Source organism: Gymnoscopelus microlampas (assembly GCF_963454915.1).
Source record: "Gymnoscopelus microlampas genome assembly, chromosome: 17".
In the NCBI taxonomy this organism is placed as follows: Eukaryota; Metazoa; Chordata; class Actinopteri; order Myctophiformes; family Myctophidae; genus Gymnoscopelus; species Gymnoscopelus microlampas.
The window spans coordinates 38,285,762-38,429,940 of record NC_139954.1 but is presented as its reverse complement, the minus strand read 5'-3'; the positions used below and the strand labels follow the sequence as shown (position 1 = coordinate 38,429,940).

The 144,179-nt window shown below is 41.4% G+C and overlaps 7 protein-coding genes across 12 annotated transcripts in view; 1 reads left to right on the top strand and 6 right to left on the bottom strand.

Moving 5' to 3' along the window:
* Nucleotides 1-11,171, top strand: part of stxbp5l (syntaxin binding protein 5L) — a gene marked incomplete at its 5' end in the record, with an annotated part of 257,766 nt that extends 246,595 nt beyond the window's left edge. Inside the window, 6 exons of the mRNA XM_084085444.1 lie at nucleotides 519-685; nucleotides 1,367-1,563; nucleotides 2,290-2,455; nucleotides 7,822-7,933; nucleotides 8,666-8,886; nucleotides 11,053-11,171. Of these exons, the coding sequence (XP_083941570.1) occupies nucleotides 519-685; nucleotides 1,367-1,563; nucleotides 2,290-2,455; nucleotides 7,822-7,933; nucleotides 8,666-8,886; nucleotides 11,053-11,094 (905 nt within the window). The 3' untranslated portion in view covers nucleotides 11,095-11,171. The remainder of the gene's footprint in view (nucleotides 1-518; nucleotides 686-1,366; nucleotides 1,564-2,289; nucleotides 2,456-7,821; nucleotides 7,934-8,665; nucleotides 8,887-11,052) is intronic.
* Nucleotides 11,172-43,369: 32,198 nt separating this feature from the next.
* Nucleotides 43,370-71,596, bottom strand: gtf2e1 (general transcription factor IIE, polypeptide 1, alpha). 2 transcript variants are annotated; one of them, XM_084084783.1, is made up of 6 exons: nucleotides 71,513-71,596; nucleotides 68,651-68,977; nucleotides 67,211-67,368; nucleotides 52,497-52,698; nucleotides 48,333-48,565; nucleotides 43,370-45,606 (listed from the first exon to the last, which is right to left on the bottom strand). In XM_084084783.1, the coding sequence occupies exons 2-6, from the start codon at nucleotides 68,938-68,940 to the stop codon at nucleotides 45,119-45,121; spliced, it is 1,371 nt and encodes a 456-aa protein (XP_083940909.1). In that variant the 5' UTR covers nucleotides 68,941-68,977; nucleotides 71,513-71,596; the 3' UTR covers nucleotides 43,370-45,118. The 2 variants fall into 2 exon arrangements, with proteins under 2 accessions (XP_083940909.1, XP_083940910.1); XM_084084784.1 differs by having other exon boundaries at nucleotides 71,530-71,574.
* LOC311065158 (leukocyte elastase inhibitor-like) lies at nucleotides 50,996-51,655 on the bottom strand (the record flags this gene model as incomplete). The annotated part of the gene is made up of 1 exon (XM_084085375.1): nucleotides 50,996-51,655. One exon carries the CDS (start codon nucleotides 51,653-51,655, stop codon nucleotides 50,996-50,998), a length of 660 nt encoding a protein of 219 aa, XP_083941501.1.
* Nucleotides 71,597-75,093: 3,497 nt separating the features above from the next.
* Nucleotides 75,094-76,288, bottom strand: LOC311064441 (leukocyte elastase inhibitor-like; the record flags this gene model as incomplete). The annotated part of the gene is made up of 1 exon (XM_084084271.1): nucleotides 75,094-76,288. Exon 1 carries the CDS (start codon nucleotides 76,234-76,236, stop codon nucleotides 75,094-75,096), a length of 1,143 nt encoding a protein of 380 aa, XP_083940397.1. The 5' UTR covers nucleotides 76,237-76,288.
* A 6,929-nt stretch (nucleotides 76,289-83,217) lies between these two features.
* LOC311064440 (leukocyte elastase inhibitor-like) lies at nucleotides 83,218-84,363 on the bottom strand (the record flags this gene model as incomplete). Its single annotated transcript, XM_084084270.1, has 1 exon — nucleotides 83,218-84,363. One exon carries the CDS (start codon nucleotides 84,361-84,363, stop codon nucleotides 83,218-83,220), a length of 1,146 nt encoding a protein of 381 aa, XP_083940396.1.
* A 6,438-nt stretch (nucleotides 84,364-90,801) lies between these two features.
* LOC311064439 (tryptase-like) lies at nucleotides 90,802-92,946 on the bottom strand (the record flags this gene model as incomplete). Its single annotated transcript, XM_084084269.1, has 5 exons — nucleotides 90,802-90,867; nucleotides 90,957-91,090; nucleotides 91,278-91,513; nucleotides 91,855-92,047; nucleotides 92,919-92,946. Coding segments are annotated over 5 exons (657 nt in total), but the record flags the coding sequence as incomplete, so codon positions are not given.
* A 2,997-nt stretch (nucleotides 92,947-95,943) lies between these two features.
* On the bottom strand, nucleotides 95,944-142,783 carry kansl1l (KAT8 regulatory NSL complex subunit 1-like). Of its 5 annotated transcripts, none has more exons than XM_084084410.1 (18): nucleotides 142,507-142,783; nucleotides 140,012-140,967; nucleotides 139,130-139,321; nucleotides 129,593-129,630; nucleotides 128,558-128,700; nucleotides 126,651-126,821; nucleotides 123,047-123,153; nucleotides 119,768-119,960; nucleotides 111,310-111,472; nucleotides 110,788-110,937; nucleotides 106,513-106,659; nucleotides 105,169-105,266; nucleotides 104,635-104,756; nucleotides 103,273-103,318; nucleotides 102,733-102,842; nucleotides 102,063-102,180; nucleotides 98,312-98,661; nucleotides 95,944-96,492 (listed from the first exon to the last, which is right to left on the bottom strand). In XM_084084410.1, the coding sequence occupies exons 2-17, from the start codon at nucleotides 140,905-140,907 to the stop codon at nucleotides 98,374-98,376; spliced, it is 2,982 nt and encodes a 993-aa protein (XP_083940536.1). In that variant the 5' UTR covers nucleotides 140,908-140,967; nucleotides 142,507-142,783; the 3' UTR covers nucleotides 95,944-96,492; nucleotides 98,312-98,373. The 5 variants fall into 5 exon arrangements, with proteins under 5 accessions (XP_083940536.1, XP_083940535.1, XP_083940537.1 ...); XM_084084409.1 differs by having other exon boundaries at nucleotides 95,944-96,495; nucleotides 98,316-98,661; XM_084084411.1 differs by having other exon boundaries at nucleotides 95,944-96,495; nucleotides 98,316-98,661; nucleotides 111,310-111,463.
* Between the last annotated feature and the right edge of the window lie 1,396 nt (nucleotides 142,784-144,179).

Below are 144,179 nucleotides of genomic sequence, written 5' to 3'. Positions count from 1 at the left end.
TACGTTTTTTGGAGAGACTGCAGGGCTTTGTGTACCAGGAAACAAGCTGAAGATGCTATTTCATTCAAGTCAGTTGCTTGACTGTGTTAATAGCACTTAGTTCTAATAGCACAGGTTCTCAATTGCACTTTACATGAATTCAAAATGATCACTTAGATTAATCCGTAGAAATACAGTAGAGCAGGGGTCTTCAATAGGGGGTGTGGGACCCCTAGGGGTTTGCTACAAGGGGGCCGGCAAATCTTTGTGTGATAATTATTTTTATTTTTTTTACATGAACCACTTGAACCCTAGCATCTAAATTCTGAGGAGAACTTAAATAGAGCCAAAAATAGCAGATCGTAAACAATAGCACAATTGTATACAATATGTAGTGGGGGTCCCTGCTTCTTCTCTGTCTCAGCTAAGGGGTCCTTGGCTTGAAAAACGTTGAAAACCCCTGCATTAGAGGGAAAGATCGCAAGATGGTAAGATTTGGGAACCTCTGTTCTAGACTTCATACGTTATCTTTCCCACAGGAAACGTCCTGATGCTGAAGGGCTCCATCTTGCGCTTTGCTTTCATGGACTGCACGGGCGTGCTGACCCAGAGCCCCTACGAGGTGTGGCGGGACCTCAACGCCGCCGAGGACCCCGACCGGCCTCGCAAGCGCAAGCTGGTCAACTTCTCGCCCTCGTCCTCCCAGGTTAGGCCTGATCACAATTATTTTTTACATGATTTTCAGAATGGTTTCCATTCATCTACTGTTTAAAACTTTAACTGCTGTATATCTACACAAACTCACAACACGTCACATTGTGACACGTTGTGAGCTCGTAGAATGTAGATTGGATATTTTCCCTATTCTTGAAAATGTCAGCATATTAAATATATGGCCTGTTTTGGCCATAATGCACACCATTTATGTTTTGATTATTGGTACCGATCATTGTCAGTCATTTCTTTGTATATTTCAGTAACAGGCTTTGTGTATTTAAGTTATTTTGTCTTGTCATATCTGCCTTTGTAAACAGAAATGTAATTCTTAGTTACACGTCCCAACGTTCAATGCCAAACACGCAATTAAATCGTTAATCAAAACAATTATTTCCACATAAATTAATCGGCAACTATTTTCATGATGGTGACAACAGCAGAGGACTCCAATTATGGTTAAGATCAAAACTCCTGTGGACAGGTGTTGAAAATGAGTGCTATATACAGTATAACACTCAAACAATGCATCTGGTCTGTCTGAGCCTTCATTAGTATCATTGGTAACACCTGTGAAGGAAGTGATAATATGGCTGCTGTGCCATAGAGCCTATTGTGACTTCCATGTCAACTTCAAAAATAAACATATAACATAGCACACCGCTGCCCCCAGGAGGTGAGCGGCGACGGACACCTGGCCGTGGTGTGCTCCGAGAAGCAGGCCAAGGTGTTCTTCATGCCCACGCAGACGTGCCTCTACGTGCACAACATCACCGAGTCGTCGTTCGTCCTGCGGGCCGACGTGGTGACCGTGTGCAACAGCGTCTGTCTGGCCTGCTTCTGCGCCAACGGACACGTCATGACCCTCAGGTACCACCTTTAATTACTTTTTTTTCTTTTTTTACTTTAGTGAAGCAAACAAGAAAAAAGTATTTCATGAACAAATGAAATACTGCTCTTGCTCAGCAGCATACTTCAGTTGTCACTGTCCAACGCACCTGCATCTGAACAAAGAGGATGTGCGAAAATTTCCTTTGCGTAGTTTTTTAACTTTAGTCAAAATAAGCAATTAGCAACATACTGTAGAAATGCTGCTGTTACAAAGTATAAGGTACCAGGGAAATCAATGAACCGATATCAAACATGCCATCTTTTTTTTCTTTTTTTTTCTATAATATGTATCCCCTGATTTTGGAACCCATTTTTTCACCCAGTGCCAATTGCCTATGTAATCCTTTGGCGCTACTCTCCCTCTGCCAGCCTAGGGAGAGCCCAGAACTGAGCTCATGCCTCCTTCAATGCATGAGGAGCTAGCAAGCCGCTTCTTATCACCTGACAGGGGGGAGTTTCCCCGGTTGGACGTAGCGCGTGGGAGTAACATGTTATTCCAACCTTTTCCAATATTTTATACTTTTGTGCGACGCTGTGCTGTGATGAAGTAGGGCGTCAATTTACGAAAAAAAAGTAAACTTAAAAATTAAAAAATGGAGCTTTTCGACCCGACAGCGACAACATGGAGTTTGCAAATAGAACATACTAACAATATTTGTCCCATCTAACAGTTAGTCTGGTGGTATTGTTCCGCTGTGCTCACAGCTTGCCCAGTCTGAGACCACTGATGGACATCAACTACCTGCCTCTGACAGACATGCGCATCGCCAGAACCTTCTGCTTCACCAACGGGGGGCAGGCCTTATACCTCAGCTCTCCCACCGAGATCCAGAGAATCACATACAGCCAGGACATGTGTGACAACCTGCAGGTGTGTGCGTGTGCACGTGTGTGCGTGTGCGTGCGTGCGTTCCATTATCAGTGGTGTAAAGTTACTACGTACATTTACTCGAGTACTGTACTTAAGTACAATTTCGAGGTGCTTTTACTTTACTGGAGTAGTTCCAATTGTCTATATTTTTTACTTCTACTCCACTACAACTCAGAGGTGAATATTGTACTTTTACTCCACTACAATAATTTGAAAACTTTAGTTACTAGTTTCTTTGCAGATATAAATTATTACACTATAAAACATACATTAACCACTTTAGCCCTATTTTATACCTAGGCTATTTGAAAATAGCCAATTTACAAGCTCACAATGCGTCACATCACACCTGCGAGCGTTTATGCAATATCTAAAGCTGTGATATTCAACTATTTGGCAGGGGGCCACAATTTTGAAATGACTTGAAGTCGGGGGCCACAAGACCGCGACAACAAAACCGTTTAACCGTTTAACCGTTTCACCGTTTGTTGTGTGCTATTAGTCCGATAGGACACAATAATGGACACATGATGTTCATTAAGGTAACTTATTAGGGTCTGCTTCATATCGCATTTATGCATTTTGATGTTTGATAGGAACATTTCTGTGTCAGTCCTTTATAGTGCCCAGGCTTAGATTTTTATATTAAGAAAATAGGAAGTAGTTATTTCAGTGTGTTCTGTGCACGGGTCCCTGGCATGGTCTTTGTGTGAGGAGGAGGCAGGCTGTCCAAGTGAAGTGTTTACATGTTCGTATGAATAAAAAATAAATCATTTAGTTTTGAGCACCAGGGTGATAATAGCACAAGGCAAGCTCTTATGATGTGTTTGAAGTGGATGAAAACTAACACAAAACTAACACATGCAGGCTAATGGATGCATAAGGAGAATAATTTCTTTGGTGTAATTAACAACATCCACTTAAAACTCAGAAATACAGTAGTAACAAATGGATGGGTTTGTGATGGATGAACTCCACTCAAATCTCCTGTTGTGCTCTTTTGATGTGCCACTGAAATGTATTGCGATGTAGCTTTTGCCCAGCATGGTGAACTAATTTACTTGAAAGATACATTATTTTGAAAGTAGTTAGAAGTAGGGAAGTAGTAGAAGTAGACAACATTTCTGGCTGTTTTGTTTCTATGAAAAAGTCTATAGAGTCTACCTTTACTTCTGATACTTGTACTTTTACTTTTGATTCTTGAAACATATTTTAACACCAGATGCAGAAGTATTATGAAGTGATCTATTACACTTTGGCCCAAGTGATTTTTTTATGGATGACTAACTCACCAAAGATTACATTTACCCGCATTTGGGTTCTTGTAGCAGTGTCTTGACTGCAAACTCAGTACTGTTAGGTGTTAATTTGGGACCCTGAGTGAGTCACTAACATTCCTCCATTCTAAATAGTAGCCTACATTTTATTCTTATCTGTTAATGGTTGATTAACCATTAACAAGCTTCGTTTATACAGTTATGAAAAACATTCAAAACGGTCATCCTGTACAACCAACCATCTAATAAAAGCTATTTATACTTAATTTGACATTGGAACATGGAATACATTAGCCTGGGACCAGACGAATCTGCGAGTGCAAAAAAAATTTGCACTCTGGGATTTGGGTCTGGCACCGCTCCATAGAGAATCCATTTCCTGTCCCAGAAGACGTGGGGCACCAATCAGGGCCCAGTATTCGAATATGGGCGACTGTAATTGGTAGTTGGTTGTAGGTCTAACCAATTGCGTCGAGGGACATTGTTTTGATCCCGCCCCTTGAGAAACAAAACGTCCTCATGGAAGCACCAGACTCATATCCACGCAGTGATATAGTCTAGCTACGCCAGGCTAGGAATACATTGGGCCACAAGAAAGCTCCGCTGGGGCCGGTTTTGGCCTGCGGTCTGCCAGTTGAATATCATTGATCTAAAGCCTGAGGTATACTTATTTGCCCCATGTGGGTGTAGCAGATCTACAAGCACACGGTGCGTCACAGTGTGACACATTGCAAGTTTGTAGATCTGCTATATCCGGTGCGTGACCAGGGCCGGACTTACCGTTGGGCTAGGGTGGATGGGGGGGGGGGGCTCAACTCCTATAAATCCGGCCCTGTGCGTGACACCACCACCACCCAACTAATCTAAGTCAACCTGTTACCTTTTACAGGTGTTTTGGTTTTGGATTTGTTAACGACAATGCTGTCATTACTGCTGTGGTACACATTTGGTACACATTGCATCCCAAATGTGTGTGTGTGTGTGTGTGTGTGTGTGTGTGTGTGTGTGTGTGTGTGTGTGTGTGTGTGTGTGTGTGTGTGTGTGTGTGTGTGTGTGTGTGTGTGTGTGTGTGTGTGTGTGTGTGTGTGTGTGTAGGCCGTCACAATTATTACATCATTCATCGCCTAATCACAATTATATGACACTAGACCATACCCGGTCGACGCATCCGTGGGGGGATATGCGCACATGATCTGGCAAACCGGGAGGCGACATTCTTTCACACATAAACGCTAATAAGAAGCTGAGATTTGATGAAATTGAAAAATGGGCTTCACAGTTAAGTTCAGATGGTAATGATCAATGGCTGTGTGCAAAATCAGAGCAATTGCTCCAGCCATTGAGGAGAACCGGGTAGCTTCACCGTAGCTTCACCACTACAGACAGACAGCGCACCACTACAGACAGAGGTTACTAGAATTATAGTAGGATAATCACAACTATTTTGCATAATAGTCATAATCATTTCCATGTTGAAACATGAATTCATACATTTTCTCACAGATTTCGAAAGTATAAAGTTATTCAATATGTCAGTCATGTCTTTGCATTATGTAAGTTATTTTTGTTATCTGCCCTTTGCCAGTATGTTTATGAAGCCTAAAAGTCAAATAGAAATGGATTGTTTATATGTTCCAATGTCTAATGCCAAAAACACAATTAAATCCTTAATCACAATTATTTGAGTGACAACTAATCTTAAAAATAAAATGTCATGATCGTGACAGCCGTGTGTGTGTGTGTGTGTGTGTGTGTGTGTGTGTGTGTGTGTGTGTGTGTGTGTGTGTGTGTGTGTGTGTGTGTGTGTGTGTGTGTGTGTGTGTGTGTGTGTGTGTGTGTGTGTGTGTGTGTGTGTGTGTGTGTGTGTGTGTGTGTGTGTGCGCGTGCGTGCGTGCGCGCGTGTTGTGTTCGGAGATGCAGGGTGCAGTGAGCAGGCAGGTGCCAGGGTTGATAGCTTTGGTAAAGCCCAGTGGTGACAGGGGCCATTGAAGTGAAATGTCAGGCTTGTCATGTGTGCCACAGCTCCATGGGTTACGTTGGTGGTGTGTGTGTGTGTGTGTGTGTGTGTTTACATTATATCACTAGACTTGTAAGGGCCAAATGTCCCCACAAGTACAGTACAACTTGAGACAAAAAGCCAATTTCCCTGCTCCTCGCAAGAGAAATGGTTGTTTTATGGTATTGATTAGTCACCCCATGACTTGAATTTATGGATATGTTTTAGTTTGTGTCGCATTCCTAAGCCAATAATTTGATGACCAGCGGACCAGGCAGTGGTTCCGGTAGAAGACACAAAGGAGGCTCTTTGTGTCTCCTACCAGAACCGCTGCCGGTCATCAAATGATTGGCTTAGGAATGCGACAAAAACAAAAAAATATACCTAAATTCAAGTCTCCATGAGGTGAATAATTGATAGGAAAAAAACTCATTTTGGGGGTGAACTATCCATTTAATACTGGGAAAAGATTCAGGTTGAGGTTAGGGTTAAGATGAAGCATTTAGAGGTCAGGTTTAGGGGTTAAGATTGGAGCTATACACCTTGGTTACAAGCCGGTTGTCATGCAACCGAAAATAAAGAGATCTACAAGCTCAAGCTTTGAAAATGGCTTTCATGAAATCACAGTCCTAAAAATGTTGACGTCCTCATAAGTATAGCAACCCAAACGTGTGTGTGTGTGTGTGTGTGTGTGTGTGTGTGTGTGTGTGTGTGTGTGTGTGTGTGTGTGTGTGTGTGTGTGTGTGTGTGTGTGTGTGTGTGTGTGTGTGTGTGTGTGTGTGTGTGTGTGTGTGTGTGTGCACCGTTTCATGGCTGTGTTTGTTTTGTGATAGCTGTCACCTCACTCCCACTAATGAGAAGAAGAGGCATCAGTGCAGTTAGAGGTGTCAGCGTGCAGCCAGGCACCCACACAGTACTATAATACAATACTGCCATCTGCTGGCTTCCTAAGTCACTGAGCCCCCAATTGTCCTCTTTTTTTCCAGTCAGTCTGCATTAAAGGACCACGTCACCCATTTTCAACCTATCGTCATATAAATGGTCCTCACAAATGCTCATTATAATATGGTAAAAAAAAAACAATGATTCTACGCTCTCAGAGGAGAGCTGTGGACAGTTCAGAAACCCGCTAACAGTGACATCAACAAGGGGGAATCCAAGCTAATAGAAACTGCAGGCTTTCTCTTTTTTGAAAGTTACATGTTATAAGCCATTGTTCTCGCATTAATAAAAATAATACAAATTTAAAAACATCTGAAATATTTTTTGAAATGACTAAAACTGGCTACAGATGATGTCACTGGTAGGCAGGTTTATGAAGTGTCCACAACACAAAAACTGGTACCATATTATAACAAGCATTATTAGTGAGGACATATTATATGAAGAATGGGTGAAATGGTCCTTGAAGCACAAACCAACCAGCCTCTACTAATCAGCTTGAGCTCAGACTTTGGTTTGGGATTGTGCTTGCTTTGTACTGTACACAGCATCATGTGCATCAGGTGCATGACTAGTCTGCCCATTAAAAAGCAGTTCCCACAAAGGCTGGGTTACAAAAATCTTGATAAATGCACCTTGATGTGTTCATAGATACTTTGTTGTCTAACGATACAAAAGTATTGGTATGTTACCCACTTTAAAAAATGCAGAAATAGACAATCTACAAGAGCATTGTGAGTATGTAGATCGGCTCATTTTGAATTTATAGAATAGGACTTAAGTGATATAAATGGTCCTCACTAATAGCGGCCCGAACATCTAGTATTTTGGCAGGCCTTGATGGCATCGTAATGCCTGATTTATAGATCCGCTACTTTCGGAGTGCACACAACCAAGCATAAAAATGACTTCTCTTAGTTCTACTGGATCTCTTATCCACTAGTCCTTCCCTAACATTTTAGCCTAGTTTTTATTTGTTGACAAAATAGTCAGTATATTTAGTCATAGTTTTAGTCATCATAGCTCAGTTTTTATTTTGTTTTCGTCAGTGGAAAAAAGATAGTCGACAAACTTAACACTGTGTTTAGGAGTTCACTAAAATGAGCTTCATAGATTCCTATCCTCCTGTGGTTTTTGACTGGTTGTCTCAGGAGATGCTGGGAGAGCTGTTCACCCCCTTAGAAACACCAGAGGCTCAGAACCGAGGATTCCTCAAGGGCTTCTTTGGAGGAAATGCCCAGCCCGTCGACAGAGAGGAGCTGTGTATGTATATTCCCTGTTTTGTTCTCTCCTGTTTGTCTCTCGTTGTCTCTACATTACTCTTCCTCCATTATCATTTGTTAATTTTGTATTCTACACGTTTAAGTATACATGTCTTAAATAGGACCGATACTTTATTTCTGGGGCAGATGCCAATTAGGGTTAACACGCGTCCCAGTAAAATACGGAATTGTCCTTTATTTGCCAATTAAATCTTGTGTCCATTATGCTCATAAACATCCCCTGCACATGTATGTCATGTGCCCAGGCTGTAAATGCATCTGTTTACTAAAGAGCTGGAGAGACGGGGAAACCCCTGTTAAAGGGATATTTCACTTTCATTCATATTTAGATGTTCGATTCATTTTTATCAGACTCGCCCCTTTCCTATGCAAACCCATTGTAACTTCAAACTCCATTTTAACCGTGATAGATTCATCGAAAACACCCATCCTTGGTTCTGGTGACTCTATTGTATTTTTATTTATTTTATTTTTCCAATTTATTTTTTTAAATAAAGGAAAAACGTAATTGGAAAAAACACGGCCCCCTCACGTATTAGGAGAGCAGTAGACAATTTTGTATGCTCTTTTCTTTTTCTTTTTGTCGCTTCCAATTTCACCTGTTCATCCTGTATCCTATGTATATGAGTTCTCTCTCTCTCCTGATTGAATGCAATCGGTATCCCGAGCTGAATGGGTGTGCATCACCTTCTTTCTTCCGACGTCCATTCAGTCGGCGAGGCGTCGGCTGGCAAAGCGTCGCGGAGTCTGGCACAGCACATCCCGGGGCAGGTGGGCATCGACGGCATGAAGGCGGCGGCGGGCGGGGTGGTGGGAGACCTGGCCCGCGCTCGCATCGCTCTGGACCAGAGAGGCGAGAGGCTCGGAGAGCTGGAGGAACGCACGGCGCTCATGATGACCAGCGCGGAATCCTTCTCCCAACACGCCCACCAGGTGAGAGTCCATGCATATTGACCATTCTAACACGCCCATCTTGGATTTGGCAATAAATAATCTACTGATGGTCATTTCACTGACAGTTTTTTTTGGGCGGGCACAAAAACCAAATGCGTGGGCCCAGGCCTACCTATGCCCACCCGTGGCTACGCCCCTGTTAGTGAGGGCCAGTGGTGGAAAAAGTACTACATTTTTTATACTTAAAAGTATAAATACCACAATGTAGAAATACTCTGTTACAATTAAAAGTTCGGTATTCACAATTTAGTTGAATGAAATTACAAAGGTATTGGCATCCACATGTACTTAAAGTACCGAAAGTAAAATAACTCAGGAAGGTCCCATAGAGCGTCGCAGTTCCCGCCCACTTCCTGGTGCCGGAAGTAAATACTCAATGCATTTTTCCCATTGACTTTTACAAAAATATTTATATAAATTAATTTAAGCCTAGAATCAAGCTATCCAGGATAGCTGTGAATCATGACCATAAAACGTTTGATTCTGTGAAAAAACGTTTTTGAAAACGGCAAAACAAAGGGTATTTATTAAATATAGTATATCATATCATTAAATATAAAATTTTAAAAAATCACAGAAAAAAAGGTTTTATGGTCATGATTCACCGCTATCCTGGATGGCTTGATTCTGGGCTTAAATTGATTGATATAAATATTTTTGGAAAAGTCAATGGGAAATATAGCTGCAAGCAGCGATAATACGGGGCCAGGAGAGAGAAAGAGAAATAATAATTCCTTTAACGGGTCAGTTCATGAAAGTCCTTGCGGTCTTGTTTCCAATGAGGGCCTGTGAGCAATTAGGGGTTAAGAGTCTTGCTCAGGGACAAATTTCATCGACACATTTGCTGACCTGGCCTGGAATCGTACCTGGGGCTAGGCGGGCTCACTAACCACTCAGCTATGGCCGCCCCTCGGAGAGAGAGAGAGAGAGAGAGAGAGAGAGAGAGAGAGAGAGATGGAAACGGAATAGATTGAAGATAGAAACGGAATAGATTGAAGAGACAGAGAGAGAGACATGGAAACGGAATAGATTGAAGAGAAAGACATGGAAACGGAATAGATTGAAGAGAGAGAGAGAGAGCCATGGAAACGGAATAGATTGAGTCATGTTTTTTGCAATTCAACTTAAATGAGTCTGCATCAAGTGAGGCTTGAACCGGCAACCTTGCGGTCGTGAGGCACTCTTAGGTAGCTGCAACACTACCTATAGTGCTATAGCTTTGTCCAGGCTGATGTTGTCTGTTGAGGATCACAAACTCTTGCCTTCTGTCATGACCCAAGCCCCTGTTTCACTAACACTAAGATCACTCGTTCACAAACCATTTACCAATGAAGAAATTGTACATCTCCTCAGAACCAAAACTAGTGAAAGTAGCCGATCTACAAGCTCACAAACCATTAAAAGTTGTCAGATTGTAGATCAGCTATTTTCACAATGAAGTATGTAAAAACACTCAATTAAGTATTTCATGTTATCTTTAACAATTGCAGATGTATTCATTGATAGTCATGTTGTGTGAAATGCAACTTAGATGAAGTCTGCACCAAGTGAGGCTTGAACCTGTGACCTTGAGGTTGTGAGACATACACTTAAGCGGGAAGCTATTGCACCAACAGACAAACCTCTGAAAAAAGAGATCACACTGATCATACAGTTTCACGCAAATAGCTGAAAAATCCTGGGTTTAAGTGTTTTTCAAACTGCTCAAGATTGCGGACAATCTAAGGGCGGTGCTTACTGGTCAACGTGATAGATGTGTTCCTCATTAGTCAAGGCACATGTGTAAGCAGGTCTAATGGCTGTCGGCCAAACGAGGCATGACTTTTGCCTGTTTAAAGTTTCAATTTTCAAAAAATTGCTATAGCGCCCCCGTTTGACCAATTGGAGTAAGATTGGTTTCAGTGATATTTGGAATGGCCCTTTACATTTCTGCAAAGTTTCAAAGAATGGTAAGTCTGCATGTATGTGTTAGGGGCAGATGAATAATTGTCATAAAACTGCAATATTCATTGGCTCATTAAAGCTTAATTTTTTCACTTATGGAAAATCCGCTGCAAACGTTTGTCGGCATAGGTCCAAAGTTCATGTGTAAAACGTTTCGTGCAGATTGCTCAAACTCTCTAAGGTGTCCCATTCTCTTTTCAGCTGATGTTAAAATGTAAGGACAAGAAGTGGTACCAGTTGTAAGAGCCTTGCCCCCACGGCCTGATGGGAGAGTTGACGCCGGGACACGGACCTTCTTCGCTCTACAGACAAGAAAAGCTGAAGAAAGAGAGAGAGAGAGACAGACACACACAGGAGTGATTTAGCCTTCATGGACCTCTCTGGTTGCTGTGTGTACATCAGCTCTGTCACATTGTTTAAGGACTAGGACAGGTCTGTGTCTCGTCTAGATGTAGTTGAGATGGACGCACACCACGAACACTATCGCCTGCAGACTGCTGTCCAACAGTCCATCAGTGTGTGTGTGCGTGCGTGTGTGTGTGTGTGTGTGTGTGTGTGTGTGTGTGTGTGTGTGTTTGTGTGTGTGTGTGTGTGTGTGTGTGTGTGTGTGTGTGTGCGCGTGCGTGCGATGTGTGTGTGTGTGTGTGTGTGTGTGAGAGAGGGAGAGAGAGTGAGTGTGTGTGTGCGAGTGTGTCTGCGTGCATGCGTGTGTGTGCGTGTGTGTGTGTGTGTGTGTGTGTGAGAGAGAGAGAGAGTGTGTGTGCGTGTGTATGTGAGTGTGGGTGGGTGGGTGAGTTTCCTGGACCTCACTGTGTAGATAATCTAAAGTTAAAGGATCCAACAAAGAAAATGCATGAAATTAAAAATGGATGACTTATTTAAAAAAATACAAAATAAAAATATCAAACTGCCATATTAAAAAGCAGCATGCTACTTTAACAGAAGGAGATACACAAATAAAACTTTTATTTAATGATATAAGCCAACGACAGAAACTATGAAAAACTTTATATTTTTTGAAATATTGAGGGGGGGGGGGACTATATATAAAAAGGGAAATGTATACCTGCATTGCTATTAAGCCAAAATTTATGTTATGTTACCTTTTCTTTTTAATTGAGTTAATCTGGTTTCCTGAACACAGAATTTCAGTATCAGCACTTACTACTTGACACAATGCCAGTACATACTATATTATAGCTTTGTCTACACATAGACCCACAAAGACTAATGCTAAACTATGTCCTTACCAGTTCCTTTAATACAACTCTTATCTGCACAGGACAAATGCACATTAATAATAGTAGTAATAATAATTATTATAATAATTAAAAAAATAACACTGTACACTTGACACACACACTAATTCCATTGTTTTGGCTGCTGCTACTTACAAAAACATCACACCATGAACAATTACGTCACTCCCCAAATACAACCGTGCGAACACAGGGAACAGATTGATTTTAGATGTATGCAAACGCTTGGAAATGAAAGGAAATGGAAGCGTATATATGGTGTGAGGTCTGGACTGACTGTGTTTATATTTATACAGAGAATAATTTGTGTGCCATAAATGTCAAGAGGGGTGAATCGCCTTTACTGTAAATTAACAAACTAAGAGCTAATTATTTGGTGGTCATGACACGTCTCCTGTTGATGGGAATAGACAAAACAAGAGTAATTGGAATAAGGCCATAGAATATGTCTTATCGTAGTCGACCAACTTGGTTTTTGTTTGAGAAGATAGTGAGTTTGTTTTATCAGTGTTTGTTCAAATCTTCTGCTGCCTTTGTCAAACATACAAGGTTAGTTCATGGTGCGGAGAGAGAGTGAGAGCACCACACAAGCCGATATAAAGAGATAAATAAAAAGTTTTCTCTTGCCAAAGCAATCTAACGTGAATGACGCCCCTCACAGGAATAATTGTGCTCTTTAGTGTTGTCGTGGTATTGGGTTTTTGTGCGCTACATCACCAGATCAGTTGTGTTTCTTCATTTCAAATAATGCTTCTGGTGATTCTGAGAATTGTATCTGATATTTGCCTTGGGTACATAGAAGAAGATGAGAGCGGGTTCATAAAAAAAAAAAACACTCCCAAACTCCATAATTATGATTGTTCGTGTTACAGGCAATAAAGAAACCGGGTAGGAAGATAATGTGTATTTGTTGTTCCTGTAACGTTTGGGTGAAAGTCCATTATTGAATAGTCTGTATACGCCACATGTGAGATGTTCACATCGATTTGACCTGAACACAACTAGTTTATATAAACTAGTTTCATGTTCTTTACATGCTGGTTAAGTCTCAGTGACTATGATATCCCCTTGTCTTAGCCCCACATTTGATGGTGATGTCCACTTTACTGAAGGCTCTTGTATGTAGAAAAAAGAACTGTTTCATGATACATTGTTGTGTATCATGATTGTCATTGTGTTGTACATAAGTACATAAGTATACACAACACTGGCAAACCCCCGTTACCTGGACAGGCGAAGAGGTGCGTTGTGTATTTATCTCCATTTTGAACTGCTGTGGAAGCAAATTTATGCTCCGCGAGAATGGCAGAGAATAGCAGACCTACAGTAGCCTACAAGCTCACAACGCGCTGCGAGCTCATAGGTTGGCTATTCTCAGCACGCGGAAATGACGCGCGATGAAGTATGAATCGGAGTTCATGAGTTCAACCATCTTTTCATTTGGCGTCCCTGTTTTGGACATGTCATTGTTGTCAAATTTGTTTAGAAAAAGTGGTTAAGCCTAGCTACTCAGTTCAGATTTAAATAATGACTAAATTAACCACTTAAACCATATTATATACTTTATTGACCGGAGTTCCCCAGGGGTCTACTCTATAGTCCTCCTCCTTCTTTCCCTCTGTACACTATATATCTTTACCGAAAATAGCCGACATACAAGCTCACAGCACATTGTTGTGGGGGTGTGCATTGTGAGCACGCCCCCACGATTGTACACTTCCAAGGTAGCATTTATTTCAAAGCTTTCTGCTTTCTTTCACATAAAACAAATAACATAATTTACATTTACTGTATTTCATGTAAGTATTGAAGTGTTCACACAGTATTTGGTATCCTACCCTCAGACACATTCACCCAGATTCAAGGAAGCTTACCATGCTGAAGTGTACGCTGATTTCCAGTTGGGACAGTGCTAGATGCTAAGTATTAACAAGAACTTGTGGCTAAATAATGACTACATTGGATCGATTGTAACACAGGTTTTTTTTTCTTCAATTTCCTGAAAAGTAACAGCTACAGTACAAGGTTTTCAAACTGAGTTATTGCTAAAATATGCATCATTCCACAGGTACTTCCTAGCAACACATTTATACATTATGGTTTTACCATATGCATTGAAGGACGCACATGGGCAACATTTCTATTTGGGAACATTTAGCGACAACTTATTTTGTTTAGACATTTTCTCCAAGAATGACATGCTCCAAAATATTGGGACAGAAAGGTTGAGAGTGGCCAAAAAGCGGGACACGTCGGCTGCATAACTGCCGATACCATCGAAAAAGTGAAATAATGACCGACCGATAATATCGGTCAGGGCTCTAGCAACGAACCCGCTGTTTTCACACAGTTCAGAGTGGAGCGAAATCTGATTGTGTTACACGGTAAAATCCTTAAGTGTTAATGAGTGGATGAACTAAATACTGCAGGATTTTTACTGTGTACCGAGCCTGTCCATTGTGTTAGACTGAATGAAGTGTGGTCATGTTCGCCAAAAAAATAAATACATAAAAAATAAATAAATAAATAAAAAACAAGTACAAAAAAGTCTATTTCTCTACCTGTACCGTCAATGAGATTTGTGTTCAGTGCAGTTTTAACTTTCAACGGCAGAGAAAAAGCAAAACAAAAAAATGATATAAAAAAAGGAAAATCTGACTTCTACTGACAGGGTGTTTTGTTAGTATGTTTTTGGTTTTTATATCGACTGTACAGTTCAAACCCTGGGAGTAAAGCAAAGAAAATTACAAAAAAACAATGTAAACAATCTTAGGCTATTTTTCTCTGTATATGTTGTACCTGTTAATATCGGTACTGTATCTGGTTAATACTGGCTCTGTCTAAAACCTAGCTTATGCTCCGTCGCGTATCGCGTCACGTGGTGAAAATAGCCGATCTACAAGGTCACCATGCATCACATGGTGAGCTCGTAGATCGGCTATTTCCGAGACGCGGCGCCTTCACGCGGCAAAGTATGAATGGGGTTTAAACTCACTGGACTCACTCTGTAGTTCTTCACACTGTAGTATCCTGACGAAGCGTTTTCTCAGCGATGGCAGCGAAGTTTGTCTTGTTTCAATGGATTCTACCACCTTTCATTCTTATGGATATTATACTAGTGTAATAGAAATTACTGGACAAAAAAAAAATGAACTGGAGATAATGTTGATGCAAAATCTTAAAATTGAAATAAACATTGATTGATGTACACCGAGTCCTCTGTGTCGTTGTGTCATTGTTTCCATGTCAGATTGGGCAAGTTGTCACCATTACCTGTCGGGTGTCAAAGTAGCCTATGTCAGTGTGGTTCTCATCTCAAAGTGGGGTCTGGGGACCCCCAGGGGTCCTTGAAGGGGTCCCCAGCTAAATGAGACTGATTGTGATGCTACAGTAAATGAATCTATATAGCATCACAATCAGTTTTACCCCATATTCTATGCTACAAAAATAGCTGATGTACAAGCTTTGCTTTTTTTTCTACCCAAAAGTAACAAGTATTTCCTTGCTTACGGTAATGAAGGTATTCCATAAGTGTTGCGCTGGGTGAACACGGTTGCCTGGGACAACAAGAAAATGTTGATCAAATCTATTATTACAAGGGGCTTATCGTCCGACTTCTGTGCGTTTTTCTGTCTTCTACATTCCAGCTATGTTCTGCCAGACCACCTCTCCAATTTCCACCACATTTCGCCCTAAAAATCTATCAATTGAAAGTACACTATCCAAATGCAAGTACACTATCCAAAGGTTCAAGGTATGATAGATTTTTGGGGCGAAATGTGGGCTTGTTTTCATAGACCTGGTTGCTTATTTCTCTGCCCCTTTGGATAGTGTGTGCCACTTTGGATAGTGTACTTTCAATTGGTCAAAATTATTAACCACGTTAGCCTCATAAAATGACTTTGTAAACAACAGAAAAAAGCAGCCATTTTAAGCATGCGTCAGGCGTTATAGCGTTATATGGTGTTATATCAACAAGGATAGGGTGATTCAAAAAGGTTATGTCTGTATCAGAAATGACTTTGGACAGGTGGAAAACTTTGCAGAGTAACACATTACTTTACCTGGGTTACATCTTCCGATAGTTGTACTTGAATGTTGACATTAAATAATAATCCCGTTTAGTGTTTCATTAGCACCATCGTGACAACATAGGCTAGACGCCGCTACTGTTAATCTAGCCCTGGTCCAGAGCGTTAGTGAGTTCTCTCTAACGCCCTGCCAGGTGCTCGGCTCTGCTCATACAGTATAGATAAGGAATTCCACTGCCCTGCGAGGGCTCCAACTGTAGTAAAAATAAACAAAACCACTTCGCTACTCACCGAAACAAAGGCTGTTTTGTGTTGTTGAAAGTCTATTCTCGGAGGTGGGAAGCCTCTCAGCACTCCACCTTCTCTGTAAAATACACTTTCTGTTTTTATTATGCAACACGTATATGTTTATCATGTATGTGACATATACGAAATTGGCCGCCTGCATGTCTCTATATATGTACATATATATAGAGACATGTATGTTGAATTGAATTTTAATACACATATTAGTCATGTTATCAAGATTGCCTTCTTCCATCTGAGAAATATTGCACGAATTAGAGCCTATCTGTCGTTGGGCGATGCAAAAACGTTGATCCACGATTTTGTTTTCTCTCGGCTTGATTACTGTACTGCACTTTCTCTGGCCTGCCTAAGAAAACAACCGACAGATTACAACTCGTTCAAAATGCAGCAGCCAGATTATCTTTCATCAGCTCTGTGCATAATTGGTTATTTGAAAGGTCTTAAGTATTTTTTGTTTAAACCATTGCCCCCTCTTAAGATACAGCTGTATATTATGAATGTCTGATCTAATCATTGCTATGGTTTTGTAGGGAAGCGACAGACTGTGGCTAACTGCAGTGGTCAGGCCTTGAACCTGTAACCTTTGACTCACCAGTTAGTGACTCTATCCGTTCACCAAGTATGTAGGACTAGTAGCCTGCCAAAGTTGTACTTTTTCCCCTTTAAATGTCCATTGCCATTGACAATGCATTGGGCGCTTAAAGTTAAATATTTCAAAAACTACAAATAATTTCAAAGTAAAACATCTCAAGGATGCATGTCCACAGTAGGGTGGAATTTTTTGAACTGTGAAATTCACAGTGTGAATGGAGTATCTAGGTGAAAGTGTTTTTTTGAGGTCCCAAAATCTTCCATTGACCCCCATTATAAATCTCTGATCTTTTAAAGGAGTACAATTCTAAAACTAAGAAACATTTCAAAGATTCCTTTCCAGGCAAGCATGTCCAGATTAAGATGAACATTTTAAGTTTGAATGGGGGTTCTAGGTGTAAATATGTAGGACTAGTAGCCTGTACTCGTTTCCCTTTGCCGCATCCACAATGCATGGGGCGCTTTAAGTTAAATATCTCCCAAACTACAAATGATTTCAAAGAAAAAATCTCAAGCATGCATGTCCACAGTAAGGTGGAATTTTTTAACTGTGAATGGAGTTTCTAGGTGAAAGTGTTTTTTTGTGTTTTTTTGAGGTCCCAAATTCTTCCATCGACCTCCATTATAAATCAACTGTGAATGGAGTTTCTAGGTGAAAGTGTTTTTTTGTGTTTTTTTTAGGTCCCAAATTCTTCCATCGACCTCCATTATAAATCTCTGAACTTTTAAAGGAGTACAATTCTAAAACTATTAAACATTTCAAAGATTCCTTTTCAGGCAAACATGTACACAGTAAGATGAACATTTTAAAGTATGAATGGGGTTACTAGCAGTAAGTATGTAGGATTAGTAGCCTGTACTCGTTTCCCTTTGCCGCATCCACAATGCATGGGGCGCTTAAAGTTAAATATCTCCCAAACTACAAATGATTTCAAAGAAAAAATCTCAAGCATGCATGTCCACAGTAAGGTGGATTTTTTTAACTGTGAATGGAGTTTCTAGGTGAAAGTGTTTTTTTGTGTTTTTTTGAGGTCCCAAATTCTTCCATCGACCTCCATTATAAATCTCTGAACTTTTAAAGGAGTACAATTCTAAAACTATTAAACATTTCAAAGATTCCTTTTCAGGCAAACATGTCCACAGTAAGATGAACATTTTAAAGTATGAATGGGGTTACTAGCAGTAAGTATGTAGGATTAGTAGCCTGTACTCGTTTCCCTTTGCCGCGTCCACAATGCATGGGGCGCTTAAAGTTAAATATCTCCCAAACTACAAAGGATTTCAAAGAAAAAATCTCAAGCATGCATGTCGGTCAGGGGATCTTAGAATAATCTCACATTCTATTCCAATTCACTTTTTAAACAATTATTTTACTGATTTTCCTTTCAGACCCCAAATTAGATATTGCTCAATTTTTCAAATATTCACTTCCAATTTGAAGCTCAGATTATACTAAGATCCCCCGGGCCTGTGAAGGTATCTTAGTATAATCTGAGATTCAATTCGAATTCACTTCTCAAGTCTATCTTACTGATTTTCGTTTCAGAACCTAAATAAAACATTGCTTGTTTCTGTCTGCTTCTGTGATGTATGTCCTGTAATGTATTGTGTATGTCCTAACTGTATCTTGAACGGTGACGTCATGGACACAAAGAAAATTTCGGTGAAAGCTGACAATAAAGTTGTATCGTATCGTATCGTATCGTATTGCTTCATTTTTTCAATTTTCTATCCCACCAAAAAATCAGGAAAATGCTCCATTTTTCTGATATTCTGCTTAGTATTTTAGCTTCTTTTGATTTGGGACTGACACTGAAAAAAGCTCAAAATAGTTTTTTTTCCAAATCTTTCATCCCAGAATAAAAATCAAAGAATGTCTTTGCCATTTTTCCAATTTTCTAGCCTACCCAAAAAAATCAGGAAAATGTTCCGTTTCGGTAAAATTTATTTTACCGAAACGGAAGTTAAATCCGAAAAAATCACTAAGTGTGGAGGCCAAAATCGTCCCCCCAAAAACCTGTTAGGAGTATGTTTCAGGCAATTTAGAGTTGATTGGTAATTTTTGTTTCGGTAAAATTTATTTTACCGAAACGAAAGTTAAATCCGAAAAAATCACTAATTTTGGAGGCCAAAATCGTCCCCCCAAAAACCTGTTAGGAGTACGTTTCAGGCAATTTAGAGTTGATTGGTAATTTTCGTTTCGGTAAAATTTATTTTACCGAAACGAAAGATAAATGCGAAAAAATCACTAAGTGTGGAGGCCAAAATCGTCCCCCCAAAAACCTGTTAGGAGTACGTTTCAGGCAATTTAGAGTTGATTGGTAGTACTTTGCAGTGATTTTTTTTGGTCCCTTACATTCATCGAGCTCTGGACTTAGTAAATTTATTTTTTCACCATTGTGTCACTACCGAAACGAAAGTTTGTCACTACCGAAACGAAAGTTAAATCCGAAAAAATCACTAATTGTGGAGGCCAAAATCGTCCCCGCAAAGACCTGTTAGGAGTACGTTTCAGGCAATTTAGAGTTGATTGGTAATTTTTGTTTCGGTAAAATTTATTTTACCGAAACGAAAGTTAAATCCGAAAAAATCACTAAGTGTGGAGGCCAAAATCGTCCCCCCAAAAACCTGTTAGGAGTACGTTTCAGGCAATTTAGAGTTGATTGGTCATTTTCGTTTCGGTAAAATTTATTTTACCGAAACGAAAGTTAAATGCGAAAAAATCACTAAGTGTGGAGGCCAAAATCGTCCCCCAAAAAACCTGTTAGGAGTACGTTTCAGGCAATTTAGAGTTGATTGGTAATTTTCGTTTCGGTAAAAATTTTACCGAAACGAAAATTACCAATCAACTCTAAATTGCCCGAAACGTACTCCTACGTTTCAGGCAATTTAGAGTTGATTGGTAATTTTCGTTTCGGTACTAACAGGTATTTGGGGGGACGATTTTGGCCTCCACACTTAGTGATTTTTTCAGATTTAACTTTCGTTTCGGTAAAATAAATTTTGACGAAACGAAAATTACCAATCAACTCTAAATTGTCTGAAACGTACTCCTAACAGGTTTTTGGGGGGACGATCGTTTCGGTAGTGACAAACTTTCGTTTCGGTAGTGACACAATGGTGAAAAAATAAATGTATTTGTCTTGTTTGTTGTTCAAGTCAAAGCACCAGGAAGGCTGTATTTCTTGGCCAACAGTTAGCTCAATGGGTTGAGACGCAGTATTCATGATCCAGAGGCCATGAGTTCAAATCCCACTGGTGTCTTTACTGTGATGCTTCCCTTTGCAGACTAACTTCTAGAAAAACAAGTTAAAACCACCAGGAAACCTGTAACTCTCAGCCAACAGCTTAGCTCAACTGGTAGAGCGTCTTTCCAATAACATGACTTAACTTGAGTGGGTTCGATTCCCACTCGAGTCAAGTGTCCCCGGTAACTTGGGGCAACGGATAAATTGACTGATATCCTTAGTGATGCTTCCCTTTGCAGACTAACTTCTAGAAAAAAAAGTTAAAACCACCAGGAAACCTGTAACTCTCAGCCAACAGCTTAGCTCAACTGGTAGAGCGTCTGTCCATTAACATGACTTAACTTGAGTGGGTTCGATTCCCACTCGAGTCAAGTGTCCCCGGTAACTTGGGGCAACGGATAAATTGACTGATATCCTTAGTGATGCTTCCCTTTGCAGACTAACTTCTAGAAAAACAAGTTAAAACCACCAGAGAACCTGTAACTCTCAGCCAACAGCCTAGCTCAACTGGTAGAGCGTCTGTCCAATAACATGACTTGACTTGACTTGAGTGGGTTCGATTCCCACTCGAGTCAAGTGTCCCCGGTAACTTGGCGCAGTGGATAAATTGACTGATATCCGTAGAATAACTTGTAGGAGTGTCCTGGTTCAAATCCAGTCACCACCTTAGTAACTGAGACCGAATCTGGCCAATTCGGTCTCAGTTACTGAGATAGATAGAGGGTGTGTAGAGTAGGCGCAGTAGAGTAGTGGGCAGAGTAGAGTTGGGGTAGAGTAAAGAGGGAATATAGTCGGGGAGGAGTAGGACTAGGGGGAGGATTAGAGTAGGGGGGAGATGTAGCAGTAGGGCCCAGCGTAGGGGGAGGAGTAGGAATAGGGCCCAGAGTAGGGGGAGGAGTAGTGCCCAGAGTAGGGGGAGGAGTAGGGCCCAGAGTAGGGCCCAGGGTAGGGGGAGGAGTAGGGCCCAGGGTAGGGGGAGGAGTAGGGCCAGGAATAGGGCCCTATTTCTACCCCTACTCTGGGCCCTACTCCTCCCCCTACTCTGGGCCCTACTCCTCCCCCTAATCTGGCCCTATTCCTACTCCTCCCCCTACTCTGGGCCCTATTCCTACTCCTCCCCCTACTCTGGGCCCTACTGCTACATCTCCCCCCTACTCTAATCCTCCCCCTAGTCCTACTCCTCCCACTACTCCCCGACTATATTCCCTCTTTACTCTACCCCTACTTTACTCTGCCCACTACTCTACTCCGCCTACTCTACACACCCTCTATCTATCTCAGTAACTGAGACTGAATTGGCCAGATTCGGTCTCAGTTACTAAGGTGGTGACTGGATTTGAACCAGGACACTCCTACAAGTTATTCTACGGATATCAGTCAATTTATCCGTGGCCCCAAGTTACCGGGGACACTTGACTCGAGTGGGAATCGAACCCACTCAAGTCAAGTCAAGTCATGTTATTGGACAGACGCTCTACCAGTTGAGCTATGCTGTTGGCTGAGAGTTACAGGTTCTCTGGTGGTTTTAACTTGTTTTTCTAGAAGTTAGTCTGCAAAGGGAAGCATCACTAAGGATATCAGTCAATTTATCCGTTGCCCCAAGTTACCGGGGACACTTGACTCGAGTGAAAATCGAACCCACTCAAGTTAAGTCATGTTAATGGACAGACGCTCTACCAGTTGAGCTAAGCTGTTGGCTGAGAGTTACAGGTTTCCTGGTGGTTTTAACAGAGAAATTTGATGTCTCGGCGGGAGTAATTGGTTCGACTCAAGACTCTTTTGGGTCTTGAGTCTTGGGAAAGAAAAAAAAAGTGTGCTAGTTGGATTTGAACCGGGAATCTTCTGGTTGCAAGTCCTGTATCTAAACCACTACACCACAGAGGTCCTTACATGTTCTGTTGACTTGCGTGGAATTTTCTGAAAGATTATATAAAGGTAAAAGCCCCAGGTAAAAGTTAGAAAGATGACCTTGCGAGATTTGAACTCAGGACCTTCAGTGTGTAAGGCCTGAATCTTAACCACTGCTCCACCATGGTACATACTTTCTATGGTCTCTTACACGCTGTTCAGTGAACGAACATTTTAAAGTATGAATGAGGTTACTAGGCGTAAGTATGTAGTTGTAAGCCTGCCTTTAAATGTCCATTGCCGCATCGACAATGAATGGGGCGCTTAAAGTTAAATATTTCAAAAACTACAAATCATTTCAAAGTAAAACATCTCAAGGATGCGTGTCCGCAGCAAGGGGGAATTTTGAACTGTGAATGGAGTTTCTAGGTGAAAGTGTTTCTTTGAGGTCCCAAAACCTTCCATCCGCCTCCATTCTAAATCTCTGAACTTTTAAAGGAGTACAATTCTAAAACTATGCAACATTTCAAAGATTCCTTTTCAGGCAAACATGTCCAGAGTAAGACGAACATTTTAAAGTATGAATGAGGTTACTAGGCGTAAGTATGTAGTTGTAAGCCTGCCTTTAAATGTCCATTGCCGCATCGACAATGAATGGGGCGCTTAAAGTTAAATATCTCCAAAACTACAAATGATTTCAAAAGAAAAAATCTCAAGCATGCATGTCCACAGTAAGGTGGAATTTTTGAACTGTGAATGGAGTTTCTAGGTGAACGTGTTTTTTTGAGGTCCCTATACCCTAACCCTAACCTTCCATCCGCCTCCATTCTAAATCTCTGAACTTTTAAATGAGTACAATTCTAAAACTATGCAACATTTCAAAGATTCCTTTTCAGGCAAACATGTCCAGAGTAAGACGAACATTTTAAAGTATGAATGAGGTTACTAGGCGTAAGTATGTAGTTGTAAGCCTGCCTTTAAATGTCCATTGCCGCATCGACAATGAATGGGGCGCTTAAAGTTAAATATCTCCAAAACTACAAATGATTTCAAAAGAAAAAATCTCAAGCATGCATGTCCACAGTAAGGTGGAATTTTTGAACTGTGAATGGAGTTTCTAGGTGAACGTGTTTTTTTGAGGTCCCTATACCCTAACCCTAACCTTCCATCCGCCTCCATTCTAAATCTCTGAACTTTTAAATGAGTACAATTCTAAAACTATGCAACATTTCAAAGATTCCTTTTCAGGCAAACATGTCCAGAGTAAGACGAACATTTTAAAGTATGAATGAGGTTACTAGGCGTAAGTATGTAGTTGTAAGCCTGCCTTTAAATGTCCATTGCCGCATCGACAATGAATGGGGCGCTTAAAGTTAAATATCTCCAAAACTACAAATGATTTCAAAAGAAAAAATCTCAAGCATGCATGTCCACAGTAAGGTGGAATTTTTGAACTGTGAATGGAGTTTCTAGGTGAACGTGTTTTTTTGAGGTCCCTATACCCTAACCCTAACCTTCCATCCGCCTCCATTCTAAATCTCTGAACTTTTAAATGAGTACAATTCTAAAACTATGCAACATTTCAAAGATTCCTTTTCAGGCAAACATGTCCAGAGTAAGACGAACATTTTAAAATATGAATGAGGTTACTAGGCGTAAGTATGTAGTTGTAAGCCTGCCTTTAAATGTCCATTGCCGCATCGACAATGAATGGGGCGCTTAAAGTTAAATATTTCAAAAACTACAAATCATTTCAAAGTAAAACATCTCAAGGATGCGTGTCCGCAGCAAGGGGGAATTTTGAACTGTGAATGGAGTTTCTAGGTGAAAGTGTTTCTTTGAGGTCCCAAAACCTTCCATCCGCCTCCATTCTAAATCTCTGAACTTTTAAATGAGTACAATTCTAAAACTATGCAACATTTCAAAGATTCCTTTTCAGGCAAACATGTCCAGAGTAAGACGAACATTTTAAAGTATGAATGAGGTTACTAGGCGTAAGTATGTAGTTGTAAGCCTGCCTTTAAATGTCCATTGCCGCATCGACAATGAATGGGGCGCTTAAAGTTAAATATCTCCAAAACTACAAATGATTTCAAAAGAAAAAATCTCAAGCATGCATGTCCACAGTAAGGTGGAATTTTTGAACTGTGAATGGAGTTTCTAGGTGAACGTGTTTTTTTGAGGTCCCTATACCCTAACCCTAACCTTCCATCCGCCTCCATTCTAAATCTCTGAACTTTTAAATGAGTACAATTCTAAAACTATGCAACATTTCAAAGATTCCTTTTCAGGCAAACATGTCCAGAGTAAGACGAACATTTTAAAGTATGAATGAGGTTACTAGGCGTAAGTATGTAGTTGTAAGCCTGCCTTTAAATGTCCATTGCCGCATCGACAATGAATGGGGCGCTTAAAGTTAAATATCTCCAAAACTACAAATGATTTCAAAAGAAAAAATCTCAAGCATGCATGTCCACAGTAAGGTGGAATTTTTGAACTGTGAATGGAGTTTCTAGGTGAACGTGTTTTTTTGAGGTCCCTATACCCTAACCCTAACCTTCCATCCGCCTCCATTCTAAATCTCTGAACTTTTAAAGGAGTACAATTCTAAAACTATGCAACATTTCAAAGATTCCTTTTCAGGCAAACATGTCCAGAGTAAGACGAACATTTTAAAGTATGAATGAGGTTACTAGGCGTAAGTATGTAGTTGTAAGCCTGCCTTTAAATGTCCATTGCCGCATCGACAATGAATGGGGCGCTTAAAGTTAAATATCTCCAAAACTACAAATGATTTCAAAAGAAAAAATCTCAAGCATGCATGTCCACAGTAAGGTGGAATTTTTGAACTGTGAATGGAGTTTCTAGGTGAACGTGTTTTTTTGAGGTCCCTATACCCTAACCCTAACCTTCCATCCGCCTCCATTCTAAATCTCTGAACTTTTAAATGAGTACAATTCTAAAACTATGCAACATTTCAAAGATTCCTTTTCAGGCAAACATGTCCAGAGTAAGACGAACATTTTAAAGTATGAATGAGGTTACTAGGCGTAAGTATGTAGTTGTAAGCCTGCCTTTAAATGTTCATTGCCGCATCGACAATGAATGGGGCGCTTAAAGTTAAATATCTCCAAAACTACAAATGATTTCAAAAGAAAAAATCTCAAGCATGCATGTCCACAGTAAGGTGGAATTTTTGAACTGTGAATGGAGTTTCTAGGTGAACGTGTTTTTTTGAGGTCCCTATACCCTAACCCTAACCTTCCATCCGCCTCCATTCTAAATCTCTGAACTTTTAAATGAGTACAATTCTAAAACTATGCAACATTTCAAAGATTCCTTTTCAGGCAAACATGTCCAGAGTAAGACGAACATTTTAAAGTATGAATGAGGTTACTAGGCGTAAGTATGTAGTTGTAAGCCTGCCTTTAAATGTCCATTGCCGCATCGACAATGAATGGGGCGCTTAAAGTTAAATATCTCCAAAACTACAAATGATTTCAAAAGAAAAAATCTCAAGCATGCATGTCCACAGTAAGGTGGAATTTTTGAACTGTGAATGGAGTTTCTAGGTGAAAGTGTTTTTTTGAGGTCCCAAATTTGTCCATCGACCTCCATTATAAATCACTGAACTTTTAAAGGAGTACAATTCTAAAACTATTAAACATTTCAAAGATTCCCTTTCAGGCAAACATGTCCACAGTAAGATGAACATTTTAAAGTTCGAATGGGGTTTCTATTCTATATATGACATTTTGAATCATTACAGTCAGTTCACCTTCTTTTGGGTCTTGAGTCGAACCGATTACTCCCGCGGAGACATCAAATTTCTCTTTTGGGCCTTGAGTCTTGGGACTCAAGGCCCAACAGAGAAATTTGATGTCTCCGCGGGAGTAATTGGTTCGACTCAAGACTCTTTTGGGTCTTGAGTCTTGGGAAAGAAAAAAAAAGTGTGCTAGTTGGATTTGAACAGGGAATCTTCTGGTTGCAAGTCCTGTATCTAAACCACTACACCACAGAGGTCCTTACATGTTCTGTTGACTTGCGTGGAATTTTCTGAAAGATTATATAAAGGTAAAAGCCCCAGGTAAAAGTTAGAAAGATGACCTTCGAGATTTGAACTCAGGACCTTCAGTGTGTAAGGCCTGAATCTTAACCACTGCTCCACCATGGTACATACTTTCTATGGTCTCTTACACGCTGTTCAGTGAAAGATCAGATAAAGGTGCAAGAGTCAGGCATTTGTTGGAAACCTGTCCTGGTTGGATTTGAACCAGTAACCTTCTGGTTGCAGGTCCTATATCTAAACCACTGCACCACAGAGGTTCTGACTTGTTCTGTTAACTTAGCCTGGCAAAGTTTGTACCCTTTTCCCTTTAAATATCCATTGCCATTGACAATGCATTAGGCGCTTAAAGTTAAATATTTCAAAAACTACAAATCATTTCAAAGTAAAACATCTCAAGGATGCATGTCCACAGCAAGGGGGAATTTTGAACTGTGAATGGAGTTTCTAGGTGAAAGTGTTTTTTTGAGGTCCCAAAACCTTCCATCCGCCTCCATTCTAAATCTCTGAACTTTTAAAGGAGTACAATTCTAAAACTATGCAACATTTCAAAGATTCCTTTTCAGGCAAACATGTCCAGAGTAAGACGAACATTTTAAAGTATGAATGAGGTTACTAGGCGTAAGTATGTAGTTGTAAGCCTGCCTTTAAATGTCCATTGCCGCATCGACAATGAATGGGGCGCTTAAAGTTAAATATCTCCAAAACTACAAATGATTTCAAAAGAAAAAATCTCAAGCATGCATGTCCACAGTAAGGTGGAATTTTTGAACTGTGAATGGAGTTTCTAGGTGAACGTGTTTTTTTGAGGTCCCTATACCCTAACCCTAACCTTCCATCCGCCTCCATTCTAAATCTCTGAACTTTTAAATGAGTACAATTCTAAAACTATGCAACATTTCAAAGATTCCTTTTCAGGCAAACATGTCCAGAGTAAGACGAACATTTTAAAGTATGAATGAGGTTACTAGGCGTAAGTATGTAGTTGTAAGCCTGCCTTTAAATGTCCATTGCCGCATCGACAATGAATGGGGCGCTTAGAGTTAAATATCTCCAAAACTACAAATGATTTCAAAAGAAAAAATCTCAAGCATGCATGTCCACAGTAAGGTGGAATTTTTGAACTGTGAATGGAGTTTCTAGGTGAAAGTGTTTTTTTTAGGTCCCTATACCCTAACCCTAACCTTCCATCCGCCTCCATTCTAAATCTCTGAACTTTTAAATGAGTACAATTCTAAAACTATGCAACATTTCAAAGATTCCTTTTCAGGCAAACATGTCCAGAGTAAGACGAACATTTTAAAGTATGAATGAGGTTACTAGGCGTAAGTATGTAGTTGTAAGCCTGCCTTTAAATGTCCATTGCCGCATCGACAATGAATGGGGCGCTTAAAGTTAAATATTTCAAAAACTACAAATCATTTCAAAGTAAAACATCTCAAGGATGCATGTCCACAGCAAGGGGGAATTTTGAACTGTGAATGGAGTTTCTAGGTGAAAGTGTTTCTTTGAGGTCCCAAAACCTTCCATCCGCCTCCATTCTAAATCTCTGAACTTTTAAAGGAGTACAATTCTAAAACTATGCAACATTTCAAAGATTCCCTTTCAGGCAAACATGTCCACAGTAAGATGGACATTTTAAAGTTCGAATGGGGTTTCTATTCTATATATGACATTTTGAATCATTACAGTCAGTTCACCTTCTTTTGGGTCTTGAGTCGAACCGATTACTCCCGCGGAGACATCAAATTTCTCTTTTGGGCCTTGAGTCTTGGGACTCAAGGCCCAACAGAGAAATTTGATGTCTCCGCGGGAGTAATTGGTTCGACTCAAGACTCTTTTGGGTCTTGAGTCTTGGGAAAGAAAAAAAAAGTGTGCTAGTTGGATTTGAACCGGGAATCTTCTGGTTGCAAGTCCTGTATCTAAACCACTACACCACAGAGGTCCTTACATGTTCTGTTGACTTGCGTGGAATTTTCTGAAAGATTATATAAAGGTAAAAGCCCCAGGTAAAAGTTAGAAAGATGACCTTCGAGATTTGAACTCAGGACCTTCAGTGTGTAAGGCCTGAATCTTAACCACTGCTCCACCATGGTACATACTTTCTATGGTCTCTTACACGCTGTTCAGTGAAAGATCAGATAAAGGTGCAAGAGTCAGGCATTTGTTGGAAACCTGTCCTGGTTGGATTTGAACCAGTAACCTACTGGTTGCAGGTCCTATATCTAAACCACTGCACCACAGAGGTTCTGACTTGTTCTGTTAACTTAGCCTGGCAAAGTTTGTACCCTTTTCCCTTTAAATATCCATTGCCATTGACAATGCATTAGACGCTTAAAGTTAAATATTTCAAAAACTACAAATCATTTCAAAGTAAAACATCTCAAGGATGCATGTCCACAGCAAGGGGGAATTTTGAACTGTGAATGGAGTTTCTAGGTGAAAGTGTTTTTTTGAGGTCCCAAAACCTTCCATCCGCCTCCATTCTAAATCTCTGAACTTTTAAAGGAGTACAATTCTAAAACTATGCAACATTTCAAAGATTCCTTTTCAGGCAAACATGTCCAGAGTAAGACGAACATTTTAAAGTATGAATGAGGTTACTAGGCGTAAGTATGTAGTTGTAAGCCTGCCTTTAAATGTCCATTGCCGCATCGACAATGAATGGGGCGCTTAAAGTTAAATATCTCCAAAACTACAAATGATTTCAAAAGAAAAAATCTCAAGCATGCATGTCCACAGTAAGGTGGAATTTTTGAACTGTGAATGGAGTTTCTAGGTGAACGTGTTTTTTTGAGGTCCCTATACCCTAACCCTAACCTTCCATCCGCCTCCATTCTAAATCTCTGAACTTTTAAATGAGTACAATTCTAAAACTATGCAACATTTCAAAGATTCCTTTTCAGGCAAACATGTCCAGAGTAAGACGAACATTTTAAAGTATGAATGAGGTTACTAGGCGTAAGTATGTAGTTGTAAGCCTGCCTTTAAATGTCCATTGCCGCATCGACAATGAATGGGGCGCTTAAAGTTAAATATTTCAAAAACTACAAATCATTTCAAAGTAAAACATCTCAAGGATGCATGTCCACAGCAAGGGGGAATTTTGAACTGTGAATGGAGTTTCTAGGTGAAAGTGTTTCTTTGAGGTCCCAAAACCTTCCATCCGCCTCCATTCTAAATCTCTGAACTTTTAAAGGAGTACAATTCTAAAACTATGCAACATTTCAAAGATTCCTTTTCAGGCAAACATGTCCAGAGTAAGACGAACATTTTAAAGTATGAATGAGGTTACTAGGCGTAAGTATGTAGTTGTAAGCCTGCCTTTAAATGTCCATTGCCGCATCGACAATGAATGGGGCGCTTAAAGTTAAATATCTCCAAAACTACAAATGATTTCAAAAGAAAAAATCTCAAGCATGCATGTCCACAGTAAGGTGGAATTTTTGAACTGTGAATGGAGTTTCTAGGTGAACGTGTTTTTTTTAGGTCCCTATACCCTAACCCTAACCTTCCATCCGCCTCCATTCTAAATCTCTGAACTTTTAAATGAGTACAATTCTAAAACTATGCAACATTTCAAAGATTCCTTTTCAGGCAAACATGTCCAGAGTAAGACGAACATTTTAAAGTATGAATGAGGTTACTAGGCGTAAGTATGTAGTTGTAAGCCTGCCTTTAAATGTCCATTGCCGCATCGACAATGAATGGGGCGCTTAAAGTTAAATATCTCCAAAACTACAAATGATTTCAAAAGAAAAAATCTCAAGCATGCATGTCCACAGTAAGGTGGAATTTTTGAACTGTGAATGGAGTTTCTAGGTGAAAGTGTTTTTTTGAGGTCCCAAATTTGTCCATCGACCTCCATTATAAATCACTGAACTTTTAAAGGAGTACAATTCTAAAACTATTAAACATTTCAAAGATTCCCTTTCAGGCAAACATGTCCACAGTAAGATGAACATTTTAAAGTTCGAATGGGGTTTCTATTCTATATATGACATTTTGAATCATTACAGTCAGTTCACCTTCTTTTGGGTCTTGAGTCGAACCGATTACTCCCGCGGAGACATCAAATTTCTCTTTTGGGCCTTGAGTCTTGGGACTCAAGGCCCAACAGAGAAATTTGATGTCTCCGCGGGAGTAATTGGTTCGACTCAAGACTCTTTTGGGTCTTGAGTCTTGGGAAAGAAAAAAAAAGTGTGCTAGTTGGATTTGAACCGGGAATCTTCTGGTTGCAAGTCCTGTATCTAAACCACTACACCACAGAGGTCCTTACATGTTCTGTTGACTTGCGTGGAATTTTCTGAAAGATTATATAAAGGTAAAAGCCCCAGGTAAAAGTTAGAAAGATGACCTTCGAGATTTGAACTCAGGACCTTCAGTGTGTAAGGCCTGAATCTTAACCACTGCTCCACCATGGTACATACTTTCTATGGTCTCTTACACGCTGTTCAGTGAAAGATCAGATAAAGGTGCAAGAGTCAGGCATTTGTTGGAAACCTGTCCTGGTTGGATTTGAACCAGTAACCTACTGGTTGCAGGTCCTATATCTAAACCACTGCACCACAGAGGTTCTGACTTGTTCTGTTAACTTAGCCTGGCAAAGTTTGTACCCTTTTCCCTTTAAATATCCATTGCCATTGACAATGCATTAGACGCTTAAAGTTAAATATTTCAAAAACTACAAATCATTTCAAAGTAAAACATCTCAAGGATGCATGTCCACAGCAAGGGGGAATTTTGAACTGTGAATGGAGTTTCTAGGTGAAAGTGTTTTTTTGAGGTCCCAAAACCTTCCATCCGCCTCCATTCTAAATCTCTGAACTTATAAAGGAGTACAATTCTAAAACTATGCAACATTTCAAAGATTCCTTTTCAGGCAAACATGTCCAGAGTAAGACGAACATTTTAAAGTATGAATGAGGTTACTAGGCGTAAGTATGTAGTTGTAAGCCTGCCTTTAAATGTCCATTGCCGCATCGACAATGAATGGGGCGCTTAAAGTTAAATATCTCCAAAACTACAAATGATTTCAAAAGAAAAAATCTCAAGCATGCATGTCCACAGTAAGGTGGAATTTTTGAACTGTGAATGGAGTTTCTAGGTGAACGTGTTTTTTTGAGGTCCCTATACCCTAACCCTAACCTTCCATCCGCCTCCATTCTAAATCTCTGAACTTTTAAATGAGTACAATTCTAAAACTATGCAACATTTCAAAGATTCATTTTCAGGCAAACATGTCCAGAGTAAGACGAACATTTTAAAGTATGAATGAGGTTACTAGGCGTAAGTATGTAGTTGTAAGCCTGCCTTTAAATGTCCATTGCCGCATCGACAATGAATGGGGCGCTTAAAGTTAAATATTTCAAAAACTACAAATCATTTCAAAGTAAAACATCTCAAGGATGCATGTCCACAGCAAGGGGGAATTTTGAACTGTGAATGGAGTTTCTAGGTGAAAGTGTTTCTTTGAGGTCCCAAAACCTTCCATCCGCCTCCATTCTAAATCTCTGAACTTTTAAAGGAGTACAATTCTAAAACTATGCAACATTTCAAAGATTCCTTTTCAGGCAAACATGTCCAGAGTAAGACGAACATTTTAAAGTATGAATGAGGTTACTAGGCGTAAGTATGTAGTTGTAAGCCTGCCTTTAAATGTCCATTGCCGCATCGACAATGAATGGGGCGCTTAAAGTTAAATATCTCCAAAACTACAAATGATTTCAAAAGAAAAAATCTCAAGCATGCATGTCCACAGTAAGGTGGAATTTTTGAACTGTGAATGGAGTTTCTAGGTGAACGTGTTTTTTTGAGGTCCCTATACCCTAACCCTAACCTTCCATCCGCCTCCATTCTAAATCTCTGAACTTTTAAATGAGTACAATTCTAAAACTATGCAACATTTCAAAGATTCCTTTTCAGGCAAACATGTCCAGAGTAAGACGAACATTTTAAAGTATGAATGAGGTTACTAGGCGTAAGTATGTAGTTGTAAGCCTGCCTTTAAATGTCCATTGCCGCATCGACAATGAATGGGGCGCTTAAAGTTAAATATCTCCAAAACTACAAATGATTTCAAAAGAAAAAATATCAAGCATGCATGTCCACAGTAAGGTGGAATTTTTGAACTGTGAATGGAGTTTCTAGGTGAAAGTGTTTCTTTGAGGTCCCAAAACCTTCCATCCGCCTCCATTCTAAATCTCTGAACTTTTAAAGGAGTACAATTCTAAAACTATGCAACATTTCAAAGATTCCTTTTCAGGCAAACATGTCCAGAGTAAGACGAACATTTTAAAGTATGAATGAGGTTACTAGGCGTAAGTATGTAGTTGTAAGCCTGCCTTTAAATGTCCATTGCCGCATCGACAATGAATGGGGCGCTTAAAGTTAAATATCTCCAAAACTACAAATGATTTCAAAAGAAAAAATCTCAAGCATGCATGTCCACAGTAAGGTGGAATTTTTGAACTGTGAATGGAGTTTCTAGGTGAACGTGTTTTTTTGAGGTCCCTATACCCTAACCCTAACCTTCCATCCGCCTCCATTCTAAATCTCTGAACTTTTAAATGAGTACAATTCTAAAACTATGCAACATTTCAAAGATTCCTTTTCAGGCAAACATGTCCAGAGTAAGACGAACATTTTAAAGTATGAATGAGGTTACTAGGCGTAAGTATGTAGTTGTAAGCCTGCCTTTAAATGTCCATTGCCGCATCGACAATGAATGGGGCGCTTAAAGTTAAATATCTCCAAAACTACAAATGATTTCAAAAGAAAAAATCTCAAGCATGCATGTCCACAGTAAGGTGGAATTTTTGAACTGTGAATGGAGTTTCTAGGTGAACGTGTTTTTTTGAGGTCCCTATACCCTAACCCTAACCTTCCATCCGCCTCCATTCTAAATCTCTGAACTTTTAAATGAGTACAATTCTAAAACTATGCAACATTTCAAAGATTCCTTTTCAGGCAAACATGTCCAGAGTAAGACGAACATTTTAAAGTATGAATGAGGTTACTAGGCGTAAGTATGTAGTTGTAAGCCTGCCTTTAAATGTCCATTGCCGCATCGACAATGAATGGGGCGCTTAAAGTTAAATATTTCAAAAACTACAAATCATTTCAAAGTAAAACATCTCAAGGATGCATGTCCACAGCAAGGGGGAATTTTGAACTGTGAATGGAGTTTCTAGGTGAAAGTGTTTCTTTGAGGTCCCAAAACCTTCCATCCGCCTCCATTCTAAATCTCTGAACTTTTAAAGGAGTACAATTCTAAAACTATGCAACATTTCAAAGATTCCTTTTCAGGCAAACATGTCCAGAGTAAGACGAACATTTTAAAGTATGAATGAGGTTACTAGGCGTAAGTATGTAGTTGTAAGCCTGCCTTTAAATGTCCATTGCCGCATCGACAATGAATGGGGCGCTTAAAGTTAAATATCTCCAAAACTACAAATGATTTCAAAAGAAAAAATCTCAAGCATGCATGTCCACAGTAAGGTGGAATTTTTGAACTGTGAATGGAGTTTCTAGGTGAACGTGTTTTTTTGAGGTCCCTATACCCTAACCCTAACCTTCCATCCGCCTCCATTCTAAATCTCTGAACTTTTAAAGGAGTACAATTCTAAAACTATGCAACATTTCAAAGATTCCTTTTCAGGCAAACATGTCCAGAGTAAGACGAACATTTTAAAGTATGAATGAGGTTACTAGGCGTAAGTATGTAGTTGTAAGCCTGCCTTTAAATGTTCATTGCCGCATCGACAATGAATGGGGCGCTTAAAGTTAAATATCTCCAAAACTACAAATGATTTCAAAAGAAAAAATCTCAAGCATGCATGTCCACAGTAAGGTGGAATTTTTGAACTGTGAATGGAGTTTCTAGGTGAACGTGTTTTTTTGAGGTCCCTATACCCTAACCCTAACCTTCCATCCGCCTCCATTCTAAATCTCTGAACTTTTAAATGAGTACAATTCTAAAACTATGCAACATTTCAAAGATTCCTTTTCAGGCAAACATGTCCAGAGTAAGACGAACATTTTAAAGTATGAATGAGGTTACTAGGCGTAAGTATGTAGTTGTAAGCCTGCCTTTAAATGTCCATTGCCGCATCGACAATGAATGGGGCGCTTAAAGTTAAATATTTAAAAAACTACAAATCATTTCAAAGTAAAACATCTCAAGGATGCATGTCCACAGCAAGGGGGAATTTTGAACTGTGAATGGAGTTTCTAGGTGAAAGTGTTTCTTTGAGGTCCCAAAACCTTCCATCCGCCTCCATTCTAAATCTCTGAACTTTTAAAGGAGTACAATTCTAAAACTATGCAACATTTCAAAGATTCCTTTTCAGGCAAACATGTCCAGAGTAAGACGAACATTTTAAAGTATGAATGAGGTTACTAGGCGTAAGTATGTAGTTGTAAGCCTGCCTTTAAATGTCCATTGCCGCATCGACAATGAATGGGGCGCTTAAAGTTAAATATCTCCAAAACTACAAATGATTTCAAAAGAAAAAATCTCAAGCATGCATGTCCACAGTAAGGTGGAATTTTTGAACTGTGAATGGAGTTTCTAGGTGAACGTGTTTTTTTGAGGTCCCTATACCCTAACCCTAACCTTCCATCCGCCTCCATTCTAAATCTCTGAACTTTTAAATGAGTACAATTCTAAAACTATGCAACATTTCAAAGATTCCTTTTCAGGCAAACATGTCCAGAGTAAGACGAACATTTTAAAGTATGAATGAGGTTACTAGGCGTAAGTATGTAGTTGTAAGCCTGCCTTTAAATGTCCATTGCCGCATCGACAATGAATGGGGCGCTTAAAGTTAAATATTTCAAAAACTACAAATCATTTCAAAGTAAAACATCTCAAGGATGCATGTCCACAGCAAGGGGGAATTTTGAACTGTGAATGGAGTTTCTAGGTGAAAGTGTTTTTTTGAGGTCCCAAAACCTTCCATCCGCCTCCATTCTAAATCTCTGAACTTTTAAAGGAGTACAATTCTAAAACTATGCAACATTTCAAAGATTCCTTTTCAGGCAAACATGTCCAGAGTAAGACGAACATTTTAAAGTATGAATGAGGTTACTAGGCGTAAGTATGTAGTTGTAAGCCTGCCTTTAAATGTCCATTGCCGCATCGACAATGAATGGGGCGCTTAAAGTTAAATATCTCCAAAACTACAAATGATTTCAAAAGAAAAAATCTCAAGCATGCATGTCCACAGTAAGGTGGAATTTTTGAACTGTGAATGGAGTTTCTAGGTGAACGTGTTTTTTTGAGGTCCCTATACCCTAACCCTAACCTTCCATCCGCCTCCATTCTAAATCTCTGAACTTTTAAATGAGTACAATTCTAAAACTATGCAACATTTCAAAGATTCCTTTTCAGGCAAACATGTCCAGAGTAAGACGAACATTTTAAAGTATGAATGAGGTTACTAGGCGTAAGTATGTAGTTGTAAGCCTGCCTTTAAATGTCCATTGCCGCATCGACAATGAATGGGGCGCTTAAAGTTAAATATTTCAAAAACTACAAATCATTTCAAAGTAAAACATCTCAAGGATGCATGTCCACAGCAAGGGGGAATTTTGAACTGTGAATGGAGTTTCTAGGTGAAAGTGTTTCTTTGAGGTCCCAAAACCTTCCATCCGCCTCCATTCTAAATCTCTGAACTTTTAAAGGAGTACAATTCTAAAACTATGCAACATTTCAAAGATTCCTTTTCAGGCAAACATGTCCAGAGTAAGACGAACATTTTAAAGTATGAATGAGGTTACTAGGCGTAAGTATGTAGTTGTAAGCCTGCCTTTAAATGTCCATTGCCGCATCGACAATGAATGGGGCGCTTAAAGTTAAATATCTCCAAAACTACAAATGATTTCAAAAGAAAAAATCTCAAGCATGCATGTCCACAGTAAGGTGGAATTTTTGAACTGTGAATGGAGTTTCTAGGTGAACGTGTTTTTTTGAGGTCCCTATACCCTAACCCTAACCTTCCATCCGCCTCCATTCTAAATCTCTGAACTTTTAAATGAGTACAATTCTAAAACTATGCAACATTTCAAAGATTCCTTTTCAGGCAAACATGTCCAGAGTAAGACGAACATTTTAAAGTATGAATGAGGTTACTAGGCGTAAGTATGTAGTTGTAAGCCTGCCTTTAAATGTCCATTGCCGCATCGACAATGAATGGGGCGCTTAAAGTTAAATATCTCCAAAACTACAAATGATTTCAAAAGAAAAAATCTCAAGCATGCATGTCCACAGTAAGGTGGAATTTTTGAACTGTGAATGGAGTTTCTAGGTGAAAGTGTTTCTTTGAGGTCCCAAAACCTTCCATCCGCCTCCATTCTAAATCTCTGAACTTTTAAAGGAGTACAATTCTAAAACTATGCAACATTTCAAAGATTCCTTTTCAGGCAAACATGTCCAGAGTAAGACGAACATTTTAAAGTATGAATGAGGTTACTAGGCGTAAGTATGTAGTTGTAAGCCTGCCTTTAAATGTCCATTGCCGCATCGACAATGAATGGGGCGCTTAAAGTTAAATATCTCCAAAACTACAAATGATTTCAAAAGAAAAAATCTCAAGCATGCATGTCCACAGTAAGGTGGAATTTTTGAACTGTGAATGGAGTTTCTAGGTGAACGTGTTTTTTTGAGGTCCCTATACCCTAACCCTAACCTTCCATCCGCCTCCATTCTAAATCTCTGAACTTTTAAATGAGTACAATTCTAAAACTATGCAACATTTCAAAGATTCCTTTTCAGGCAAACATGTCCAGAGTAAGACGAACATTTTAAAGTATGAATGAGGTTACTAGGCGTAAGTATGTAGTTGTAAGCCTGCCTTTAAATGTCCATTGCCGCATCGACAATGAATGGGGCGCTTAAAGTTAAATATCTCCAAAACTACAAATGATTTCAAAAGAAAAAATCTCAAGCATGCATGTCCACAGTAAGGTGGAATTTTTGAACTGTGAATGGAGTTTCTAGGTGAACGTGTTTTTTTGAGGTCCCTATACCCTAACCCTAACCTTCCATCCGTCTCCATTCTAAATCTCTGAACTTTTAAATGAGTACAATTCTAAAACTATGCAACATTTCAAAGATTCCTTTTCAGGCAAACATGTCCAGAGTAAGACGAACATTTTAAAGTATGAATGAGGTTACTAGGCGTAAGTATGTAGTTGTAAGCCTGCCTTTAAATGTCCATTGCCGCATCGACAATGAATGGGGCGCTTAAAGTTAAATATCTCCAAAACTACAAATGATTTCAAAAGAAAAAATCTCAAGCATGCATGTCCACAGTAAGGTGGAATTTTTGAACTGTGAATGGAGTTTCTAGGTGAACGTGTTTTTTTGAGGTCCCAAATTTGTCCATCGACCTCCATTATAAATCACTGAACTTTTAAAGGAGTACAATTCTAAAACTATTAAACATTTCAAAGATTCCCTTTCAGGCAAACATGTCCACAGTAAGATGAACATTTTAAAGTATGAATGGGGTTTCTATTCTATATATGACATTTTGAATCATTACAGTCAGTTCACCTTCTTTTGGGTCTTGAGTCGAACCGATTACTCCCGCGGAGACATCAAATTTCTCTTTTGGGCCTTGAGTCTTGGGACTCAAGGCCCAACAGAGAAATTTGATGTCTCCGCGGGAGTAATTGGTTCGACTCAAGACTCTTTTGGGTCTTGAGTCTTGGGAAAGAAAAAAAAAGTGTGCAAGTTGGATTTGAACCGGGAATCTTCTGGTTGCAAGTCCTGTATCTAAACCACTACACCACAGAGGTCCTTACATGTTCTGTTGACTTGCGTGGAATTTTCTGAAAGATTATATAAAGGTAAAAGCCCCAGGTAAAAGTTAGAAAGATGACCTTCGAGATTTGAACTCAGGACCTTCAGTGTGTAAGGCCTGAATCTTAACCACTGCTCCACCATGGTACATACTTTCTATGGTCTCTTACACGCTGTTCAGTGAAAGATCAGATAAAGGTGCAAGAGTCAGGCATTTGTTGGAAACCTGTCCTGGTTGGATTTGAACCAGTAACCTTCTGGTTGCAGGTCCTATATCTAAACCACTGCACCACAGAGGTTCTGACTTGTTCTGTTAACTTAGCCTGGCAAAGTTTGTACCCTTTTCCCTTTAAATATCCATTGCCATTGACAATGCATTAGGCGCTTAAAGTTAAATATTTCAAAAACTACAAATCATTTCAAAGTAAAACATCTCAAGGATGCATGTCCACAGCAAGGGGGAATTTTGAACTGTGAATGGAGTTTCTAGGTGAAAGTGTTTTTTTGAGGTCCCAAAACCTTCCATCCGCCTCCATTCTAAATCTCTGAACTTTTAAAGGAGTACAATTCTAAAACTATGCAACATTTCAAAGATTCCTTTTCAGGCAAACATGTCCAGAGTAAGACGAACATTTTAAAGTATGAATGAGGTTACTAGGCGTAAGTATGTAGTTGTAAGCCTGCCTTTAAATGTCCATTGCCGCATCGACAATGAATGGGGCGCTTAAAGTTAAATATCTCCAAAACTACAAATGATTTCAAAAGAAAAAATCTCAAGCATGCATGTCCACAGTAAGGTGGAATTTTTGAACTGTGAATGGAGTTTCTAGGTGAACGTGTTTTTTTGAGGTCCCTATACCCTAACCCTAACCTTCCATCCGCCTCCATTCTAAATCTCTGAACTTTTAAATGAGTACAATTCTAAAACTATGCAACATTTCAAAGATTCCTTTTCAGGCAAACATGTCCAGAGTAAGACGAACATTTTAAAGTATGAATGAGGTTACTAGGCGTAAGTATGTAGTTGTAAGCCTGCCTTTAAATGTCCATTGCCGCATCGACAATGAATGGGGCGCTTAAAGTTAAATATTTCAAAAACTACAAATCATTTCAAAGTAAAACATCTCAAGGATGCATGTCCACAGCAAGGGGGAATTTTGAACTGTGAATGGAGTTTCTAGGTGAAAGTGTTTCTTTGAGGTCCCAAAACCTTCCATCCGCCTCCATTCTAAATCTCTGAACTTTTAAAGGAGTACAATTCTAAAACTATGCAACATTTCAAAGATTCCTTTTCAGGCAAACATGTCCAGAGTAAGACGAACATTTTAAAGTATGAATGAGGTTACTAGGCGTAAGTATGTAGTTGTAAGCCTGCCTTTAAATGTCCATTGCCGCATCGACAATGAATGGGGCGCTTAAAGTTAAATATCTCCAAAACTACAAATGATTTCAAAAGAAAAAATCTCAAGCATGCATGTCCACAGTAAGGTGGAATTTTTGAACTGTGAATGGAGTTTCTAGGTGAACGTGTTTTTTTGAGGTCCCTATACCCTAACCCTAACCTTCCATCCGCCTCCATTCTAAATCTCTGAACTTTTAAATGAGTACAATTCTAAAACTATGCAACATTTCAAAGATTCCTTTTCAGGCAAACATGTCCAGAGTAAGACGAACATTTTAAAGTATGAATGAGGTTACTAGGCGTAAGTATGTAGTTGTAAGCCTGCCTTTAAATGTCCATTGCCGCATCGACAATGAATGGGGCGCTTAAAGTTAAATATCTCCAAAACTACAAATGATTTCAAAAGAAAAAATCTCAAGCATGCATGTCCACAGTAAGGTGGAATTTTTGAACTGTGAATGGAGTTTCTAGGTGAAAGTGTTTTTTTGAGGTCCCAAATTTGTCCATCGACCTCCATTATAAATCACTGAACTTTTCAAGGAGTACAATTCTAAAACTATTAAACATTTCAAAGATTCCCTTTCAGGCAAACATGTCCACAGTAAGATGAACATTTTAAAGTTCGAATGGGGTTTCTATTCTATATATGACATTTTGAATCATTACAGTCAGTTCACCTTCTTTTGGGTCTTGAGTCGAACCGATTACTCCCGCGGAGACATCAAATTTCTCTTTTGGGCCTTGAGTCTTGGGACTCAAGGCCCAACAGAGAAATTTGATGTCTCCGCGGGAGTAATTGGTTCGACTCAAGACTCTTTTGGGTCTTGAGTCTTGGGAAAGAAAAAAAAAGTGTGCTAGTTGGATTTGAACCGGGAATCTTCTGGTTGCAAGTCCTGTATCTAAACCACTACACCACAGAGGTCCTTACATGTTCTGTTGACTTGCGTGGAATTTTCTGAAAGATTATATAAAGGTAAAAGCCCCAGGTAAAAGTTAGAAAGATGACCTTCGAGATTTGAACTCAGGACCTTCAGTGTGTAAGGCCTGAATCTTAACCACTGCTCCACCATGGTACATACTTTCTATGGTCTCTTACACGCTGTTCAGTGAAAGATCAGATAAAGGTGCAAGAGTCAGGCATTTGTTGGAAACCTGTCCTGGTTGGATTTGAACCAGTAACCTTCTGGTTGCAGGTCCTATATCTAAACCACTGCACCACAGAGGTTCTGACTTGTTCTGTTAACTTAGCCTGGCAAAGTTTGTACCCTTTTCCCTTTAAATATCCATTGCCATTGACAATGCATTAGGCGCTTAAAGTTAAATATTTCAAAAACTACAAATCATTTCAAAGTAAAACATCTCAAGGATGCATGTCCACAGCAAGGGGGAATTTTGAACTGTGAATGGAGTTTCTAGGTGAAAGTGTTTTTTTGAGGTCCCAAAACCTTCCATCCGCCTCCATTATAAATCTCTGAACTTTTAAAACCCCTAACCCTAACCCTATACTAGATCTGTGGTCTTCTGTTGGAGCTGCGTGGGAGGCTGGCAGGCTGACTGTGGAAAAGATCAGGAGTCACTAATGGTCAAGAAAGAATCTAGTCTTAAAGCTAAGCGAGCAGCTGAACTGACCTAGTACTAGCTGCACCAGTATGTGCACTAGCTGGAAAATATCACTAAGCTCTGCGTGCCGTCACAGCCAGAAGACAGCCAGGTAATTGCCAGGAGACACCTCCCCACAAGCAGAGTGCAGCTCCAACCTAATGGACAAACATGCAGAAGTTTAAAGAGACAGTCAGGTTTTTATAACACTACTACTGACTACAAGTCAAGCTATTATTCGAGTGATTTGCGACACTTTCCATGTCATTAAACTGTATTAGTGTGGATGAAGCCTTACAACACGCTGACCTTTGCCTGTATCCAAATCTACTTACCAATGGAACACAACACAAAGACTCTCAGGTTAATTGGAATATATCTGTGACCTTTGTCGGAGCCCAGGGACGCCGCCTTTTGGTGTCCTTGGCAGGGAGAGACGGGCACAGGGACCCACCGTGTGCCATGAATGAATCCATTGAATAAGGGTTTTCCTGTGCAGAGTGGACACAGCAGGAGCAGGGACAGTTTCCTGACAAAGCTTATAGCTTGTAAATGAGGACGGATGTTGACTGTGGTCGCAGTGATGGGAATGTGTGACTGTGGCATGCAAGACGGAGACACAAACACGCACGCACGCCAGCCTTGTGGTTCCATTACAAAGCAAAGGTACGTTTGCTTTGTGATGGTACCCCCCCCCGCCCAAATTGTACACCCTCTGTCGTCTCGAAGCTCACTCTGTCATCTCGAAGCTGCCAATGCCATACGTGTGCCTGCGCGTGCTCCTGGTCAAATAGGTTCCAGCACGGCGTGCAAGGCCGTCCAGTGAGCATTGCACCCCTGGACATGACCATACCAGGCCAGTTTGTAGGATGGTGTTTGACAGGGAGGTATGTCTTGTGACATGACCATACCAGGCCAGTTTGCAACGTTTTACTGTTGAGAGTAGGCAGTGTTGTAGTGCTAACTTTGGAAGCGGGGGAGCGCACCTCTTTGACGCATGCACGCGTCAACCGCGCGCGATTTTTTTTCGGGTCTTTTAAATAAAAATAAAAACAAATCAAAACATTTTTTTTTCAAAAAAACAAAAAAACAAACATATTTTCTATTTTTTATTTTTTTAAGCAGTTAGAGAAGTGAGGGAGCGCCGCTCCCCCGCGTTCCCCCTCCAGTACACCCCTGCGAGTAGGAGACTCCTGTTCTCCTGCGTGGGTGGTAACAAACGGTCTTACATACTCATATATTTATATTATGTGGCATCCTTCTGTAGCACTTGTGCTCGATTTACTTCAGTTTACACTTAAAAGACAGAAGATACTTTTTATTATCCCATATCTCTGGTGTCGGGCAGAAACCAGCTAACTCCAAAATGTTAATTTTTCAGGAAATGACAAAAAACAAAACAAAAAGTGGTTAGGTTTTGTTCATCATTGATAAGAGAACACCTGAATGGACCTCCAAGCTCACAATGAGGTTGGAGGTCAAAAGGGGGTGGAGCCTGGAGTCAGCAAAACCAGCTAACTCCACCCCTCTTTGGTGGAGTTAGCTGGTTTAGCAGAAAGTTTGAGGATCCAATGGAGTTAGCTGGTTTTGTCAGAAGTGCTTTTTAATACATGTCATTGGTTCAATATTGTTTTAATCAACACACAGACGTAAAGGGTGTCCAATAGCACTGATTTATTAAAAAAATATCAAAACACTGAAAAATGTAGTTAGCTGGTTTCTGCAAGACACCAACGATATACTGTATCCTATCCCTTTTCTTTATTTTTTGTTTTATAACCATTTTCGAACTAAAACAAGGAATCGATAAGAACCGTAATCGATAAGCAGAATTTGATAAACGTTACCCATCCCTAGTTTCCATCCCGGATCTGAAACCGTACTGGCTTTCAGGGAGGACTTATTTGGCAACGGTGGGTGTAATTCTATCCAGGAGGACCCAGGACAGAATTAGGAGCTTTTTTCTAGTATGCTTGAGAAAATACTATAAATACTTGGATCTAAACAGCGAGTGGATCAAAAACCTGTCCTATATGCCTTAATCACTTAAACCCTCTATTCTTAATAAAACAGACAGTAGGATTTTAAAAAAGTATTAATAATAATGTACAGACTAATACAAATAATTATTATAATCCCTCTCAATCATCACTTATGAATAACAAAAAGTGTGTGGGGACCCTTCCCTCTGCCTGTTTACGAACAGCAACTGACAAATTCTACTTATTATACCTTTATTCAGAACAATACATACAGTAGTACAAATACAGAACCATCAAACCACTGAAAACTTTGCAGCCCGACACTCCTGACAGAGCCAAAACAAAATATACCCTCTTTTTGACAAATAAAACTCTTTAACCAACTCTATTTTGCAACAACTAGAGCGGGCGTGGACTAATGGTTCAAATTATGAAAAAAAAAAAAAGAAAAACAGTGAATTGGCACTTTGTGCACAAAACTGACTCCTTTCTAGTATGCCGACTTGAGAAAATACCGAACGTCATTCAAACCAAACACTTGAATCTAAATAGCGAGAGAATCTCTTCTCAAAACACTGTCTGATGTGATATACCTTGACCCATTAACCCATTAAGAACGGGAAAGCATCCGTCATTTTAGATTTTAACCACTTTTAACCACAGATTTTAACCATTATCTTATACTTTGGCTATTAAAAAACAGCAGATATACCAGTTCATAGCGCAGCACTCGGTGCAGCGCTATGAGCTTGTAAATCTGCACCAAAAAAAAGAAAATCATGAACATTTGTGCAAATCTTATTTTTTAAAGCAAACATTTGTAACTCAAATCTTTGCTTCTGGGGGTTCTACAAATGTCTTCTAAATCCAGCCTCGTCTTCTAAAACGTTTTTTTGAAAAAATTATGTTGCTACATCAGTGGTGCTCTTTCATGTCAAGGACCCCCAAAATTATGTTTTTGTCCGCCGACCTCCATCAAACTATGTTGTTCCAGGGACCCCCAGAAGCAAAGATTTGAGTTAAAAATGTTGTTTAAAAAATACATGTATTCGAAGATTTTCACAAATGTTCAAGATTTTTCAAAAATAGCAGATCTACAAGCTCATAGTGCCGTGCTATGAGATAATGGTTATAGCTCAAATCTAAAATGACACAGATGCGTTCCCGGATTGATAAATAAAATAGGGGCATCCGGGTGGCTCAGGGGTACAGTCCCTGCTCTTCACCGTGGAGACTGGGGTTCGTAACCTCCACAGTGCCTCTGGCTTGGCCGGGCGCTCCAACCAAAACAACTTTCCGTTCTCTGTGACTGTACTGGCGGTAACCAGAGGAGCGGGCACCTGACCATTGTGGGCAACTCAATGTTACATTGGTTATTTAAAAAATAAATAAGTAATTTGGAAAATGGTCTTAAGTAATACAAAGTATACATGATTTGAACATGCTTGACATTTAAGGCCTACATTGCTACAAATTGTCATTTTGGGAAAAACAAGAAGTTGAAGGGTAAATTCAGGTCTGATAATGACAATGCAATGTACAAATCCTGTATACTTTACATTATTTCAGCTAAATAAATCAAACCACTTTAACCCTATTTTATACTTTAGACTAGTATTCAAACACCTTGAAAATTGTGGAATACTTTTGAAAAACACCAATCTTTAATGGGGTTCGCTGGCTCAATACATTTTCAGATGGGGGTCTGTGGTAAAAATCATATATGCCAATTTGGGGGTCCTTGACATTGGGGAATTGGCTTAACGACTAAATTGGGACGACAATGGGGGGGAAAGTAAAATACAAATCACGGTGTATAGAGCTGACTCTGTAAATACATGACAGTGTAACATTATATTTTCCTCTTGAAGAGTCACGTCCTGCTTAGGCAGAACCAGAGACGGAGAGATAATGAGAGATTGTGAATTTGGCCCTCGCTGACTGTGACAACAGTGTGTGTGTGTGTGTGTGTGTGTGTGTGTGTGTGTGTGTGTGTGTGTGTGTGTGTGTGTGTGTGTGTGTGTGTGTGTGTGTTTGTGTGTGTGTGTGTGTGTGTGTGTGTGTGTGTGTGTGTGTGTGTGCGCGCGTGCGCATGTGTGTGTGTGTGTGTGTGTGTGTGCCATTCAACAGTACATGGCCTCGTAGATGTTCTGGCCCATCTTGATGTAGGCCTCCTTCTCCTGCGCGCTCATCTGCTCCACCAGCTCGGGCCTCTGGCCCACCTCCTGGTAGGAGTAGGGCCGCCCCGCCACCATCACCGTGGGCTCCTCGTCCCCCACCTCCTCAAACTCGTCGTCATCCTCGTCTTCCTCCATCACCTCCGCCCCTCCTCCTCCTCCTCCTCTGCGCTGGGCGGCGGCGGTGGGAGGGGCCTTGGGGGAGTCGTCGTCCGACTCGCTGGTGTCGCTCTCCGAGTTGCTGGCGTTGCCGGAGGCCAGCGCCCTGGCGGCGGCCGCGCTGGCGGCTCCGCCTCCTCCTCCTCCTCCTCCCCCCACGGCCGCGGCGCCGCTCCTCTTCTCGTGGATGAGGAGGGCGCGCATCACCTCCTCGTTCTCGTCCGACTGGCCGTGGGCGCCGGCGCCGTCCAGGGCTCCGGGCGCCATGTCTGCCGCTGTGGGAGAGAGAGGGACACAATCGGACACGTGTCAAAGACACCGTGTCGCTCGCTGTCGGCCGGAAACCTTCTCGCATGGATTAAAGCTAAATAAGATCTCACAACTGAAAATGTTCGTTGGACCAAGTCCTAATTCACCATTAGTGAAACATTATGAAAGGAGCTCCCCCCCACACTAGCGCTGATTCCTAAACAATTAACCCATTGAGACCTGAAACTGTGTCATTTTTAGATTTGAGCTAAAAAGCATTATTTTACACTTTGGGCTATTCAAAAATAGCAGATATACAAGCTCATAGCTTGGCACCGAGTGCCGCGCTACGAGCTTGTAGATCTGCTATTTTTGAAAAATCGTGAAAATGTGTTCAAATCTTTGAATATATATATTTTTAAAGTGAACATTTTAAACTCAAATCTTTGCTTCTGGGGGTCCCTGGAACAAAATATTTTGATGGGGGTCCGCGGCCAAATACATATAATTCTGGGGGTCCTTGACATGAAAAAGATTGAGAACCACTGATATAGAAACATATGTTTTTGAGAATACTGTTGAGATTTAGGAGACATGTAGAATCGGCTTCAGGTCTCAATGGGTTAACCCAATATGTAAAATGATGATGTTTTAGTAATATTGTTCCTGCTGCTCTACATACTGCCAACCAGGTGAAGAAACCACAGACTGAGCCTTTAACCTTTCCTTTTCTATGAAATATCTGAGACCTTTTTATTTTATGGAAGACGATTCTGAACATATTGCTAGTTTGACCACTTCAAATGTTCTAATCTTGAGAGCTTGTAAATTGGCTATTTATACTGCGCAACATGCTTCCATGGAATCCAAATGATCCATCCATGTCGTGAGCCCGAGACGGTTGCCTCCCACAATTTCCGAATGCTTCCGTCAATCAGTCCGGAGCAGTGTTGATTTTGTCAGCAAATTTAGATTTTGTTAAAAAATGTTGTCTTTTGAATAAAATGCCATTTAGGTTTAGTCAGATTTTAGTCATCTGAAATGTTTTGGTTTTTGTCTAGTTTTAGTCGACTAAATATCATATTATAGTTGACTAAATCTACAGTTGATTTAGTTGACTAAAATGTATTTTTGCTGGCTTTGATGGCGTCGTAATGGCTGATTTTACACTTGGTTGCGTGCTGAAAATAGCTGATCTGCTATTTTCAGAGCACAACACCCGAGCGCAACCAAACATAAAATGACTTGTCTTTTAATTCTACTGGATCTCCTCTTCTTCTTCTTTTTTTTAAACGTATGTATGTATGTATGTATGTATGTATGTATGTATGTATATATATATATATGTATATATATACATATATATATACACATATACATATACACACATACATATGCAATTTATTTTAAAGCCAATGCCTATCAAAAATAGCAGATCTACTAGCTCATAACTATGAGCTTGTATATCTGCTAGTTTTGCAAAAAAAAATCACACCCTGTGTGAAGGAAGCGGTGCCTTTGGGGCGGGGCCTCCTGGTGGCGCTATAATAGGGCGGGGCGGGGCTTCAGCAATTAATGCTCGTCCCTATTGGTGGTGTAAGTCCACATACCAAATTTGGACTTGGTGGCATGCTGCAAACTGGAGTTATAGCTGTTTAAAGCCAGTGGCCTCCTGGTGGCGCTATAATAGGGCGGGGCGGGGCTTCAGCAGTCAATGCTCGTCCCTATTGGTGGTCTAAGTCCACATACCAAATTTGGACTTGCTGGCATGCTGCGAACTGGAGTTATAGCTGTTTAAAGCCCGTGCTGAAACGGACGACGGACACAACATAAGCTGGGGGTCCCTGGACCCCTCTTTGATAGCCAGTGGCACGTGTGGGCAATGAGGGGAGAGTTGGCGTAGGCAATCTCCAAGTCTGTGTGTGTGTGTGTGCGTGTGTTTGTATGTGTTTCTTCTTTGCCGTCAGGCTCATACGGACATACGGACAAAGTGAAGCTGGGGGTCCCTGGACCCCTCTTTGATAGCCAGTGGCACGTGTGGGCAATGAGGGGAGAGTTGGCGTAGGCAATCTCCAAGTCTGTGTGTGTGTGTGTGTGTGTGTGTGTGTGTGTGTGTGTGTGTGTGTGTGTGTGTGTGTGCGTGTGTTTGTATGTGTTTCTTCTTTGCCGTCAGGCTCATACGGACATACGGACAAAGTCAAGTGTAGAGCGGTTGGCACCGCTAAAAACTGTGTGCAAATCTTTGAATATATATATACATTTTTAACTCAAATCTTTGCTTCTTATCTGGGGTCCCTGGAACAAAATATTTTGAGATGGGGTCTGCAGCCAAATACATGGCTGTATGGGGGTCCTTGACATGAAAAAAGTTTGAGAACCACTGATATTATAGCAACATATTTTTTTTCAAAAGAACGTAGGCTTTAGAAGACATGATTTGTAGAATCCCCAGAAGCAAAGATTTGAGTTAAAATATTCTCTTAAAAAAATGTATATATATATATATATATATATGATTTATATATATATGATTTGCACACATCTTCACGATTTCTTTCCAAACATTTGCAGATCTACAAGTTCATAGCGCGGCACTCAGTGCCGCGCTATGAACTTGTAGATCTGCAATTTTTTTGAATAGCCAAAGAAATCTTAAAATGACACACAGATGCGTTCCCGGTATTGATGGGTTAAGAGGGAGATAAGCAACAGCACTGTGCGTCGGCGCAAAGCAAAAAGCAGAAGTCCTCACGGTTACTGAGGGGGTCAGGCTCGCTGTAGGCTCCCTGCACGGTGCTCTGGGTGAGCCACACCGGCCTCTCCTTGGGAGCCTTGCCCTCGCTGGCCTGCTTGCGCTGGTCCTCCTGCTCCACCATGCTGATCTCCACGTTCTGGGTGTAGAGGTCGGCGTAGGACGAGCCCTTGCTGGACCAGGCCTCGCGGTGTGGTCCCGCTGCCCCGGCGGCCGCTAGAGCGCGCTCACGGCTGGACACAGAGAGAGAGACAGAGAGAGAGAGACGGAGAGAGAGAGGTCAGAGGTTTGTGAGACACTGCAGTAGGCACTGTTTCCCAAACACTGAGTCCGGACTCATTCGTGGGTCACGGGCACATTTGTATGGGTCACGAGTAAATATCTCTTTATTTATGGTGTCCTACGTTTTGTTTTTAATTATCATTATTTCAAAACAGTGGAGAAAAATATATATAAAGAAATTAAATAAATTAGAAAACAAATGTTTAAGAAGTAGTGAAAATAGCCGACTTAAAGGTCACAAGCTTTTACTATTAAAATATTTTTTGACAATTTGCTCCTCTAATGACGTGGCCTAAATGAGTGGTGCTGAGTGTGTGGTGCATGCACAAGCATGCGTTGGTGTTTGTGAATACCGTCTCTCTGCAGGAATAACTGTGACAAGATGTTGCAGTAAGTATTGTTTCCCCGTTTGATTTCGAGCACTGTGATCCGACTAGAAGACAACATTTGGTCTGATCTAATACAGCCGTATTAGAGGCTTAGCAGAAGGTACTTAAATAATAATAACCCATTCCAAATTCATTCCGCATGTATTTTACCTTGCAGTGATTGCACCTTGTGCCTGTGATGCTTAAAGAAAATCAAGCAAGTTATTTAGTCTTCCCTGGAGTATGTCTAGAATGATTCCAATAAATAACTGAATGCGTTTTATTAATTTCTGTGAATTTGCTGTTCTGTACTGTACATCAATATGAAAAGGGATTTAGTGAAATTCAAACTTTGTACACACACTCCCAGGAGGCCGTACGTTGCACGATCAATATACATTTTGCCTCTATTTCTTGGATCATTATGCAACTCTTCATATAGGCCGCACCCATTTCTGCCTGGCTAGATCTTCCATTTTGTATTTTGTCCAAAACACACTTTTTGCTACTACTCCTACAGACCAGTAGTTACAACTAGTTCTCAAATACTGCCCAAACCTGACCCTACACGACCCGATGTTTGCAGGGCGGGCAGAAAATGTATAATAATTAGATTAGTAGAATTTTTTTAAATAATAAAACAAAATAAAAAATAGACTCAACTCCTGCGTTGGATGCAGCTAGCTCAAAGTGAACTTTACTAAGGTATCTTGTTCAGGTTATTAGTCCTAATGATCACACCCAGTGTGAAGTGGGCGGTGTGGTCATCACAGTGGTCATCAAAGACCCATGAACTCACTTAAAAAAAAAAAAATGTGTTTTTTTAAGTGCATAGTCCTATTTATAGGACTATGCACATGTGTCATGTGTCTCGCTAGCCAATCACAGTGCTGAATAGAGTCCGCCAATAGTCAGCCAATCACAGTGCAGCTAGTGGTCATCACAGTGATGGAAGCTCACTTAAAGAAAAGCATAGATTTGCATTGAATGTGTAGGGGTTAGGGGTGTACAATGGGTGGCCAATCACAGTGCAGGGTTAGGGGGGTACAATGGGTGGCCAATCACAGTGCAGCAAATGTCAATGTCCCAACCTCACATATAGGGGCGGTTACACCGCCCAAAAATTGGCCAAAATGGCCAAAACTCAAACATCAAAAAACGGCGAAAGTGGCAGTTTTCAGGATGTTTTGGCCATTATCTCTGGAATGGGAGGTCCAGTCTGCTCAGTTCGAAGCATGTTGGGTGCGAGACTTTGGGTTTTCTGGCTTAAAATTAGGGTAATTGATCAGGCCGGCCCAGTTAGGGCCCAGTCATGGCAAGGCCTTCATTTTCAGGCCTGTTGAGAACTCTAGTTACAACCCATTGGCTGTGACTGGCTTTCACAGTTTGCTGGATGGGACTGAATCTTTTTCTGGTTATCCAAGTCTCTCTTGAGAATGACACCTCAGGTCCCAGTGAGATTACCTGTATACAAATAAAGTTAAAAGATATAATCTACCCCTAATTTGGGTCCCACGTTGAGAGGCCTCTAAACCAGGGGTCTTCACCGTTTTCAGCCCAAGGACCCCCTAGCTGAGAGAGATGAAGCAGGGACCCCCTCTATATTGTATAAAATTGTGTTTCAGATAAACGTTTGCTGCTCTTTTTTCCCTCTACACCTATAACTCTATGCCAAAAATAGCCGATCTACAAGCTCATGCATGTAGATCTGCTATTTTTGGCTAAAGTTCTCCTCAGAAAAGGGATGCTTGGGTTCAAGTGGTTAATGTAATAAAAAAAAAATCATATCACAAAGATTTGGCGGACCCCCTGTAGTAATTCTGAGGACCCCCCTTGGGATCCCGGACCCCCTGTTGAAGACCCCTGCTCTAAACAATGCAGAGGCAAGGGCAAATTCACTTACACCATAGGGGGCGTGACAATGCTACAAATGTCAGTGTTTGTAGCACGAACATTTTGAGTGAGCATGCAAAACAGTAAACTATCTGTGGTCCAGGTACCCAGGACCCCAACTCAAGGAGGGGAGCAGTATCGGCCTGCAAAGAGGATGCTCATGGTGGGGTTGTGTCGGATGAAGAAGAGGAAGGGATGGTCAAAAACGAAGCGAGCAGGACCGGCACGGGCAGACAAAAACTCCAGAACGGCAGCAGTGGCGGCAGCTGCCTCAGTGCCCTCCTCGTTCACTTCCACAAAGGCCTTGTGCACCACCTTCTTAAGCACCAGGTCGTTGGCTGGAGACATGCCGGAGAAGTCACTCAGTTCTCTGTGAAAGGCGTCCACCATGCCCATCTTGATCAAGGTGTTGTTCATGTCATATGTCTCCTCCATCTTGAAACGAGGCAGGCCAAGCAACACCTTCATCTGATTCATCATGCTTGGATTGGTCCAGTCCATAAACGTTAAATAGGTTAGCTTCTTTTCTAGCTTCTCCAGGCCTGTCGTATTGTCCTCCATCTTAACGGGCAGAAAAACAAGCATGCTAAGGTCTTTCCCCATGTAGGGCAGCTCCAGGACATCACAGTTGACCTTAGGAATGAAGGCATGAGGGAACGTAGCCTCCTGGTACATCATCTTCACCGGCTTGCTTTCAGTCTTGCTGAGTCTGAACTGTTCATCCCTGGTTCTGTCCTCATGGAACAACTTGTCCCACTTGGCTTCAACATGATGAGTCATCACGTTGTAATTTGCAATGTTAAACCCACAATCAATCCTCCAGTTCAAGGCAACACAGAAAGGGGGGAACTTTTTTCTTATTCCCACACAACTCCTTTATGCTATATTAATGACATAGTTAAATATTGAAAATGGGTGGATTTCCCCTTTAAGAACTCGCGCAGGGTAAAATAATTAACACCAGCTGTGAACGCTTCTGTTTGATTGATTGTGTGTGTGTGTGTGTGTGTGTGTGTGTGTGTGTGTGTCTTTCAAAAATGAAACTGAAAGTGACTTCTTCAAAAGGAAGGAATGGCAGACCTAATGTTATTAATGTATTTTGGCTGTGTGCAATAATGCAACTGCAGACATTATAATGCATTTTGCTAGGCTATTCAATATTTGTTTTAATTTCTTGAATATGGCAGGGTAATGTTTTGAGGCATATTGTATTTTATTACTACACAATAGTAAATCAATAATTCTACACAATAAATAAATATGTTTTAAATAAGTGATCTCAATATGGACCCATTATAGTTATGATAAGTTTTGCTATAATCATGTAGCTCTACAACAGAGGCACAGCCATGGCAGCAATGGTACAAAAAAGCTTTAATTTTGTTATATATATATATTTTTTAAATTAATAATTTCCGGCTATTCGGTATTCGGTTTCGGCCAAGAATTTTCCATTCGGTGCATCTCTATTAAATAAACATTTGACCTCTTATTTTTTTACCATTTTGGAACCGAAATATGGAACCGATAGGAACCGGATCCGATAAGCAGAACCGGAACCGGAACCGGACTCGTAAAAATCCTAACGATACCCATCCCTAGCACACACACACACGCACACCTCTGTTTCAGGGCAGGGATCTCGCCAGGCTCGGGCTCCAGCAGGTCCTGTGACAGATTGATGTCCTCGGTCTCGCGGAGCAGCAGGTAGATGGGTTCTATCTGCTCGTTGAAGCGGGCCACCAGGGTCCTGGCGTCCTTCTTGGGCACCGCAGACTCGTCCTCCTCCACCTCCGTCTGACAGAACGTACAGCGGAACGTCGCTGAGGGAGGAGACAGGGGACACACACTGATGAGCACATGTCTGTCTGTCTGTCTGTCTGTGCGTAGGGCTGTCACGATTACAAATGTAAGTTGAGGATTAATCGTCACACTAATAATTGTGATTAACGATTTCATTGTGTTCTTGGCATTGAACATTGGAACCTATTGATTGATTGATTGACATTTTTATTAGGCAAAAGAATGTAAAACAACACAGCTACATTTATAATGCTTTTGTCCAAAAAGGTCCGGCCAAAAAAGTCCTTGCGGGCTTGTTTCCGTTGGGGTCCTTGAATTAATTTCATAGACATATATAGTAGCAACCAAACAGTTCAAAAATCAACATAAGAATACAGAGGGGGAAAAATATATACCAATATGTACAAAAAAGGCATGAGAAAATAATAAAATATATACAAAAAAACATTAGAAAATAAAATAAAAAGTATGTACAAAAAAAATGGGAGGGGGGGGGTCGTCTGTCTACAGGGAAACTGGTACTAGCTCCTCTTTAGGCCTCCAGAAAGATGAGTTTTTAGGGCTGTTTTGAATGAGCCCAGCGAACTGCATTTTTTGAGGGATGGGGTTAGACTATTCCATTCCTTGGTGGCAGTGCTATAGAAGGAGAATTTGCCCATGTTTGTTTTATGGGTGGGTGTTACCAGATTGTTGTTTACGCTCCCTCTAGTTTTGTGACTGTGGGTGTCACTAACTTTTTCGAGGTACTTATACAGATATGCGGGTATAGGGGGCATTTCGGGCAAATCTGCATTTACAAATTTGAAGACCAGTCCCATTTTTAGTTGTATAACCCTGTCTTCCACCCTGAGCCAGCCTAGGCTGGCAAAGTGAGTGGGAGAGAGGTGGGTCATGGGCCCCAGTCCGAGAAGTAGTCGAATCAGTTTGTTTTGGGAGGTTTGAAGCTTAGTCTTCAGTAGTGACCCTATGAATAAAAAATACATTTCTGTTTGCCTTTTAGGCTATGTAATGAAGCCTAACCCTAACCCATTGCACAGGGCAGATGCAAAGAAATTACTGACATTTATTAAGTGTATCCGTAAAGGTATAAAAGTATTCATGACGCATTGTAAGCTTGTAGATCAACTATTTCAGCTTTTTTATGTATGAAAATGTTTCAACATGGAAACAATGACAAAATAATTGCGATAATGTGTGTAGGAGCCATTTCATTTGATTTCATATTTTTTGACTGAATGGCGCCCCCACTGGTCGCCTCGAAAAATGGCACCATGATTCCCTATTAATCAGGCCGCAGCTGTGTGTAGCAGGACGCCAGAGGAGAAACAGATTTTCAACCGCTCGCTCGCTCGCACCATACACACACAGCACAGATCATGAAAGAAAGACTTTGAATTGAATCACTTTGAGTTTATTTTGAACCTTTATGCTGCGCCTGTTTGTTTTGAAAGCCTTTTAGTTTAAGTCTGGAGCCTGTTTCTTGTTTTCGTTGTTTGCCCCCGCCCCCCATATTATTTGAAACTTTACACTACTCATTCCACAAAATCAACCTGTTCGAATCCATGAAGACAACAATCAACAAACATCAAACAGTGAGTAACAACAACAGCCCAAGTCAAAGCATAGTGAGCGCGTTTAAGACGTATCCTGGCGTGGATAGGCATATTGGCCCTACAATCAAGTTGAAAATCTCTCTGATACGGACACAATGAATGGAATTGGATGGATCTAAAGGATCTAATGGATGTGTCACGCTATTGAAGTTAATGGAATGTGCGACGTCACATGGATAAATGAACGCGAAAATCGCGCATTTAATGAGGATTTGGATGAATATATGTCGCCATTAAATAAGTGTGCATTGATGCTGTAAGTTTGGATTTGGACAATTATGCTGCTTAAAGATGTCTGAACATGATAAGGAGGAATTAGGCCAACCTGAAACTGTTATTGAAGTGCCTGAAGTTACCACCGTTCACACTTCTGATAAAACTGATCAATTGCCTGTGGTTGAAGGGAAAAGACAAGTGAAGCCCACTCAAAGGGCACTTGAAGCTAATTATGCAAAGCAATGTAATGCAAGAAAAGCTAAACTTGGACAACTCACAAGCAAAAGAAATGTGTTACAAGCACTTATGGTTAGGGTTGGGTACCGAAATACGGTTCCGGTACGGAACCGATAAAGAAATTGTCGGTACCGGGTACCCAAACAAAATATGTAATTTCGGTTCTGCATATCGGTTCCTAGATGCGCTAAAAGCCGTTCAAACAAAGGCGTTAGAAGTCCTACACAAACAGCACAATCTGAGCAAAAATCACAAATCCGGTAAAACACCTATGTATGGAGAAGTATAGATCAGTAGCGTCTCTCCGTATGGAAGAGTAGACACTGCTGCTTCTCTACGGGCGCACTCAGCCCAGCCTCATTCCTCCCCGCATCGCCCTCTCTCCCCTCACTCACTCACCACCATCTGAACTGAAGTAGTAAGGAAAGGAATAACCTGCCCTGCAAACTTTGTAACCAAGATTTGCTGTTGTCAACTTGAAAACTAGAATCCACATGTCAGAGGGTGTAACGTTAGTTGGACAACCAGCGCTAGTTAAGAACTCGCGCAGGGCTAAATAATTAACACCAGCTGTGAACGCTTCTGTTTGATTGTGTGTGTGTGTGTGTGTGTGTGTGTGTGTGTGTGTGTGTGTGTGTGTGTGTGTCTTTCAAAAATGAAACTGAAAGTGACTTCTTCAAAAGGAAGGAATGACAGACCTAATATTATTAATGCATTTTGGCTGTGTGTGCAATAATGCAAATGCAGACATTATAATGCCTTTTGCTAGGCTATTCAATATTTGTTTTAATTTCTTGAATATGGCAGGGTAATGTTTTGAGGCATATTGTATTTTATTACTATACAATAGTAAATCAATAATTCTACACAATAAATAAATGTTTTAAATAACTGATCTCAATATGGACCCATTATAGTTATGATAAGTTTTGCCATAATCATGTAGCTCTACAACAGAGGCACAGCCATGGCAGCAATGGTACAAAAAACTTACATTTTGTTTTATATATATATTTTTTTAATTAATAATTTCCGGCTATTCGGTTTTCGGCCAAGTGTTTCCTGTATTCGGTATTCGTTTCGGCCAAGAATTTTCCATTCGGTGCATCTCTATTAAATAAACATTTGACCTCTTATTTTTTTACCATTTTGGAACCGAAATATGGAACCGATAGGAACCGGATCCGATAAGCAGAACCGGAACCGGAACCGGACTCGTAAAAATCCTAACGATACCCATCCCTACTTATGGTTGATTACAGAAATGTTGAAATTGTTAAACAAGAATACAATGAATTTAATTCTAAAACAAATGACTTCAAATTACTTCACAAATCAGTACAGCAGCTATTATCAGAAGAGGAAGCTTCAGCTGACCACGATCAGTGGTACAGGCCTAAGTTCAAAAGCATATGTGAATTTCATGACAAAGTTATAGAATGGATAAATAATGCCCCTGCAGCCAAGGCACAAAAGCCAGCAGAAGTAGCACCAGAAGTGACACAAGTGACACAAGCACTTAGTGTCAAATCATTTGGCAATGTTTCAGTTGGAATGATAAGTAGAAAGCAAATGAAAACCACTACAAGCACCTCAGCATTAAGGCAGGCAGAGGCCGAAAGGGCAGCCCTACTTGCTCGTGCTGCTGCTCTTAAGCAAAGGCAAGCATTTGAATTAGAGGAGGCACAGCTCAAAGCAAAAAAAGAAGCATTTGAATTGGAAGTGGAAATTGCAGCTGCTGATGCCAAATTAAAAGTATTAGATGTCACTAAACATGTAGACACTAAGTCTGAAATTAACCCCTTAATCCACATCAATGAGTATTTTGCCTCAATGCAATCCTTACCAGTGGACAGCCAGAAGGTTGATAATTATGGATTGGATGATGAAGAGGATGATGAATATTTAGAGGATGATGAAGATGATGAAGTTGAAGGAGCAGCTTCACAGCCACCACTGAGACAAAGGTCTCAGCATGCCCCTAGTGGCCAGTCACGGCAGCCACATAGACAAATAAGGTCACGGTCACGGATGCCTGTTGCTCACCAACAACCCCAACAGCCTAACCCAAACCTTAGCTTACAAGATGGTGCTCAGGTTAATGTTCAGTCAGGCGGAGCCATGATGGACATTTTGAGAAAACGAAATCACAGAAATGTTAATTCAAGAACAGAGGTTCTCACTCTTGCCTTCTAGAGAAATTCCTGTTTTTAAAGGTGATCCATTAAGTTATGTCTCTTTCATTAGTACATTTGAACATTGTGTAGAAAGTAAGACAAGTAACAGCAGAGATCGACTGCTCTTTCTAGAACAGTTTACAGATGGACAACCAAAGACACTTGTGAGAAGCTGCCTTCACATGGATTCCCAAAAAGGCTATGTGAAAGCAAAACGGCTGCTACGCAAACATTTTGGAAATTAGGTTCTCATTGCTGCTACCTATCAGGAAAAAATTCTGAATTGGGATTTAATCCGATCAGAAGATGGCAAAGCCCTACATAAATACTCACTCTTCTTGAGAACATGCTGCAATGCCATGAGCAATAATTAAATTCTGCAAGACATGAACAATCCTACACACTTAAAATCTGTCTTATCAAAACTGCCTTTCAAGCACAGAGAGAGGTGGAGGACTGTATCATATGATTACTATGAGCGTACACACAGAAGAGCTAAGTTCCCACAACTTGTAAATTTCATTGAAAGGCAAGCAAACATTGCCGTTGATCCCCTCTTTGGAGAAATACAAGACACAAAACCGAAAGACAAGAGGACAATCCCTTCTCCCCGAAGTAGTAATTTGAAATCAGTACCAGTCTCATCATACACTAAAAGCAACTATAAAAGCAGTTTTGCCACAGTAACAGAATCCTCAGAACCTAAGTCACAGCCAAGCACAAGCAGCTCTGCAGCCGTGCAACAGAAAGCATGTTTCTTCTGCAAAGGAAACCACAGCACAGATTTGTGCAAGGAATTGGATAAGAAAGTGCACAAAGACAAAGTTGAGTTCTTTAAAGTAAATGGTTTATGTTTCGGTTGTGTGACTCAGGGTCACATGAGTAAGGACTGTAAAAGACGTATGACTTGTAAAATATGTACAAAGAAGCATCCTACTGTGTTGCACATTGAATTTAAAAAAGATGCAAGTCAAACGAGTCCAAACACCGATAGCATGTCAGTGGGCAGTGCATTAGTCACCATGAAAAGGCCTATCCATACTGGGGCCGGTGACCAACAAAAACTGTCAATTGTTCCTGTGCAAGTTAAGTTGTCAAATTCCAATCAAGTACTTCAAACGTACGCTTTCCTTGATCCAGGGAGCACTGGAACCTTCTGTACTGAAGCTTTAAGGAAGCAATTACATGCCAAAGCGACACCAACTCGAATCCTACTTCGTACTCTTGGACAAGAAAAGGTCATAAGTATTAACAGAATCAATGGGCTGGAAGTGTCAAGTCTTGAAGGAGATAATTTCCTAAAACTGCCACCACTCTATACTCAAACAGAAATTCCTGTAACCAAGGAGCAAATTCCCACTCAGGTTGATGTGCAAGAATGGAACTACCTAAAAGAGGTTAAGTTGCCATATATTGATGCAGATATTGGACTCCTGATTGGTAATGATGCAGCTAAGTTTATGGAACCTTGGGCAGTAATTAATAGCAAGGGTAATGGGCCCTATGCCCTATGCAAGACTTGGATGGGTGGTTAATGGGCTTCTACACGAACCCACAATAAGCCATAAGCAGCCAACCCATATTTTCAGCAATCGCATATCGATAATAAATTTGAATGACCTCATGATCCAACAATTCAACTATGATTTCCCAGAAAAGGGTTATGAAGAGAAGGCAGAAATGTCTATGGAAGATAAGAGATTCATGCAAATCATGTCGGACTCTACTAAAATTAAAGATGGTCACTACCAAATAAACCTTCCATTCAAGCAGACTGATATAGCGATGCCTAACAACCGCCATCTGGCAGAGCAGCGTGTAATGTCACTAAAAAGGAAATTCAAGAAGGATCCGGAGTTTCACAAAGAGTACACTGACTTTCTTGAAAGTGTCATTCAAAAGGGACACGCTGAAGCTGTACCACGAGAGCAGTTAAATCCAGAGGAAGGAAGGACCTGGTACTTACCTCACCATGGAGTACGCCACCCAAAGAAACACAAACTGCGTGTAGTCTTTGACTGTTCTGCATCATTCCAAGGAACTTCGTTAAATGATGAGCTTATTCAAGGCCCCAACTTAACCAACACACTGCTGGGCGTCTTGATCCGGTTTAGACAAGAACCAGTAGCAATGATGGCAGACGTAGAAGGCATGTTCCATCAAGTGAAAGTCACACCAGCTGACAAAGACTTTCTTAGATTCTTATGGTGATCAGTCACAGCCTAGTAGAGTACAGAATGACAGTGCATTTATTTGGAGCGACATCTTCATCCAGTGTTGCTAGTTATGCCGTGAGAAGGACTGCTGAAGATAATAAGGATAAGTTCTCAGCAGTGGCAGTTAACACTGTTAAAGAAAACTTCTATGTTGATGATTGTCTTAAGTCTGTGCCAAGTGAGAAGGACTGCATAGCACTATCTAAAGAATTAAGAACCCTGTGTGCTCAAGGAGGTTTCCGCCTAACCAAATGGGTAAGCAACAGCCGCACAGTGCTGGCCTCTATTCCGGAGGAAGAAAGAGCCACAGAGGTAAAAGATATTGACTTGGATCAGAAGCACCTACCGGTAGAACGGGCCCTTGGAGTGCAGTGGAATGTGGAGGAAGATACATTCAGAATCCAAGTGAACCTAAGAAATCAACCTTACACAAGAAGAGGAATACTTTCCACTGTAAGTTCAGTGTACGACCCACTGGGGTTCTTAGCTCCGTTCATATTCTCTGCAAAACACATCTTGCAACAGTTATGTCAACTGAATTATGGATGGGACGACAGGATTCCAGAGGCTTTCTGTCAATCATGGCATAAATGGCTCACTGGACTACAGCAAATGGAACACTTCAACATTCCAAGATGTATTAGATCTAAAGAATTTGGCAAAATCAAGTCAGCCCAACTTCATCACTTCTGTGATGCAAGTGAGACAGGATATGGTACTGTGACCTACCTTAAAATGACCAATACTGAAAACCAAATTCACACATCTTTAATCATGGCAAAAGCAAGAGTCGCCCCCTTGAAACAGGTTACGATACCTAGAATGGAATTTACTGCTGCAGTACTAGCAGTGAAAGTAAACCGGATGCTGGAGACTGAGCTACACCTTCCACTCAGAAAAGCGGTGTTTTGGACAGACAGTACATCAGTCTTGAAATACATTAGGAACAACACCAAGCGCTTTCAGACTTTCGTGGCTAACAGAGTCAGCACTATCAGAGAACACTCTTCAATTGAGCAGTGGAGATATTTGAACACCAAGATCAACCCTGCAGACCATGTGTCCCGAGGTCTTACAGCTGATGCATTCTTAAAGTGTGAAAACTGGAAGAAGGGACCGGACTTCCTACAGGAAAAGGAAGAGACATGGCCTAACTTACCTGCTGATCTCACCCCCATAACAGCCGACGACCCTGAAGTCAAAAAAGAGAAAGTTACAGTCAATACCATCCAGATGACAGATCAAGATCCTACTAGCACACTCATACACCACTACTCAAGTTTCTACAGATTGAAAAGAGCTGTGGCATGGATGCTGTATTTGAGAACTCACCTTTTACAGTTGAGTAGAAAAAGAAAGGATCTGATGCGAATTCAACAATCAGACACAGACAAACAAAAACAGTCAATTGAAGTAGAGATGACAAAATTCAAAGACACTGTAAAGGTGCACAACCTCTCTCTAGATGAACTGGACATAGCAGAGATAGCCGTTGTACAATTCTGTCAACAACAAGGATTTCAAGAGGAAGTTGAAACATTACAGAAAGGAAGTTTGAACGTGCAGAAACACAGTTCAATCTACAAACTTGATCCCAAACTTGAAAACGAGGTATTAAGAGTGGGTGGGAGATTAAGCAGAGCAGCCATGCCGGAAGATGCAAAGCACCCTGCCATTCTCCCAAAAGACCATCACTTGTCTAAACTCATTCTTAGAAAGATCCATCAGGAAGTAGGACACAGTGGGAGAAACCACATGCTCTCCTTACTGAGACAAAAGTATTGGATTCCATGTGCCAACTCATTGGCAAGAAAGATTCTTTCTGAATGTGTGACATGTCGACGTCTCACTGTATCTGTTGGAGAACAGAAGATGGCAGACCTGCCAAGAGATAGAATAACACCTGACCTACCACCTTTCACACAAGTAGGAGTAGACTATTTCGGACCTATTGAGGTGAAAAGAGGCCGTACCACAGTCAAAAGATATGGAGTCATTTTCACCTGCTTAATCAGTAGAGCAGTACACCTAGAAGTGGCCCACTCGTTAGATACAGACTCGTGCATTAATGCGCTCAGGCGTTTTATTGCTCGAAGAGGCCAAGTGATGGAAATACGGTCAGACAATGGGACTAACTTCATATCTACGGAAAGGGAACTGAAAGAATCTTTGAAGGAATGGAATTTGGACAAAATAGAAAGAACTCTACAGCAGAAAGGAGTCAAATGGATATTTAATCCACCCGCTGGTGCCCATCATGGTGGAGTATGGGAACGATTAATCCGTTTGCTCAAAAAGATCTTGCTATCAGTCACCAAACAACAAACTCTGGATGATGAAAGTCTCCATACAGTTATGTGTGAAGTGGAAGCCATGCTCAACAGCCGCCCACTCACTACAGTTTCAAGTGACCCCAACGACCTGGAAGCATTGACACCGAATCACCTGTTATTGCTTAAGAAACAGTCGATCCTTCCACCAGGAGTGTTCCAGGCCGCTGATGTATATGCAAAGCGCCGTTGGAGACAAGTACAGTACTTGTCAGATCTATTTTGGACTAGATGGATAAAAGAATACCTACCTCTTATGAATGTACGTCAAAAATGGAACCGCATCCGCAGGAACTTTGAAAAGGAAGATATCGTGATCATAGCTGACACGAATGCACCAAGAGGATCCTGGATGTTGGCTAGAGTCCTGGAAACAATGCCAGACTCAAGAGGACTTGTGAGAAGTGTGCGTCTTCAGACAAAAACCAGCGTACTTGAAAGGCCCATCAGCAAGATTTGCCTGCTGGTGCCAAACTCAAATTAAGAACTGAAGATTCAGACAGGCCTATACACCATGCCTGTTTCCCACCTCACAAGTATTTATTTGATTTTGTTTGAACATTTTTGTATGGCTCCAGTTTTTGATTTTGTATTGTTATTAGAGCCTGCCCATAACAATAGGGGCCGGTTATGTAGGAGCCATTTCATTTGATTTCATATTTTTTGACTGAATGGCGCCCCCACTGGTCGCCTCGAAAAATGGCACCATGATTCCCTATTAATCAGGCCGCAGCTGTGTGTAGCAGGACGCCAGAGGAGAAACAGATGTTCAACCGCTCGCTCGCTCGCACCATACACACACAGCACAGATCATGAAAGAAAGACTTTGAATTGAATCACTTTGAGTTTATTTTGAACCTTTATGCTGCGCCTGTTTGTTTTGAAAGCCTTTTAGTTTAAGTCTGGAGCCTGTTTCTTGTTTTCGTTGTTTGCCCCCGCCCCCCATATTATTTGAAACTTTACACTACTCATTCCACAAAATCAACCTGTTCGAATCCATGAAGACAACAATCAACAAACATCAAACAGTGAGTAACAACAACAGCCCAAGTCAAAGCATAGTGAGCGCGTTTAAGACGTATCCTGGCGTGGATAGGCATATTGGCCCTACAATGTGATTATCACAAGTAATTACGATTTGACGAGTATGTAATAATTGTGACAGACCTGTGTGTGTGCGTGTGCGTGTGCGTGTGTGGGGTACAGGACAGAATCGGCGGCGGCCTGAATTATACTTTGCACAACAGTCTCGCATGCCTAAAATAGCCGATCTATAAGGTTTTGCGACACATTGTGAGCTTATAGATCAGCTATTTTCGGTGTGCGACACCGTCACACAACGGAGCATAAATCATTTCATGTGGTCATTGGCCCTTTGGCAGATCTGCAAGCTTGTAACTTTGAGCTGGTAGATCTAATGTTTTCAGTATTTCCGTGCGACACAGTGGGACGAGAAAGTCTAAAATAGGGCTTAAGAAGCCGATTCTACATGTCTCCTAAATCTCAACAGTATTCTGAAAAACGTATGTTTCTATATCAGTGGTGCTCAATCTTTTTCATGCCAAGAACCCCCAAAATGATATGTATTTGGCCGCGGACCCTCATCAAAATATGTTGTTCCAGGGACCCCCAGAAGCAAAGATTTGAGTTAAAATTTTTCGCTTAAAAATACATATATATTCAAAGATTTGCACACATTTTCACGATCAAAACCAATTAGAATTTGTTGATATTTGACTAATCAAAAAAGCAATTGACAGAATTATAGCTTCCTCCAAAATGTGGAACGCCCTAGCACCAGCCATCAAAAGGTACGACTCCCTATCCTCTTTCAAAAGAGAGTACCTGTCTGCAATTTAACAGGACCTAGATACTTCGTCTTCTAAGCTTGGAAGTTGGCACCAGAGAGTACACACCCCCTACCCTTTCTGTAAATACACTTTATCTTGGTATTGATGATGTATTGTATGTCTTATATGTCTTGATGAATTGACTATGTATATGTACTTGCATAATTGTACCCGTCCTAGTCCTGCTGTATCGTTTGCAATTTGTTAATAACGTATTCAATCAAACAATCAAAATAAAATAATTGATAGTTGCAGCCGTAAGAGATTGGAAAGGTTAGAGACAGAGACAGAGGATGAGAGAGAGAAAGACAAGAGAGAGAGTAAAAATGTAAAAATACTCAAAAACGCTGGCACTGGCTGACTTAATTAATTCTGGCACTCAATGAATTAACATGGTTGTTGAATATTGCATGGTTTGGCATGATAAAACCCTGGATGTGAACACAGCTTCACTTCAGCTCCCTGCCAAAACCACACTGTTTACTTTACAGACAACAAACAACAACACACACATTCTTAAAGCCATCTTCATGGCCTGGAGTAGGTGGTGAGAAATGTCTACCCAACAGATTAGCCAACAAAGCAGATAAGACGAAAGTTCGCGCCACAAAGCAGATATTACGAAAAGTATATCTGCTTATTATAAAATAATGAATTTTCATTTCGTTTCACTCCATTATTCAGTCTGAAAGCCCTCTCCGTGCAGCAGTTTTCTGAGATGGGGGCGTGGCCAAAGTGGGACTCTTTATCCCACGATTTTGTAGCCCATTTTTCACCCAGTGCCAGTTGCCTAAGCTTGTAATCCTGGGCCCTACTCTCCCTCTGCCAGCCTGAGGAGAGCCCCGAACTGAGCTCACGCTTCCTTCAATGCATGAGGAGTGAGCAGGCCCTTTGGCCAACCTCACCTAGGAGTGGGACTCTTTGGCGATTGGTTCATATTGGATCATTCCGATCGGGCGGTTAAGATTTTCAACTGTGAAAACCCTGCCTTTCTACAGCGTCACCAGACCCTGAATGTGAGACTAGCGGTTCAGGGTCCGGAGCCAGGCTAGGGTCGGCGGCCAAATACATATACTTTGGGGGGTCCTTCTCATGAAAAGTTTTGAGCACCACTTATATAGCAACATACGATTTTTCAGAAAACTGTTAGGCTTTAGAAGACATTGGTAGCAGGCCTGTCACAATTATTACATAATCGTCTAATCGCAATTATTTGAGATAATCGCAATTATTTGAGATAATCGCAATTATTTTTTGCATAATCGTCATAATCGTTTCCATGTTAAAAAAAAATCACACATTTTCAAATAAAATAAATAAATATGTCAATAATTTCTTTGTATATTTCAGTTATTTGTCATATCAAAGACTTCATATGTTCCAATGTTCAATGCCAAACACACAATTAAATCGTTAATCGTAATTATTTGAGTGACAATTAATCGTCAACTTAAGTATAAACGTGAGAGCCCTAATTGGTAGAATGGGCCTCAGGTCTTAATGGGTTAAGCTGATGACTTGCGGTCATGTCCACACCACCATACTGTACACACTACAGCTGTATCAACACTGTGGCAGGAAACTCATTTAGTTATTTGTTGGACAATTTCCAAATGCTTGACCAAACGGGAAATGAATATCGGATAATGCACTCACTGAGATGTATAAATAAATAACAGGTTTATTTTCTAGCATGGGATAACTTGGGAGTTCATTGGTCGATTCAAAAAACGCCTTCTAAATCCTGACCTAAGTTTTCTGAAAAACGTAATATTTATTCAAAAATTACAAAACATTGATGTTGCTATATACAGTACTGTACATAGCAACAACAACCCCAAAAGGGGTTCCCGTCCTGAAAGTTATAGTTACAAATAGGGGTTCCTGCCCTAAATGGGTTAAACCATGGCCACTTGCCAAAGAAAAAAAGAGATTATAGTTTTTACTTTCAGAATGGAAAAGAGACAGGGTATAATAACAGCATAGCGTGTTTCTGCCCGCATCGGGCAGAAACCTCTTATCTCCATATTTAACTTATTTTAATGTAAATTAATGCCCTAGTTCAGGGATGTTCAACAAGATTAGGCAGGGGGACACAATTGTAAAGTGACTTGAAGTCAGGGGCCACAAGGCTGTGACAACAAAATCGTGGGTTATAGGTCAGGGGTTCTCAACGTGGGGTTCCAGGGGGTCCCCAGCTAAATGATGGATAGTCGGGAACCAAATGGACCCTTATGGGGACCCTTAAATAACCTAAACCCTATATCCTATTTCATCAGTGCATGCTTGTGTGATAAATATGTTGCCCATTCAAGATTGGCTTTTGGAAAGGGAAGACGCGCTACAAGATTCTAAGCACCATATTTTTCACCACTAGATGGGGTTCATCCTTTATATCAGCCTGAAATGTCCCATCTCATAGTCAAACATTTTCAGGAGCTTTCTTAAAGCTTCCGTACACAAATGGGTACATTTGGTTGCATTTACACACTGAGAGTTACATTACCTTTTAAATACATTTTATTTCTAGTCTTAAAGGAGTAGTTCACCCAAAAAAACAGACTTTTTTTCTATCAATTACATACCCCATGAAGCATTACTTGTCGCATTCCTGAGCCAATCATTTGATGACCAGCTGAGTCTCTGGTAGGAGACTCAATTGAGTCTACTACTGAGCAGAGCACCCCGGTCATCAAATTATTATAGTGTTAATAAGTAATAATTTTAAATGTTTTGGTAGTTCATGATTTGTCCCAATTCTCAAGAATGGGTGATATATGTATATAGCAAAAATCTAAAATGACGAGATGCTTTCCCGGTTTTAATGGGTTAAATATCTTTTACTTTTTTCTCCTCGCTGAAATCTACAAGCACGGTGGTCTGGGACTGTCCAAAATCTGTATAGGCATCGGACTAAAACATCTGGCATCGGTCGGGCTCTGCTAATTAGATATGTTAGGTGACCATCCACTTCTTAGAATTACTCAAAACATAGCCAAGCCTGCGCCCTAACCATAGACTGTATAACAATATGGACTATGGGGACGTGACTGCAGCGTCTTCATTACTTGATTTTGTCTTGATATTACCTATTTTTAGCATGTTCGAAAAAAAGCTTTTCATTCATTCATTCACTTCCACACTGTCAACGACGGAACCTTGCCACCTACTGGTCCTAACTCAAGTCCCTTAACCACTTATGCCATATATTGTTGCTGTCGGGCAGAAAAACCTCATATCTCCAGATTTTTACTTTTGGTGTTTTCGTAAATGAATAGACTACTTGATCATACTACAGCGTAGGCCTGTCCCCGACTAAGGATTTGTATAGTCAAATCTGATTGGCGACTAATTGCCAAAAGTCGTCTGGCAGTCGACTTTTTTTTTTCTTTTGCATGATTCGACTGAGATTGGCAGTCGAATCAGTCAGTCAAATCATGCAAAAATATGTTATGCAATAGAGGAACATTCCATTTGGGCTGTAGGGGTGCTTAGTGTCTGACTTAACATATACTATTGTTTTTTCCCCAATAAACCATGATGTATATCCTATTTTTGGCAAACTATTAGTTAATTAATATAACAAACTAGGCCAATCTCTCAGTCAAATAACTTTTTTTATTTTTTTATAATTCGACAAAGAGATTCAGACTCAGATACCCCTCGACTAATAAGTCGACTATTCGACTAATAGAGGTCAGGCCTACTACAGCGTCACACAGAAATGCAGGTCGAAATGCGGCTCGAAGCGACGCGTTTTGAGCTTGTAGATTTGCTACTTTTGCTCTTTTTGAATTTGAAATCTGAAAAGTAACAGTTATGGACAATGGACATATGAGGTTTCCAAAGTAAAAAGTATGTAAAGAAGTATTGTAATGTCATTTCTAATGTACCTGTCATGAGGTCAAACAGCTGGTTGGCCTCCAGATCCGTGAAGGTGGAGTAGCAGCAAGGACAGCGGAAGGAGGCGCGATTGGTGGAGTCTCGCTCGTCCGTCTCTATGCGCCGCCGCATGTGGTCCAGCTTGTATTTGACCACGTTGACTAGCAGTCTGGGAGGGGGGGGGGGGGGGCACACATTTACAGGACTATTACAGGCAATACAATATTGTATATGGTGTCCAGTATTGCACATAATAAGAAAGTGGTATTTCTCTATAACTGACCGCTAACACTAACAAAAGCTCTCTGCTGAACAGTCAGCAGACATTGTAGGTCACATACAGTTTACAGTTACAGTTTAGGCATTTAGCAGACGCTAAATGCCAACACATACAAGTATAGGTGTCAGCAAGGTCTGTGGTGTAAGGTAGGTAAGTGTAGGTGGCTACAGAGAGGAGAGGAGATGGATCATTGACAATACGCTTTAGAATAGAGGTGAAACAGTTTGCTGATTAATTGATCAACAGACAATTGATCAAATACAAATGTTGTAATTGAATAATGACTTTAGTCATGCATGAATCATACAAATGTCTAATATATGCTAACAAAGGGATTCTACCGTTGCGCCTCAGCCTTAAACGGCCAGTCCGGTGCGTCACAAGGGTAGGGACAATAGATGCAGAAGAGAGAACGCTGGAGCAACACGGACAGTTTAGGCCTTTTATTTATTTCGGTGCAAGTAAAACAGATAGACAATCGTTTCGGTCTTTCGACCTTCCTCAGAGTCATGAAGTCTAATATGTGCTCTTTACAACTGCACCAAATGTGAATGTTTGTCTTTTTGTTCCATGAATTAAAAGTTGTGCAGACTGTTCATGCTGCTTTTGTTTATGGCCGGAGGTGGTTCAGTTTTATAATGCCATGCACACATAGCAATGTGTACTGTGACTGGTCTACTGCTACAGCTGTGAGGGGACAAACATAAATGTATACACACTGCCAGTTCATGACAGTTTGACTTCAGCCACTTAACTGACATATAAAACGATGATATAATAATCATTAGTTGCAACCCTACTTAAGAGCCTTCTCGAAGTATGTGAGCAGCACAATTCAATAAAGCATCTGTGAGGGAAGGTGCACATTAAATATTGCCAGCCACAACCAATTTCAAAAGCATATGTCATTGTGATTCTCAAAAATAGCCTACAGTCCTATGTGCTTCATCTATACCCTCGCATCCCTGACCTGGGTCATAATAGGCGAACATTCTGTGAAAATAGTAAACATTCAATTAAAATAGCAGACCTACAAGCCTATTTTCGGTGAAGACATTTGACATACAGTAGAGCCAAAAAGGGAGCCAAGTAGAGAGCCCTGGGGGGCCCCAGACTGGTCAACAAAGTACAGTTAAATCGTTCAAACAAATGAATCAAAACCCTACCATACCTGTAGTTGATGAAATAGTAATTGTGGCGAGTGGTCTTGCCATCCGGTGCGGTCTCCACCCGCATGCGGCACTTGACAAACTTGTCCCCCTTCAAGGTGTTGAGCACAGAGCGCAGCTGCTTGCGGTCGAACTTGAGTAGTTCCAGCATGTCCTCCTCGCGCACACAGGGGTTGCGGATGAGCACGTCCAGCGCCAGGGCGTGCTCGACCCCGTAGAAACCCCGGACCACCTGCTTGGCGAGCCTCTTGAGTGACGCGGGGACCTCGGTCAGTAGCTCTGGTTCCGTCATTTTCTACTGATGACGGCGAGCCACACACAGGTTGTTGCTAGGGAGGGGATGAAATAAGAGATATCATGGACAAACTTGAATACCACAATGTTTTTGATCAAATAACTCGATAGCATTATTGTGACGATTTCGTACAGTGATTAATTTCACATTTCTATTTAATTAAACATTTTCAAAAACAGCAAACCTACAAGCTCACAACCAGTCACATCAGATATTTTCTGGATATAGATTTTTAAATGTATATTTTTCTTTTCTTCTTCCCATTTTGTAAAGCGACTTAGAGTATTTAGAAAAGCACTATATAAATTGCATGTATTATTATTATTATTATTATTATTGTCATTTTAATATAAAATAGGGCATTTTAGTATAAAATAGGGCTCTGATTAACCAGGAAAAGACAACACTTGCCATATCACAATATCACAATTACAATGGTAGAATATTACAATGACAATATCTAGCCCAGGGTTTCTCAAAATGGGTGCGTGCCTTGGCACCCTAGGGTGCCATGATGCCCGTCCAGAGGTGCCGTGGAATACCTTGATAATATTTGTAATTTACGAGCATCACTTATACAATTCCTTTGTCTAAGTTTAAACATCAAGTTCACATATTTTCAATCATTTCTAACCAAAAGGATATTTTTCTCAAGTCTCTAAGCCATCCAGGATACAAGTACTGAGACACTAAATATTTTAAGTGATCACAAAAGGAAATACAGAGTGAAAGTACAGTATGCTTCCAACTGTATGCACTCATTTGAACGGGGTGGTCACCATCATCATCTTATAATATCATTATAATGATATAATTGTAATCAATTATATAATTATAATGATAGGAAATAGTTATAGTAGGGCCTACCATACAGATTTCATTTGCCATAAAAATGAAGTGCTAGAGTGTAGAGTAAGAATGTAATTTATGTATGCCTTGGATGAAAAAACTCTGTATAGGGGTGCCCTGAGCCCAAAAACATTTGAGAACCACTGATCTAGCCTCAGTCTATCGATATGACAAAGCTATATTGCCCAGCCCTACCTTGAGGGTAGGTGCAGTATCTGTATTTTCATATAACCTCAATTTATAGTCTAAAAAGGCTCATGTAAATGGTGCCTATCTATAGTATATGACATTGGTTCTCAAAGTGGGGTCCGGGGACCCCCAGGGGTACTTGAGGGGGTTCCAGGGGGTCCCCAGCTAAATGATGGATAGGAACCAAATGGACCCTTATGGCTCTGTAACTCTGAGAGTGTACGAATGGAAATGGACCCTAAAGGGGCCATTTGGTTCCATTTGTACACTCTCAGAGTTGAATTAACATTGATTTTATTATATAAATAGGGGTCCCAGAGATAGAAATGCCATTAAATGGGGGTCCGTAGCCTAATGCATGTCAAACTGGGGGTCAATGAAATTAAAATGGTTGAGAATCACTGCTAGAGAGCCGTAAAAACCTTCTCTGGCTTATCTTTTTAAATGGGGTCCGCGGGCTAATAAGTGTCAATTTGGGGGTCCTTGACATGAAAAAGTTTGAGAACCACTGGTATAAGATACCAACAGATTGAGAATGTGATATTCATTTTTCATCCATGTCACCCAACATTATAGCTCTCTGGACATATGTAGGGTATAGACGCAACTAGACAATACATGTGATAAACTACACTGCATGGTGGCTCTATTGATTGATTGATAACTTTATTAACAGTTTGCAAAAAGAAAGTACAGTGGTACGATTATACAAATGGTGCTAAAAAGGATAACACAAAAACTCATGAAGGCTTATGTCCATGTGGTCTCACGTGATTCAATTCATCGAGACATTTAAAGACAAACAATAACAATAACAATAGTATCTGCAGTACGTTCTAAAACAGGGGTCTTCAACCTTTTCAGGCCAAGGACCCCCGCCCTAACTGAGAGAGAGATTAAGCAGGGACCCCCACTATATATTACATAAAATTGTGTTGCAGATTAAAGCTTTTCATAGATGTTGGATTCATATTAATGTGTATTTTCAGACATTTAACGACTTAAACCATCAATACTTAGTGAACTTTCACTCTGTACTTGGTCAGCTCGTTTTTCCCTCTTTATAAAAATAGCCGATCTACAAGCTCACACCGCTCACAGCAGGGCGAGGCGTTGTGAGCTTGTAGATCTGCTATTTTCGGCTAAAGTTGTCCTTAGAATATAGGGATGCTAGGGTTCAAGTGGTTAATGTAAAAAAACAATGATCCTATCACACAGAGATCTGGCGGACCCCCTGTAGCAACTCTGAGGACCCCCTAGGGGTCCCGGACCCCCTGTTGAAGACCCCTGTTCTAAAACCTTATTTGACTATATTAACTATCTCACATTTATCAACGGACTGAGTGACTTAACAGTCGCGTTAACAGCTAGCATAGCTAGCTAAAAAGCTAACCTTAAAAAAAGGAAATTAACTTAAAACTTTTAACGAGTACTCGCTACCGAACAAAACGTTAGCAGGCTTTACAGTTGTTAACCCAGTGACGAAGCAGTGAACACGAGAGTGGGTCTAAAACAGTGTAAAAACACTCACGTTAGTTGCACAGGCACTCTGTGGATGTTTGTAAACTTCAGTGACTGAACTGCTAGTGGCTAGTGGCTACCGGTGTGAGCTTCGTTCCGTCAGCAACTATAGGACATCCGGTTTTTGAGCTAGCAACAATAAGGTTTCCGGTTGCCTTCAAAATAAGATCACGAATTTGTAATGTTTTTTAAAAGACATAAATCTATTTTAAAAATACATTTATGATGTATGTCTTTTTAAGTGCCAATTGTCTTTTTAAAGACACAAATGTATTTTTAAATGGCTTATAGGCCTACTAGATCACTTCCAAGTGCTAGGTTGTTCCTGATTTAAACTGGCTATTGATCCCCATTAAATGTGCACTTCACAGTTTCTGATCCTGTTTTGCACTTTAACTGGATATTCATTTGTGTTTGTTACATATGTATTGCTTTTGTATTGTTTGTCCATTATTGTAATAATTATCATGATACTTACGCGGCCCGAACGTCTAGCGGGACGCGTCGTCCACTTGGCAGTGCCCCATGACAGGCACCTCACAGTGTGAGAGAGAGTTTTGTGCTCCCCTAAATCCACGGCAGGCTTTGAAAATACCCACTTCACAAAGAGGTGACGTGCAGGCGTGGGTTGTGTTGAGGATGGAAGCCGTCGAACTGGTGCGATCTGACGGCATCCTAGAATTTATAGGTAGGATGTGATGTCATGATGTCGTGAGATTACGTCACACTGGCGTTGTGTCCATATTCGGGACGTCATCGTCGTCTTGGTAACAGGTTGGTTTGTTGTGATGATGTAGTGTAAAGTTTCAGACAGACAGTAAGAGTGATGCAACGTACATACTGACATGCAATCTGGCAAGAGTGATGCAACGTACATACAACCGACATACTGACAACCGACATGGCGCAGGATTCAAATTGTAAGGTAGATAATATTGTTTATTGCAGAAGGAAATAAACAGTGATAAAAGCAACAACAAAATATGCTACAAATAATAATAGTAGATAGTGCAGGTGAGATCTTAAAAATAAAGCAAGGGGGGTTTATAAAGTTGATCTCACCTATTTAAAAACTAAAATACAATACAAATAAGAGACAGCTATTTGTCGTGGCACTTGTGACATACGCACAAGGTTTATCTTTTACTTTAATTTTATTTCTGTTATCTATAATTTTATTTCTACTTCATTACATCAGTATAGTTACTTGTTACTGACATATTTTGTTTGGTTGTGTTAGCACAGTCTCTGTAGAAACCGGTCTCAACATTTCACTACTTGTACTTGTATTAAGTGACAAATAAATCCCTCTTGATTCTTGTTCAGATTAGTTCCAGAGTTCTCTTTAAAAATGTCACACATTTTGAAATCCACATCCACTACCTGATTGATATTAAGCTGGTAGGTACACATGATGTAATAGACATGCCACTAAAAGTATACACTTAAAAGTTTATTTTAATTCATTATTTATATTCTTTATAATTGTGAATGTTAAAAATTGTGGGGTTCTGCTATAGTCACTTACAAAACGTATACACTATTTCAATGTTAAATGATAGTGTTGTTTACTGGAGTCAAACTGGGTTTGTGTCAAATATACTGCAGTTCTCGCATTAGTTTATATAGTAGGCCTAATACCTATCACCGTCCTTTGACTTTATTTGACTCTTAGTGAGCAAGACTGTTTGAGTCAGCGTTTAATAGCCTACAGCCAGCAATTGTTTCTAATTATGACAAGCACAATGACACAAAATAATACTCCTGTGTGCAAGTCTTTTGAGAAGAAAATAACTCCAGAAGAGAGTGGCAGATTTTCATGGAACTTGGTAGAAATGATCTCCAGTCTGCCCTAGATAAATGGCACAATCATGGTCACTGTTAATGCTACATCAGTCTTATCTCAGGAACGGAGAGAGACACAGAACGAGATGTTGGTGCGTGCCTTCATTAATGGTCTTGACATTTTATTCTGATGTCAAACTGGGAAACTGAAATAGAAGCAAGGCTTGTCCATAGCCATGTCTGTTGTGTGGAAGTATCAACACATATCCATCAATAACTGGTCAACGCAACAGTACTGTATACACAGAAGATGCTTTAAAACCTCCTGATGAGATTCTGTGGCACTTCCTGGGACTTGCGTCCTCTTCCAAAAAGCCAAAGTGTAGGTTTGATTTATTATGGAGTCATAAGGAGGTGACATGAATAGGACTTTTTTCATGGGTACTCATGAGAATGGGTACTCATGGGTACATTTATTTCTGTGAAATGTAATGATGCACCACTTAATAATGGCATCACAATAGAGGACAATTTGGAAGATATTGGCCATATATTAAACAGACCTCCCAATAGTGGATAACAGGATGTTGTCAAAAGGAGCTCCTGACAGATTCCGCTACGGAGCTCTGAATCTGTCTTTAGAGATTAGTCTTGCCCAAATAAGGGGTTCTATGACATCAGACTAGCCCTAGGGTGGTCAAAAGTATCCATACTTCAATAGTTTTTTGATACCACGTGTGTAACACAATGCAATTTCCGTTGATACCTTTAACAGAATCAAAGACTTTTTTTTTTTTTTTATCCCATGACTTTTTAACCCTTTTTTCACCCGGTGCCAATTTTCTAAGTGATCCTGGGCACTACACTCCCCCCACCAGCCTAGGGAGCCCACGGCCGAGCTCATGCCTCCTTCAATGTATGAGAGCCAACTGACCTTGTCACCTGACAGGGGGAGTTTCCCCGGTAGGACGTAACGCGTGGAAGGAACACGTTATTCCAACCAATTCCTTTCCCCTTCATCAGGCGCCCCGGCTGACCAGGGGGAGGCAGTATAGAGACCAGGATTACTGCATGTTTTTGAGAGGGTACCTACCCTCGGAGACCACACAGAAAGTCCACACAGAAAGGCCCTTTCGCCAACCCCACCTAGGGTATGGGAGCTGAATCAAAGACATTGACTGATGGCCAGTTTCTCAACCAAGGGTTGCACAGATGAAACACTGATCCTAGACCTGTGGCTATATGTATGACGTAACAATCACTGGTGGTGGCAAAGGAACAGAGAATTGCAGCAATAGCACATATTCGAGTGGATATAAACAATTTACATACACATCGAAAAAGTGTGTACAGCATTCACTGTACACACTAGGTGGGTGTATTGCTGAGGACCCAAGAAAGTGCAGATGTCGATCAGATGAGCGGTTCCGTTGTCAATGCTGCATGCACCCATACAGTGGTTCTTGACAATCCTATTAGCAGCAATTCAGGGTGCCAAGCAATCTGTCCATTCCTAATGGACACATACTGTATTCTTAACAGGCACAGGCTCTGAATGGCCCTGCTGCAGAATGGCCAGTGCACTAGTTTAATTGAAATGCTGAGAATGAAATAAAGTTTAAAAATGTACACCCCAAATTTGGGTCCCAAATTGAGGGGCCTCTAAACAATGCAGAGCAAAGAGCAAATTCACTTACACCATAGGGGGCGTGACAATGCTACAAATGTAAGTGTTTGTAGCGGGAACATTTTGAGTGAGCATGCAAAACAGTAAACTATCTGTGGTCCAGGTACCCAGGACCCGACTCAAGGAGGGGAGCAGTATCGGCCTGCAAAGAGGATGCTCATGGTGGGGTTGTGTCGGATGAAGAAGAGGAAGGGGTGGTCAGCAACGAAACGAATAAGGCCAAAGTCAGACAACAAGTCCATAATGGCAGCAGTGGCGGCAGTTGCCTCAGTTCCCTCCTCGTTCACTTCCACAAAGGCCTTGTGCACCACCTTCTTAAGCACCAGGTTGTTGGCTGGAGACATGCCGGAGAAGTCACTCCGTTTGATGTGAAAAGCGTCCACCATGCCCATCTTGATCAAGATGTCTTTCATGTCATATGTCTCCTCCATCTTGAAACGAGGCAGGCCAAGCTCAACCTCCATCTGATTCATCATGCTTGGATTGGTCCAGTCCATAAACTTTTCATAGGTTAGCTTCTTTTCTAGCTTCTCCAGGCCTGTCGTATTGTCCTCCATCTTAACGGGCAGAAAAACAAGCATGCTAAGGTCTTTCCCCATGTAGGGCAGCTCCAGGACATCACATTTGACCTTAGGAATGAAGGCATGAGGGAACGTAGCCTCCTGGTACATCATCTTCACCGGCTTGCTTTCAGTCTTGCTGAGTCTGAACTGTTCATCCCTGGTTCTGTCCTCATGGAACAACTTGTCCCACTTGGCTTTAAAGTAGATGGCATTGACCAACACCAGTCTGGTATCTTTGACCAACACGCCCGGGGCAAGCAAGTCCTTGATTTTATCTTGTGTCTGTTTCTCCACCCATCTGTTCATGTTCAGTCTGGCTCCTTCTGCGTTGTCAATGAAGTCCACAGGCTCCAGCTGTGCATCATAGTATTTTCTGGTGGCACTTAAGAACTCCTCAACAAACTGGTAGGACTGCTCTCCATACAGGCGGTTGGCCAGGCTGAGGGCGTAGGACTTCCCCGACATGTTCAGGTCACTCATAAGCTTAGAAAACTCCATGTGGACGTCATCCTTAAAGTGCAAGACCTTTGACATCTGTGTGGCTGTTTTGCCACGGGCCCCCAGCAGCACCATGGCCAGAGCAGAGGAGATGCTGAGAGGAGAGTAGAACACATTGCCAGTGTTGTTATCTTTTGACAGCTGTTTGAACAGAGACAGGGAAAAAGTGTTGATGGCCGCTGCCAGGGGGGTTGGTGGCATTGTGATCAGTGTCTTAACCAATGTCCAAATGTTATAACTCACACAAAGTCAAACTATTAAAACATAAAAAAATGTTTAACTTAATCTTTAAAAAAAACACTTAAAACCAGTTGACTGTAACCTGTTTGATTTAGGGGTTTAACTGGATAGTTCATCCAGTTTCAACTTCTACTTTAAGGCTCCGTTGGACAGGCAGTGAAATTAGTTGCTACTGTTCTCAATAATATGGTGTGTTCCGGTTTTAAGCTGCTGTTGACACTCGCATCATCACTATGATGTCAGCCATGCTCAAATACGGAGTTTTGTGTCAGTCCTGCCCCAATCTGGGAACCCATAGCAAAAAAGAAATAAACAGGATACCTTTTCTCAATACTTTCTTTGATACCACGTGTGTAAAACAATGCAATTTCTGTTGTTGATACATTTGACATCATCAAAGACATTGCCCGATGGTACGTTTCTCAACCAAAGGCTGCACAGATGAAACATCTACTGATCCTAGACCTTTGGCTGTATGTATCACGTAACAATCACTGGTGGTTGCAAAGGAACAGAAAATTGCTGCAATTGTGCATATTTAAGTGGATGTAAACAATGTACATACACGTCCAATAAGAGGCGATATAAGTGATACATTATCTTCCGACAGGCAGGAAGGCGGAGATGTTTTCACCCCTGTCCCCCTGTATGTGTGTCTGTCAAATTGGCCTCATGGTGGCACTATATCAGACCAGGTTTTCTGGTTCGGGTTTGTTATTACAATAACTAATGAAGGGGTTTTAATATCAATCTAATAATTCCAGCATTCACTGTACACACTAGGTGAGCGGTTCGGTTCTCAATGCTGCAAGCAGCCATACTGTGGTTCTTGACAATGTTATTAGCAGCAATTCAGGGTGCCAAGCAATCTGTCCATTCCTAATGGACACATACCGGCCAGTGTACTAGTTCAATTGAAATGCTGAGAATGAAATACTGCCACTTCACTCCAAGAGGTGGTTTACAGCAGTACAGGAAGTCTTTTTTTTGCAGAGAAGAAATGGGTACGTACGGTTATAGTATGTCTACCTGTTACACCTCAGACACTAACCTGACTGATCCAGGTTAAACACCAAGAGGATAAAGACACCTGCTGTCTCACCATAGGGACCAGGGGAGAAATAGATCGCCCCTGCCAGGCCACTCCATTTTAGTACAGCTGTGTGTGTGTGTGTGTGTGTGTGTGTGTGTGTGTGTGTGTGTGTGTGTGTGTGTGTGTGTGTGTGTGTGTGTGTGTGTGTGTGTGTGTGTGTGTGTGTGTGTGTGGATGTGCGTGTGTGTGTACATGTGCCCACGTGCATGTGCGTGTGTTTGGGTGGGTGGGTCGGGAGCACGCGTGTAGGATTGTGATTGGATTTCCCTGTCTGAGGGACGAAGTGTGAGGTTTCTAACCATGTAGGCATTCGCAGCAGAGAGAGTGCATACTATTAGGCGTGTCTGTAGTGTCTGGTGGCCCACAGAGCAGGGGAGGGAGGTAAATCCATTCATCCAGGACCTCAGCCAACGTGTTCACCGAACACTGTGGTTCATTAACACCTTCCCACATTCACCTTACACATGAGCACATCACCGTGAGGACGATTTGTTTGGAATATTTCCGGGCTAATTTCAGGGTCCGGCTCCCCTCTGCTTGTTCGAGTGACGCACTCTAGATCCGAAAGTTGGCTTAAAACACCCAAACTGTGAACTGTGATTGGGATTGAAACCGTGTGACGTATTCGAATACCGTTTGAACCACGATAAAGTCCCTGTTCTTGTGTGCTGTTTCACGTTTAAATCATGTTTCTATGTAACAGTATGCCAGAGAAATGCGTCTCCAAAGTGAGGTGATGTTTTCTGTTTGGGCCCATTTTTTCACGTTTTTTCTTGCGTATTACTTCCCCGTGGTAACGCACAACGGCAAGAAATCGTTTTGCCATTGGCATGGCAGGCACACTTAATAACCAACATAAAATGTGTAAATAACACCCAATAAACAACTTAAACAAAGTAGTCGCCATTGGAATTAAGTGAGAAAAACTGAAGCAGCTCCGTTGACAATGAAATCAGGATTGCCTCTGTGGGCTCATAGAATGTTTGGCTTTTCACAGCCAAATTAACTGCATTGCACAGCAGTGTTAATGTTGAAAAGGTTATAGGAAAATGGCGGTCCAAATCTCTAAAGATTTTAAAATATATATATTTTGAAACATTTTAACAACACAAATCTTGTATGGGGGTCCATGACACCAAATATTTTTAGATGGGGTCTCCTTTAAAATACATATTAATTTGGGGACATGAAAAGGTTTGAGAACCACTGATCCATCCAACCCAGTCAGTGTGTGTTATGTGAATCATCACCCTGGTAGTTTGAATGGAAACAAATAACAGCTCCAGCTGACGTCAACGAACTGTGCCTGGCTGGGTTCAGGCTCGGCCCAGTCCTGGAGGCAGTGGAACTAACTTCTTGGTCATTGGCCTAAAAAGTAACGTTTGTTCCTTGGGTTAGTCCTTTTTTGTTTGTTTTTTAAGGGTAGATACATAATGTTATCATTTTAACCCATTTAGACCTGAGGAACAAATGTCTTCTAAAACAGTTTTCTGAAAAAAATGTTTTTGCTATATCAGTGGTGCTCAAACTTTTTCATGTCAAGGACCCCCAAAATGATATGTATTTGACCCAAGGGGCCAGCTTGAGATTTTTACATTGACTCCAATACGGAAGAGACAGTTCATATGAATGGCCTGTAGTTTCGCTCTTTTACCCCTGCTGGTGTCAGAAAGAAAGCGGATGGGTTTTTGACAAACTTTAGACTATTTTTCTAGACGATTTTCTTACCTTAATAAAATGTGTCATAAATACTATACGCTTCCAGTCGCTAGTTTAAAGTCTCCTTTCAATCATCATGATATGCGTTTTGGTAAACTAAGGTCCCATTTATTTTAAAAATGACAATAAAGTAGGCCTAGGTTATGCTCTAGGAGGGGCGGGATGATTTGATTGACAAGCTACATAACCAATAGCATTCATTCCCCGCCCCCGCTCTTGATTGAGAAGCTACCCAACCAATAATGGTCTGGTGTCATTCTGCAGGATATGATGCGATATTGAAAGATGGCGGATTTGAAATTGCTGAACAATCGGCTTCATTTACGGTCTGTAGACTAGTCTAGGGGCGTAACGCTGTCCATTCTTTTTATACAGTCTATGATTTGACCGCCAACCCCCATTTCAAAATATTTTGTTCCAGGCACCCCCAGAAGCAAAGATTTCAGTTAAAAATGTTCGCTTAAAAATATATATTTATATTCAAAGATTAACACACATTTTCACGATTTTTCAAAAATAGCAGATCTACAAGCTTATAGCGTGGCACAAAGTGAGCCTAATGCTATTTTTGAATTATTTTGCCTACACATACCTCATGTCCCACGGTCCCAGTATGAGAGAATAGGGGTTAAGGGGATCAAAGTCACGTAGGCTACGTGATGCCTTTGTTTAGCCCAAAAAAAACGTCAAGCTGTCCCATGTGCTTATTGGTCAAAAACACGGATGTGTTTATCAAAGAATAGCCAAAGTATAAAATATTGATTAAAGTGGACAAGTGGTCAAAATATAAAATGACACAGATGCTTTCCCGCTTTTAATGTCCTCAAATCAATATGTTACAAACATGCAGCACGTGATCTCTAAAACCCTAGGCTGTTTCTTTAGCTGTTACAACCTGACGACAGGTTCTGGTTCGAGAGACAATAAAGTCAGTGTCTTGCGTGCGCGTTCACAAAGCAAACCCCGGCTGCGCGCTTTTTTTGATCGTGCATGTATTTTGCCCCGCCTGCAGCTCCAGCTTTGGCCACTGGTATGGCGGCTTCAATGTTTCCCAGCAACTCTGGAGGCCTGTTCTTACAATGGGAGTCTATGCTAGTGTCGTCACTATCATACTAGATCACGCTGGTAAAACCATAGCATAGGCCATTATCTGTCCAATATTGCCATCTTGTGGCCGTTTGGTTTCACTGTATCACCAACTGCTGTAACCTGCCTTATAGACGGGTTTCCGAGCGACGTCATCACAGAGCAGAATGCGCAATCTGCGCATGCCTGGGGGTAGGCGCGTTCGAAAATACAGCCCTGAGCGGCAGTGAGCGCACTGGCCAATACAAACTAATAGGCGAGTGTGCTCCGGTGCGTAATTTCCAAACGCACCCATAGGCTTCCCCCCGCAGCTGCGCGGTCATATTCCTCTCATGTTTACTAACAGGAAACCTGTCTATAGACCCCTTAACAGACGACGTCATACTGGCTGCGTGCAGCCAGTATGCGCGCAACGAAACCCATTATATCAGGTCTCGTTAGGACGCGTCTCACTAGCCAACACACACAAGAGGGGGTTGGGGTGTGCTGAAACCAGTGCACCCCGAAACAGGTTGGGAATTGATTGCGTGAAACAATCACCTGTGCGTCCAGGCTCAATGTTAGTAAACAAATAATTGGTCTATAATGATTATATGATAATGTTACACGTCTAAATGAGAGCCATCTTGGTTTCTTGTCTTCCACTTGTTATTTTCACATATTGACTGTTTTCCAAGTTTCGTTGCAAGCGTTTATAAAAGAAAGATATAGGCCTATATAGCTTTAGTTTGATTCAGATTAACAGTCATTCTGTTCACTTCAGCTCTACACATTCCACCCTGCTGCTCAGCAGCCTATTGCATCATCATGTCAGACTGGCATGAAGGGCTCATTCTGGGGAAGTTAGTATGAGTAGTACAGTATGTAGGCTACATATAAATACACTGTACCATGACACGGATGACATAAATAAAGGCATGAACATTTGTTTTTGTTTTCTTTATTATCATTTATTACCAGGGATAGGACTTGTTGTTTTTGTTGTTGTTGGTGATCAATCCAAAAATAATAGGATTAGGTTGGGAGTTTTATTACACAGTGTGTAGTAGCAAAGAAAAAAAAGAAAAGAAAAAGCAAGACAAGACATGTTGGCTATGCTTATTGCAGAGGTCAAACTTCTGACCTCACAGGCATGGCCTGTCTTCAAAACCCTAACAGATTTCTGAAAAACGTATATTGCTATAGTGTCATCACATGATTTTTAGTGTATAGTGTAATCATCACATGATTTTTCACTTGAAAATGGGTTATTGTCAGTAAACACCACAAAACATGAAAGGCTGTGATTTTGCATGCAGTGTCTCCCAAATGTCAGCCCTGTAACCTTTCCATAACCTATTCATAATCATTTGAATGCATATTGGATTATTAACCACTTTCAACCTGGTGTTAATGTCATTATAGGTGAACAATTTCAAAAGATTTCAAGACATTTCCAAAATAGCAGATCTGTAAGCTCACAGCCTGTCACCTTGTGAGCTTTTGTTGTTGCTATTTTTTTAAAGCTTTTTTATAGGGCTTAAGTAGTTAAGAATTAAGCTGGGTACTCATATTCACAGGGTACTCTAATCAACTTATTCTGAGCTATTTGTCATACTTTTTAGCTAGGTTAGACCACAAAAAACATCAATGAATGAATGGGCATGTTGAAAATGACACTGAATAAATGGATTTCCCATAAATGTCATAGAGTACTTGTCCAGCAATAAACAGATTATTATACGGGAAAGCATCCTTCATCATATCTTGAATGTAGGCTACAATGAAAGTAACAAAGACAGAGAGCTCTGAATCTGTCTTGAGAGATTAGTCTTGCCCAAATAAGGGGTTCTATGACATCAGACTAGCCCTAAGGTGGTCAAAAGTATCCATACTTCAATAGGTTTTTGATACCACGTGTGTAAAACAATGCAATTTCCGTTGATGATGACTTTTTAACCCGTTTTTTTAACCTGGTGCCAATTTTCTAAGTGATCCTGGGCACTACACTCCCCCCACCAGCCTAGGGAGCCCAGGGCCGAGCTCATGCCTCCTTCAATGCACAAGAGCCAACTGACCTTCTTGACACCTGACAGGGGGAGTTTCCCCGGTAGGACGTAACGCGTGGAAGGAACACGTTATTCCAACCAGTTCCTTTCCCCTTCATCAGGCGCCCCGGCTGACCAGGGGGAGGCAGTATAGAGACCAGGATTACTGCATGTTTTTGTGAGGGTACCTACCCTCAGGGACCACACAGAAAGGCCCTTTCGCCAACCCCACCTAGGGTATGGGCGCTGAATCAAAGACATTGACTGATGGTCAGTTTCTCAACCAAGGGCTGCACAGACGAAACACTGATCCTAGACCTGTGGCTGTATGTATGACGTAACAATCACTGGTGGTGGCAAAGGAACAGAGAATTGCTGCAATTGCGCATATTCGAGTGGATACATCGAAAAAGAAGGCGAAGATGTTTTCACCCCTGTTCCCCCTGTATGTGTGTCTGTCAAATTGGCCTCATGGTGGCACTATATCAGGCCAAGTTTTCTGGTTAGAGTGGTTATTATAATCACTAATGAATGGGGTTTTAATATCAATCTATTAATTCCAGCATTCACTGTACACACTAGGTGGGTGTATTGCTGAGGACCCAAGAAAGTGCAGATGTCGATCAGATGAGCGGTTTGGTTCTCAATGCTGCATGCACCCATACAGTGGTTCTTGACAATCCTATTAGCTGCAATTCAGGGTGCCAAATAATCTGTCCATTCTTAATGGACACATACTGTATTCTTAACAGGCACAGGCTCTGCATGGCCCTGCTGCAGAATGGCCAGTGCACTAGTTTAATTGAAATGCTGAGAATGAAATAAAGTTTAAAAATGTACACCCCAAATTTGGGTCCCAAATTGAGGGGCCTCTAAACAATGCAGAGCAAAGAGCAAATTCACTTACACCATAGGGGGCGTGACAATGCTACAAATGTCAGTGTTTGTAGCAGGAACATTTTGAGTGAGCATGCAAAACAGTAAACTATCTGTGGTCCAGGTACCCAGGACCCCAACTCAAGGAGGGGAGCAGTATCGGCCTGCAAAGAGGATGCTCATGGTGGGGTTGTGTCGGATGAAGAAGAGGAAGGGATGGTCAAAAACGAAAGGAATAGGAGGAGTAGGGAGACACTTAAACTCCATAATGGCAGCAGTGGCGGCAGCTGCCTCAGTGCCCTCCTCGTTCACTTCCACAAAGGCCTTGTGCACCACCTTCTTAAGCACCGGGTTGTTGGCTGGAGACATGCCGGAGAAGTCACTCAGTTCAAAGTCAAAGGCGTCCACCATGCCCATCTTGATCAAGGTGTTGTTCATGTCATATGTCTCCTCCATCTTGAAACGAGGCAGGCCAAGCAACACCTTCATCTGATTCATCATGCTTGGATTGGTCCAGTCCATAAACGTTTCATAGGTTAGCTTCTTTTCTAGCTTCTCCAGGCCTGTTGTATTGTCCTTCATCTTAACGGGCAGAAAAACAAGCATGCTAAGGTCTTTCCCCATGTAGGGCAGCTCCAGGACATCACATTTGACCTTAGGAATGAAGGCATGAGGGAACGTAGCCTCCTGGTACATCATCTTCACCGGCTTGCTTTCAGTCTTGCTGAGTCTGAACTGTTCATCCCTGGTTCTGTCCTCATGGAACAACTTGTCCCACTTGGCTTTAAAGTAGATGGCATTGACCAACACCAGTCTGGTATTTTTATCCAACACGCCCGGGGCAAGCAAGTCCTTGATTTTATCTTGTGTCTGTTTCTCCACCCAGCTGTTCATGTTCAGCCTGGCTCCTTCTAAGTTGTCAATGAAGTCCACAGGCTCCAGCTGTGCATCATAGTATTTTCTGGTGGCACTTAAGAACTCCTCAACAAACTGGTAGGACTGCTCTCCATACAGGCGGTTGGCCAGGCTGAGGGCGTAGGACTTCCCCGACATGTTCAGGTCACTCATAAGCTTAGAAAACTCCATGTGGACATCAACCTTAAAGTGCAAGACCTCTGACATCTGTGTGGCTGTGTTGCCACGGGCCCCCAGCAGCACCATGGCCAGAGCAGAGGAGATGCTGAGAGGAGAGTAGAACACATTGCCAGTGTTGTTATCTTTTGACAGCTGTTTGAACAGAGTCAGGGAAAAAGTGTTGATGGCCGCTGCCAGGGGGGTTGGTGGCATTGTGATCAGTGTCTTAACCAATGTCCAAATGTTATAACTCACACAAAGTCAAATTATTGAAACATAAAAAACCTAACCTGTTTGATTTAGGGGTTTAACTGGATATTTCATCCAGTTTCAACTTCTACTTTAAGGCTCCGTTGGACAGGCAGTGAAATTGGCTGCTACTGTTCTCAATAATGCGGTGTGTTCCGGTTTTAAGCTGCTGTTTACACTTGCATCATCACTATGATGTCAGCCATGCTCAAATACGGAGTTTTGTGTCAGTCCTGCCCCAATCTGGGAACCCATAGCAAAAAAGAAATGTTGATACATTTGACATCATCAAAGACATTGCCCGATGGTAAGTTTCTCAACCAAAGGCTGCACAGATGAAACATCTACTGATCCTAGACCTTTGGCTGTATGTATCACGTAACAATCACTGGTGGTTGCAAAGGATCAGAAAATTGCTGCAATTGTGCATATTCTAGTGGATGTAAACAATGTACATACACGTCCAACAAGAGGCGATATAAGTGATACATTATCTTTCGACAGGCCGGAAGGCGAGATGTTTTCACCCCTGTCCCCCTGTATGTGTGTCTGTCAAATTGGCCTCATGGTGGCACTATATCAGACCAGGTTTTCTGGTTCGAGTTTGTTATTACAATAACTAATGAAGGGGTTTTAATATCAATCTAATAATTCCAGCATTCACTGTACACACTAGTGTATTGCTGAGGACCCCAGAAAGAGCAGATGTCGATCAGATGAGCGGTTCGGTTCTCAATGCTGCAAGCAGCCATACTGTGGATCTTGACAATGTTATTAGCAGCAATTCAGGGTGCCAAATAATCTGTCCATTCCTAATGGACACATACTGTATTCTTAACGGGCACAGGCTCTGAATGGCCCTGCTGCAGAACGGCCAGTGCACTAGTTAAATTGAAATGCTGAGAATGCAATACTGCCACTTCACTCCAAGAGGTGGTTTACAGCAGTACAGGAGGTCTTTTTTTTAGCAGAGAAGTGGGTACGGTTATAGTACGTCTACCTGTCACACCTCAGACACTGTGGTAAAGGTAAATGTTATCACCAACCTTATCATCTTACTGCTTTGAGATGAGCACAGAGCCCTGTATCAGTGCTGGATCTGTCTGTACTAACCTGACTGATCCAGGTTAAAACACCAAGAGGATAAAGACACCTGCTTTCTCACCATAGGGACCAGGGGGGAAATAGATCGCCCCTGCCAGGCCACTCCATTTTAGTACAGCTGTGTGTGTGTGTGTGTGTGTGTGTGTGTGTGTGTGTGTGTGTGTGTGTGTGTGTGTGTGTGTGTGTGTGTGCGTGTGCGTGTGCGTGTGCGTGTACATGTGCCCACGTGCGTGTGCGTGTGTTTGGGTGGGTGGGTCGGGAGCACACGTGTAGGATTGTGATTGGATTTCCCTGTCTGAGGGACGAAGTGTGAGGTTTCTAACCATGTAGGCATTCGCAGCAGAGAGAGTGCATACTATTAGGCGTGTCTGTAGTGTCTGGTGGCCCACAGAGCAGGGGAGGGAGGTAAATCCACTCATCCAGGACCTCAGCCAACGTGTTCACTGAACACTGTGGTTCATTAACACCTCCCCACATTCACCTTACACATGCGTGTAAGGTGAATATTTTTATCGTGAGGACGATTTGTTTGGAATATTTCCAGGCTGATTTGGGGTTCCGGCTCCCCTCTGCTTGTTCGAGTGACGCACTCTAGATCCGAAAGTTGGCTTAAAACCACCAAACTGTGAACTGTGATTGTGATTGAAACTGTGTGACGTATTCGAATACTGTTTGAACCACGATAAAGTCCCTGTTCTTGTGTGCTGTTTCACATTTAAATCATGTTTCTATGTAACAGTATGCCAGAGAAATGCGTCTCCAAAGGGAGGTGATGTTTTCTGTTTTTTTTACGTTGTTTCTTGCGTATTACTTCCCCGTGGTAACGCACAACGGCAAGAAATCGTTTTGCCATTGGCATGGCAGGCACACTTAATAACCAACATAAAATGTGTAAATAACACCCAATAAACAACTTAAACAAAGTAGTCGCCATTGGAATTAAGAGAGAAAAACTGAAGCAGCTCCGCTGACAATGAAATCAGGATTTCCTCTGTGGGCTCATAGAATGTTTGGCTTTTCACAGCCAAATTAACTGCATTGCACAGCAGTGCCAACAGTTAACGAAATAAAACAATGATATACAGGTAGTATTTTTTGTATTTTTTTTACTACTTTATCTTATTTACGTTTGTTTTATTTAAAAAAATCCTTTTTTAATGTTGAAAAAGGTTATAGGAAAATGGCGGTCCAAATCTCTACAGATTTTAAAAAATATATTTTTTGAAACATTTTAACAACACAAATCTTGTATGGGGGTCCATGACACCAAATATTTTCAGATGGGGTCTCCTTTAAAATACATATTCATTTGGGGACATGAAAAGGTTTGAGAACCACTGATCCATCCAACCCAGTCAGTGTGTGTTATGTGAATCATCACCCTGGTAGTTTGAATGGAAACAAATAACAGCTCCAGCTGACATCAAAGAACTGTGCCTGGCTGGGTTCAGGCACGGCCCAGTCCTGGAGGCAGTGGAACTAACTTCTTGGTTGGCCTAAAAAGTAACGTTTGTTCTTGGGTTAGTCCTTTTTTGTTTGATTTTTTAAGGGTAGATACATAATGTTATCATTTTAACCCATTTAGACCTGAGGAACAAATGTCTTCTAAAACAGTTTTCTGAAAAAAAAACGTATGTTGCTATATCAGTGGTGTCAGGGACCCCCAAAATCATATGTATTTGACCTTGACCGCCGACCCCCATCTCAAAATATTTTGTTCTAGGCACCCCCAGAAGCAAAGATTTCAGTTAAAAATGTTCGCTTAAAATATATATTTATATTCAAAGATTAACACACATTTTCACGATTTTTCAAAAATAGCAGATCTACAAGCTCATAGCGCGGCACGAAGTGAGCTTGTATATCTGCTATTTTTGAATTATTCTGCCTACACATACCTCATGTCCCAGTATGAGAGAATAGGGGAAGGGGATCAAAGTCACGTGATGCCTTTGTTTAGCCCCAAAAAAACGTCAGATGTCTCAAGTGCTTATTGGTCAAAAACACGGATGTGTTTATCAAAGAATAGCCAAAGTATAAAATATTGGTTAAAGTGGTTAAAATATAAAATGACACAGATGCTTTCCCGCTTTTAATGTCCTCAAATCAATATGTTACAAACATGCAGCACGTGATCTCTAAGACCCTAGGCTGTTTCTTTAGCTGCTACAACCTGAGGACAGGTTCTGGTTCTAGTTCATCATGATTTGTGTGCGTGGGGAACTCATTTGAAACAAGCTCAGTGCTTTTATGAGTCTTCCAGTTTAGTAGACCTCGTATTGTGAATTTGTACTTCCATGTACTGTTGTTCTCATGTCTTACTAAATAAAGTACATCAATCAATCAAGTTCGAAAGACAATAAAGTCAGTGCCTTGTGTGCGCGTTCACAAAGCAAACCCCGGCTGCGCGCTTTTTTTGATCGTGCATGTATTTTGCCCCGCCTGCAGTTCCAGCTTTGGCCACTGGTATGGCGGCTTCAATGTTTCCCAGCAACTCTGTCTGGGGGCCTGTTTTTACAATGGGAGTCTATGCTAGTGTCGTCACTATCATACTAGATCACGCTGGTAAATAGCATAGGCCATTATCTGTCCAATATTGCCATCTTGTGGCCGTTTGGTTTCACTGTATCACCAACTGCTGTAACCTGCATTATAATAAGTATAGGATAATGTTACACATCACGTCTAAATGAGAGCCTGGACCATCTTGGTTTCTTGTCTTTCACTTGTTATTTTCACATATTGACTGTTTTCCAAGTTTCGTTGCAAGCGTTTATAAAAGAAAGATATAGGCCTATAGCTTTAATTTGATTCAGATTAACAGTCATTCTGTTCACTTCAGCTCTACACATTTCAGCCTGCTGCTCAGCAGCCTATTTCATCATCATGTCAGATCATTCTGGGGAAGTTAGTATGAGTACAGTATGTAGGCTACATATAAATACCTACCATGACACGGATGACATAAATAAAGGCATGAACATTTGTTTTTTTGTTTTTTTATTATCATTTATTACCAGGGATAGGACTTGTATTTGTTGTTGTTGTTGATCAATCCACAAATAATAGGATTAGGTTGAGAGTTTTATTACACAGTGTGTAGTAGCAAAGAAAATAAAATAAAATAAAAAGCAAGACAAGACATGTTGGCTCTGCCTATTGCAGAGATAAAACTTCTGACCTCACAGGCATGGCCTGTCTTCAAAACCCTAACAGTTTTCTGAAAAACGTATATTGCTATAGTGTCATCACATGATTTTTAGTGTATAGTGTAATCATCACATGATTTTTCACTTGAAAATGGGTTATTGTCAGTAAACACCACAAATCATGAAAGGCTGTGGTTTTGCATGCAGTGTCTCCCAAATGTCAGCCCTGTAACCTTTCCATAACCTATTCATAATCATTTGAATGCCTATTGGATTATTAACCACTTTCAACCTAGTGTTGTCATTATAGGTGAACAATTTCAAAAGATTTCAAGACATTTCCAAAATAGCAGATCTGTAAGCTCACAGCCTGTCACCTTGTGAGCTTTTGTTGTTGCTATTTTTTTTATAGGGCTTAAGTAGTTAAGAATTAAGCTGGGTACTCAGATTCACAGGGTACTCTAATCAACTTATTCTGAGCTATTTGTCATGCTTTTTAGCTGAGTTAGACCACAAAAAACATCAATGAATGAATGAATGGCATGTTGAAAATGACACTGAATAAATGGATTTCCCATACATTTCATAGAATACTTGTCCAGCAATAAACAGATTATGCGGGCAAGCATCCTTCATCATATCTTGAATGTAGGCTACAATGAAAGTAACAAAGACAGAGACACACTTAGCTAGTGTCACTAGCAAAAATCTACCGATCTAAGAATTTTACCAAAATAATCAGTACTTGCAGCAGGAATTGAAAGAATGAAAGTATTGCAACTTCTGATTTCGGGCACGCACCACGGCGTGTCCTTTTATTTCACACTCTGCACTCACACTTACAACACAACACACACACACACCTCTTCCCCCAAACTTAAGCCCCGCCCAATCCCCTTAAAGAACCATGGTGAATTATTAAGTGAGTCACCACATACTTTAACTTTTGGTACTTTAAGTATATTTTGAAAACAGGACTTTAACTTTTAACAGAGTATGTCTACATTGTGGTATTGCTACATTTACTTACTGTAAGTAAAACATCTGTTAACTTCTTGCACCACTGCTTGCAACAGCTAACATACTGGTGGAGAAGGACGTATACAGTAGTTAGGGGGGAGGTTGTTGAGGGCCCTTGTAGGTTTCTTGAGCGGAAGCCAGTGAAGGTCTTGGAGGCCTGTGTGGTGTGGTCTTTGGAGCGGGTGTATAAAGCGAGCAGATGAGTGCTGAACATGTTGGAGTTGCAGTAGTCAAGAAGGGCTTTTGTGATCTGACTCGTCTCCTCCATGATCTGGAAACAGAAAAACAATACAAAGAGCATGCATTTATTAATCTAATTTCATCTAGACCATTAGTCCAATTTTCTTTTACAAGAAAATGGTGAGACCATGAAAGCTGCACTTTAAGAGTTACACAGAGTGAACTGTTTGAATATTTGCGTCTACTAACACAAACAGTCATGAATGTTTGAACATGAATGAACATTGTCAGGAGTTTCACAGAATTATGGGTCTGTCTCTGCCGTTCCCCATGTCTGCACTTCCTTACTGTGTGTGTGTGTGTGTGTGTGTGTGTGTGTGTGTGTGTGTGTGTGTGGGGAGGTTGGAATGGAATGTAACACAATAAAATCGTCAGTGTTAATCTTACTCTGAGAGTGTACACATTGAATGAGATCCAAAACGTTACCTTGACTCCCACCATTCGCTCGCCTCCCACGATTCACTCCTTCTCACTGTCCTCGAGATACCGGGGATCAAGGTCAGCCGCCTCTGAGGACGAGACAGAAGGGAGACAGTATTCAGACAGAGTACATTAAAGACTGAAATCGCATCCAAATTGACAGGTCTAACTCTGAGAGCGTGAAATGGACCCTTCCATTTGAACGCTCTCAGAGTAATGGGGGTCCTTGAATTTAAAAGGTTTAAGAACCACTGGTCTAGGACTGTATTACCCCAAACCCACCTTCTGGCACTGAGTCAACAGCAGCTGGCAGGTCGGGGCGGGTAGAGCTGCTCTCAGCGCCTGCCACTGTGGAGTTGAACTGGATGAAGCACAGGTCAAATTTGGCGATGGACTTGACCCACCGCTCGAACCGGTCCACTCTGGCGTAGATGCCGGGATAATTGGGACGAGCACAGCCTCTACCACGGTTAACAACTCCGGACTCGACCCACTGGTTGTCTTGTTCGCTGACCATTGGACCTCCAGAATCGCCCTGATAAGACAGAAATTAACATTGTTTTACTGTTCAGTTCTACTCAGTTATGGCTGAGATTTGAATGGGATCTGAATGGTATATTATACCTGGCATGAGTCTTTGCCTCCCTCCGCCAAACCAGCACAGATGTGTCTGTCTGTGATAGAGGGATAGCTACCGCTGCAGTTGCCGACAACTGGAACCTGGACTTGCTGCAGAACCTTAGGGTGCGGCAGAGGGACTGTAGATAGAGACAATAGACAGTAGAACAATCTTATCAGTCTGCAGCCTCTCACTGCAGTGGCTGCCTTACACAGTTATAGTAGCCTACAAATCACTTTCAACCTTGTGCCCATATTTTGGGCATGTTGTATTAAAACTCGGGTACAGTTTTCACCATTTCAAGTGACATGTGATGTGATGCTCACCTCCCTCGCCGATCCTCCCCCAGCCAAGCACCCAGCTGGGAGTGCCGTTGATGAACACGCTTCCGGTGGCTGCCAGACACACAGGTCTGACATTGGTGGTGTACTTGACAGGTTTTGTCAGCTTGAGCAGAGCCAGGTCGGCGGTTGGATGAGTCACAATTTCAGAAACAGCTCTGGTCATTCCATTCTTAATCGTCAGAACTCGCCTCCCCAAGACAATGCGCACATCTTTTGGGCTGTAAAACAGAAATATAAACATCTCAGTGAAATTAGTTTTTCTGTGTAAATGTTTTTATTTTTTATTTTTTGTTTCAAAAACGTTCAAAAACAGCGGAACTAGCAGATCTGCAAGCTAACAACGTGTCACATTGCGACACGTTGTGAGCTTGTAGATAGGCTATTTTCTCTGTGTTTGAAATGGGGTGACAGAGGGTAAGTTAAGTTTGGATCTAAACTGAAAACATGAGCTGAAAAGTTTGGTGAACCGCGGCTCTTAGAATTTGTTTGTTTTCTCACAGTCAGGACCCCGCTGCCAAAGTTTAGGCTATAAATAACTTCATGAGTCTGTCTCATTTACCGTTTGCCAATGAAGCAGTGAGCTGCAGAGAGGATCCATTTGTCGTTGATCAGGGAACCACCACAGAAATGAAACTTTGTGTCACTCTCCTGAACACTGACGACGAAGGGCCAACTTCCCTCCTTGGCATCCTCACCTCCAACTATGAAGCTGGAAGTGCCGTTGTCGAAGGATGGACCCAGCCCAGGAGCAGCTGTAACAGAGCCTGGAGAAGAGATCTGTGATATTAGATACATTAAAAAGTGAAATATAGCAAGCTTATTCTGTCCTAAATTCACCTGGCCTTGTAAACAGGCGCGTTTCTGGCATAGTTTCACACCAAGCGAAGGAAGCAGGGAGGGAGTGTGACATGTGACGTTTAACACACACACACACACACACACACACACACACACACACACACACACACACACACACACACACACCGCCCCCATCAGAAGGGGTATTGTGGGAAGTGCAGGCATATCATAATTTATGATAGGGGCCTTAAATGAATCAAAAAGTGACAGAAAAGCTGCTCTACACAGTGACACCTTTAAATGTACCACACTATACTAATACTGTAAAACTAATAATAATAACATATTTTATGGGTTATCATAATATGATGACCCATAAAATGACATGCTATTGTACTGGGAACAAAATATATGTCGGATCACAGAAAACATTGCAATAAAACACGTTGTAATGAAACTTACAGCCAATGATCCAGCCGACGATCACGAAGGCAGACAGAGTCAGGAGTCCAACAACAGCCCCCCAGATGTAACGAGTGCCCCATTTGAACTGGGCGGGGCGAACTGGAGAGGACACACACACACACACACACACACACACACACACACACACACACACACACACACACACACACACACACACACACACACACACACACACACACACACACACACACACACACACACACACACACACAGAGAGAGAGTGTGAGAAAGGCAAGGTGTAAAATCTTTGAACCTAAAAGGTTGCTAAATTTAGCGTTATTTAATAGCATTATTTAGTAGTATTTTTCTGTAATTTCTAGTTGTAGTAAAATCTCTTACCATCTGTTGTCTCTTCAGCAGTAGTCATATTGTCAGTCAATTCAAGCTCAGAGCCTTGCATGCTGCAGACAGCCATGGTGTCTGTCTGATCCGTGTAACGACGAGGTGGTGAAAACCTCATTTTATACACATTCATGAGCGAAACTCCTTCTGCCAACGACTACATTGTCGCAAAATAGGGGCACAACATGTTGTGTCACCGCAGTTATCGCGAATCACCTGTTTTTCAAGACTATAGTGGCAATTCAGTTATGCCAATGATTTGCACGGTGTACAGTACATCAGTTGTTCTCAAACCTTATCACGTATTTGGCCACAGAAGCCCATCTGAAAATGTTGTGACAGAGACCCCCATACACCATTTGTGTTAAAAAAATATTCCAAATGTTTTACACTTTTTGAAAATAAGGTCCCCTCTCTTTTGTCAGTTAGGGGTTAAGTGTCTTGCTCGTGGACACTACTGTATATGACACAGAGCGGAGCAGGGGGTCAAACCAGGGACCTTCTGATTCTCAGACCCCTTTATGCACACAGCTGCAGTCCATTGTTTGAGAGACCAACGTTAATGTGTACTTTAATGACTTAAAGGTAGTGGAAGGTAGTCTTTGTTTTTTTGTCTTTTTTAAATTCTGATAGTAATCATTGCTATAGTGTCTGTTCGGTTCGAGTCAGTGAGTGAGTGAGTGAGTGAGTGAGGGAGGGGGTGAGTGAGTCAGTGAGTGAGGGGGTGAGTGCTGCAGGGTGAACTATGGGTAGCCTTATAGTATAATGGATTTCTGAAGGTCACAATGTGAATTTTAAAAGTAAGCTTTTTATATTTTGATTCTTTTATCTCTGCGAAACTCCTATTTTAACATTGTAACCAGTGCCACCACACGTGAATGGAATGTTCTGAAAGGTCTCTCAGTATCATGAGATCGTGCCTGCTGACCTGAAGAAGGCCACTTGACTTTTGCCTTACTACCGATTAAATAGTATTAAATACCCTGCTTTAGTAAAGCTTGTATAACCTTTTGAAGAGTCCCTTGGAATCCTATACTTTTATGGAGGCTTTCCCCCTTTCTGAACCAAAGGACACCTTCCAATGACCTTGACTTCACCACCCAGAACTCTGTAGCCCTCGTCTCTAGCCTGGCACAACTCAACAACCCTTTGAGAAACCACTTATTAATGTGATTTATTGATTAACTGTTAACCTTTCTTTAAAACGTATGGAGAGCATGAATGAACACGCTGCTGCATATTCATTCATGGAGAGGACTGAAGAAAGACCTTTGTTTTCAACAAAGCATTACAGCTATACTGCTTTTACCATCTTAGGCCTTATGCTTCCTTGTGATTTGAAACGTCTTAGTATTTAGTGTATTTAGTATTGTTTTATGCGATAAAAGCACCTTGAGATTTGTGTCAAATGTAAAGTACACAAACACTACAAATAAAATGTATTATCACAATGTGAAAATATGTCATTTTCGGCAAGACACCATACCATGCGTACGGTTGTTCTTAGTTTTTGTGGAGGCTGGTGGCACTTTCTAGAGCCGAACAGGGATGGATGCAGGCAGCACTCGATGCAAGGAAGGCTTCATCCAAACTGAATTACTTTGTGGTTCTCAAACCTTTTAATTTCCAGGACCCCCATGACTCAGAGTCTGCAAATACGGGTCCATTTGGTTCCATATGTACACTCTGAGTGTACCCCTAAAAGAACCCAGAGGGTCCCTGGACATCATATGTAATGTCTTCAAGCAAATATAAAGCAACCAATGTCAGTGTTTCACTAAAACACACACACACACACACACACACACACACACACACACACACACACACACACACACACACACACACACACACACACACACACACACACACACACACACACACACACACACGTATTACTATAGCGTACTTGTGAGGAAATCACATTTTTATAGCTATTGGACATTTTTTACCATAAACCTAAAGCCAAAAACAGTCAATCTAGAAGTTCACAGCGCGTCGCACACACCACAGACACATACAGATGAGAAAGGATGACCTTGACCACCATTAGCCAATGAGGCCTCCTGCAAGTAAAGAAAGCAGCACACAGAGATGGGAGCAAAGTGTGCAGCTTGCTCTCTCCTGACTCAAAGCAGAGAGCTAAATGTGTGGGATGACGGCAACAAGGCCTCAGACATCACACACAGACCACATTAAAGGAGTAGTTTACCCACAAAATTACTTATTTTCTATCAATTACACACCCCATGAAACCTTGAATTCATTCATGTTTTTGTCACATTCCTCAGCCAATATAATTTGATGACCGGGTCATCAGTCAATAGGAGACTCAGTAGGAGACTCTTTGAGTCTCCACCGGTCATCAAATTATTGGCTTAGGAATGTGACAAAAACATAAAAAATCTCCATTAATTCAAGGCTTCATGGGGTGAGTAATTAATAGAAAATAAGTCATTTTTAGGGTGAACTACTCCTTTCAGGATTCTGCTTACTTGCGGAGAGAATTAACCTTAACAAAGAGGACTCACCTCCCACCAGGTTGTTAAAACACATTTTGTAGTCATTAAATGCACTCCTTAAAACAGTGCTTCTCAAGCACGTTAATTTCGAGGACCCCCGGCTTGGTATGTATTAGGACCACGGACCCCCATAACTGAGAGTTAGTAAGGTTCCATTTGGTTCCCAACTATCAGTCGTTTAGCTCGGGACCCCCTGAAACACCGATCAAGGACCCCTGGGGGTCCCTGTACCCCACTTCAAGAACCACTGGCTTTAAAAAAAAAATACACTTAAGCCCCATAAAAAAAAGATGGCTAAAATAGAGACCGCAGGTTCAAAGTGATTAATTTCACCCCTAGTAGGTCAAATATATTTTATTTGTGCTTGCCTGGCCCTCAATAATTGCAAAGAACTGTGACTGGACTAAAATACCAACTGTAGTAAGTAAGCTATAAGACAATAACCTTGCTCAACCACATTAGACGTAAAACAAGTTTTGAATGTGGGTTTTTATTTTATTGTGATTTAATTAAAACGACGTGTCAAAATCTGTCTTTACGTCAGAGTTAAAAAAAGAAAGGGACAAACGTACAGTTAGATTCATTTACACTCAAAAGTAGTGTGCCAGGCAAAAAGACAGTAAATCCCTTTTTGTTCATTAAAAATTCATTCTATAAAAGAATTACAGCATCAACGAGACAAAACTGAAATTGTGAAGGACATATAAAACGCATACAATTACCATAAATATTCTAATACACAGTTCTGATATATAATATTATATAATATGATATACAAGACCTTTCAGAGACAAATTTGAATAGAAATAAATAACAATGAATTGACTACTATAATCGACCTGAGACTACAACTGGTTAATGCTGGTTTACATTTGTTTCCATAAAGTATTTTACATTAGCACCATAAAGTAGGGTATTGGGACATGTTTAACAATACTTCACAAATTGAAGAAATAGGCAGGTGTTTATCAAATTACTTGAGAAATCAATGGAATAATTATTCCAAAGATGTTGGAGGTTGTAGTTCCCAAGGAGTAGACAGCAGAGAGCTCCTGCGAATGACAGACACATGTTATATTATGAGTTGGGGTAAAACTGTTAAATTGATTTTAAAAAATAATTCAAAATAGTCCATTTTGGGGCAATGACATTTCCTAAATTTACCCCCCAAAAAATAGCAAAAATAGCAGATCTACAGGTACTGTATAAGCTCACAACTCGTCGCATCACGTGTCGTGAGCTTGTAGATGGGTTATTTGATATTTTTAAACTTACAAAGTATAAAATAGGGCTCAAGCGGTTAACCACTTGACTTAATCCTTTAAGACCTATGGCGATAGTTTAAAAAAACTGTTTTTCAAAAATAATGTAAAAAATATTTTTTCAAGGGGTATATCTGCTATTTTTGAATAGCCAAAGACATCTAAAGTGACACAGATGCGTTCCAGGTCTTAAAGGGTTAAGCTCTACTTCACCGTACTATCAATAGCAAAAACTGTTGCTGATCTACAAGTCTGTGAGCTTATAAATCTGCTTATTTTTTTTATATATTTTTGAATTTATATACCTACTCATTGCCCTGACATGCCCAAAATAAGAACAGTACTAAAGGGGTCAAAAACATATAAACACAATAATCTCACTTCCTGCACAATAAGATCAGCCAAAACAATAAGTCTGTCTTCCCTATGACACCCTACCAAAAGTAAAAGTACTAAAATGTTTGAAAATAGCAGATCTACAAGCTCACAACGCGTCGCAGCTTGTAGATCGGCTTGTAAAGCTTGTAGATCGGCTATTTTCAAATAGCCTAGGTATAAAATGGGGCTTAAGTGGTTAATGTATGTTTCATAATGTAATAATTTATATCTGCAAAGTACAATATTTGCCTCAGAGATTTAGTGGAGTAGAAGTAAAAGTATAGACAATTGGAAATACTCCAGTAAAGTAAAAGTACCTCAAAATTGTACTTAAGTACAGTACTAGAGTAAATGTACTTAGCTACTTTACACCACATACCTTTAACCCCCCCATTCCCCATTTTCCACCGTAGTCTGTAAAATCACCTCTTCAGACTCTAGCTCACCCCCTAGCAGTCATCAGTCCTTCTATCACTTCTTGTTGCCTATTTTCATAGATGCTAGTTTACAATGCAGATGTAGCCTATGCTGGTTACCTGTTCTTCACATCTGCTATGTGCTGTATGTTATTCAGATACCATGTTGTTTGGACAGAGGTCAAGGTTTCATATCTACACGCTGGCCTAGATACTTTGTGTAGTACTTAATAGTCTTCTTTGCACTCCATTTACTTGACCGTTAAGTTATTAAGTTAACCCTGGCATTGGTTGACTAGGGTTCATCCATGTGCAATAACACAAACCATAACAATTTTTACCTGAGGCCATTCTAAAAATGTCTTCTAAATCCAGTTTTCCGAAAAGCTTGTGTTGCTAAACCCTATCAGTGGTTCTCATAGTCATACACCCCCCCCCCCTCCCATCTCAAAATACTTTGTTCCAGGGACCCCCAGAAGCAAAGATTTGAGTTAAATGTTTGCTTAAAATAATAACAAAAGATTTGCGCCAATTTTCATGATTTTCTTAAAATAGCAGATCTACAAGCTCATAGCACGGCACAAAGTGACGCGCTATGAGCTTGTATACCTGCTATTTTTGAATAGCTAAAATATAGCTGAAATCTAAAATGACGCAGATGCTTTCCCGGTCTTAAAGGGTGAATGTACATAATGTTAATGCACAAACAATAAACGCGTCACACACTATTCTCAGACACACACACACACACACACACACACACACACACACACACACACACCCCTTAAACCGCAGTATGTGGCACGTACTACACACCTCGATCAGAGCACCCAGAGCCCTGCGGTGTGTTGGTTCCAACGGGCCAACATTCCACTCAGCCCGGTGACGACCTACAGGCGATGCGACCGTTGGGGGGGCAGTTCCTCCTCTGTCCACCAGAAGGCGGCGTGGTGGTGCTGGTGGTGGATAGTGCTGGAGAAGAGTACTGGGATTTGGAGGCCAGCACTGCGGTGCTGCTGGTGGGGCGTGTAGTTCTTGGCCGTTTGGCTGAGCAGCATTGTGGGGCCGCCGCTTCCTCTTCCTCTTCCTCTTCAGAGAACAGGGCCTTCTCCTCGTCTCCAGCCAGAGGAAACACGCGCGGCTCCCAGGGAGAGAGAGGAGGCTGCAAGGACACAGAAATATATATGCATGATCAGAAGAACAAGGACATGGCACAGTGGTTCTCAAATGTTTTCATGCGAAGGACCACCCAAAATGATATGTATTTGGCCACGGAACTCCCCCCCCCCATCTCAAATATGTTGTTCCAAGGACCCCCAGAAGCAAAGATTTGAGTTTTAAGGTTTGCGCAAATGTTCATGATTTTTCAAAAATGGCAGATATACAACCTCATAGCGCGGCACTCGGTGCCGCGCTATGAGCTTGTATATCTGCTATTTTTGAATAGCCAGGGTATAAAAGGTAAAAATTATTGTGATGCTATATTAACACATTTTGCTGGGGACCCCGGACCCCACTTTCAGAACCAATGACATAGCATACTAGTGGTTCTCAAACTTTTTTGTGTCAAGGACCCCCAACTCGATGTATATTTGGCCGAGAACCCCACTTTGAGAAGCTAATTTTATAGCATAAAATTTGCTTTGTCTTACTAGAAGGAAAACATAGCTGGCAGCCTGATAAGCAAACATCACAGAGCGCTGAGGTTTACGTCAACCAGGGCTTGGAGAGGATGTCAAACACCAGGCAGCAGTGCATGACAACACTGTATTCTATACATGAAGCACAGACTCACTTTGTTCCATCTCAGTGTTTCAGATGCATCATGACAAGAGAACAAGCCATCTCAGACTTTCAACATTGGCACTTAGCCCACTTTTACCTGTGTGTGTGTGTGTGTGTGTGTGTGTGTGTGTGTGTGTGTGTGTGTGTGTGTGTGTGTGTGTGTGTGTGTGTGTGTGTGTGTGTGTGTGTGTGTGTGTGTGTGTGTGTGTGTGTGTGTGTGTGTGTGTGTGTGTGTGTGTGTGTGTGTGCGTATTGTGTACAACTACCCACTAAGTAGCCCATGGCTATCTGGCCTTTGTTTTCCTTTAAGTCATACTTCATCCATGAGCTCAACTCTCTCATACCCCACCCACCCACACACACACACACACAGATTGTGGCTTCTCCCAGCAATCTGCTCATTTAAAATGCGAGGCTCTGATATCATGAGTGCATACTTTTCAACAGTTTTTAAACCACAACGAACCGACAAGCGTGGGTGTTGGGCCCTAACCCTGACCCTATGTATATATACACACACACACACACACACACAGTATTTATCTATATCCTCCAATAATTATACAAAACTGTCCCCAAAACATCTCCTCAAAACCTTTCTGTTCTGCCTGGTTCTCCTCAGTGGCTGGAGCAATTGATCTGAATTTGCACATGGCCATTGACCAAACAGCGCCCCCTTTTTTTCCACTTCCCTAACATGTGTTATTAGCATTTTTATGTCAACACCGGAGATTCGGAATTTGGGCTATGGGACCTATCGTCGCCATGGTTATAGCCCCTCAAGCTATGGGATGAATGCACACGGCCAGCTACCAGACAGACAAACTGCGCACACAGCAACTTCCCATGGCTGTGGGAGCGACCGGTCCGTGTGTGTGTGTTCGCTGTGGCTCCGCGACGCGGCAACGGGTCATGCATGTGCGACCACGGACCAGGTAGACTAAGAGAAAACCTGAACTGTGTGTGTGTGTGTATGTGTGTGAGCGTGCATATCCCTGGACGGGTATAGACTAGTATACTGTATCATATTTGTTTTATCTCTCTCACTCACACACACACACACACACACACACACACACACACACACACACACACACACACACACACACACACACACACACACACACACACACACACACACACACACGATCTCTGAATGTACAAGTTAACACAGAATTCGTCTGGGATTCATACCTATACTACTGTAACTACATGATACATGCACATTGGATGACGATCCACCAAAGTCTGATAATAACACACCGCATTCCTCTTCCTGGACCTCCATTTAAAAAGCCCTATAGTATCATAGTGTCACATGCAGCTTCAACGCACGCAAACCCGCAACCACTGTGCAGGGCCGCTGGGGGAGAGGAGACACTTGATTGAGAGGCTTTTAAGAAGCCTCAGGATGACTCACTCCCATCCCCAATCAGAGCAAAGTGGAGCGTCGCGATCCCAGCATCAGCAGCCACGGCACAGCTTAACAGCATCATCTGTGTGGGTTTTGAAGGACCCATCAGGATATGATAATGGGCGCAGCCGCACACACACACGCACACACTTAATTTTCTGTCTGCTACTGATTTGTGGGCCATATACTTATTATCTCATCTTAAACGCCATCATCCCAGACACATTCCTTCCACAAAAGTGCCTTTATAAGCTAAAATGCGTCTCCACAGATGTAGTCTCGCATAGCCAGACAACTATTCCACAATCTCCGAATGCTATATAGAGTCTGGAACTACAACTCCCGAAATCCGATTGAGGAAACTGGCACTTCCGTTCACGAAAATATATTTTAAAATATCTTTACATTTTGTTTTTTAATTTCCATCTCTGCTAAGCAGCAAGCTAAATATACTTAGATGATTTCGATTTATATTCGGATTAATTTGCGCAACTGTAAAGACGAAACAGAAGTGGGGAGGAGGCTTCACATGCGGTTTATATTCTAATCATGATCAGAGCAGTAATCACACGGTTTGTGAATCACACATCATTTCCCAAGGCAAACACTCATTTCTTGAAGCGCAGAGTAGAATAGAGAGCAATGAAAACATGGAATTCCTTGCCATGGCTAGTGAGCAAATTGACACAGAAATCGCTATTTAAAAAGCAAATAAAGAAACACTTGGGAATAATGTTTGTAGGATGTCAAGCAGTCTCAGGTTTTGCCATAATGTGTCAACTGTTAAATGTGGACTGTGGAGACAAGAGGTTTCTGCCAGACACATGCTGTTATTTATCTCAACTTGCATTTAACAAATGCTATCCTGCTTGTGCGCGTGTGTCTGTGTCTGTGTCTGTGTCTGTGTGTGTGTGTGTGTGTGTGTGTGTGTGTGTGTGTGTGTGTGTGTGTGTGTGTGTATGTATATGGGTAAAATGTACTTTAAAAGTAGTTCACAGAAAAAAAAATACCTTGAATTCATGGAGATTTTTCACATTTTTAAGCCAATAATTTGATGACCAGTGGACCGGTAGGCAGCGGTTCCGGTAGGAGACACAAAGTAGACTCTTTGCGTCTCCTACCAGAACCATTAAATTATTGACTTAGGAATGCAACAAAAACAAAAAAATATCCATGAATTCAAGTCTTCATGGGGTGACTAATCGATAGGAAAAAAAGTCATTTCGGGGGTGAACTATCCGTTTAAAAATTGTCACTTCACTGTCATCTGACGACCCCCCCCCAAAAAAAAAAATCATCTGGGTCCCGACCCACAGGTTGAGAACCACCACTCTGGTGTGAGGCGTGTCGTGTTTTTGTCTTACCAGCCACTCCTCTGCACCTCCTGGCTGCTCCTCTGTGTCCATCTGGGGGTCCACCGTCCCATCCTCTGACCAGGAGGAGCACACCCCTTCCACACCGGCGGACCACCTGCTGCCCGACCTGGAGTGAACAACAACAACAACCATATCTCATCTTTTTAGCTTGTAGATCTGCTATTTTCCACTAGTCTTGCACGACACTGTTGTAGGGTGACGTATAAAATAATAATGGTTAATCGATTCTGCTATTTTTGAAAAATCGTTAAAATGTGTGCAAAACTTTTGAATATATATATTTTTGAACATTTTTAACTCAAATCTTTGCTTCTGGTGGCGGGGGTGGATGGGGGGGGGGGGGTCTGGTACAAAATATTTTGAGATGGGGGTCCGTAGCCGATTTTATTATGCCTTTTTCCTGAATCAGAATCAACTTTATTGTCACAGGTTTACGGGTGTAAAGAAGTGGGTGGAAGTAGTTTTTTCTGCTCCGAAATGATGGAGCTTGCCAAAAAAAAAAAAAAAACTTTCACCCACTTCTTTACACCTGTAAACCTGTGACAATTAAGTAGATTCTGATTCAGGAAAAGGGCATAATAAAATTGTCTGTGTGTCTGTGTGTCGGTGTGTGTGTGTGTGTGTGTGTGTGTGTGTGTGTCTGTGTGCACGTGCGCACCTGGAGGGTTGTTTGTAGCTGGGGTTCATGCTCAGGGCGGACCAGCCCTGCTTCTCTCTCTGCTCAGATGCAAAGTGTCTCTGGTGGAACGCCTCGTCCGTCACTGCCTCCTAGTGGACAGACGTTAAACACATTTTAACCACTTTAACCATTATTTTATACTTTGGCTATTTTTTGAAAAAACATGAAAATGTGTGCAAGTCTTTGAATATATTTTTTTAAAGCAAACAATTGTAACTAAATTTTACTAAAACTAAAACAGTTTTTTGAAAAAACGTATGTTGCTAATGCTATATCAGTGGTTCTCAAACTTGTTCATGTCAAGGGCCACCCAAAATGATGGCTGCCGACCCCCATCTCCAAATACGTTGTTCAAGGGACCCCCCCCTTCCGGAAGAAAATATTTGAGTTAAAAATGTCTGCTTTAAAAAAAAAATATATATATATATATATATATATTCAAAGATTTGCACACATGTTCCACGATAAAAAAAAATAGCCCAAAGAAGCAACAACACAGGGATGCGGCTATACTCTTACCTCCTCTGGTTTGTCTCCTGGGGACTGGCACTCCACCACCCTCCACCTGCACGGACACACAAACACATGCATTAAAACCCAATAAACCCATTTAGGCCTCAGGCCGATGAAAGAAAAGCCTATTAAATCCCGACCTAAGTTTTCTGAAAAATATTTATTAAAAAAATACAAAACAAATTATGTTGCTATATACTATACAGAGCAACAACTACCCCAAAAAGCGGTTCCCAGATTTGTATTGCTATTGCTATGTACAATTGCTATTTTTGATGCTTTTGTGTGACGCTATATGTATGATCGAGTAGGGCGTTAATTTATGAAAAAACACAAAAAGTTAAAATATGGAGAATGGAGAGGTTTCTACCCGACAGCAATGATATAGTGCTTGGAGTATATGGCCCCTTTAGACTGTAAAATGTGTTTGGTTGAATTTGGTTCTATGTGTACAACACTCTGGGGTTTAAATAAACACAGGGGACTTCACTGTGTACTGATCACAAGAACAAAACCACTAACATTTCACTGTAAAAATCCTGAGTGTACATTTTAGCCCCACAGCGTACATAATGCAACCAAAACTCTGTCTGGGGCTTAACTTAACACTGAGGACTTTAGTGTGTACGGATGAAATGCTCAACAGATGTTGCAGTCACTTAACCCATTGAGACCTGAAGCCGATTCTACATGTCTCCTAAATCTCAACAATTTTCTGAAAAACCTATGTTTCTATATCAGTGGTGCTCAAACTTTTTCATGTCAAGGACCCCCAGAATTATATGTATTTGGTCGCGTACCCCCATCAAAATATGTTGTTCCAGGGACCCCCCCAGAAGCAAAGATTTGAGTTAAAAATGTTCGCTTTAAAAATATATATATATTCAAAGATTTGCACACATTTTCACCATTTTTCAAAAATAGCAGATCTACAAGCTCGTAGCGCGGCGAGCTTGTAGATCTGCTATTTTTGAATAGCCTAAAGTGTAAAATAATGCTTTTTAGCTCAAATCTAAAAATGACACAGTTCCAGGTCTCAATGGGTTAAAAGACTATGAAACTAAATTCCTCCTCCTCTGAGGAATACAGTTATAAATACATAATTCAGTCCTTGTATAGTCTATATTCAGTGGTTGTTGTTTTGTAGATTTTGGCTGATCCTATCTTTTAACAGACTTTTGTGAGTTATGACAAACCTTACTATTCAATATTTGTATTTTTATGCAGATTTTTGGAGTGGGTTGCTACCAAACAAAATGTTGTATTTTTTTATGAAATGACCATAAACATCTCTCTAGTTCTAGAATACCAATGAGGACATGAATTATGCACACATTCCCTCTCCTCCTGGACGAGATATTTACCTACCCACGCGTGAGGATGTTTTTGTACTCCATCTTCTCCACTTTGGACTTGGAGACCAGCGCCATGGGGAAGGCGAGGTTGTGGATGTCGTACACGCTGTCCGCCTGGCGTCTGCGAACGGGCGCCTGGGAGCGGGGGGAGCACAGAAACCATGTGACCAAACGAGCATGGACGACAGAGAAGGTCTCAGTTTACTGCTAGAACCCACACACCGAGCTGTGGTTTAGACTTTTTTATTTGACATTAAAAAGGAAACGTATATATATATTTTTGCCATATTATCATTTAAATTATTTGGGGACACACTTGCAACATCGTCGTGGCCCACAGGTTGAGAATCGCTGATCTAGATCGATAATATTCCCATAAGAAATTGTTCTATGAACACATTTTAAGCGCTTATGACCTCTTCTCAGCGATAAAAATATCAGACGGAAAAGCAGAGAATTCTAAGGTGTGGGTTTGAATTTGGAAATGGCCAATAATTCTGGGAATATCTTCTGCAGTAGAGGGTGATGGGGTGTGTGTGTGAGTTACCGGTGTGGACTGCTTGCGCGTGTGAGAGATCTGGGGTGACCATGTATCCTCTGAACTGTCCTCAGGATCAGAGAGCTGGGACAGAAAATCCTCCTCATCTACGCACACACACACACACACACACACACACACACACACACACACACACACACACACACACACACACATACATGCGAACACACACACACGCACAGGATGATGGACTAGAGCTTTAACCACTTAAACCCTCTGGAAAAACTTGAGTTACTGTACTTTTTTCAGTCTACACAAAATCTCTGAGCTTGTACTGTATATCAGATTGATTTTTTTGGCAAAAGTTCCCCCCAGTAAATGGATGTTGGGATTCAAGTAAACTACAGCAACATTAAAATGTCTCTTAAATGTTAAGCGGAGACATAAGAGAAGTTAACTCCAGCACCAAACAATCTTAACCTCCTGATCTGCTCTTACCCAGGTGTGCTGACTGATGAGGGGTGTGGCCAATTGTGTGCTATTAGCATAGGCAACGCCCCCTGAACACTATGGGTGCGTTCGGAAATTACGCACTGGAGCACACTCGCCTATTAGTTTGTATTGGCCAGTGCGCTCAGTGCTGTATTTTCGAACGCGCCCTATATCAGGGCAAGTGCGATGCTGTGTGCAAAGACTCTGGCACATGCCCATGAAATGGAGAGATCAAGACAAAAAAGAACCAATTAAATTGTGTGTTTACTATGCTTACTTTCACTCGTATTCTTATTATTCAAAAACGAAACTCCAATTTGTGGGAAGCTTGCAGAAAATATTTTCACCTTTTATGCCTGAGGTAAAATTGGGATGTGACAATAACTTATTGTCACATCACAATTCTACACCAAGCCTAAGTTGAAATTGATAAATTGCCATATCAGAAGGACACACAGTAACTGTAGTTACACAGTAATTAAAAAAGAAGCTGAAAGCACGCAATTTCATCCTTAATTAGGATCAATGGAGCAGTAGTATTTCTTTAGGCAGCAAATGTAATAATCCAAATGTAATAATCCAACCATTATAATTACTATAAAACATACATGCTTTTTTATGTTCCTCAAATGTAAAACAAAAGCCTAGTCCACAACACTGGCATGCAATTTTGCAATGCAATGAGTTGCAATTTGCAATCACTTATCTTATAGTATAGTAGTGCACTTATCATTGGTGTGGATGGGCTTAAAGGAGTAGTTCACCCAAAAGATTACTTATTTTCTATCAATTACACACCCCATGAAGCATTGAATTTATGGAGATGTTTTTGTTTTTGTCGCATTCCTGAGCCAATAATGTGATTACCGACGGTAATATGCTAACGTAGACCACACCTACCTTCTGTCACGGTGTGGGTGTGTCCTTTCTTCCTCCTCCGCTGATTGGCTCTGCTGTTTGGCGTCTGAACAGTGCCCGCCCACCTTACGGGTGAAGGGCCTCTGACTCCGCCCTTCCCATGTCTCACGTGATGCCTGTGACTTTGATCTACACACACACACACACACACACACACACACACACACACACACACACACACACACACACACACACACGTTTGTATTACTACTGTACAAATTTAACTAGAATATTTTAGTATGGTGATTTATTTTGCCATTTTGAACCCTAACGCCTGGGTTTAATTGCACACGTGTCACACACCCAAAATAGCCGATATACAAGCTCACAACGACAAACAACCCTTTCTCTTGTGAGCACCAGGAAAATTGTCTCTCTCTCACACACACACACACACACACACACACACACACACACACACACACACACACACACACACACACACACACACACACACACACACACACACACACACACACACACACACACACACACACAGAGAGAGAGAGAGTTAGTACAACGCAGGAATTTCCCCTCGCTGTCCCAAATCCCTCTCCAGTCCCTGGGGGATTAGGCAGCTTGGTTAAAGTGCACAATGAGCTCCCACAGCTAATCCTCAACTATCCCAGTATATATACTGTACTGTCCCATTACAGATGACTGGAACCACACTGTCCCAGTATATATACTGTACTGTCCCATTACAGATGACTGGAGCCACACTGTCCCATGCTCCTACACCAGGGGTAGGCAACTGAGATAAGCCTAGGGCCAATATCACTCCCAGACATTCCATCGCGGGCCGCAAAATTTTTCGGGTCTAATTCGGGTCTAACTCGGTCTAATTCGGGTCTAATTTGGGTCTAATTCGGTTCTGTTTGACCAATATAAATCAACATTTTTTCCGGTTTAAATATCAGCACAGGCGATTTTTCTGGTGATTTCTTTTTTCTTCTCCATTTTCCTCTAATCTAGCTATAAAATGTTATAAATCCTTTAAAATGCATCGTGTTTATGAGTGCATGATTTCAAAAGTGGGTTCAGGTTCTATGAAATAAGTATTTATAATTATTTTAACATTAATTTTTAATACTTTTTTTATAACACTTTTCAGTAAATCATTCATACTGTATCTTTCTGTATTTGGATATAATAGATATAATAGCGGCCTATATGTGAGACTATCGGTCTGATACTGTATAAAAATAAAATCCCTCCCGCCCGCGGGCCAATTTCGGCCCGCGGGCCGCCTGTTGCCGACCCCTGTCCTACACCAATGGTTTTCAACCTTTTTCGTGTCAAGGACCCCCAAATTGACACATATTAGCCCACGGACCCCCATTTGAAAAGATATGCCTGGGACTCAACCATTTTCATTTCTTGGGGGTCCCAATCTACACTGTATCATCATCATTAGTGTTCATTTAACTCTGAGAGTGTACAAATGGAACCAAATGGACCCGTTAGGGTCCATTTGGTTCCATTTGTACACTCTCAGAGTCTGAGGGACAGGGGGACAACATGGTACAGTATGCTATTATGTACAGTAGCTATCTGAAGGTAAATGAGTCAAATATAGCAATATCAGTTTAACTACTATACAGTACATACCCTATATACGTCATTGGCTGTTTGAAAATAGCCGATCTACAAGCTCACGACGCGTTGTAGATCTGCTATTTTCAAACATTTTAGTACTTTTACTTTTGGTACTTTAGGTATATTTTGATGCCAATGCTTTTGTACTTTTACTCAAGTAACATTTTGAACACATGGCCTTTTACTGTACTTGTAACAGAGTATTTTTTAGCGGCGCTAGCCGCTCTATACCTTTAGGTATAGAGCGGATATTAGCCCTCTATACCTGGCTTTTGCGTCAACGTTCTGATTGGTCAGGCTCGCCAAGGTTCTGATTGGTCAGGTCCGTCAACGTTCTGATTGGTCAGGCTCGCCAAGGTTCTGATTGGTCAGGTCCGTCAACGTTCTGATTGGTCAGGTCCGTCAACGTTCTGATTGGTCACTATTCATGACATCATAGTGATGTCATGAATAGTAACATAGTGATGTCATGAATAGTGACCAATCAGAACGTTGACGGACCTGACCAATCAGAACGTTGACGGACCTGACCAATCAGAACCTTGGCGAGCCTGACCAATCAGAACGTTGACGCAAAAGCCAGGTATAGAGGGCTAATATCCGCTCTATACCTAAAGGTATAGAGCGCGAAGTTTGTATATCTGCTACAAAAAGCTACGAAGATAGAAGCTGATAGAGTGGGTACCTAAAGTTTATTTTTTAGGTACCCACTCTATCAGCTATGACAGATCAGTTTTTTCCACTTACCTTGGAATGCATTTGGTGATTCGCTTCCAATGGCACTATTTAGTGCCACTGGAAGCCTTTTAATATTGTTTCTCTAGTAGAAACACATATCTATGACAAAATATATCAAAGGCGCCGCTACCTTCACACAGGTGTGATTATTATATTACGGTATTGCTACTTTTACCTAAGTAAAAATTGTGAGTACTTTTCCCATAGACATATAAAGGTAGACGCCTCCTCTGGCTCTGAAGCGTGTGTATGGAGCGTCTGTATCCGCTTCTGGGGGGACAGAGGAAATTTCCGTGTGCGTCACAGAAAGGGGCGTTCAGTAGTTCGTATATATTCAAAGATTTGCACACATTTTCCAAAATAGCAGATCTATAAGCTCAGTGATCTACGCCCTATTTTTTAGTTAAGAATATATATATTTCCATGAATTCAAGTCTCCATGGGGTGAGTATCCATGGGGTGAGTAAACGATAGAAAAAATGTCATTTTGGGGGTGAACTATCCCTTTAACTAGTGCAGCTTTCTGTTGGTCCGTTGTACCATTTCTAGCTTGTTCATCAATCATTGGCTACACTGACCTGAGGTCAGTGCTGTTGACAGGAAATCGAACAGGGTTCGTGGTGCGTTACGTCTCCGACACGCTGCTACCTGCTGGTTACAGCCTAGAACATCGGTTCTCAAAGTGGGGGTCCTTGGGGGGGGGGGGTTCCAGGGACTAATATAGCATCACAATGATTGTAACCACTTTAACCTTTTATGCTTTGGTTATTCAAAAATAGCAGATCTACAAGCTCATAGCGCGGCACCGAGTGCCGCGCTATGAGCTTGTATATCTGCTATTTTTTAAATATCGTGAAAGTTTGTGCAAATCTTTGAATATATATTTTTTTTTTAAGCGAACATCGTTTAAGGGAACTCAAATCTTTGCTTCTGGGGGGGTCCCTGGAATATTTTGAGATGGGGGTCCGCGGCCAAATACATATCATTTTGGGGGTCCTTGGCATGAAAAAGTTTGAGAACCACTGGCCTAGAACCTCCTCTCCTCTCCTCTCCTCCACTCGTTGACCTCTCCTCCAGGCCATAATCCACATTCCTTCTTCTCCATAACCTCTAACCTCTCTCTTTTCCTTTCGTCCCCTACCCCCACATGCTCACTCCATCCCTCTATTCTTCCTTCTCGTCCCTCCATCTCGCGTGGCTGGTTGTTTTGGGGCGGTTGACCCTGGTCATGGTCGATGACGGCAGGCTGAGTTGAGAGCCAATCGAAGCGGTGGGCTCTGGAGCCCAGGGGGCAACGGGGGGGGGGGGGGGGGGGGGTCGTTAATGATTGACCCTCAGTGGGCGAGACTGACACACACACACACACACACACACACACACACACACACACACACACACACACACACACTATAGTATAACCCAACCATGCACTTACACACAACATACACACACACACACACACACACTGTAAATCGGTACATGCGTGCAAGCACACACACACACACACGCACAAGCATGCACACACACACACACACACACACACACACGTGCATATACACGCACACAGACCTGAGATTCCAGAGAGGGTTAGTGCTCGATGGATCTACAATCTAGAGCAGGGGTCTTCAACGTTTTTCAGCCCAAGGACCCCCTAGCCGAGACAGAGATGAAGCGGGGACCCCCACAACTTTTTTCATATAGATATCATATAGTTTTGTTATTTGACGGCACTCTCATCAGTGTTGTGTTGGATTCATGTTAATGTGTGTTTTCAGATATTTAACCACTAAAACCGTCAACACTTAATAAACTTGACCTTTCACTCTGTACTTACAGTGTAGTCTGCTCTTTTTTCCCCACTACACCAAACCTCTTTGCCGATAAAATAGCAGATCTACAAGCTCACAACGCCTCGCTTACTGTTGTGCAGCAGTGTGGAGGAGTCACAGCCTGATGTGTTGTAGTAGCAGTGTCCTCCCGGACTGGATCGTTCAGCCTTGACGACCAAAGGCCTCTGGAGCCACTCCTCTCTGGCCAGGGCTGTCTGCAGATGATGGGACAGGGGAGTGTCTGAGAGGAGGGGGGGGGGGGGAGAGGAGCATTTGTCTTTTGCTGAACAATTGCCTGTATATATGAGCCCATAGTTAGGATAATCCTACAAAGTGGTTTCAGTTAAGGAGGAGATAAACATTTCAGACATGCCAATTTTGACGTGCAACACCATCGTGCAACAAAGTACAAATCAGGGCTTAAGTGGATCAGATAATGGTCAATTTCCCTGAAAGCTCCCATTCTTATAAAAAAAAACAATAAGACAATTCTGTGATTCTCAACATCAGGTCCGGGGACCACCAGAGATTATGGTATTAAATGGGGGGTCCGTGGCCTGACACATATCAACAGGTTGAGAGCCACTGGTGTGAACATGTGTCTTTGCCTTACCTGAAGAGAGAGACAGAACGGGGTGGGGTCTGGAGGGGGCGGTGGAAGAGGTCAGGGGACTGCTGGAGGTGCAGGTGGGGTCAGCGCACAGGGCCACGGGGTCACAGGAGGAGCATGTTGGACAGGTGGAGGTCGAGGAGGACGAGGGAGACCGCTCCACCCGCTGAATGAGAGAGAGAGTCAAGGAGAGAGAAAGATACAGTAGGTAAGATGATAAAACGAGAGGTGGGGGGGCACACATAGAATGTGTGATTTGGCATCTGGGTGGTTCAGGAGTAAAGTACCTGCTCATCACCATAGAGAGACTGGGGTTCAATTGCCCCCCTTTTATGCCCATTATGGAATTTCTGTATCTGTCTGTCTGTCTCCCTTTCATGTCCATATATGGAGATTTCTGTATCTGTCTGTCTGTCTCCCTTTTATGTCCATATATGGGAATTTCTGTATCTGTCTGTCTGTGTCCCTTTCATGACCATATATGGAGTTCCGTGTGAGGAATACCGACTGGTGGCACACTCACTCACTCACTCACTCACTCACTCGCATGCACGCACGCACAACACGCAGATATTCCATGAATTATGGTTGCATTCCAGTGTTCCGACATGAATCGGAATGATTTGTATGACAATTAATCAGTCAACTAAAATGTCATGCTTGTGACAGCCTTAGTTGTCAGTGACAGGGAGTATAAACATGGGAACTGGCATGGCAACTAAATTGGTGAGGGGAAAAAAAACAACCAAAAGTGAGTCTGTGATTATATCATCTCTGTCAGGTGGACAGCTCATACTGTATATGTCCAAAACAGTTACTTTTCAGGATTCAAATAAAGAAAAGTAGCAAAAGTAGCAGATCTACAAGCTCAAAGCGAGCTTTCGGATCTGCTACTGTTGATGCTTTGAGTGACGCTGTAGTGTGATCAAGTAGGCCGTTCATTTACCAACAAAAACACAAAAAGTAAAAGAAAATTAGATAAGAGGTTTCTGCCCGACGATATGATCTCTCATTCTCCACATCAGGCACTCGAAAATGGAGACGGCAGAGAGCATAGCCGTGGGGTTTAAATATCTCAGGTAGTGGTTCTCTTCTCTCGGTCTCATTGTTATGGAGTGAGTCATGATGTCTTGGAGAAGCTACTAAGGCTGCCTGTATAATCAAACCGATAACCCATTAAGACCAGGAACGCATCTGTGTCATTTTTTGATTTCTTTGGCTATTCAAAAATAGCAGATCTAATACGAGCTTGTAGATCTGCAATTTTCTTTGAAAAATCTTGAAAATGTGTGCAAAAAATCCAAAGTCTTTTTTTTTTTTAAACGTATGTTGCTATAATGATATCAGTGGTTCTCAAAGTTTTTCATGTCAAGGACTCCCAATCCCAAATATTTGGTTCCAGGGACCCCCAGAAGCAAAGATTTGTATATATGTATATATATATGTTCTGGAACCTGGGCACGTGTATGTGTGCACATTGCCAGACAGCACAAACACTCTTCCTCTTAGTTTGAACGTGAAATGTCACGTCCGTTTATTAAAGATTCTGGAGTGTGAAACTGTAAATACAGAAAATGACCACGTCATATTTCAACTGACAAATATTACAATGAATTATTACATCAAATGCCAGATACAAGGCCCGAATGAGCTTCTCTGGGACTATTGTAATCATCATGAATTTACTACAAATGTTTTTAATCTAGCAAATGTAACATGAAATAATATCGCATGAAAAGTCCCTTTTTTAGAAGAATAACTTTTAACAAACACAAAGAACTAACAATCTAAGGTTACTCACAAACAAAGCTTCCTTGAGGTCTGAATGCAGTTCTCAGTCTGTTAGGTCTAAGGGTGTGGCTAATGCCCCTTGATTACTACCACAAGGTGTAGTAGATGCACACTTGATTAGAGGACTACTGATCAAAGGACCTGAGGTCATGATGACCTCCAATAATCAAATAAGGTGATATTCCCTTGTCAGCCTGTAGAAGGTGCTAAAACATGGAAAATTAAAGCATGTAACATAACACTCCCTGCCTGGGATTGTATGCAATACCACTATTAAAGACAAAAATCACATGCACAGTCTATGTAACCTTAAGGTGACATGAGCATCACAATCTCAGTGATGGGGCGGAACATGAGCAAGCTGTACTGCGAGACCTTTGACTGCTCACAGTGAGGTTCTCTTTCTCAGGAATGTGAGTGCGGAACACACTCTCATCTTTGGGTTTGTGAGCTGCGCCTAGACAGGTTTCACCGACGATGACCCAGCCAAGATCCAAGCGCTGGGCATATGGCGCGTGATTAGGTCCGTTGCGTTGGTCTCTCACCTTGTGGACCTGTAGGACGTCACGTCCAAGCAGGAGTAGGATCTGAGCCTCTGGATCGAGTGGAGGAATGCGCTTCGCAATGGACTGGAGATGAGTGTGATGCTTTGCTATATTCGCAGTAGGAATCTCTGTCCTGTCTTCAGGGATGTAGTTGCACTCTATGAGAGTCGGGAGATTGACGCTGAGACTTCCATCTAAGGGTTGCGCGATGAAGCCTGTGGCTCTCCTTCCAGACATCTCAGTGATACCGGCACACGTCCGGAGCGTGTAGAGAGCATCGTTGCCCTTGAGACCAAAGAGGTCAAAGAACTCCGATCTGGCGAGAGACCGGTTGCTCTGGTCGTCGAGAATAGCATAGAGTCTTACTGACCTTTCTGGTTGTCCATTGGGATGCACTGTAATGAGGCATATTTTAGAGCAGGAGCGTGGGCTGTTGTTTTCTCCACAGACTTCCGTACACTTGGAGTTAACAGTAGGAGATGGCTCACCCTTCTCCTCCCCGCCATCCTCTGACTCAGAGGTTTGGCTATACCATGGAGCTGGTCCAGGGTGGAGAGCTGTTACATGCTTGTCACTGCTGCACTCTTTACATTGAACAGCAATGTTACAATCTTTGGCGACATGCTTGCTTGTAGAGCAACATCTAAAGCATATGCCAGCTTCTTTGAGAAAGGCCTTGCGTTCTTCGATGGCCTTGGATCTGAACCCTCTACAATATTTAAGGGGGTGAGGCCTTTTATGGATCGGACATTGCTTATTGACATCCAATTTAGCCCTGGGAGTCTCTGTAGTGTCGGATTCAGACGAAGAAGAGACCTCTGTTTTGAGTGAGGTGACTGCGTTTCTGGAGTTACTCATCTGCCTCACTGCATTGTCTGGCTTCACTGATGTAGCATCCGAAGAGAAGAGAGTGAAACTTGGGTCATTGCGGATGTAGGCCTCTCTAGAAACGAAGTCGGCAAAGTAGGTGAAAGGTGGAAACTGTGCATGGTAGCGTAGCTTGTAATCACTCCCTTTCGAGATCCATTTTTCCTGGAGGTTGAATGGCAACTTCCCCACAATGGGATTCAAGCCTTTAGCGGTGTCCAGATAAGTCAGCCCTGGTAGATTGCCATCATGCCCTGCTGATGCGATCTCCTGTAACAGATCACCAAGCTCTCGAAGCTTCTGGGGATCCTTATTAGTGATCCTTGGAAAACTCTCCACTCTGTCTAAGAAAGCCTTCTCAACCATCTCTGGTGACCCGTAACACTCCTGAAGACGAGACCAAGCCTTTCTCAGGCCTAGAGCCGGGTCGTTGACGTGGACAGCTCGAATCCTCTTGACGTGTGCTGATGACTGTGGGCCTAACCACTTAGTTAGCAGATCGAGCTCTTCGCTGCAGGTAAGTCCTGCTCCTTGAATGGAGTTCAGGAAACTTGACTTCCACACCCCGAAGCCTTCAGGACGGTCGTCAAACTCGGTAAGACTGGAGCTCAGTAATTCTCGTCGAGCGAGGAATTTAGCGATATCGCCAAACCCTGTATGGTCGCCAGAGTGAGTATGAGTAGTTTGTTGGTTGTGAGCGGAGTAGAGTGGTTTCGCTTGCTGGCTGGGTGAGATTTGCGGTTGAGTGCTGTTGAAGCGACTATTGGCAAAGTCTGCAGTGGCACTGTGCAACACAGGATCACCTTGCTGAGGAGCACTGTTCAACACAACAGGATTGTGCTGCTGAGGCTTATGTTCAGTGAGTTCGTTATGCTCACTGGATGCTTTAGAATGACATTCAACGTACTCACTGGTTCTTTCTTGTGCAGATTGGGATGGAAGCGCAGCGATGCCTGGTGCTCTGGAGCCCCTGGAGCATCTCTCCAATTCCTCAAGAGCTTCAGCCTCTGCCTCTGCTGCTGCAATGTCTTCGTTTAGGTTCAGCGTAGCAAGATCAGCATCTATCCGAGCCTTTTCTAATAACAGTTTGTTTGCTTGCTCAACATAAGCTGTGCAGGCACGTGCGGCCAACACTTTAGCCCGTGCTTTAACTGCTGCCACGGTGGCAGAAGATATTATGCTCGAGCCTGAGCTTGAGAAGGTTATTGACCTTGTCACAAGAGTCTCGTTTGCTCCAGGAGCTGTCTGCTGTTCCTCTGTGTGTGGAGTAGCGTCCATCTTGTAGCTTGGGTTGAGCTGGAAAGGTTATGAAGAGTACTTCTCTTGATCACGAGGATGACTGCTGTGGAGACCTCGCTGAGATGCTGTTTTTTCACTGTTCTGGAACCTGGGCACGTGTATGTGTGCACATTGCCAGACAGCACAAACACTCTTCCTCTTAGTTTGAACGTGAAATGTCACGTCCGTTTATTAAAGATTCTGGAGTGTGAAACTGTAAATACAGAAAATGACCACGTCATATTTCAACTGACAAATATTACAATGAATTATTACATCAAATGCCAGATACAAGGCCCGAATGAGCTTCTCTGGGACTATTGTAATCATCATGAATTTACTACAAATGTTTTTAATCTAGCAAATGTAACATGAAATAATATCGCATGAAAAGTCCCTTTTTTAGAAGAATAACTTTTAACAAACACAAAGAACTAACAATCTAAGGTTACTCACAAACAAAGCTTCCTTGAGGTCTGAATGCAGTTCTCAGTCTGTTAGGTCTAAGGGTGTGGCTAATGCCCCTTGATTACTACCACAAGGTGTAGTAGATGCACACTTGATTAGAGGACTACTGATCAAAGGACCTGAGGTCATGATGACCTCCAATAATCAAATAAGGTGATATTCCCTTGTCAGCCTGTAGAAGGTGCTAAAACATGGAAAATTAAAGCATGTAACATAACAATATAATATATTCAAAGATTCTTAAGAAAAATAGCAGATCTACAAGATCATAGCCCGGCACCGAGTGCCGCGCTATGAGCTTGTAGATCTGCTATTTTTTTATATAGCCAAAGAAAACTTAAAATGACACAGATGCGTTCCCGCCGCTCTTAATGGATTAAAGTCATTAAGCTGTCATTAAGACTCCTTGGTCTGCTGCTAATGTCGCAGAACTGCATTGCTGCTTTGTCATTGCTGCTTATTATCATGGCACTTTGGCTCATCTAACCAAAATGGCATGACATGATATATCACAGGCAATTACAGGGTCGGGGGGGGGAAAGGGAAAAAAAGAAAGAAAGAAGAAAAGATTGGAATGTGTGTTATATGTAGGGCTGGGCAATTAACCTAAAATATATCTAAACCGATATTTAGAACCAATAATTGACTTAAACATACTCATGTACATGGGACATTTTAAATGAAGACATCAGTGAAGTGAAACGTTCTGATCTGATCCCATTTAGATCAGCAGAGTAAGAAGGAGATACCACTTTTATGTGAAAGTAACTTTAATTTAACAATAGACAAGCACTGAAATGTTATGTATTATGGTAGCACCTACAGTATAATGAGGAGTTTAATGTACTGCAAAATCATTATTTTGTTTTTGCTTACCAACAGGAACCTAGCTTCCCTATTCTGGGGCGAACATTCAGCAAAAACAAGCTCACAACGAGACACGTTGTGGGCTTGTAGATTGGCCATTTTTGGCGAAGAGATCAGGTGTAGATTGTAGAATGAAAAAAGGAGCTGACCAAGTATAGAGCACTAATAGAGCACCCCTTAAATTAGAATTTGGTATACATACATATACTAAGATATACTGTACTGCTGGCCAAGGACATCCACTGTCATCTCGCTCATAATGTCTCATTATGTCAAAATATATAATATACAGTATTTTACATCAGCTCTTCTATTCATAAACTTTACTAGGCTCATGACAAAGGCACTAATCCAGTGGTTAGAGTGCAATTTGTTGAAAGTTGAAACTATCTCAGAGAACTGCATTTAATGGTCTGAATCTAACTGGAATCTCAATGCGTCTGAGTGAAAAAGTACATAATGATCATTTATCCTAGCATACTGAAACTATGCATGTCACGACTACGCTATGTTAAACAACACTGTATTAAATGAAGACATCAGATGTCAAAATGGTAACTTTAGGCGGCAGCAATCTCTCAGTAAAATACCTAAGCTTGTGAGTAGAGGGTTGCCAGTTTCAATCACCTCTGTTAAAATGAGTAGGAGGCAAGTCAATGAGACATGCTCTCCCCTTTCTCAATAACTAACTTCAAAGAGCCCTTAGGGGCTAAAGCTAAGCTGCTCAGTGGCAACTGTAAACTACAGTATATGTGCTGGGCAATTCCCACATATTCAAATCACAACAAATTGTCTCAAAGTTGACTATGTCACACACAAAAGTACATAGGGGTTAAAAAAAAACCTAGTGGTTAAGAAAAAGTCCCCCAAATTGAACTGTGTTCTCACCACTGCGGAGCAGGTACTGCACCCTTCTCCACTGATTCACCTGTTTCACCAACACAGAGCCCCAGGATATATAGTGGCTCTTTTCCACTACAAGAACTAAGCGAACCTTGCCGTGCCATGAAACGTATTTCACAGGTTCTGGTTTTGTAGTCTTTTGAAAATCATTTTTGTCATCTGAAAACTTTTCGTTTTAGTCTAGTTTTAGTCGACAAAATATCATAAGATTCTACAATTGATTTTGTATCACAAAATTGTATTTTGGCAGGCCTTGATGGCGTCGTAATGACTGATTTTACACTTGGTTGCATGCTGAAAATAGCCAATTAAGCTACTGAGCTTGAAGATCTGCTATTTTCAGTGCGCAACACCCGAGCGCAACCAAACATATAATGACTTGTATTTTAGTTCTACTGGATCTCTTCTGCTCCATAGTCCTGACCTAACATTTTAGTCTAGTTTGTATTTGTTGACGAAATAGTCAATATATTTAGTCTCAGTTTTAGTCGTCATAGCTTAGTTTGTATTTAGTTTTCGTCAGTGAAAAAAAGGTAGTCGACGAACATTTTTCGTCGTACTTTTAGTCGACGAAATGAAACTGCATACGGTTTCAGATAAAGTTCTCAGACCCTCATTTGGGGCCTGCTCAGGAGGTAGCCTAGAACAGGGGCCTTCAACAGGGGGTCCGGGACCCCTAGGGGGTCCTCAGAGTTACTACAGGGGGTCCGCCAAATCTTTATGTGATGGTATCTTTTTTTACCATAACCACTTGAACCCTAGCATCCCTTTTCTAAGGAGAACTTTAGCCAAAAATATCAGATCTACAAGCTCACAACGCCTCGCGCTGCGAGCCGTTGTGCGCTTGTAGATCGGCTATTTTTTGGCAAAGAGGTGTTTGGTGTAGAGGGAAAAAAGAGCAGACCAAGTAAACAAAAAAAGTTCAATCTGAAACACAATTTTATACAATATAGAAGGGGGGTCCCTGCTTCATCTCTATCTCAGCTAGGGGGTCCTTGGCCTGAAAACGTTGAAGACCCCTAGCCTAGAAGGAACCCAGAACTCAGAATTCACCCAGAACTTGGACTGTTTCTGATTATAATGTAAACGTAAACCAAAAAAAAACATCACAGAACTTCAAAGGTTCTGGAAAGTTTCAAGTTATAATGGAAGGTTCTGGAATACCCTTCATGGTCATTCAAACAGAGCCGTATTTAGTCAGTGGTGGGGAAAGTACCAAAATGTTTTACTTAAGTAAAAGTATCAATACCCTATTGTAGAAATAGTGTGTTACAAGTAAAAGTCTGGTATTAAAAATAAAAGCATTGTCATCAAAATATACCTAAAGTACTAATTTCACAAGTTTTCAAATGTATAAGATGTGTTCAAATCTTTTGAAAATAGCAGATCTACAAGCTCACAACGCGTCGCGATGCGACGCGTTGTGAGCTTGTAGATCGGCTATTTTCAAATAGCCGAAGTTTAATAGGGCTGAAGTGGTTAATGTATGTTTTGTGATAATAATTAAAATCTACAAAGTAACTAGTGACTAAAGTTTTCAAATAATTGCAGTGGAGTAAAAGTATAATATTTGCCTCTGAGACGTAGCGAGGAGGAGTAGAATTAAAAGTACTGAAAATTGGAAATACTCCAGTAAAGTAAAAAATACCTCAAAATTGTACTTATAAGTACAGTACTTGAGTAAATGCACTTAGTTACTTTACACCACTGTATTTAGTGTAAGGTGGGAGGACAGTGTGTACCTTTGGGCTGCTGCTGCTGGTGCCGTGGAGGTGGAGGGTGAAGAGGTTGGGTTTGTGGTAGGTGACCAGAGGCCGCGTTCGGGCGCACACGCGGGAGGCGTCGGCCTTGAGGAGCTGCTGTTTGCCGCGGCTGACCACCTTCCTCCTCTTACTGCCGGCCGCCAGGGAGAGGAGCTCGTATCCCCCCAGGCCGCTGCACGGACCAATCACACACAAACACGTGCCAGTGGTGGGAAAAAAAAGTACTAAAAATGTTTAACTCAAGTAAAAGTATCAATACTGCAATCAGTGTTGCCAGATTCTGTGAGAGAAACAAGCAACCAGGTCTAGGAAAACCAGCCCAAAAGAAGCGACTATGGGCAACATGAGCACTTTAACATATACATCAGCTATTTGAAAATAGCAGATCTACATGTAGATCGGCTATTTTCAAATAAAATCTTGCAGGGAAATTATAATAAGCAGATCTGGCAACCCTGACTGCAATGTAGAAATACTCTGTTACAAGTTAAAGTCTGGAGTTCAAAATTGACTTGAGTAAAAGTACAAAAGTACTGGTATTAAAGTGTACTTCAATCTGAAAAGTGACTAGAAACAAAAGTTTTCAAGTAATTGTAGTGGAGCAAAAAGAACAATATTTGCTCTCTGAGATGTAATGGAGTAGAAGTAAAAGTACTGAGAATTGGAAATACTCCAGTAAAGTAAAAAATACCTCAACATTGTACTTAAGTACAGTACTTGAGTAAATTTACTTAGTTACTTTACACCACTGAAGACGAGGCAATCACACAACTGTCAGGGATGTGGTTAGGGGTGGCCTAGTTAATCGAACTAAATCTTTTTAAAGGGTTAATAAAATAATTATCGATAATTTCATAAAGAATCGATACATATCTACAAGCTCACAACGTGTCATTGCTATTTTTGCATGACACAGTTGTGTGTGGAGGAGGGGGGGGGGCCGTTACACAGAGACAGACATGTGGTTTAACAGAACAACAGGAAGGAAAGGCTTGAACTGATGCTTTTGATCCAAATCAAGCTGGACACTGGGGACCAGGCTGTTCCTTTGGGCTGCTTTACAAACAAGCTGCATGGTTAAACTCTTGATAAAATGACAAGGCCCACGCGTTTCCCTCGCGTTTCTATGGGAGTTTCATTAGGATCTTATTGAAGAACCAAAAGTATTTTCTCAGCAAATATACATGTTGTGTCTACAGCTACAACCTAGTGTAGCAGCTGAACATTTTATCCTTTAAAATGTTTTCAAACATAGAAGATCTGCAAGCTCACAATGTGTACATTGGTTTTTGTTCCCCCTTTCAATAGGGCTTGAATGGGTAAATACATTTCACTTCATGTGTATATATAATATGTGCTATATGGAATTTTAGTAATATCCGTAATTCCTTAATTTCTTTATCTATAAAAGTTATTTGTGTTTATTTTTATTCATTTGTTTGTTCAGAAGTTAAATGTTCTCAAACAGAAACTGTAATCAAATCTGAGTTTTTTTTTATTATTTAAAGATTTTGCACTTTTTTTTTTAATTTGTAATCGGTGGTCTCGGACTGTGCAAGATTGGTATCGGACCCAAAACTCTGGCATGGGTCAGACTCTAGTGACTGTGAACACCACTCATCCAACATTAAAGGGAGCGGCCACCTCGTTCTCCACACAGAACAGTCATTGTCCCCTGTGTTATGCAATTCCACTTCAATGTGGCTGTGTTGACAGCTCTTCTCTGGACATAGTGACCTGACCTCGCTGACCACAGTCTTTGATGACTGTTTGATGGCTCAGAATGACACTTGAATGAATTATGATCCTTGTACAGCTCAGGCTCCACTTTGGGGGGGGGGGGGGGGGGGGGGGGTTGGCTACATCACCACCAATGCAACCGGTAACACCAGCTTTAGGGGAGGTGAGCTCTTATGATACAAGAACGTCCGATATTTTCACTCTAGTCTTTTCATCAAAAAGGCACACCAAAATCACAAGGCATACCTCTATACATAGAGAAAACTGCAAGCTCACAACACGCTTGTAAGCTTGTAGATCTGCTATTTTTGAGCATGTTGTTTTCATTTATTAAAAACAAAAGTGGTTAAAATATATTTACTGATAATGAAAGGAAATTCTATAGGGCTGTCAAAATTATATATATATATTTACACTGTTTTGAGCTCAGCTATCCTGTTCATTTGAGCAGACAGACTCTAGCGTCAGGAGATGAGGTCATCGCCTTAGAGGCCTACTCTCTCTCTCTATCTCTCTCTCTCTCTCCCCTCGAGCAGAGTGATTTACTAACTGCAGGCAAAATGACTTTAATGGTCAGAGTGCCTTAATGATTTCATAAAGTTAGTCTTTTTGGTCTAAAACTATTGTATACATTCATTGTAGTGCCAACTGATAATAGCTATGATGTCAATTGCCATCAAATGTCTCCTGGAGCAAAACTCAGTGTAAAAGTTCCCCAGTTTCAGTATAACGCTCAGTGTTAGACATAGTGTTATCTATGCACAGTAGATAAGAGTTTAGGGAGGATAGCTACAGTCCACAGGCGCCCTGAAGGAGCCAAGGTCATCTCATAGCCTGTGGCAGCCCATGAATTAGCCGTGAGAGAATCACCAAACCTTTTGCCCCGCTTCGTTGGATGAATCAAGAGCGACTCCTGTTGATGATTTTTATTAATGTTTTATCTATATGCCAGTATTAAAACGCTTGGGAGAAAAATATAGGACTCCATTACAAACTTCTCTACCTGTAGAGAGGAGTGTATCTTGGAGCTCCGATGTAATCTGGTGTAGTATTATTTTTGTATATGACAATTCATTCTGATTGTTTAATAGGCTCATACATAATTGTAACTTAGATTAAAGGGTAATAAAACCATTTCGATTCATACAATTGTAATCACCTGTGTAGCGATTCTTTCAAGGGGTGACTCCTCACACTATAGAACCACTGAACCAAGTACCTTATCTTTATGCTTAATTTATGTGTGAAGGTTCAGTGTTAAATCTAACAATAATAGTAATGATATAGTGAATTTAAAAAAGAATGCATACCTTTTGTATGATTGTATATACTGAAATAATAATGTGTGGTTGTCACAAAATCCCAAGGGACACCTGGACTTGTGTCATGGCACACCAGTGTGCCTCGCCACACAATGCACAGTGCCAATCATTTGTGTGTGTGTGTGTGTGTGTGTGTGTGTGTGTGTGTGTGTGTGTGTGTGTGCGTGCATGCGTGCGTGCGTACAGTATCTTGTACCTGCTGAAGGCTCTTTTGCTGTGGCCCTTCCAGGCCTGTGGTTGTTTGGAGATGTTTGGTGATGAGAACGGAGACAGGCTGGTGACTATCTGGCTGAGCTGGGCACTCTGTAGTGGAGACAACACATCATAAGACAGAGACTACTCTGTCCACAAGGCTCCATGGATAAAAACATGCGTAATGGTAAATGGTGCATTTGTATAGCATTACATTCACACACACACATTCATACACCGATGGCGGAGGAAACCATGCAAGGCACCAACCTGCTCATCGGGAGCAATTAGGGGTTCAGCGTCTTGCTCAAGGACACTTCGACACTAACTCTGGGGGAGCCCCCCAGCCCGGGATCAAACTGGGAACCTTGCGGTTTCCAGTTCACTCTACCCGGCCACTCTACCCCTGAGCCACTGCCGCCCAGTAATATTGTCATGCAATATTGGTGTTAGCGCTGTCAAAAGATTATCATCAGATGAATCACAGGCTAGCTGTGATTAATTATGATTAATCACCATGTGTTATATATGCCCGAAATGTACCCATTTTCTCTGTATATTGTTGTGGAAACGGAAAGAATGATGGCGGATTTATGCATTTTTTTTCTTCCCCCATCTAGCTTGGATCCATCAGCCATCAGATAACACTAGAGCAGTGGTTTTCAACCTTTTTCATGCCAAGGACCCCTAAATTGATATCCATTTGGCCCCCCATCTCAAAATGTTTTGTGCCAGGGACCCCCAGAAGAGAAAAAATGCAAAATTCTACAAACTTCTTCAAACTCTTCAAACACTTTCAAGATTTTATATTTAAAAAAATCGCTGTGAGCTTGTAGATATGCTATTTTTGGATAGCCAACGCATACAATATGGATAAAGGGGTGAAAATGTATTAACACCTTTTGCTGGGGACCCCCTGGAACCCCCCCCCCCAAGGACCACTGGTGGTCCCCGGACCACTGGTTGAGAACCAATGCGCTAGAGCAATGGCTAGAGTAGAGTGTGTTTTGTGGGATGTGTCATGCGGGTCGTTCCGCTATGCATGAATCATTTTTTTGACACATTAATTCCATAATTTCACCATCCTACATTAACACATTAAATGTGACAGCTCTGCATCCATTGTTGGGCATTTGTGCTGATTGAGATCCTTAACTCAAACGCATCAATTATATGTCAGTCAAACAACCACGTTTTTGTTCCTCAACACAGTATATCGTCTCTGTCGGGTGGAAACCTCATACGTCTAAAACTGTTACAGTACTCTTCAGGATTCAAATAAAAAAAAAATCACACCCAGTGTGAAGTGAGCGGTTATATTTATGAGTTATTAATTTCATCATGCATCTGGGTAGCCAATCACAGCACGTCCTGCGAAGTGACGTGCTTACATTTTTTACATTATTATTAATTTCATCATGCGTCTCGCTAGCCAATCACAGCGCGTCTGCGAAGTTTGAAGTTAATTTCATCATGTGTATCGCTAGCCAATCACAGCACGTCACACTGGGTGTGATTTTTTATTAGCCTATGGGCGTGTTTTCCACAGCGAAAGACAAATTTTCACGACGGAAAGAAAAACTTTCACCACGGATGGGTCCTAAACCCTCTTATAGGAGCAGTTGCACCGTAAGTAGTAACAGATCTACAAGCTCAAAACGCTTCATGCAGCGTTTCGAGCTTGTGTATCTGCTGTGTGTGACGCTGTAGTGTGATCAAGTAGGGGTGTTAATTTACGAAAAAACACAAATAGTTCAAATATGGATATAAGAGGTTTCTGCCCGACAGCAACGATATGTGAAAGTGACTTTGTGAATCAATCAAAAGACAATTACTGTATCTGTTTACTATACAAGGACAACAGTCAACAACTGGCTTCAAGTGGTTTTTGACAAAGGAAGACCGTTTTTATTCATATCGTTGACGCCCTACTTGGTCATACTACAGTCAGCGTCACACAAAAGCATCGAAACTAGCAGATCCACAAGCTCGAAACGCGGGGCGAAGCGACGCGTTTTGAGCTTGTCGATCTGCTAGTTTTAAGGTTTTTTAAAATGTGAATCCTGAAAAGTAAACCGTTTTGGACATAATAAGGTTTCCACCCCGACAGAGACGATATCCTAGCTTCAGCTCACGTCACTGGAGGCATCTTTTTGATATTCTTTTGAATATCCTCAATGTCACTTCAAATGGTGTTTGATGTAGATGGAACAGTTCTGATAATGGTGACGGACGGTACACATGGGTTCTCATTTCTAGCCTTTCATGGTCTTTTTCTCTGAATGGATAAGTCCACGCTTTTAACCCATTAATATTGATGCAACTGTAATGTGAATGAATGCAATTTAATCTGTTTTTATATTGATATTGATAATTGTAATGTGAATAAATGTTGTCGTTTTTTTGTGTTTTGTAATATGATTTTGTGTGGACCCAAGTAAGACTAGCTGATTGCCATGGCATCAGCTAATGGGGAACCTTTTCAAATAAACAAATAAACCACAAGGTCCACTGTTTACAAATCCCAGGGGACAAACGGGTTTGTGACCTTTAGTGAGCTTTCAATGTCCTGGGGGGGGGAAAAAACAAAGTGAAAGTACCCAATGTACTGTATAACGGTTTCTGGTGAAAAGAAGAGGCTTGGCTACATTTTATCTCGAGTGCCGGGACCTTTGTCAGCTCACTCAAGTATCCCTGAGCGTTTCACAGCGTTCAGTCGGCTAGCCAGAGCCGATTGAACGCCACCATCACTGAACAGAGAAGAAACAATGGCTCCTCTGAGGATCTAAGAACTTCTTACACACCAATGCTAGGCTCTACATAGCAACAGGTGAAGCTCTCACAGCTCTGTTACTATAGTATAGCCCAGAATGCAACAACAAGAGCTGATTGGAGTATCAGTTAATGAGCTAAAGACTGATTGACCATTTCTCTTTTATTTGACTTGAAATGAAAGCTTTGATGTTCAAAGGAAGACTATGCATAATAATTCAAGGATTGGCTAGCATGAATAGTTTTTTGTTTGAATTGTAATCGTTTAATTAGTTTAATTAAGCAGGCCTATTTCAAGAACGGATTAAACACTAAAACCCACCCCAGAAGGACACCAAGAAAATGGATACAGACTAAGTAAAACCAGGACCATAGCTGTTACAAAAACACACACACACACACACACACACACACACACACACACACACACACACACACACACACACACACACACACACACACACACACACACACACACACACACACACACACACACACACACACACACACACACACACACACACACAGTGGAAGACTTACAATGTGGCCAAATGGGGGAAAAGCCGGTATTGACTTATTTTTTCCCCCAATTCGTGTCTACTAAATTAAGAAGAATAAAATCGATTGAGAGACTCAACTTTGTATCAAACTAAATACATAGATAATAGAGACTCTGTTTCTCCTCTCAGCCCTAACAAAATGTGTGTGTGTGTGTGTGTGTGTGTGTGTGTGTGTGTGTGTGTGTGTGTGTGTGTGTGTGTGTGTAAACGTGCGTGCGTGCATGAACGAGTCTCTGCATGTGTGTAACATGCCACTCCTTCAGTCCAGCATAGTACCTGTCTCTGTATGTTGTGCAGGAGGCGTGTGGGGCTGCTGGGTTCGCTGTCGGAGTCTGCAGGCAGCTCTCCGGCCCCGGTGGTGTAGGACAGCCCTGCCGTCTCCCTCAGCAGCGTCTGCTGGATCTGTCTGTCTGTCAGAGGCTGTGATTTGGCCAGCACCACTCCGCCCTGGCACGCACAGACACACATATTTGTATTACTACACTTGTAAAGGACAACAAAATTTTAGCCATTTTATGCCATAAAAAAATGTAATATTGCCATTTCTGACTCTAGCCTTAAAGCCAAAAATAGCAGATCAACAAGCTCACAGCGCGTTGCACTGCAACACGTTGTGAGCTTAAAGATTTGCTCTTTTAGGTGCATGACACCGGCGAGCAACTGAGAATAAATCAGGTATGACTCCATCCCTAACGACTAAACCTAACCCCGACCTGAATCTTTTCCTAACTCCCCGACCATAAAAAAAAAATATTCCTCTTGTGAGGACCAGTCTAAACAATGTCTATTTCTCAAATTCTAATCTAAATTCTTCCACACAGACGCACGCACGCACGCACGCACGCACGCACGCACAAGGCTCAAATTGTTTCCACTCCATCACCTGTCTGAACAAGACACAATATTGAGGACGTCTGCACCGCTTGCTTGCCATGCAGCCTGACCTAGCTAGTCCAAGCACACCTTTTCCCACAACTCCATGACCTGAGGCCGTGTTCTAAACAAGTGGTTCTCAACCTTTTCAGGCCGTGACCCCCAAAATAATCACACAACTGGCTCACAACGCCAGGCGTTGTGAGCCAGTTCAAATGTGAAGATCAGCTATTTTCACAATGTTTGCCTCTTTCTTATATAATTTGACAATTAGGCCAATGTCTGACCAGCGTATTAAAAAGGTCTTAAACTTGTCACTGGGTTTTAGTTTTTTTTCCCATTTTCCCACAAAATGATAAAAAATTTAAAAAAACGTAATTGAAAAACACGGCCCCTCACACATTAGAAGGACAAGACCAGTCACCAGAACAAAGGACGGGTGTAAAATGGAGTTTGAAGTTACAATGGGTTGGTATAGGAAGGGGGCGTGTCTGGTAAAATGAATATCAAATATCTAAATACTGAATCAAGCAACTTAAAAACTGTCCGGGGTGCTCACAAACATGTTTCCCTTTAAGTTTATACACTGTACATACACTGCATAAGTGCTGTTATTTCAACTGTCAGAAAAAATAAACCAAATATACTACAAGATGTTATGGTGATTTCCATTTTGCAGTTCAGTGAGTCAAGTGCGACATCATTCATTCTCCAAAGACAAAACTCCTACTCCTTTCTGGATGTGCATGTACTGTATGTAGGAGGGAGCTTCATAAGTGCCTCTCGTGTCCTACTCTGAGGAGAAAACACACTCCATCTTTCATCCTAGTCAAACAGTCAGCATGATTCCTAGGAGTTCACAGACAGTATGTCAGTGTTTCCCAAACACTGGGGCGCGGAAAAAGAGTTATGCTTCGCAAGTAAAATATATTTTCTTTTTTACCCTTGTTTCCTATAAATTGTGTTTAAAAAACATTTCAAAAGATTTTCTACATTTTGAAAAACAGAAATTGAAAACTGTCAGGGGAAACTAAATCTAAAATGTTTTCCAAAGAATTTCAGACATTTTCAGAAAGTAAAAAGAAATCCACAAATACAATAATTTAAAAACCTTACCAAATAGTGATATATCTACAAGCTCACGCTCTCGTTGTGGGCTTGTAGATCGGCTATTAAACAGGGCTTATAAGTGGTTAATCCATCATGTATTTTTTTTGTAAGTTTGGGTCAGGATGGGGAGACACCAAATATCTATTCTGGGTCTCGATCTAAAAAAGTGTGGGGGACCCCCATGGTATTTTCTTCTTTACCTTGGTGGAGCAGATGTGCTTGTGGAGCTCCTCCAGCTGTTGGATGCGTCCCTCCAGCTCGGCCACGCGCAGCTGCAGCCAGCTCCACCTGCTGCCCACCTCCGCCCGGTCCTCCTGCCACCTCCTCTCACTGCTGCCTGGAACTACAAGTCAGTGTTTTTGAAATTTTAGCAATTTTTGGGAAATTTTAGTTTTAGTCATTTGAATAAAATGCCATTTAGTTTAAGTCATATTTTTGTCGTCTTAAATGTTTTAGCTTCAGTCTAGTTTTTGGTCGACTAAATCTACACTTGATTTAGTCGACTAATAATGTATTTTGGCCTGCCGTGATGCCGTTGAAATGCCTGGTTTATACTCAGCTGTGTGCCGAAAATGTGCAGATCTAAAAGCTACGCAGCGCGACACCTTCTGAGCTTGTAGATCGGCTATTTTCGGAGAGTGACGCCTGCACAACAACCAAGCATAAAATTATGAATTTATTTTGTTTTTGTCAGTGAAAAAAGGTAGTCGACAAAGTTTTAGTCACACTGAGGCCAGGTCGCAATTATTATTATATAATTAGGTCTGTCACTATTATTACAGAATGCAATTATTTGAGATAATCGCAATTATTTTGCAAAATCGTCAGAATGGCTTCCATTCGTCCGTATAAATTAATCTGTCGAAAAATGTTCATACATTTTCAAAAGTAGCGGAAATAACCGATCTACAAGCCCAGAAGGCGCCGCGTTGAAAGCTATATATAAAAAATATGTATATTTAAAAAAAATATATATATATATATATACACACATAAACAGTATATATAGTACATTTATTTATAAAACAAATTTGCACTGGTCATTGTGAGGGTATTTTTTATATTCAAGTTATTTGTCATAGCTGCCCGGTACAAATGTTATTTATGAAGCCTAAAAGGGTAATCTGAAAACTGAAATTGTACGGAACCAAAAACACAATTCAAATCGTCCATCGCAATTATTTGCATGGAAATGGATCATCAAGTAAAATGTCATTGATCGTGAACAGCCCTACCTGGAGCACCACTGTGGCTGTTGCTCCTTCTGCGGCTGCTGCGGGGGGGTGGGGGGGTTGATGCAGAGAGAGAACATCCCAGAGGACATGAGGGAAAGAGGGATAACGAGACAGAAGGGATGAGGGGGGGGGGGGGGGGGAGAGGTTGGAGAGAGGACAATCCATGTCATTCACAGATGCTGTTTGCTACATATAATACCTAATGTGACCTTAAACCCATTCAATCCGGGAACGCATCAGTGTCACTTTAGATTTCTTTGGCTATTCAAAAATAGCAGATCTACAAGCTCATAGCGCGTGCCACGCTATGAGTTTGTAGATCTGCTATTTTGAAAAATCGTGAACATTTGTGCAAATCTTTGAATGTATATACTGTATACACATTCTTAACTAAAATATTTGCCTCTGGGGGTCCCTGGAACAAAATATTTTGAGGTAGGGGGGGAGGAACCACTGATATAGCAACATAAAAACTGTTCGCTTTAAAAAATATATATTGGTGCCACGTTATGAGCTTGTAGATCTGCTATTTTTGAAAAGCCAAAGTGTAAAATAATGGTTACACAGATGCGTTCCCGGTCTTAATGGGTTAAACCAAAACACAACAACTTGAAAATCGATTGTAGTATTAAAATAGATTATTTTGCACTGGGAAAAAAAGCTTCTGTTCAAAAATAGCAGATATACAAGCTCACCCGGAGCTTGTATATCTGCTATTTTTGAATAGCCCAAAGAAACCTAAAATGACAGAGATGCTATCCCGGATTGAATGGGGTTAAAGCAGCAAACCATAAGGGGTGGCAGTGGCTCAGGAGGCAGTGGGTCCCCGACTCCCCCCTGTTTTACTATTGAAGTGTCCTTGAGCAATACACTGAACCCCTAACTGCTCCCTATGAGCCGGTTGGTGCCTCCTTGCATGGTGAATGTGTGTGTGAATAGGTGGCAGTAATGCACATTGTAAAGCACTTTGGATAAAGGCGCTATACAAAAGGCACCATTAACCATGTAAAGCTACATTATGTAAGTTTTGTTTTAGTGAATAAAATGTTATTTTGAAGTGGTTCAACAGCGCTGCAGTGTCAACAACAATGACCTATTTTACAAAGTATCGTTGATGCAACTTATTAAATCTAGCCGAGTGTGGCTTAATTGTTAATAGAGCCCAAATTTTGATGACACAAGTGAAACAAAAAGGCCTATCTAGTATGTAGGACACAGAATAATCATTAATGATCTGTGTTGTGTGCCTATATGTTACCATGGTGCTAGGCAACATCGTTTAGTATTCACCCACTGTGTGCGCGTGTACGTGTGTACGTGTGTGTGTGTGTGTGTGTGTGTGTGTGTGTGTGTGTGTGTGTGTGTGTGTGTGTGTGTGTGTGTGTGTGTGTGTGTGTGTGTGTGTGCGTGTGCGTCCCTGGCTTTGCCAAGGCCATAGTTACCATGGCAGTAGGTCTAGGACCTTGACTAAGGCAGGGAGTGGAGCCTCCCACTTCAAACAATGCGGTGCAGCAGAGGGAAAGGTTACTCCTGACTGAATGCACACACAAGCTGGACCATGTAAACCACTGCTTCGCAAAGGACTCCCAAATGACATGTATTTGGCTGTGCGGACCCCCATCTGAAAATATTTATGTTTCATAAATATTACAAATGTTTCCAGATCTTTGGAAAATAGCCTATCTACAAGCCTGTAGATCGGCTATTTTCCAATGTACACGTATATAGGGTTAAAGTGGCTAAACAGATTTTGATGCAATATCAACTAATTTAGTTGAGCAGAGGACCCCCCCCCCCCCCCGACTGCACTTTGAGAACCACTGACATAAACAGCTTTAATTTTGGGTTAGGATTGTTAGGCTATACTTTAATGGAAGCCAATTTAATTAAATGGAGAATGCATTGTCTACAGCGTTCAGCTAGCCACGGAGGCTAGCATACTTACTTTATTAGAGTTCATTAGTGACCAATAAGAAAATGTTTTGGACGAAGGGAGAGGCCTGTAATTGGGTAATGAATGTCTGTAGTGGAGTTTCACAGAGAGGATAATCAGGTCTGGCTATGCCGCGGCTCTCTCTGTCTGCCAAATAGGAAAATTCCAGGAATATTTGCTAAGCATAGCAACATGACGAAGAGAAGGAGAGGAGAGGAGGAACCTCAAAGGCAGATTGAGAGGAAGACTACTTGATGTACGTATACAAAAACACAATGGACCTCATTCATGAAGCGCGGGTACGCACATATTTTTGTGATTTTTGTGCCGCGTAAACTGACGCTGCACAGAGGCACTCGAATATGTGCCACAAAAAAAAAATCCATAAATTCAAGTATCCATTGGGTGACTAATCGATAGAAAAATGTCATTTTGAGGGTGAATTATCCCTTTAAGTGGTTAATCGATTCATTGATAAATAAAAATAAATAAAACAGCTTAATCGATAGAATAATCACTAGGAAACAAATCAATAGTTGCAGCCCTAGTTTGCTGTTATAGATGCAAGCTCACACATGCACACATACAGTATACACATACACAGTACACACACCCACCTCTATGGACAAAGCTATTGACAGATTGTACACATTAGCCGGGGCAAGACAATGTTTGCATAGCTTCTATTGCCTTCTCAACAATGAGAAAGTCATTAAAGCATCTCTCTCAGCCAAATCCCAGCTTAGGAAAAAGGCCAGGCCTCTACTAGTAGCTGGAAGAGTAGAGCTTTTCCAAACACAGTTTTGGCTCTTGTATCATGGGGCATTAACCCATTCAATCCGGGAACGCATTTGTGTCATTTTAGATTTGAGCTACTGTATAACCATTATTTTTTATACTTTGGCTATTCAAAAATAGCAGATCTACAAGCTCATAGCGCGGTACTGAGTGTCGTGCTGCTACGAGCTTGCAGATCTGCTATTTTTTTTTTAATCTTGAACATTTGTGCAAATCTTATAGACATTTTTTATAACAACTCAAATTTTTAACTCAAATCTTTGCTTCTGGCCCTAGGGGACGAAAGACAAACTTCCAAAAGTGAAGCAAAGGTTGTAATCTGATGTTTGTGTGTATGGTTTCCCATGTCTCACTGGGCATCAACATAAACAATGTAAAAACACATAAACTTAACTTTATTATATTTTTTTTAATAGCCAAAGAAATCTTAAAATGACACTTTCCCGGGTTTTAAAGGGTTAAGTTTGCAGGGTGTGCCCCGCAGTTTAACTTTCCAAGAATTAGCCAGCCCAGGATGGCCGCAACTTGCTTCCCATAATGTCAAATTATGAACACATGGGAAAATTGAAAACTAACAAGGACCAGGGCTGTTTGAGGACTGCTGCACGAGCAGAAAACCGGCTATTTTGATGTTTGGTTTGAAATGGAAGTAGTACCACTCTGCTCAGGCAGCCAGGCCCTATATCCTCAGCATTTTTTTTGCATCAGAATACTTTCTCCAGGGCTAGTCTGAAGTAGAACCCGACCGATGCCAGGGGTTTTGGGTCCAATGCCGGTCCCGATTTCCGAGAGTCCTAGATCGGTGGTTCTCAACCTGTAGGTCGGGGCCCACTGGTGGGCCGTGAGGGTATTGCAAGGTGGCCCCCAAATAAATGAGCAAAACACTAAGATTTGAATTATAATATAACATTAATATAATTTGTATTTATTTAACCACTTAAGGTCTATTCAAAAACCTAAAATAAAGAAAGAAAAAAAAGCATATCTACAAGCTGAACGCAACGTGATGGTTTAGACCGAATCATCATGATGATATCACAAGTTAACACAGCCAACAATATATTTCCGGGTATAACGCCAGCAGCGTCGCATTGGAGCATTTTTATTCATTATCCTTATATCTGGAAGAACAGTACACTTGATATTGTTATTGACTATGAGAAGTATATTATTTTGTTGACAACCTAGACATAGCTAATGTTCTGGACACTTTATATTTTATATTGTCAAAATATCCATGGACAGTCTACCCGGAAATACCCGTTTGTTTACAAACATTCAAACATTCTGATCTGGTCTATAACGACATGCCCAAAATAGGGACATCGGCTGCATAACTGCTGATACCGAGGTATCAGCAAGTCAAATGGCCAATATATCGGCCAGACGATTACTATATCGGTCGAGCTCTTATTCTCAAGGCTGGATTTTTTTCCCAAGAGGGGCAACAACCTCTCCAGTGAGAAGGAGAGATGCTATTCAAGGAGGACATGCCATAAAAAGTCTCTTTGTGGGGAGCCATTGAGGGAGCACATAAAGCAATTGTACACAAAAGACAGGCTTAAAACTTCCAAGGACACACATGAACCCGGACAAACAAATAGGTGTGCACACACACACACACACGCACAGTTACACACAATAAACAAGTGTTTATTGTGTGGTGGGAGATAACACAATTACTCAAATCCTGTACTTAAAAATTCAAGACTTCTACTTGTACACACAGTGCTACTTTTACTAATAAAAGCAGCAAAAAAAAAAATCTGAGAACTCCTTCCACCACTGACATTTGCAGACACAATAAACACACACAAGGAAGAAGCCCTCCCTGTTCCTGTTTCCAGAGCTAGTAAAATGTAATGTGTGTTCCTTTGTCGTCAGCTTGTTTACTGGAATCACAGGAGACTTACAGACAGATCCCAGGGCTACCACTGGCTTTAGTCAGACAGAATTATAACCACAGGCAGAGAACATTTGAAGGGAAAATGATTTAGCCCAATTTGCCTCTAAAGAAAAGCAAAGTAGTGTTCAGAACTAACGTTTTCATCAAGTATCTATGGGTGGAGGTGTGGGGGGAGGGCCTTTAAATTACAACGAGGACGGATATGAAACCAAAGCCAGAAATGCCTCCAAGCACCACGGCTATATAAAATTACGGAGCGAACACTGCATCCTCATTCCACCCCTATTTGATCACTTGTTTTCAGCATACTGATTTTTTCCACATAATTGCTGCCTCAGGGCTAGAGCAGGAGTGAAGTATTGGAATTCAAATGTGGAGCTCTTGGAAATACAAAGAGGATACATGATAATGATACATAATACTGGAAGCCGGTGTTGCAAGATGTACGATAATAATAGAATGTGTCCCTTTTTTCTTTTTAACTCTGCACAATGTATGGTCAATAATGCCAGTAAATGCCCAAATGTACGCTATATTCTCCATTTCATAAAAAGGTCCATGAATTTACAAAATTCCCTGGCTGATGATTGGGGATCCGGTTTGGCATTTCACAACACCGATTGAGAAAAATAAATCTGATCCTAGATCTGTACTTGGAGGCATTAAAAACGCAGGTCTTTCCAGTCAATCATTATGTTCTTAAACCAAAACACACTTGAAAATCGATTGTATTATTAAAAAAGATTATTTTGCTCTAATTTATTTAATTGATTAGTTCAATTAACTGTTGGTGTTAGTTTGTTGGGGGGGGGACACTTTGTTGGAAAACCCCCTACACCCCAGCCTCCCTCTGCCCTGCCACGTGTTGACATTGACGTCAAGCTAACGTTCACACATTCTGGTCCAGGGTGGGTGGTTACCTGGCGACTTGCTGGTACTGGGAGAGAGTCGGCCTAAAATCTCTCGTCCAAATTCCACACGGGGCTGAACAGAAGAGGAGAACGGCCAGGCAAGTTCTGACCTTCAAATAGTTCAACCAAAGACAAACACTGTTGCTGAATGAGACATCCGTGTATCAAAGCCACAGACGAAATGACCCTAAAGGACAAAAGACAAACTTCCAAAAGTGAAGCAAAAAGGTTGTAATCTGATGTTTGTGTGTATGGTTTCCCATGTCTCACTGGGTGGGTATTGACATCAACAATCTAAAAACACAAACTGGTTACATTTAACCACTTAAGCGCTATTCAAAGGGTTTTCAACTGAAACGTTTCACCTCTGTGAAAGTGTACCCCTTTCCTAAATGTTAAAAACTGCAGTTTATCATATTATGATGTACCACAGGCCTGATATACACACACACTATTATATACCCTAGATTGGTTTGCGATAGCTTGCCACCATATCAGACAAGGCCTATACCACAAACAGACTTTCCAAACCGACAACAGTATCCTAGTATTATCATTCCTGTGTTGCATGTACACAGTGTTTCCGCTGTGTGACTCTATGTGTCTTGGCTTGCCACCACCACAAATAACTCTGGCTGTAAAACACTACGATGCCGTGTGACGCTGTGTGTCTAAAGGAAGGAGCACAACAACCTAGGAACATTTCCCAGTATCTTAGGAGCACTTTTAGAGTGTAAGAGCTGGATGTTGTTCAGAACCAGGCATAGCTGAGTGCTTATGCCATCTTTTTTTCACTTCAAGGTCGACTTCAGTCAAATGGGTTAATAATCCAACTCCTCCTTGAGCAAAGGCAGGAGTGAGGAGGACCAAGCACGCACACGCACACACACACACACACACACACACACAAAATAGTTTCCCCCTGAGAGAGAGGCAACTGGGGCAGGATGGCACAGACCGGCAATAGAAATCTTCATGACTGCAGCAAGGAAAGTGCGTGTGCGTGCGAGTGCGAGTGCGAGTGCGAGTGCGAGTGCGTGTGTGTGTGTGTGTGTGTGTGTGGTGGGGGGGGGGGGGGGTATCTCCCTGTGTCAGGCTAAGACAAACAGCGAAACATCACGCTCTCCACAGCTGGGAGAAAACAGAAAACGTTCTTCTTAAGCACCGCCCAATGAAGCTGGGCTTGAAGGCCAAAGGAAACATATTACAGTGTTATTCATTTGATCAGACACGCCTGCGTCCTATATGAGCCCATTCAAATTCATACTCCATGTTAACCACGTTAGACTCATTGAAAACATTCGTCCCTGATTCTGGTGACTGATATTGTCATTCTAATGCATGAAGGGACCATTATTTTTCTATTACTTTTTTCTTATTTACGTTTATTTTATAAAAAACAAATTCATTTTCTAATGTTGAAAAAGGTTATAGGAAAATGGCGGTCCAGGGTTCTTGAGGGCGTTCCAGGTGGTCCCCAGTTTAACCACTTTAATCCTACAGTATATATATAGTATATTATATACATCAGCTATTTAAAAAGACATCTTGAAAAATATATGACATTTTTGGAATATTTTAAACATTCTAACAGCACACATCTTGTATGGGGGTCCATGACACCAAATATTTTCAGATGGGGGTCTGCTGTAAAATACATTAATTTGGGGACATGAAAAGGTTTGAGAACCACTGATCCATCCAACCCAGTCAGTGTGTGTTATGTGAATCATCACCCTGGTAGTTTGAATGGAAACAAATAACAGCTCCAGCTGACGTCAACGAACTGTGCCTGGCTGGGTTCAGGCTCGGCCCAGTCCTGGAGCCAGTGGAACTAACTTCTTGGTCATTGGCCTAAAAAGTAATGTTTGTTCTTGGGTTAGTCCTTTTCTTTTTTTTCTCTCATTAAGACCTGAGGCCGATTCTACAAATGTCTTCTAAAACAGTTTTCTGAAAAAAAGGTATGTTGCTATATCAGTGGTGCTCAAACTTTTTCCTGTCAAGGACCGCCAAAATGATATGTATTTGACCGCAGACCCCCATCTCAAAATATTTTGTTCCAGGGACCCCCAGAAGCAAAGATTTCAGTTAAAAATGTTCGCTTAAAAAATATATTTATATTCAAAGATTTGCACACATTTTCACGATTAAAAAAAAAGCAGATCTACAAGCTCATGACGTGTCATGCCACGCTATGAGCATGTAGATCTGCTATTTTTGAATAGCCAAAGTATAAAATATTGGTTAAAGTGGTTAAAATATAAAATGACACAGATGCCTTCCCGCTTTTAACCCATTAAGACCTGGAACGCATCTGTGTCACTTTAGATTTCTTTGACTATTCAACAATAGCAGATATACAAGCTCATAGCGCGGCACCGAGTGCCGCGCCATGAGCTTGTAGATCTGCTATTTATTTATTTTTAATCCAAAAACTGTTAGGATTTAGAATTTTTTAAAGAATCGCCTCAGGTTTTAATGGGTTAATGGGTTCAAGTTTGTCCTCAAATCAATGTTACAAACATGCAGCACGTGATCTCTAAGACCCTAGGCTGTTTATTTAGCTGTTACAACCTGCTGTGTAATCTATGTCTATGTCAAAATAAGAACACGTCTCAAATGCAAAGAGACCGAATACTCAAGTCCAAGGAAGCAGCTGTCAGCTTGACTAAAAGCCCTGCTCAGAAAAAACGGCAGGGTGTCTAATTGCAAAATAACAAATGCTTATAAAAGTGCTTATTAGGGTTGTCCGATATTGGCTTTTTTACCGATAACCGATATACCGATATTGTCCAACTCTTAATTACCGATACCGATATCAACCGATACCGATATATGCGGGGATTATTGTGATTAGGGTAAGCTCAAATTTCATATCACACACACCATATACAGTAAGAACTCCTGTAACTTATTTATAAAGCCAAAAAAAAAAAAAAATGCTAATATCGGCCGATAATATCGGGAGGCCGATAAAATCGGACATCCCTAGTGCTTATCAATCACCTTGTTTATAAAGAAATCCACAGCCATTATCACCTGCCAGCTGGCTGCTGGAGCACCATATTTGCACAAGATAATCAAAACATTAACCACTTGGGGGACGACCAAGTAGCAGCCGAATGGCTGGGAAGCAATGCTCTTCAGCGACTTCCCGGGTTCGATGCCGGCGACAATGTTACTGAATGTCATCCCCCTACTCTCTCTCTGCATCTGTCTCCACAGTCAAAAATAAAATATAAAGAATAAAAAATAACCTAAAAAAACCTTTAAGAAATATTAAAATAGCCAAAGATGGCTATTTTCACTATTGAATACAGCTTAAGTGGTTATTTCATCATTTATTTTTGTAGGTTTGCGTCCTGGGACGCAAACCTATCCCAGCTGAAAAGGTTTCAGAACCCCTCATTTAAACCCTACATCAGGGGTCTTCAACAGGGGGTCCGGGACCCCTAGGGGGTTCTCAGAGTTACTACAGGGGGTCCGCCAAATCTTTATGATATGATTTTTTATTTTTTTACATTAACCAGTTGAACCCTAGCATCCCTTTTCTGAGGATAACTTTAGCCAAAAATAGCAGATCTACAAGCTCACAACGCCTCACGCTGCAAGGCGTTGTGAGATCGGCTATTTTTGGCAAAGAGTTATAGGTGTAGAGGGAAAAAAGAGTGCAAGTGTTTATCTGAAACACAATTTTATACAATATAGAGGGGGTCCCTGCTTCATCTCTCTCTCAGCTAGGGGGTCCTTGGCCTGAAAACGTTGAAGAGCCCTGCCCTACATGCTTAATGTCTCCCAGACAGAGGGAGACATTAAGACATAGACACTATACTATGCTCCCCTACTTTTTCCCCCCCATCTACACCAAATGTCTTCGCCAAAAACAGCCGACATGCAAGCTCACAACGCGACACGTTGTTGTGAGCTTGTATAGGTCTGCTATTTTCACCAAAATGTTCACCTACTACAACAAGTACTTCACAACTCACGTTGGCCACGGCTTGCTTCCTCGTCGTCTGCTCTCTAGATCAGACTCCTCGTCCGAGCTGCTGCTGGCTGTGGCCTCAGAGTCCAGCGCTTCCTGGAGCTCTCTCAGCACCGCCCGGCCGGAGCAGCCAAACTCCTCTAGCTCCGTGGACGGCACCGGGGGAGACGGGCGGGCGCCGCGACCCGTGGGACATCTGCGTGTTGCGGGCGAAGGAGGCTTTAGTGTCGTCAGTGGTGTAAAGTAACTAAGTACATTTACTCAAGTACTGTACTCATTGAGTGCCATTAACGTGTTTCACGTGTTTGTTTGTTTTTTTTAACCCAAGATATCATCATCTGAAGATTTGCAGCTCCATCCACTCCTTGTTTAACTTATAACTTAAAAAGGCTGTATCTCGCTTCCTAAGCACTTTTTTTTTACTTTGAAAAAAAAAAAAAAGAAAAATCATAATGGCCAGAAATAGATAATAATAATTTGGGCACTCAATGAGTTAAGTACAATTTTGAGGTACTTTTACTTTACTGGAGTATTTCCAATTGTCCATACTTTTACTTCTACCCCACTAAATCTCAGAGGCAAATATTGCACTTTTACTCCACTACAATTATTTGAAAACTTTAGTTACTAGTTACTTTGCAGATATAAATCATTACATTATAAAACACACATTAACCACTTTAGCCCTATTTTATACCTAGGCTATTTGAAAATAGCCGATCTACAAGCTCGTAGCTTGTAGATCTGCTATTTTCAAACATTTTAGTACTTTTACTTTTGGTACTGTACACTACTTTTGTAGTTTTACTCAACGGAGATTCACTTTTAACAGAGTACTTCTACATTGCGGTATGGATACTTTTACTTAAGTAAAACATTTGAGTACTTTTTCCACCACTGCTTGGTAACGTCCTGAGTGTTGGAGGAGGTGGAGGAGGAGATCCCTCTGGTCTGAAGAAGGGCCTTCTCCAGGCCCTCCAGCTGCTGGCCGCAGTGCAGCACGGCGTGCCGCCCTTGGAGAGCCTGGAGTCTCCTCTGCAGCCTCCCGGCCCAGCTCTGCAGGCCTGCCTGCCTGGAGAGCTGCCATCGGGTCAGCTCCCGCACCGTCGCCTCTTCCAGCAATGCTGCGTCAGACGCGGGCCGAGTGCGGTTGGAGTTCGAACCGACCCCCCAAGGCTGTGCCAGAGCTAGGGGGTGATGACTGTCTACCACCTCCTCCTTCTCCTCCTCCTGGGTCACAGTAACGGGGTGTGTGAGGAAGGTAGGGTGGTACCGGGGCTGGGCCTTCTCCTCCCAATGGAAGAGCGGAGGAGGAAGAGGAGCAGGGGCCTGGGGAACATAGTCACGGCCATCTGGCCCGCAGCCAGGCGCGCCGCTGTGTCCTGGCTGCATGCGTGCTTCTTGCCTATTGTGCTCGGGGACAGGGAGCAAATACATGTCTGCTGCACCTGGGAGCCCTGGGGCCACCCGAGGAGGGGAATCTTTTAAGCTTTTGTGGATGGACAGGAGGCTGAGGATGGAGGCCGGGCTGGGGAGGAGCACGGCCTTGTATTGGGCAGCAGATGTCGCCAGCATCGGGGGAAGGAGCGGGACCTCCGACGTGCTCTTGGAGAGGCAGGAGTCCATCTTTTGGGAGTAGCCGTCCTCTGTTCTTTTCATCAGAGGCTCCGTTTCGACGCGGAGCACGGCCCCCCCATCGGAATCCAAGTTATTCGACAGAGGAGAAGACAGATGGACCCCGTGGCCGTCCTTGTTGGTGATCTTGGTATGGGCCGGGGCCATTCTAGGCCGGGGGGCCAATCTGCAGGCTTCACAGGAGCACCTGTGATGCTCCAATGTTGGCTAGTGAGCAAACATACGTAACGTAAATAAATAAACACATAATTTAACCACTTCAAGCCTATATAATTTGTCACTTGATAATAGCAAAACAGACAAACTACTATGTGTGTGTGTGTGTGTGGGGGGGGGGGGTGTGATTGGTCCAAATGAACCAGGATAGTCACCAGAGACTTTTACTTTTTGATTAATTTTTTTATAAAAATCTCTTTTTTTCGAGGGAGACCTGGCCAAGACACTGAGACGTGATATGGAGCAGAATAATTAAAAACAGCAAAGGAAAACACAAACATTTGAACAAATTAAAATAGTATTAAATCACATTCCAAAAAAGGGTTTCTACATCAGTAAGTGCATTTCGTATTGATTACATTAAAATATTTGACAAAATGAAGGAACCTTCCTCTAATTATTTCAAGGTGATAGGCTCCATGCACAGCAGCCATCACTTCCTTCACAGGTGTTACCAATGATACTAATGAAGGCTCTGTTCCATTTAGTCTAGCACAGTGGTTTCCACGACCCCCATAACTCACACCTGTAAGGGGCTATTTGGAAGCCCGGCCATGAGGGTCCCTGGACCCCAACTGTAGACCCACTGGTGTAACAGAGTGTTTCCAGTGAGCCAACATGCACAATATCAGCACCCTGACTCTGTTTGACCAGAATGGAACAGAGCCTTCATTAGTATCATTGGTAACACCTGTGAATGTCTTCATAATATGGCTGCTGTGCTGTGAATAGAGCCTTTTGCTCTCAAAGAGAGATGATTTGATTTCCCCTACTGACCCACATTAGCCCATATTCTACACTGGCGGTAGTCGACAGCCGCTCTACAGTGTTGCCAGAGTCTGCGAGAGAAACAAGCAACGAGGTCTATGAAAACAAGCCCAACAGAAGAGACTATACAGGCTACCATACCTGCCAAACCCTCCTGGATTCTGCCACTACAGCTATTTGAAAATAGCCGATCTACAAGCTCACAACGCGTCGCGATGTGAGGCGTTGTGTTGTGAGCTTATAGATCTTGTGAGCTTGTAGAATTAAAAAAAATAATAATAATAAAGGTAACTTTGGAACATTTTTGAAACATTTTAACAACACATATCTTGTATGGGGGAGGGTGTCTCTGGCACAAATATTTTTAGATGGGTGTCTGTGGACAAATACATATTAATTGTGGGGGTCCTTGACATGTTTCAGATCCACTTGTCCAGATCCAACAACATTAGGAAACAAGCCCAAAAATAAGCAACTATCCAATATATTTACAAGCAACTTTACAGAAAAACAAGACCAAAAGTCGCTTATAATAAGCTGACATGGCAACCCTGCCGCTCTAACATAATTTATCCTGAGCTAAAAGCCAATGTAATCATAATGTCACGCAAACCGTTAGGAAAATGGTAAATTGGGTTAACGTCTCTCTTTGGAACAGTCTCAGTAAGCAAACACATCGATGTCAAAGCAAACCAAATCCGATCTGATTTGATCTGATCTGATCAATCAATGTTTAATCACGTAAAAATCAAAGTCACTCACCTGAGCAGGAGTCAAGAGAGAGAGTGAGAGTGCGTAACGTCACGGTAATTTAACGTTCATAACGGTTAACGAAATATCTCATCAAATCCCCGTTTTTCCTGATTGGAGAAATCCGTCAAAATCCATTTGGTTTGTAGTAAGAAATCCAACAGTAATGTGTATGAGAATCACATCAAAGGCGGCTGATTAGGGTTAATTAATGTTTGATTTATTGTCATTATTATTATTATTATTATTGGTTTGTGCTTCTGCTTCGGTTGTTTCGTCCATCATAACAGCCATGGATGGAATGAAATCTGCTGCAGCAGCTGATATGCAATGTTGCCAGACTCTGCGAGAGAAATAAGCAGTAACCAGGTATGTGCAGACAAGCCCAAAAGAAGCGTGCCACATGACATTGGCTATTTGAAAATAGATGCTTCGCGTTGTGAGCTTGTACATCTGCTATTTTCAAAACTCTTGCAATAAAATGTGGAATATTTGGAATATTTATGAAACATTCTAACAACACAAATGCTCCCCTGGGCACAAAACATTTTCATGACAATATTATTTGAGAAACACTGGTTTAAATAATGATTAAAATATTTGGAAACAAGCCCACAATCGCGACCGTTGTGAGCTTGTACATCGGCTACTTTCAAAGAGCCCAACGTATGTTTAAAGGGTGAAGGAATTAAGGGCTCGCTTCTTTTGGGCTTGTTTACATAGACCTAGTTGCTTGTTTCTTTCGCAAAACCTGGCAACACTAGTACAGGGGCGTGCCTGAGTGGGAAAGACCCTCTGTACTACGCTGTTTGGAGTTACACCAGCATCAGTGACCCATCGATTTATGTGACCCCAGGGGTCTCCGTTTAGCTATTTAAGTGTATTTATTTTTAGTTATCCATTGTTATCTATGTATTATTATATTAATATGCATGCTATATTTTGCACATTGTATTTGACACTCCTGCTATTGGATGTATATTTTATTCTGCACATTGTACCAGCAATGTGTTATGTCAAAAGATAAGCCATTGTAACTGTCTCAAGACAGACACTAACTATTATTTCCAGTACATCCACTATTTTGGCGAACACACACACACACACACACACACACACACACACACACACACACACACACACACACACACACACACACACACACACACACACACACACACACACACACACACACACATACATAAAATGGAGTGGCCTGGCAGGGGCGATCTAGTTATTTCTCCCCTGGTCCCTATGGAGAGACAGCAGGTGTCTTTATCCTCTTGGTGTTTGACCTGGATCAGTCAGGTTAGTACAGACAGATCCAGCACTGATACAGTGCTCATCTCAAAGCCCCGCTCCGCTGGCTAGTTGGCTGGCTGGTATGGTAGCTGGCTGGAGGGTTATAATAATAATAATAATAATAATAATAATGTTTATTGTCCCCAAGGGGAAAATTGTCTTCACAAGGTCTGTTCACAACAAAAACAACATAACAACATGACAACAAAAACAACATATCACAAGACAAAGACATTGAGGGGGGTTACAGCAGTGGTTCTCAAACTTTTTCATGTCAAGGACCCCCAAATTGACACTTATTAGCCTGTGGACCCCCATTTCAAAAGATAAGCCAGGGACCCCCATAATAGAAGATCTTTTACGGCTCTAGCAGTGATTCTCAA

Bases quoted from the DNA above. Each gene is read 5' to 3' on its own strand.
- gtf2e1 (XM_084084783.1), bottom strand. From the start codon at position 68,940: ATGACGGAACCAGAGCTACTGACCGAGGTCCCCGCGTCACTCAAGAGG. The intron at 52,699-67,210 runs GTACATTAGAAA...CTCCTCCCTCAG, and splicing joins GCTGTTTGACCTCATGACAG to CGACGTTCCGCTGTACGTTC. The intron at 45,607-48,332 runs GTGAGGACTTCT...TCTCTCCCACAG, and splicing joins GCCTGACCCCCTCAGTAACC to CGGCAGACATGGCGCCCGGA.
- kansl1l (XM_084084410.1), bottom strand. From the start codon at position 140,907: ATGGCCCCGGCCCATACCAAGATCACCAACAAGGACGGCCACGGGGTC. The intron at 119,961-123,046 runs GTACAAGATACT...TGGTCCGTGCAG, and splicing joins AGCAAAAGAGCCTTCAGCAG to CGGCCTGGGGGGATACGAGC. The intron at 102,843-103,272 runs GTAAGAGTATAG...TCTGTCCACTAG, and splicing joins CAGGAGACAAACCAGAGGAG to GAGGCAGTGACGGACGAGGC.